Raw genomic sequence first — 106116 nt, 5'->3', positions numbered from 1 at the left:
TTCTAATTTTGTCAGTACAGACTCTATTATTGTCTTAAATAAGATACATATAAAATCCAATATTTCGATTATCGGGTCTAGATATAAACATATAGTATCAGTAACTTTCAAATATTTTTTTAATAAATTTAAAACCGAGTCCGTACCGATGAAAACTGAAGAAAAATTACAATTTTATAAATATTGAATACTTATGACACTAAAAAAAATATTAAATTTATGCCACTTATAAATTTAAAACTTTGTATACTTATACCGTTCTTTTTAAAAGAATAAGTACTAATGTAACATAGAAGAAATATGTTAATAAGGATATAAAACTAATGAGGTCAAAAAAAAAAAAAAAGCAACAGACAACTAAACTTGTTCAAAAATAATAAAATAAACCTATGATAGAGATTGAAATTCACAAGGAAGGAGAGTGATTCGAGGGTGGTGATCAACACTCTTAATGGAAAGAAGTCTCGTTGGGAGCTTGATAACTACGTCTCATTTTGTAAAAACACCTCCCCCTTTTTTATTAGTTGTATGTTTCAATATGTTAGTAGACAATGTAATTTCATGGTCCATAATGTGGCTAAGTGGATTTTTTCCCATCAGAGGTTCGGCTCCGTGCCACTTTCCTCTATGCCCGATATTATACTTTGTAATGACCGCGAGGTCTAACTGCTTTTAATCTAATATATGTACGCTTTTCTTAAAAAAAAAAAAAAGACTTCAACTCAATATCTTTCATTAGCACCTTAACATTAGCATATGATAAGGACTAAGGAGATTCATCACAATCAAGCTATTAAAGGCAATAAAACAATTACTAGCTACCAAGCTTTAACTCCATGATAATATTTTAATAATTAGATAAATATCATGTTTAGTGTGATTTATTAAAAAAACCAATAAACAAAGTAAAAATCCGACCTTTGCACTAAATGTGTAATACCCGGAATTATGAGAATGGATTAGCAAAACCCTAACTAGATAATTATGTATAATTGAGGAATTATATTATTATATAGTTCAATATATGTGAAATTATATGAATTTTAATATGTTAAGACCCCATTGGTGAGCCAAGGGCATTTTGGTAATTATGACTCGAGAAGGGTAAATTGATGAAATTAATTTAATTACGTGCTTCTAGAACTATATTATTATATAGTATGTTTGTGTTGTCTTTTCAGGTGTGTTCTGACAGGTTGGCGCGGTATAGTCACAACCGGGTATTTCGGGCCGAACTGGGTTCGGGCCCGAAATGCAATTTGAATTGAAATATTTGGCATTTTTATTTAATAGTGATAATCTGAAATTAATTGGGTTTGAAATGTACATGAAATGACAATTATGCCCTTGTGAGTGATTATGCATGATTGTATGGCCCTAGGGGCAAAATGGTCTTTTGACCTTTATTGATTTACTTTAATAAAATTGATTTGTGAGGGAATGAAATTAGAAAATGCTGGCCTTTGCTTCCTCTTGGCTGACTCCCTCTCTCTCTCTCTAACCCTCTCTTATTTTCAACTTGAAATTGGTGAGAGATTAGCTTGAATTAAAGATTGTTTGTTGGGAAAATTGTGTTGAAGGCTTGGAGTTAGCTTGTGCAAGGAATTGAGGTAGTTTCTTGCTGAGTTTATTTGAAATCTATTGTTGAATTCTTGCTGAATTTATTAGGGTAAAAGCATGATTTGGGTAGTTTTGATCTTGACTTGCATGTTTTGAGAAATAGGTGTTTAATCTTGTGAATTTGAGAATTAATCTCTTGAATTGTGGTGGTTCCTATGGTTGAATTATGAATGAAATCCTAGGATGTTTTTAATGCTTGAATTTAGTCTTTACTTGTTAATTTTGTTGCTGGAAAATTGTTTGGAAGGATTGGATTTAAGCTCAAGTTCTTGAGCTTGTTGAGTTTGTATTTTAGGGTTTGAAGATTCAAGGTGTGAGTTTGAATTTTGTTGATTAATGTTGGAATTGAAGTTGTTAGCTCTCCATTGTGATGATTTTTATCTGTAAGAAGTTAATTTTGGGTATGGTATGATTGGGGTTCGAATTTATGGAAAAATTGGCATGTTTAGGCCTTAAAAATGAAGTTTTTGGGTGTTCTGAACCCAGTCGTCGTGACGGGGTTTTTGGCCGTCGCGACTGGATTTGGCAGTGAGAAATTCTGTTTTTCTCAATTTTGTTTTGGCCATAACTTTTGACTCGGGACTCCGTTTGGGATGTTCTTTATATCGTTGGAAAGCTCGTTCCGAGCTCTATTTGATTATCTATGTTTTGAATGCCATGTTTATATTTTGTGAAAGTGAAATTTGAGATTAACCCTATTTGTGAAATCCCGGATTGTGTGACTAGGATTACCGGCACCTGATCAGGAGCACCCAGGGGTTTGGAATCTCTGTTATTGCGGGACAACAGGTAAGACAGTAGTTTGCACGTAGAGTATGCGCGGTGGCGCTTATGTTGAATATGATATATGTGAGTAATTGCAACCGGGATTAGGGTTATTACCCTAACATGAGCGGTTTAATAGCCTAGGGTTATTACCCTAGTGATATATGTTGTGTAACACTATGCCATGTCGGACATATCTATATATTGGGATTATGAATTATGCGCTTAAGGCATAATTAAACTAGACTCGGTAAGCTAATACTTTGAGTTTAATTTTAATGCGGTCTAAGGTTATTACCCTAGAATATTGTGAGTCCAATAAAAGCATGAGTTAGGGTTAACACTCTTAGTAAATGTTATCTGAGTATATAGAAATGTATTATATGAGTGATTACATAGTGTGCAAGTTAGGGTTATTACCCTAAGATTATACATGTTGTAGTAAATATTGAACACGCGCATGTATGTTAAGAGTTATGTGTATAAGACATAACTGGGTTAGACCTGGTATATATCACCAGGATAAACCACTGAAAGAACGTAATACATGGATTACGTATATTCACGAATAGGGTTATGCGAGCAAGGCATAACCAGGTTAGGCTCGGTAACCAGAACCGAGGTAAACCCTACTGAGGCCTTATTGTATATAGACGTGTGAGTGCAACACGTAGGTCTACGCCACGTAGACATAAATAGGCATGCGAGCGTAACATGCAAGCCTATAGCAAATAGACAAATATTGCAGTGGCACCAATAATTATGTGTTACATATTGAGATTAAGGGTTATGCGTCAAGGCATAATCAAGTTGGACTCGGTAACCAGAACCGAGATGAGCTATTCTAAGGCCTTATTGTTATTAGACGTGTGAGAGCAACACGTAGGTCTACGCCACGTAGATATAAATAGATGTGTAAGCGCAACACATAGGCCTACGCCACGTAGACATAAATAGGCATGTGAGTGTGACATGCAGGTCTGTGACATACAGACGTATATGAATGGCATTACTGTTTAGATAGCATGATGAGCATATTATATTTGTTGTGATTTATACTGTCTTGCTGGGCTTGGCTCACGGGTGCTCTACTGTGCAGGAAAGGGTAAGTCAGTGGCTGATCAACCATGAGTTTCAGGAGCAGGGCGAAGAATGTACATGTTCATGCCACTTCAGACCAAGCGGGTTATGGGTCTAAGTTTGTAATAACTTGTAATAAGTTTGTAAATATTTTTGGGATCCCAACTATTTTGAAAAGTTTAAATATATTACAAGTTTATTTTCAGTCAGTTTAATATAAAAGTTTAAATTCTACGCTATTTTAATTAGTAATCCCGATTAGGGGATTAGGGTTTCATAAGTAATTTTGGGTAGCGTGCCTAATTATTTAGGGCGTTACAAAATGAATCCCATATTGAAATATATAAAACTCAACTACTAAGTGCGGGAACTCTTATAATGTACCTAATTTGCCTGAAATCTTTTGCAAGCGATCTCATTCTTTTCATTTTTTTTTTCGAATCATAAACGAAATTGAGCTTGAGAATTCGAGAACATTATCCACATTCAACCTCAGCTTCCATGAATAAAGTCATTTCTAATAAATTGCACTCTAAAATAAAAATGCAACAAATAATCTTGGGTATGTTTGAATGAAAACAATATATAAATGGAACAGTGATTACCGTGATTATTATTATTATTATTATGTTAAGATACGCGTATTATTATTATGACTCGATTATGATCGAGATAAAGGAACAGTGATTACCGTTAAGCGAATTAAAGTCATGACGTCAATTGAAATCGTTGTTAGGTTTCCTACTACTTTTCGATATTGTCTTATTAGACAATGACAACGGTATATGGATGCTAAGTTAGGGCATCGACGTTGCCTTATTAGGGAATGAGATATATGGATGTCAGGTTAGGGCATTGGCATTGCCTTATTAGGCAATGGGATATATGGATGTCGGTTAGGGCACCGATGTTACCTTATTAGGAAAATGAGATATATGAGTGTCGGGTTAAGGCATCAGGATTGTCTTATTAAGCAACAATTAAAATGGTTACTTTACGAGGTAACAGATATAACTTGTCTTATTATTATTTTGTTTTAGATATCTGATTGTTATATACTTTCATTGTTTGCTTTTCTTGTTAAGTCTTTGTGACTGATGAGTGCTTTGTGGTGTAGGTAAGGACAAGAGAAAACTAGGGTAGCCATGAGACGATAATCTTCTCCCACAAATGTACATATCGACTTATCCAGCTTGTATGGTCGAGTTGTCAGGAGTTGTTTTTTAATTGTACCTAATGTGTATTTTGATTTACTGTTGTATATAGCATTTTTTGTAAAATTTTTGTAACAGGGGATCCCCGAAATAAATTTTTAGCGATGTCATTACTATGATCTTATTTTAGTGAAATTTTTATTATTATCACAGATTTTATTAAATAATTATTCTACTATTACTAAACTATGTTCCAAAAATCACACACGTAGTGTCCCTAAGAATTAGGGCGTTACACTTTCTTTATTGTACCAACAAAATACCTACAAATTACATAAATAGAAATAAATTAATAATAAACTTTTAAAAAATAATGGAATTTTTTCACATGACATACTATTTCTCTTTTCTTGTGGGCTATATCTTTGAATTTCCACCTTCGAATGAAAAACTATTAACCATACACAAAACATCAACTCTTTATGGTGCTATAAATCACTAACAATACTTGAAAAACGAAGCATGTAAACATCATCAAACAACAATAAATGGTAAGTTGCTACTATAAATTAGAGCCGACAAAATAGGTCATACATGATAACACGATAACATGATACTTGAAACCTGTATAAGAAAACGAGTTTAGATTTTCTTAAACAATTTTGGATTATTTTTAGGTTAACATGCCTCAAGTTGGTTAAAATGCCATAAAATTATTGAATTGGACATAAACTTCTTAGAAAAAGTTGTAAACATATCAAACTTATCATAAATATATTAATTAGTTAATTCAAATAAAACACTATTCTTTATTTAAACGGGTTACAAGTATCGTGTTAGACAACTTCTCGTAAATAAATTAAATTTTAATTTTTAACATGATTAATAAATGAGTAACATGAACACGATTCGTGATCACGAATTATCAACCTAGTAAAAATATGAACATTGCTATTGGACATCAGTGGTGCTTAACACTTATATGTGACACTTTATGGTTAGTTAGCGATATTTTCTAAAAATTATTATCTTAAATTATATGGAACCTACTACCCGTATTTCAGATGGAGGACACATATAATTCTAATATGGTTTCAGCTCAATTGCTCGAGGCCCAATCGTAAGCTCAACCAAGTTAATGGATTGGATCCATTGGCGAAGTTAAGCCTTTTGGATGTTGGACAGATGACCCGTCCAGATAAGATACACCTTCGTCATAGCGTATCTTTAGATGGCATCGGATAGATCTTCCGAATGAGTAATTAATGACCGTCCGGATATCCAGCTTCGTATCATAGTAATTTATTGGCAAATCCCACAATATCAAGACTTTATTTCCAGGATCACGTATACGATTCGCATCTTCCGAATAAGGAAATAAAATAATTGTCAATCAAATATTTATGTGTCTTTATTATCCACAAAAGTAGGACACGGTTTGAGAACTATTAATTTGATGTGGCCTCCACGTCAACAAAAGATCAAAGCTTCACGGGTTGGGCCTCACCAAATCGGCCTAATGTCATTATATTATTTGTATTTACCCCATTAGTGGATGAGAACCCTAACACTATTTAAAAATTTCAATCATGCAAAGGATTGGAATCTCATTCCTTAAGTGCTCAGAAAAAATTTAGGGTTCAAACACTTGTGTAAATTATAAGGCTTTTCAAGTCTAAACACAATAATAGTGACTCTTGTACTAAGACTCTTTAACGCTCCAACCACGTAAAAACTAGCTGGTTTTATTCATCGTCTACAATCTTTTTTTAAGCTTTATAATATTTTACTGGTTTCTAAAAATCTCATAAACATGACCTGATACTTTTTTGAAAGCAAATATAGAACCTTTATTAATTTACCAAATCAGCTAAAAGACAAGACTGTACCTCAACAGAAACATCACTCATGTTGAACATTCGATTTGGAAAATAACAAGATGCTCTAGCAAGATTATAAACAACCATGTTAGCATATCGTTTAATAAAAAATAAGAAAACATTGTTTAAACCTAAATGAAGAAAGCATAGGTAATAAATTTCAAATAACTTGTTACCAAGCAATTTGACTCCAACTCCACTTTTCGCAATGGTTAAGTTTTAATCCAGCTTAACGCTTCTTTTATACCAATTGATTTAGCCAATTCCTGAGCGCCTATACTAACAAAACTACCCGACTTAGCCATCACTAATACTCATTGAGAGTCTCAAGCGACTATACCATAACTAAACGTTGTTCGATCACGAAAAATAACGATATGACACCGAACACAGTACTAAACACCAGTACCTTTCATCATTTCTCTAAAAATAAAATAAATAATATTACAAAAATACATAATTTATCTATTTTTATTTATTTTCACCAACTTTAATTATCAACATCTTTTTCACTAACCTAAAATACATTTGAAAAAAAAATCAATTTTTTTTATTAGACAAATATACTAAATAATTATATATATAATTTGAAAAAATACATATTATTATTGTTATGTATTTTGTAAGGCTGTACATAAATTTTTGTAAACCTCCCAACCCGAACAACCCGCTCAAGCCAAACCGAGATAACTCGACGAAAAATGTAAACCGAAAACCCGACAAAAATATAACTCGTCCAATCTTTATATTGGGTGGGTTGAAAATAATATAAACCCGCCCAATCAACCCGAACTAACCCAACCAACCCAACTAAGAGAATTTTTTTTATATATATTATATAATTTATATACATATTTATAAAAATTAAAAAGTTAAAACTACTATATTTTTTTTATGATGCATGATTTGATTAGTGCTCGGTTTGGAAATGTTAATTCGACTAAATCGAAGAATTTATTGGGCGGGTTTGAATTTTTTTTTTCTTAATTGGACAGGTTGCACTTAAATTTTGTATCCCGATACCGACCGATGTACACCCTTAGTATTTTGTTCAAGTATATATGTAAAGGTTAGTCTAGTTTTTTCTGAAGTTATTAGAATTTCTCTCTCTCATACTCTTCTTCTTTCTCTCTCTCTTTGGGTCTCTGCGTGGGTCTCTCCGTGTGTTGTTTGATCCCATCAAAACCCTAATATTTCAATAATCAAACCACAAATTCATTCTCTTCTTCATCCACAATCCAATTCCACCATCCGATCATTCTCAATTTAACAAAACCCTACTTCACTCCCCCCCGAATTTTTGTCAATTTTGTTTAATCTTCACTCGCTATCTCTCTCTCTCTGCGTTTCGACCAATTCTCATTGGTTTGAGGGTTGATCGGTTCTCAATCGCTGCATTATTCTTTCGTGCAATGCTATCGGTTTCAACATGAAATTGAAACGTAGGAGGGCACTCGAAGTGGTTAGTTTTTTTTTGATTTTATTTTGTTATTTAATTAAATTAATTGATTTGATGATATCTGTGAAAATATGTGTGTATGCATGTTTGAGTGGTTATGGTTTCGTTAACCCTTTTTTGATCAGAATTTATCTTTTTTTTTTAAAGCTTCGAGGTTTATGAGTTTTGTAATAATAATAATCTAAGAAGGGTTTTTGTTTATGTTATTTATTTTGATTGTTTGATATGTGTATGCAATTAAAGTCTTTAGATTCTTTTTATTTCAATTTTGAAAATGAAGAGAAAATCTTTAGAGGAAAGTGCAATTAATTGAGTATAGATGTTGTACTGATAGAATAGATATGTGTATATATATTATGTTTTAATTTTCTAAGTACAGGCGATTTGCTGAATTAAACAAGAGTTATTTTATGCTGTTTCTCTGTTTTGCGTGGAATTTGAGTTATATATTATATAGGAGGTTGATTTTTTGTGTAAGATTATGGTTTGTAGAGAATAATAAACATGGCTTATTTTGTTCATAAGGGAAAATTAATGAGCAAGAAATATGGAGATTAATGAACAAGGAATTTAAGTATGAAGTTTTTTTAGATTGTACGGACAGATGACAATTCATGAATTGTATTTTTTAAGATTTCCATTTCCATACTTTTGGAAGTTTAGAAGAATAGAGATTTTCTTTGGACTTTGCTAACGTAGGCAAAACAAGGGCCCATAGTAGTTAGAATCAAGCCAATTGCGGTAAACATGATATAACTTGAGGCAAATTTTCTTTTAGCCAATTAATCCATGTGTGACTGTACAACTTGAGTACAATTTGGTCCAATGTGGCACTTGCAAGGACGGGCAATATGAATGTTGATTACATAGTTTTGTAGGCTTTTAACTTATATATTCAATTTTTTGGTGGTGTGGTAGTTCATTTTAGAGTCTTAATGGCTTTTTTTTTCCCTTTTTCTTTTCAGAAGGTACAATTAATCTTAATGCTGTTTTTTGTTTTGTGTTTTTTTTTACCACAAGATTAATTTGTCACAGAAAAAAAATAGACAATGTGAAATAATTGTTTTATTCGTATTATTTCATGCTACTTTACTTAAATTCTCAGCAAGACATAATAGAGCTTTTCACCATTATGATTCTCTCTAGTAGTAGTAGTTATCTTATGTTTTTTAGTTGTTGCGAGCTAAATTTCTAGTGAAGGTGAATTGTAGAGGATATTATGATTTTTTTTTTGGTTGAATAATGGAGGATATTATTAGGATATTTACGGTATGTATAATTCGTTAAGTTCTCTTTGTTAAAACTGTATTTAGAGTATTTCCCACCAGAACGAAGTACTCACCTAAAATGTTTTTTTTCTTCACTGACTTGTGTAAAATTAATTGTGTATTATATATATATTTATGTAACATAGGAAGAGCTTTCTATTCTGATTTATCTTTTCTTGTGTTGTTTCTATATAATGTGGTTTTTTTTCTTGATGTTGTTTCAGCCTCCAAAAATCAGATCTTTCATTAATAGTGTCACTGCTGTGCCACTTGAGAATATAGAAGAAACCCTTAAGGGTTTTGTTTGGGAGTTCGATAAGGTGCATTTTTTAACCTTTAACTATCACATTTTCATGGTTACTTTTATGCTGTTTGGCTCATTCGTTATCTACTTGATGCAGGGAGATTTCCATCATTGGGTTGATCTTTTCAATCACTTTGATTCCTTTTTTGAGAAGCATATTAAGTCAAGGAAAGATTTACAGATTCAGGATGATTTTATTGATTCAGATCCTCCATTCCCTAAAGAAGCTGTCCTTCAAATTCTTCGTGTAATAAGAATAGTTTTGGAGAACTGCACAAATAAGCACTTCTATAGTACTTATGAGGTATATTTTCATTGTTTTCACTTGTATTTTGGAAAGTCTCTGTTTCTCTCCTGTGCTTATGTTTATGTTTTCTCTGTTATTGCAGCAGCATCTTTCATCTCTTCTTGCTTGCACTGATGCTGATGTTGTTGAGGCTTGCTTGCAAACTTTGGCTGCGTTTCTGAAGAAAACCATTGGAAAGTACTCGATCAGAGATGCCACCCTCAATTCAAAGTTGTTTGCCCTTGCACAAGGTTGGGGAGGGAAAGATGAGGGTCTTGGATTAATTGCTTGTGCTGTACAAAAGGATTGTGATTCGGTTACTCAGGAGTTAGGTTGCACTCTTCATTTTGAGTTTTATGCACTGAATGATGCTTCAAGTGAAAATTCTTCATCACAACATCCTGGTCTACAGATAATCCATATGCCTAATGTCAATGATCGGCCGGAGACTGATCTTGAACTTCTCAACAAGTTGGTAGCAGAATACAAGGTGCCTGCTAGTTTGAGATTTTCTTTATTGACAAGGTTGCGTTATGCGAGGGCCTTTGGCTCTTTGGCTTCTCGCCAGCAGTATGCATGCATTCGTTTGTATGCTTTCATAGTTCTTGTTCAAGCAGCAGGTGATGCTGAGGACCTGGTTTCCTTCTTTAATACGGAGCCTGAGTTTGTTAATGAATTGGTTTCTTTATTGAGCTACGAAGATGCAGTACCTGAAAAAATTCGAATTTTATGTCTTCTCTCTTTGGTTGCCCTTTGTCAAGATCGAACCAGACAGCCTACTGTGTTATCTGCTGTGACATCTGGGGGTCACCGTGGTATACTATCAAGCCTAATGCAGAAGGCAATTGATTCTGTCACTAGTGATACTTCGAAGTGGTCTATTGTTTTTGCTGAAGCTCTATTGTCTCTTGTTACTGTTCTGGTTTCATCATCATCTGGTTGTTCAGCCATGCGTGAAGCAGGATTTATTCCTACTCTTTTGCCTTTGCTTAAAGATACAAACCCGCAACACTTGCATTTGGTCAGTACTGCTGTGCATATTTTGGAAGCTTTTATGGATTACAGTAACCCTGCTGCTGCATTGTTCCGAGATTTGGGAGGTTTAGATGATACTATTTCTCGCTTGAATGTGGAAGTTTCTTACGTGGAGAATGGCCCAAAGCAGCAAGTTGAAGATTCTGGTAGTAGTGGGAGGAGTGTGCAGTTAATCCCTGGTGCTTCCACTGAGCTAGATGATATGCAACCTCTTTATTCTGAAGCATTAGTTTCTTATCACAGACGATTACTAATGAAAGCTTTACTGCGTGCTATATCTCTTGGAACTTATGCCCCTGGAAATACTACACGTGTTTATGGTTCTGAGGAGAGCTTGTTGCCTCAATGCTTATGCATAATATTTAAGAGGGCTAAAGATTTTGGTGGTGGGGTTTTTTCGCTTGCAGCTACTGTTATGAGTGATTTAATTCACAAAGATCCTACTTGTTTTCCTGTACTGGATGCAGCAGGTCTTCCTTCAGCTTTTTTAGATGCTATAATGGATGGTGTTCTCTGTTCTACAGAAGCCATAACCTGCATACCCCAGTGTTTAGATGCCCTTTGCCTAAATAATAATGGTCTCCAGGCTGTGAAAGATCGGAATGCTTTAAGGTGCTTTGTGAAAATATTTACTTCTAGGACCTTTCTGCGGGCCCTCACCAGTGATACCCCAGGTTCTTTGTCCAGTGGATTGGATGAACTAATGCGCCACGCTGCTTCATTGCGTGGGCCTGGGGTGGAGATGTTGATTGAGATCTTAACTGCCATTTCAAAAATTGGAAATGGGCTTGATGTTTCCAGCGTGTCAAGTGATCCATCCAGCTCGGCTCCTGTTCCTATGGAAACTGATGGAGATGAAAGAACTGTTGCTGCTTCAGATGATAAGGAATCACCCAAGATGGATAGTTCAGAGCAGACTACTGAAGCATCTTCTGATTCTTCACAAGTGAACGTGGAATCATTCCTTCCTGATTGTGTAAATAATGCTGCACGCCTCCTTGAAACAATACTTCAGAATGCTGACACATGTCGTATATTCATTGAGAAGAAAGGGATAGAAGCTGTATTGCAGTTATTTACTTTGCCTTTGATGCCTCTGTCAGTGTCAGTTGGGCAGAGCATTTCTGTTGCATTTAAGAACTTTTCACCACAGCATTCGGCTTCTCTAGCTCGAGCCGTATGTTCTTTTTTGAGAGAGTATCTGAAGTCGACAAATGAACTCTTAGTTTCTGTTGGGGGGGCTCGACTTTCCTCAGTTGAATCCACAAAGCAAACACAAATCTTAAGATGTCTTTCTAGTCTTGAAAGTATCTTGTCTCTGTCTAACTTTTTGTTGAAGGGGACTACTACTGTGGTCTCTGAATTGGGCACTGCTGATGCTGATGTATTGAAAGAGCTAGGGAGCACATATAGGGAGGTTGTTTGGCAAGTTTCTATGTGTAATGATATCAAGGCTGATGAAAAGAGCACTGTTGATCAAGAGCCTGAAAATGCAGAGGCAGCTCCGTCTAATGCTGCTGCTGGTGGTGGTAGGGAGAGTGATGATGATGCTAATATTCCTGTGGTGAGATATATGAACTTAGTTTCTATGAGGAATGGCTCTCAGTCTTTGTGGGGTGGTGAACGTGAATTTCTTTCAGTTTTTCGGTCTGGTGAAAATCTGCATCGTCGTACTCGGCATGGGTTGACTCGTATTCGGGGTGGAAGGGCTGCCCGTCATCTAGAGGCATTAAACATCGATTCTGAAGCTTCTTTTAATGTTTCAGAAACCCCTTCACAGGATTTGAAAAAGAAAAGTCCTGATGTTTTATTGCTTGAAATTCTTAACAAGCTGGCTTCCACTGTGCGTTCTTTCTTCACTGCTCTTGTCAAGGGTTTCACATCTCCAAATCGTCGTAGAACTGACTCAGGTTCTATGAGTTCAGCATCAAAGACTCTTGGAACTGCACTTGCAAAAGTTTTCCTTGAGGCTCTTAATTTTTCTGGTCATTCTACTCCAGCTGGGCCTGATACTTCACTCTCCGTGAAGTGCCGATATCTTGGAAAGGTTGTGGATGACATGGCTGCCCTCACATTTGACAGTAGACGACGCACTTGTTATACTACAATGGTCAATAATTTTTATGTCCATGGGACCTTTAAGGAGCTGCTTACAACATTTGAAGCTACTAGCCAGCTTTTATGGAATTTACCCTTGTCTATGCCAACATCAGCAACGACCAGCAAAGAAAAGACTGGTGAAGGAAGTCAATTATCCCACAGTACATGGCTGCTTGACACTTTACAAAACTATTGCAGATTGCTTGAGTATTTTGTAAATTCTTCTTTACTGTTATCTCCAACTGCTGCATCTCAAGCGCTGCTTCTTGTTCAGCCAGTCGCTGTTGGACTGTCAATTGGACTTTTTCCTGTACCAAGGGACCCTGAAGTTTTTGTTCGAATGCTGCAATCTCAGGTTCTGGATGCTATACTTCCTGTATGGAACAACCCCATGTTCCCTAGTTGTACTCCTGGGTTTATTGCTTCTATTGTTTCACTTGTTACACATGTATATTCTGGTGTTGGAGATGTGAAGCGGAATCGCAATGGGGCTGGTGGAAATGCAAATGTACGCCTCATGCCCCCACCACTTGATGAAACTACAATTGCCACTATTGTTGAAATGGGCTTTTCAAGGGCAAGGGCAGAGGAAGCACTCAGGCGGGTGGAAACAAATAGTGTTGAAATGGCCATGGAATGGCTTTTCAGTCACCCTGAGGATCCTGTACTAGAGGATGATGATCTGGCTCGAGCACTCGCTCTTTCACTGGGGAGTTCATCTGAAACATCCAAAGTTGATAGTGTTGACAAGTCTGTTGATGTGATAGCGGAAGAGGGTAGTGTGAAAGCACCTCCAGTTGACGACATTCTTACTGCATCAGTTAGGCTGTTTCAAAGTAGTGACACAATGGCATTCCCATTGACAGATTTGCTTGTGACTCTCTGCAATCGTAACAAAGGTGAAGACCGCCCAAAAGTCGCAGCTTATTTGGTTCAGCAACTAAAGCTTTGCCCGCTGGATTTTTCCAAAGATACAAATGCATTGAGTATGTTATCACATATAATCGCGTTGCTTCTTTTTGAGGATGCAAATATGAGAGAAATTGCTGCACAAAATGGCATTGTATCTGCTGCAATAGAAATCCTGTTGAGCTTCAAGGATAAAATTAAGTCTGGTAATGATCTTGTTATCCCAAAGTGTGTCAGTGCTTTACTACTTATATTGGATAACATGCTGCAATCCCGACCCAAAATCTCGTCTGACAGTACTGAAGGAGCTCCTACAAGCACTGAATTATCTGGAGACCAAGTTTCCCTGTCATCTGCTACTGGTACAGATAAAAAATCGGTTTCAGATGCCAATGAAAAAGAATCAAGCCCGTCATTTGAGAATATTTTGGGGAAATCTACAGGTTATTTGTCTGATGAAGAGAGTCATAAGGTGTTGCTAGTTGCCTGTGACTTGATAAATCAGCATGTTCCAGCTGTGATTATGCAGGCTGTTTTGCAGTTGTGTGCCCGCTTGACAAAAACTCATACTCTAGCTTTGCAATTCCTTGAAAATGGAGGTCTTGCTGCTCTTTTTAGTCTTCCAAGAAGCTGTTTTTTCCCTGGATATGACACTGTTGCTTCTGCTATTGTTCGACATCTCCTCGAGGATCCACAAACATTGCAAACAGCTATGGAATGGGAGATACGGCAAAGCTTGACTGGTAACAGGCATTCTGGACGTGTCTCTGCAAGAACTTTTTTGACGTCAATGGCACCAGTTATTTCTAGAGATCCCGAAGTTTTTTTGAAAGCTGCAGCTGCAGTTTGTCAGATGGAGACATCAGGTGGTAGGGCTATTGTTGTGTTAACAAAGGAAAAAGATAAGGAAAAAGAGAAACCAAAAGCAACAGCTGCTGAAGCTGGGTTGTCCTCTAATGATGGTGTTCGGATCTCAGAAAATAAGACAAATGATGGATCAGTCAAGTGCTCCAAAGGACATAAAAAGATTCCAGCTAATCTTACTCAAGTAATTGATCAGCTGCTTGAGATTGTCTTGAAATTCCCTTTATCCGCAAGTCAGGATGAAGGCTCCAGTAACTCATCTTTTATGGAGATTGATGGACCTTCTTCGAAGGTTAAGGGTAAATCAAAGGTTGACGAGACAAAGAAAACTGATTCTGAATCTGAAAGATCTGCTGGTCTGGCTAAGGTGACCTTTGTTCTCAAGTTATTGAGTGATATTCTTCTAATGTATGTACATGCAGTCGGGGTTATTCTTAAACGAGATTTGGAGATGTCTCAGCTCCGGTCATCTAGTCAAGCTGATAGTCCTGGATATGGTGGGATACTCCATCATGTTTTACATCGCCTGCTTCCTATCACCATTGATAAATCTGCAGGACCTGATGAGTGGAGAGAAAAGTTGTCTGAAAAAGCTTCTTGGTTTTTGGTAGTTCTTTCCGGCCGTTCCGGTGAAGGTCGTAGACGGGTGATTAGTGAACTTGTGAAAGCTTTATCCTCTTTCTCAATGTCGGAGGGTAGCTCTGCAACTACTGTTTTATTACCAGATAAAAAGGTCTATGGGTTTATTGATCTGGTTTATTCTATTTTGTCAAAAAATTCATCCTCGAGTAACTTACCTGGTTCTGGTTGTTCTCCGGACATAGCAAAGAGTATGATTGATGGGGGCATGGTTCCATGTTTAACTAGTATTCTTCAGGTGATTGATTTGGACCATCCTGATGCTCCCAAAGCTGTCAATCTCATACTCAAGGCTTTAGAAAGCTTAACGAGAGCTGCAAATGCTAGTGAGCAGATTTTGAAATCTGATGGGTTGAGTAAGAAGAAGTCCACTGGGTTGCATGAGAGGTTTGATGATCAGTTAGCTGCACCATCAGCTGAGAATGTGGAACGTAATCATGATGCAAGCAGTGAACAAGCCAGAGATGTAAATGAAAATGAGCAGCACAATCAAGAAACTTCTCAAGGTGAAGGTGACCATCGTGCAAATGCAGATCAGTCTGGGGAACAAGAAATGAGGATAGAAGTTGATGAACCTATTGCCACCGATGCTCAAGTGGATCTAGGGATGGATTTTATGCGTGAAGAGATGGAAGAAGGTAATGTTTTACAGAATACAGATGAAATAGAGATGGCTTTTCATGTTGAGAATACGGGTGATGATGAAATGGGTGATGAAGATGATGACATGGGTGATGATGGTGAGGATGATGAGGATGACGATGAAGCGGAAGACGAAGATGAAGATATAGTGGAAGATGGTGGTGGTATGCTGTCGCTGGCTGATACTGATGGAGAAGATCATGAAGATGCTGGTTTGGGAGATGATTACACAGAAGAAATGATTGATGAAGAAGATGACGATGATTTTCATGAGAACCGTGTCATAGAGGTAAGGTGGAGAGAAGCCCTTGATGGGCTTGATCATTTACAGGTACTTGGGCAACCTGGAGGTCCAGGTGGTCTTATTGATGTAACAGCCGAACCTTTTGAAGGAGTGAATGTAGATGATCTATTTGGTCTCAGAAGGCCAATTGGTTTCGAACGTCGTCGTCAAACGGGTAGATCTTCCTTTGAGAGATCTGGTACAGAGAATGGTTTCCAACATCCTCTCTTGTCACGACCATCTCAATCTGGGGATCTAGTTTCAATGTGGTCAGCAGGTGCAAACCCATCTCGTGATTTAGAAGCTCTGTCATCAGGGAGCTTTGATGTAGCTCATTTCTACATGTTCGATACTCCTGTTCTTCCGTTTGATCATGTTCCAAGCAGTCTACTTGGTGAACGTTTGGGGGGTGGTGTAGCACCACCTCCTTTGACTGATTATTCTGTAGGAATGGACTCATTGCAGTTGCCTGGACGAAGAGGGCCAGGAGATAGTCGGTGGACTGATGACGGGCAGCCACCGGCAAGTGCTAATGCAGCTGCTATTGCACAGGCTGTGGAGGAGCAGTTCATATCCCACATGCGCAGTATTTCCCCAGCTGATAATTCTGATGAAAGGCAAATGGCCCAGGTTTCGGCAGGTTTGGAGAGACAATCAGATGCCCCTTCATCAAATGATAGTCAAATAGCAGTAGAGCGTGAAAACAGCAGCAGCCTACAAAGTGAAGGTCAGCTTCAAGATGGTGGTGATCAAACCACACACGAACTAGTAAATTCAGTGGCTGAAATTGCTCCCAATGAACATGTAAATTTAGAATCTGTTGATGAACTTGCAGGGGAATGTCAGCAACCACCTGAGCCTATGATGATTCAACAACCTTCCCTGAATGGTACCCCGAATAGTCATGAAAGTATGGAGCTTGGTGAGTTGAATACTGCTGTTAGTGAACAAGCTGCAACAGTTCCAGGGTTCGTGGAATTGACTACAAATGTTAGTGCTGAGCAACTACCAGGAGGGGGCTCTGAAGTGTCTCGTGATGTTTCGGTGCAGACTGTGGGTTGTGAGACATCTTCTAGATCAGATGGTCAGGCTAATGCTTCGGTGGATTCTGGTTTGGATTTACCTGATCCCTCTGATAACAACACTTCTGTAATGCCACAAAATGACGATGTTGACATGAATAATACTGATGCTGAAAGAAATGAAAATGGTGAAGCTGGGGCTTCTCCCGAGCAAGGTACAGCCGAGCCGTCAACAGTGCAGAACTCAGAAGCTAACCAGGCCGACCAAGCTAATGCTAGTAATGATGCTGCTGGTGCAAATGCAATTGATCCCACCTTCCTTGAGGCACTACCTGAAGATTTGCGAGCAGAAGTTCTGGCTTCCCAGCAAGCTCAATCCGTTCAGCCTCCAGCATATGCACCTCCTTCTGCTGATGATATAGACCCTGAGTTCTTGGCTGCTCTTCCTCCAGATATCCAAGCTGAAGTTTTGGCCCAACAACGAGCACAGAGGATTGCACAACAGGCCGAAGGACAACCTGTTGACATGGACAATGCTTCTATCATTGCCACTTTTCCTGCTGATCTACGTGAAGAGGTTTGCATCTGCATTTTTCTTGTCTTCTTTTTTAGTTCTCTTCTTCTTGCCACTTCTGCTGATCTACGGATGTATCTGCAAACTTACTTCTCCTTCTATTCTATATCTTTTAATTTTTTTACTACTTTTTTCTTTTTTAAAAAAATAAAAATAAATACTGGACCGTTTTCTCTCTTAATATAATTTTATATTAATCATATATTCATTGATTTTTGTCTGAGGGCTGTGCTCTCTGTTCTTATGACTAATTCATATAATGTCTGCTCCAGGTTCTTCTGACTTCTTCAGATGCAGTCTTGTCTGCATTGCCTTCTCCATTACTTGCTGAAGCACAAATGTTAAGGGATAGAGCAATGAGTCATTACCAAGCTCGTAGTAGCCTTTTTGGAAGCAGCCATAGAATGAATAATAGAAGAAATGGATTGGGTTTTGACCGACAGAGTGTAATGGATAGGGGGGTTGGAGTGTCTATTGGCCGAAGAGCAGTGTCTAGTGTGGTCGATAGCTTGAAGGGGAAGGAGATTGAAGGCGAGCCGCTTCTAGATGCCAATGCATTGAAGGCCTTGATCAGGCTTTTAAGATTAGCACAGGTATTTATGGTTAATTAGATAAATATAATAACTTTATTAGAGGCACAAGGACTGTTTGCTGATATGATTATTGTGTAATGTTTTCTATGGCCAGCCTCTTGGTAAAGGCCTTTTGCAGAGACTCCTGTTGAACCTTTGTGCTCATAGTGTTACAAGAGCAATTCTTCTCCACTTTTTGCTCGACATGATCAAGCCAGAGTCTGAGGGCTCAGTCGGTGAATTAGCAACAGTGAATTCCCAGAGGCTTTATGGTTGTCATTCAAATGTTGTTTATGGTCGATCTCAGTTATTGGATGGTAATACCTAAATTTGATCGACTCAAAGTCCCTTTAATTCTCTTTTGGGGCTCAATTGTTGATTGATTAATTACAAATGGCTTTTTTTTTTCCTATAACAGGTCTTCCTCCTCTGGTGTTGCAACGAATTCTTGAGATTTTGAATTATTTGGCCTCGAACCATTCACCTGTTGCGAATATGTTATTTTACTTTGACCGTCAAAATGTCTCAGAAGCATTAAGTACATCAAATGTGGAGAACAAGAAGGACAAAGGGAAGGAGAAAGTTGAAGAAGGGGAGTTATCGGTGAAGTCTACTCAAACCATCCAGGATGGTGATATTCCTTTGATATTGTTCTTGAAGCTCTTGAACCAACCTCTTTTCTTGCAGAGCAGTACTCATCTTGAACAGGTAGAATGGAGTTCTGTTTTTTGTTTTTACGAATATTTTTCCTGAACCATGTACATTTATCAGCATTGAAATATTTACAGTTATGCTATGCTGCGTAATCACACATTATATGGAGGTGTAAGAAATCTATTTGTTATGTTGTTGTGCAGGTTATGAAGCTGCTGCAAGAGATTGTTCATATAGCAGCAACGAAATTGGAGTTTCAATCTAAATTAGAGAGGGAAACTAAAAAAGCTGCAAGTTTGGCAACAACTAATGAGCCTTCTGAAGATGCTGAGAAAGCTCCTACTGTATCAGAGCCAGAGTCCAAACCAGAAGATAAACCTGTTGGTACTGAATCATCTTCATCATCTGGAAGTAAGAGAATGGAGACTTATAACATCTTCTTGCAGTTACCGCAATCTGATCTACGCAATCTTTGCAGCCTTCTTGGTCATGAGGGGTATGTTATTATCTTTTTCTCTGTTATTTGTTGTTTAATTGACATCAATTGTTTTGTTCTCGCTCTTTCTTTGGTCTTGATCTAGTGTATAGACGGAAACCTTTGTGTGACCTGTGTTTTTACTTTGCTTAGGCTCTCGGATGATGTTTACAAGATTGCTGGTAATGTGCTGAAAGAGTTAGCATCAGTTGCTGTGCCGCATAGGAAGTTCTTTACAACAGAGCTTTCAAACCTAGCCAATGGTTTGAGCAGTTCAGCAGTTAGTGAGCTTGTTACACTTCGTAATACACAGATGCTTGGGTTGAGTGCTTGTTCCATGGCTGGAGCTGCAATTTTACGTGTATTACAGGCACTTAGCTCGCTCACTATACCTGGTGAAAATGAGATTTCAGGACAGGAAGGTGAAGATGGAGAGCAGCAGGAGGAGCATGCGATGATGTGGAAGTTAAATGTTGCACTTGAACCGTTGTGGCAAGAATTGAGTGAATGTATAAGTGCAACCGAGATGCAACTGGGTCAGAACTCCCTTTGTCCACCGATGTCAAATATAAATGCTGGGGAGCATGTACAGGGGCCCTCTTCCTCTTCTCCTCTCCCACCTGGAACTCAGAGACTTCTTCCTTTTATTGAGGCATTCTTCGTCTTGTGTGAAAAACTTCAAGCAAATCAAGCTACTACCTTGCAAGATCAGGATGTGACTGCAAGAGAAGTCAAAGAGTCAGCTGGAACCTCAGATTCATCGACTGTCATTTGTAGTGGGGATCTTCAGAGGAAGCAAGATGGTACTGTCACATTTACGAAGTTTGCAGAGAAGCATCGACGTCTTCTTAATGCCTTTATTAGACAGAACCCAAGTTTAGTTGAGAAATCACTTTCAATGATGTTAAAGGCACCAAGGCTTATCGATTTTGATAATAAAAGAGCATATTTCCGCTCTAGGATTAGGCAACAGCACGAGCATCACCTCTCTGGTCCACTAAGGATAAGTGTTCGGAGGGCTTATGTTTTGGAAGACTCCTATAATCAGTTGCGCATGCGACCCAATCAGGACCTGAAAGGCCGACTTAATGTGCAATTTCAAGGCGAAGAGGGTATCGATGCTGGTGGTCTGACCAGAGAATGGTATCAGTTGCTGTCTCGGGTTATATTTGACAAAGGTGCTTTGCTTTTCACCACAGTAGGAAACAATGCAACTTTCCAGCCAAACCCTAATTCTGTCTTCCAGACTGAACATCTTTCTTACTTCAAGTTTGTGGGCCGTGTGGTAATTCTCTTTACTTTCGGGTGTTAAAATTCTTATTCTACTTTACTTCTTTTTTAGTCTAATCATATATATTGGGCTTGTGGTCTGATTTATGCAGGTTGCAAAGGCACTGTTTGACGGGCAACTGCTGGATGTCTATTTCACTCGATCTTTCTACAAACACATACTTGGTGTGAAGGTGACTTACCATGATATTGAAGCCGTTGATCCCGATTACTACAAGAATTTGAAGTGGATGTTAGAGGTTAGTAGCTTTTTAAATGACATACAGTCAAATATGCTGTGATGTTTGATATTATGATGTTATGAGTATATGAATTAACACACTTGCCCACTTTGTCTGTTCTATAGAATGATGTCAATGACATTCTCGACCTGACGTTTAGCATGGACGCTGATGAAGAAAAACACATTCTCTATGAGAAAAACCAGGTACATTCCTTGTAATGTTTGATTTGTAGCTTAAGAACTTCCATTAAGTAGCCTTGTTTGAAGTTCTAACATTTCCAAATTCCGAGAATTTGACTAATTCCGAACTTTGTTTTTCTCTTTAAAATAGGTCACTGATTATGAACTCAAACCTGGAGGAAGAAATATAAGGGTCACAGAAGAAACTAAACACGAGTACGTGGATCTCGTTGCTGATCACATATTGACCAATGCTATTCGTCCTCAAATTAATGCCTTTTTAGAAGGTTTCAATGAATTGGTCCCAAGAGATCTTATCTCTATTTTCAACGATAAAGAATTGGAGCTACTTATCAGTGGTCTTCCCGAAATCGACTGTGAGTGTTTCTTATAGCTAAATTATTTTTCCCAACTTACTGAATCTGTTCTTCGGGTTTCTAAATTGTCTTGTTCTCCTCGCAGTGGAAGATTTGAAAGCCAACACCGAGTACACCGGTTACACAGCAGCATCAAGTGTTGTTCAATGGTTTTGGGAGGTAGTGAAAGGTTTCAACAAGGAAGACATGGCTAGACTTCTACAATTTGTAACTGGAACATCAAAGGTAATAATTATTTATTTATTTTTTCCATTAAGCAATATCTAATCATAATCTTTTTACGATTAGGTTGATTCTGAAAAACCTCTTTATCTTCTTTCGACTCGTTTTCAGGTTCCTTTAGAAGGTTTCAGGGCTTTGCAAGGTATTTCGGGTCCTCAGAGGTTTCAAATCCACAAAGCATACGGTGCTCCTGACCGACTGCCCTCTGCTCATACATGGTTAGTCTAATCATAATTCAGATTCCGATTTCATGTCTTGATTAATGTTTTTACTAATGCATACATCTTTTTCATTCTTAGCTTCAATCAATTAGACCTCCCAGAGTATACCACAAAGGATCAACTTCACGAACGATTGCTACTTGCCATTCACGAAGGAAGCGAAGGGTTCGGTTTCGGTTAAAGTGTTATTTCTGCAGAGACATTATTGTTAGCCCAGCAAACTTGCAATCTACTATTCTAAGTTCCCATGTACATGTAAGTGAGACAAACCACCATTTCATTTTCCTTTTCGATCTTCATTTTTCATCGCCATTGTGGATTCGAAGTTCGAACCATTGTTTACCCTTTTCGTACTTGTGTGTTGCAGACAGATAGAACAAATGGTCTCGGAGCGGAGCAGGGTATTTTTTTCAGACGTTCTCCGTCATCAAAAATTTGATTTCGAAAATGGATTCTTGGGATGCTGGGTGAACAATGCTTCTTTTTTTGTAGAGACATCGTCGTCGTTTAATTTTTCGGTTTAGGGATCGCTCGATCGATCGTGAAAAATGGCTTTTGGGAGGATTACTTAATTATTCTTTTTTCCTTTTTTTTTTCTCCTAGCTATATCTCAAATGATTTATGAGGGCCATACACAAATTTACAATTGGTATCTCTATGCTTTTTTTTTTTACTGTTCATATTATTAGATTTTCTATTAGTTTTTATCTATTATTCTCTTCTATCTTTTGGCCAAACAGCCTCATTTTACTCAGTTTATCTTTTTATTATGTTATTATTTTCATGTGAATCTCCAAAAGCTTAGTCTTGTATATGCAATTCAAGGTAATTCTACATATAATTCTATCTTCTACCTCAATTATTTAATCAATTTTACTATAACAAGATTCTCTCTCTCTCTCTCTCTCTCTATCTCTCTCTATTAATATAATATTGGGATTTTTCACTAATGGAAGACAAGTTGGTCTATTCTTGTCACATCTCTTAAGATCAAAAGTTTCTCAAAATTGATATCAAAATTGAGCACCAATGAAATCTTTTTGCTACTTCAAAAGGGTTCTAAATATTTTAAGGAAAGAAAGAAAATGCACTTACATTTCAAGAGAAGGATCAACTTTGTCTCTTCGTTATGTTTTTTTGTCATTCTTATGCTGATTAATTATTAAATTTAGAGATAAAGCTTTTCAATGTTAAACCAAAATTTTTATTGAAGAAAGTAATTTTATTAGGATTTTTTGGTCATCTAATTTTGCAGCCTATAATATGGTTAAGTGTGCGTTTGTTTTCCTATCTATAAAGTGTGTTTTTTTTTTTGAAATGGGAGGGTTGAGTAAAGAGTGTAGTGAAAGATTTTGGTTAGATTAATGAATATATCAAGGGTTGATGTAATGAATGGTAGTAATGTAAACTATTTTTTATATTATTTAATTAATTTGTTTATTACTTTAGATTTGCAAATTTAGTTTGATTGTGATTAACTTTTGATCATTATACACATAAAATTAGTGTGGCAGACAGAATCTAGCAAGTTTAAAATTTTATGATAAACTTGTTAGTTATTATTGACTTTCTTATATTTATTTATATTCTCCTCCATCATCGTTGCTTTTTTATGTTTTAAACTCTTATTTTTTTTCTACTTTTTTCTTTAAAATATTTGTATGTGAATTTTCAGGTAATTATAATTGAACCCCTTCTAAACAAAATAAGTGTTATTTTCCCTGCAAACAAAGAAAATAAAATAAAAAAAAAATTCAAAAACACCACAAAATGGGACAATTCTAAAAAAAGACAACAAATAAAATATATTAAAATAGAAATGCCCAAAAAATTAAAATCACCGACTTTGTAAAAAGGTGAAGCTGCCAAAAACCAATGGCCAAAAAGAATATATGGATAGTGACACAAAAACAATTAAATAAATTAATAAATAATTTATTTATATTTTTTATTATATTTATACTTGTTAGACTAAGACACTCTTATAGTAATTTATTTTTCACTAATTCCCAACAATTTTTTAATACACATATATGCTTTTTCTAATAAACCACAATTTTAAATCACTTTCATAAACTTTACTCATAGATTTTGCTTCTATTAAATTAATAATACAATTTTTTTTGTCTAGTTAAATAAACATAAATTTCACTCCAATAAGTGTCTCACAATTATACCCACCCAAATTTGATTTATACCCTTTTGTTTTTATACACATAATTATTTTTTATTTAAATCAAAACAATATTTTATTTTGAAGATTCATATCAAACAAAAGTAATACATATGTATAAATATATTTATATATATATCATGCGTGTATCTACAAACTTGATTTATTTTATTTTGGGGTTGCAAGGGGATACGAATCGTGTTAATTTTTAATAAAAATTTTAAAAATAAGAACAAATTTATTAATTAATTAATAAAATTATATTCTATTAGAGACATAAAAATTAAAATATTAATTAATTAAAAAAATATAATGCCAGCTAGTCAAATGGTACTCCCATGCGAGTGTGAAGTAACAACAACGACAACAAACGCCGTTTGCCAGCTCATCACTCCGTTCCGTTTATCTCCTTCTATAACTCAAAACCAACATCAAAAAACGACGCCGTTTAATGACTCTTCTACCGCAAACCAACATTAAAACGACGCCGTTGACTTGACTCTTCTAATTCCACTTTAGCGAAAAACCAACATGAAAACGACGCCGTTTAGTGACTATCGCAAACCAACACTAAAACGACGCCGTTTAATGACTCTTCTTATTCACTCTAACGCAAACCAACAATAAAACGACGCCGTTTTATGACTCTTCTTGTTCACTTTACTGCAAACCAATATTAAAACGACGCCGTTTATTGACTCTTCTTGTTCACTTTAACGCAAACAAACACTAAAACGACGCCGTGTATTGACTCTTCTTGTTTATATTAACTCCGTTAATTAAAAACCGTTAACCTAAATTCTCACCAGATTTTCATATTAGGCCCATTTTCTGGCCCAAACTTTACTCTCTCTCTCTCTCTCATCTTTCTCTCTCTAAACAGTCATTTTCTTTTCCCGGAAAAAAAGTTCCTTCTTTGCACGAATTCATGTCGGTACGTAATCTCTTTTTTTTGATCAATTTTATAAAAACCGCGATTTGTATAGATATATATATGTTTCTTTTTTTTTTTTTGAAGTTTATTGGGTTTGATTCGATTCGGTTTGGTTTTTTGATCGAGTTATGGATAGTTAATACGGTGTTGATTTGTTTTAGAGTTTAATCTGTTGATTTGGGGTTCTTAATTATTGGTTTTATGAGGATTATTATGTGGATTTTGATGATTTGGGATTAAAAATTGAATCTTTTTTTTTTTTCATGTTAGTGGAATTTTGTGGTGGAATGCATTATTATTAAATTAGCTTTATTTTTAATTTGATTTTGAAGGGTATGAAGAAATTTATATTGGTCTTTGCAAATTTAGTAATTAGTTTTGGATTATTCTCCTGCTTAGTTTTTTTTTTTTTTTTGTTCAACTTGATTGAATGTTTAACAAATGTTTTTTTTATTTTATTTTTAAATTTTTTCCATTTTTGTGTCAATTTTTTCTTTGCTGAGGCATTTTCTTTCTTCTTTGCCTTTTGGTGGTTAGATAGAGTTGAGGTGGGTCTGAAATACGTGTTCATATTACTTTTACTGGTTATTCAGTTATCATTATATGCTTCTTTTAGAATCTTACTGAACCCATCTGACTTTTACCCTTTATAAAGTCAGTAAAGTCAAATGGGTTATTTACTTTTGTTTTTTTGTTTTTGACTCAGTTACTTATCCAAACTGTTTATGGTAACTGAAACTTTAAATTAGTGAACCTTTTGGATTTGTATTGGTAACTTGGAATGGCATAATATATGCTGACTGGAAATTGATTGGCATAAAAACTTAAATGGGATTATTCTTCTGTTAATTTATATGCATTTGAGCTTGTTATGGTTAGGAATAAGGATGATGGGTTATTCCAATAATTTGGGATTCTATTTTTTTGATTTGTGATACCCAAAGTTGTTTGGTTTCTTAAAAATAAACTTAATCATGATATTGAGCATGTTTCCCATCTCTTCCCGAGAAACATGTTTCCCACAGATTTTCAATGCCAAGCTATAAAGAGAATTTTGATTATTGTTGGAAAATTTGCTATGGAATTCTATCAAAAAAATTCTGAAAAGTTTAGCGGAGTCTTTTTAGCTTTAAAGATGAAACAATAGGAAGAATGTACATTACCATGTAGTTATTGGAGTAGGGTGTAGATAGCTAAGGATGAATCGTGTTGTGTCTTCTGGCATATCGACGGAAATGAAGGAAGATTAGTTGGAGAGAAACTATGTTTATATGCACAGGTGTAGATCTATGAAGGGCTGAGATGCCCATGTAGTATTGAACTCTGTATATCCTAGATTTCATGTTAGGATTTGAGGAGGACTAGTAAACTTATGAACAATGAATGACCAATTAAACACATTTATGGATTCTTAGGAAAGGCTGATATGCCATGTAATTAAATCTCATTGATATACCAGATCGGTTCTGTTATTCAATATCTAGAACCTAATGGGGTATATTATCCAAGGTAAATCCTTAATACTCAACTGTGGCCAGGAAGTTTGGAGATGCTACTTTGTTCTTGGATTCTAGTTGTGTGTATGCTTTTTCGGAGACTGTTAGAAATAGTAATGGTTAACATGTTCATAAGGAAGCTCTTTTTTATTTTTTCTTTTCGCTATACTATGTTTTAAGTGGCTGCATAAAATGCTTGAGTCCTTTGTTTTTCTGCTTACAATTGATTTTACTAGACCCTTGTTCTGCTTAAACCTTTTTCTTTGGGTACTTTTGATAAATGTATAATTAGTTTAATAATCTATTGTTTGGCTGTTCTTTACTGACTCAACTCAACATGTATAAATTTGGTGCAATTTTTGCAAGCAGGAAAAGGGTCGACCGCTACCAAAATTCGGTGAATGGGATGTTAACGATCCTGCTTCAGCCGAGGGATTTACTGTAATCTTTAACAAGGCTAGAGATGAAAAGAAGACAGGTGGCAAACCTGAATCACCGGGAAAGACCGATTCTAATATCAAGCCAGCAGCAGATCCTGCCAAGCCTCCTCAGTCTGTAAGTTGTTGTTGCTGTTCTTAATGGCTTATTATTATTTGCTTAGTGATTTTATCCTCTTTTATTAATGGCATGGTAGGTGGCAAGCAACAATCTTAGTTGCCCATTAGTAAATGTTGGTTTTTCTGTAAAAGTGGAAAGCTTTTCCATTTTTAGTGACTCTAGTATGATGGGCAATTATTATAGCCTTCAAATGCAAGATTTTGACTCTAATACTATTAAACAGTAACATGTCAAATTTCAGGCCACCTTCTGTTTATTGATTGGCTTATCTTCCTAAACATAGATCTCAAATTAGGTGCAAGTTCGAGATCGCTGTGATACTCTCTTGATATAGTAATTGCAGAGTTCAGGATCTTCTGAGTGTCCGAAATTAAAGGCGAGCAAAATAAGTGCCTGGACACTCTGTACTCACTATATCAAGAGGCCATCATGGTGATTTCGGGCTCAAACAGTTGGGCTAATATTTGGCCTTCTGTGATGAAATTTTGTTCCAACACATCATTATAACAGATTTCATTCAATTATATATCATATGATCTTTATACTCTCATCATCTTGTTTGGTACATAACTCATTTTTCTATTTGTTTCTTTTAACAAAACTGTGATTAACCGAAATCTCAAGTGTTCTCCCAAGTAAAACTAACTGTCTCATCAAAACATCTTCATGATCTAATTATTGTTACCCTTTTGTTTTTTTGGTCCCATTGAATTGATATTTCAGAAAAAATGGTTTTGCTGCATTCAAGATCCACCTGCAGAATCCTGAAAAGAAAAAAAGGTTTTCTTTCTTCTTCTTCTTTTACTTCTCTCCAAGAAGCTTCTTCCACAAAAGAGCAATATTGTTTATTTACAAGTTGTTCCACCAGATTTTTACATACAAACAAGATAGGAGCTCTAGATCTTGAGTTGGATTATGGGGTCTGGAATTAAATTATCTTTCTGTGTTGTAAAATTAGAGTTGTGAGTGAGTGAGTGGAGATAAGTAAAAGAAAAGAAAACAACAATAACACTTGCTGTATCTATATAAATATACTGTCTTATGTGGTGATTATATTGGATGCAAAGTCTTTTTTCTCTTTACCTCTCAATGTTTTATAATCTTTATCTTCATATATTTCCTTCTTACTTTCTTTTCCTATTCCTTTTTTTAATAATTAAAATATGTATATATAGGGTAAATACTATTTTGGACCCTATGTTTTGTAAAAGTTACTAATTGGACTTTCTGTTTTGTTGAATGATAGAATGAATTTTGTATTTTCTAAAATTGTACAAATAGGACTTCGAACTGATTTTTTGTTAAAATAAAATTTAATAATAATCTGATTTATAGATGTTATGACAAAACTTGTTAAATTTACTGTATCTATTCGTGTTAAAAATTGTCTTAAAGTTGGTTATATTAAAAAATAAAATTGTTGAAAATTGAGTTTACGGTCATATTTTTACCATTTTGGAAAGTATAAGATTTATTTTAATATTTAACAAAATAAATGGTTCAATTGGTAATTTTTGTAAAATACAAGATTTAAAATAGTATTTACTCGTAAATTTAGTGTTAAATTTTGTTTTGTTTTGTATACTATTTTATGTCAAAAATAGAATGATATAAGTGTGTTAAAAAAGTTAATGTTAAAGTTAATGACTTTTTATATATACTAGTAAAAAGATACGTGCGAGGCACGTATACTAAATTTTATATTAGTTTTTTTCTATTTTATTTGAAAGTGATATAATAAAAAATTAAAGCAAAAATATTATTAGTTATTAGGTGAGATTATTATTATGTGTATAGGAAGAAATCTCAAATTAATTAATCTTATAGTCTTAACTTTAATCAAATAGGATTCTAGATATATGAACAGTAAATAATCACGTAAAAATCAAAAATAATTATTTGAATAAAGAATTCAATATACACAGTTAATCAGTTATATATATGAATCCCATTAATCAAAAATAATTATTCAATATATGAACAATAATTTGTCACGCTATATGTTTCCCAATAAAGAAATTCACCTCCTCATAGTCAAAAATAAATAATACATGTAATACAGATCTTTGTAATAGGAAAAGGTTTAAGTGAACTAAATAATGACTAAGAAGATCTAAATTACAAAATGAAAATAACATGTCTGTATGAGTATGATTTTTTTGCTATATGAGCATGATTGATCTAAGAGAAAATAGATAAACCTATAAACATATAAATATACTTAATATTAATTTTGACAAAGAAACAATTCTAAATATCAGTTTGACAATTTCGACACACTAATTACTCATTAAATAACTATAATGTATACATCATGATAATTTTATTTTATTTGATATCAAATGATAGAGATTATTGAGGTTTTCAACCATAGACAACACACTATGATCAAAAAGTAATGCTCATTAATTGTATATTTCAAAGAAACCCAAATTTCTATGAATGTCCCTAATAAGATATAAACAATAAAGTTGTAAATTAAAAAAAAGTAGCAAAATTTCAGTTAATATAAAAAATAGAACAAATTGAAGATTTATACAATACTGGAATTTGAACTCTTAGAGGCCATTAGCGAAGGGGTGAAACTCGTTAAATCCCCTAGTAGAACACTACCTTAATGGTTTGAACACAAAAATTGTAGAAATCAAAAATGAATAAATTAGCATCATCAACAAAAGGAAAATTAGAGAAAAAAGACTTAATAATTACGTGACAAATAATTAGTAATTAAATTAAAAAGTTAAGATTATAAGATTAATTCAAATTATTGTTCATATATTAAGATTATAATAATTTGAATTAATCTTATAATCTTAACTTTAATCAAATAGGGTTTATAAAAGAGGCATAAATAATCAAATATGATTAGAAATACGGTAATTAAAAAAATCTAGAACTCTATTTTTTTTTGGATTTAATTGGTTTTATTTTATTTTTATTTTATTATATATAAATAAAAAGTGACCCATGAATTTCTCAAAAACTAAGAATTCTGTTATATAGGCACATTTTATATAGAATAGATATATAATATGTTTAGCTATTTCTTAGAAAATTGTAATTATATGAAACATGTAATAATTATAAGGGAAAATTTTATTCAAAATTCAAATTTAACAAAGGGCAAGGGGGAATATTTTAGTGTTAAAAAAAGCTATTTTGTTTTATATGTTAATAAAAATATTTTGATTGAAAAAAGAAAGAATATATTTAGGTTTAATGAGTGCTCATATTTGTGATTAAGTTTACAAATTTATCATTTACATAAGAATTTTTTTTAAGGAATATCGTTAATTAATCATTGGGCGTTACTAATAAAAAGTGTTGGATATCACTAGTGCTCAATAGCAATAGTCTTTAAACAATATAAAGCGTATATACATTATGAAAAACATGTTCTATAAATCAAAAGTTTAATTTTGAATTTAAATGGAGTCGTTCAAAAGTTTAATTTTATGTATTTTTATAGATTTAAACTTTAATAAAAATTTGGATGGTTATTTTTATGTTGTTTATAAAGCAATGTTATTTTCACATTGTTGTTACGAAAAAGTAACGTGAAAATAATATTTTTTTTAAAGGAAAAAAAGTAAAAATTCTATAAAAATTAAAATGTAAAAAAAGTTCAATTTTAAATAGTTTGTGTGAAGTATTCTATGTTTTATGAGTATTGTTATTGAGCACCAGTGGTACGTTCAACACCTCTAAACATGTCGCCTTATGATTGATTATGATATTCTTTAAAAGTTATTACATCAAACTACATGATAACCTGATACTTTATTAAACGAATAACGATATTAACACATAAGAAGATGCTAAATACCACTAATACTTTATAGCAATTTCCCAATTTATATAAGCAAACGAGAAAGAGGTTAGAAATTAGAATAGAAAGAAGTAATTAGCCCACTTCACGTACCCAATCATCCAACTTAAAACGAGTTTTGGAAGCAAGGAGTATTGAATCAAAGCCCATTATAAATTGGGCCCATGAACTCTTTATATGGGCCAACAAACCAATTGCCAAAAGCGGCCCAACACTCTAAAAACGACATCTCAAACTTTTTTGTTAACAACAAACGACATCTCAAACTCAAAACAGCTCAATCAATCAATCCTAACAAAACTACTTCGATCGAAACTCCAGTTTCTATGAGCTGTCGTTTAACTTATCAAATTCGTTTACCAAAAACCAATAGCTTATCACCACAGCAAAAGATCGATTCAATTACATATATACATACATAAACTTATTGTATATATAATTATACAAAAATCACATCTTTAGCATTCGAGATCAAAATATCCAAAGGTAAATCATTTCTGTAAAGTTCTAATTTTTATTCCTCCCCTTAATTCAATTCTGGTATATTTGCATGTTGATATAAAAAACCCAATTCAAATTCAACGAAATTTTAGGTTTTTGAAATCCCCTTTTCCCCTTTTTCAATTTTTCATAAAATTATTTTATGGGTTTTGATTTTTTTTAAGGGGAAATGAAAAAAGATTTGATTTTTATTTAAGAATTGTGTTTGAATGTGCAGATGATGAAATGGGGTTTATGGATTTTGGTGGCTTTTTTGTTGAGTGTGGAAACAACTTTGGGGATTAGATTTGTTGTTGATAGAGAAGAGTGTTTTTCTCATGATGTTCAGTATGAAGGAGATACAGTTCATGTTTCTTTTGTTGTCATCAAGATCGATTCTTCTTGGCATTATAGTCAAGAAGGTGTTGACCTCGTGGTATGTAAAATTTGTCTTTTTAATCCATCCACTATATATATATAATGTATGTAAATTATGGTTTCTTATATGTATATGTTGGATTTGTTAGTTTGTGTTCTTAACCATAGATTGTAAGAGGTGAACTCCTTATCACTAACACAGTAACACATAACATAGTTATGACATACTTAACCATAGATTGTTTTATGTTACCTTGGATAGAACTGAACCTTAGTTGGCGTTTGGTTTGATGTAATGAAGTCGATTGGAATGGAAAGAAAACAATTTTTATTCCATTCCGTAGTTTGGTTTTATTTTAAAGTATTGGAATATCATTTCAATAAGACTTTTCTATTATTTTAGTAGAATGACTATTTTATTTGAAATAGAAGAAAAAAAAATTGATAATTTTATTCATCAATTTGTTTTTATGTATTTTAAGTTTGATTCCATTCTTATTCTGATTTCCCATTCTGATTTTTATGTTTTCATTCCTTCTAACCAAACGTTACCTAAGACTTTGTGAGAACAAACTCTCAGAAGCCGCATGCTTGAAAGTTTTGAGTCTTGTTGAGCATTGCTAGATAGCATCTTTTATATATATATAATTATTTGATTGATGTAATTGAGTAGCGGGTTTTATATGTTTGAGATCCGATATTAAATTGTACCATTAATGACGATATGACATGTAAGGTGATGTTGTATTGGGCAACATCACAAGTGCCTCTTAGCAATATTTTTACTTGGTACCTATGCAGATTTTTATGGTGTTTTTGATTTATGCAGATGGGGTTTTCAAGTTAGAGAATATTAATTCGTATTTTAATCAAGATTGTGATATGTAAGGGAGATTAGAGGAATTGTTTCTGAAATCTTGTCTTTTGGGTAGCCCTTAATCTTTTCTTAAGAATGTATAGAACTGTTTTCGAAGAATTATATTTCGTTCGAATTCTCTGATTGAAAGTAACTTTGATCTTTTGCTTCACATCTTTAACTGATTTTTCTTGAAATTTTCTTAGGTGAAAGGACCAACAGGAGATCAAATCCACGATTTTCGTGACAAAACGAGTGAAAAGTTCGAATTTGTTGCCCAACGAAAAGGAGTTCACCGATTTTGCTTTACTAACAAATCTCCTTATCATGAAACCATAGATTTTGATGTACATGTTAACCATTTTTCATACTTTGACCAACACGCGAAAGATGGTAAGAATTTTGTTTTTATCAAAAATATGGATTCGATTTTCTTTTTCATTTTTCGGCTAACAATGCAGAGATTTACATGAGTTTTGTGTCAATTTGCAGAGCACTTAAACCCTTTGTTAGAACATATTCAAAAGTTGGAGGAAGCTCTATGGAACGTTCAGTTTGAACAACATTGGCTCGAAGCTCAAACCGAAAGACAAGCAACATGTATGTATTTATCTATCTAATTCGGTTTCTAAATCTTTTTGCTCAATTTAACTTAAGGATTCTTAGCTTGATAGGTAGCTCTCATGATTTTGCAAAATGGTTCCCGAATTATAAAATGTCTCGAAAATATATTGTTCCAACTAATTATTGAAAAGAATTCTCTTCTCCCTTATCTAATCTAATACGAAAGAAAAGAAAGAAAAATAACCAACATAAATGAACTGATTTTCTTCTTCCATGATTTTTGTTTTCTTCCTTTTCGTTCGATGGCAACGCTAAGCAATCTATTTCGTCGATTTTGATCTTATCACTACATTCATCTTTTTCTCGAGAAGCCTTCGAACAACTTTAGTAATCGAGAAATAGTAATTTTCGATGTTTGACTTGGTTCTTTCTTTTGCAACTCTTAATGCAGTGAATGAGTCAATGGGCAAGAGAGCAGTTCAGAAGGCTTTCTTTGAATCGGCCGCACTAGTAGGAGCGAGTTTTCTCCAAGTTTTTATTCTTCGACGCCTTTTTGAAAAGAAGCTCGGAATGTCTAGGGTCTAACCTTGGTTGGCAGCACAGCAACCTCAGTAGTAGGATACAAAATTTCCAACTATGCACATTTAGTATTTTTCATGTTTTTTTTACATATATAAAAAATGGCCTTGTCCTAGAGCCAAGGTTGTTGTAAGTTATACACTTACAAAAATGAGGATTAATTAACTTTTGTTTTTTTTTAAGGTTTTGAGGAGAATTTCTTAAGATTTTGAGCTTTAATTTATTTATAATTATTAATTTTTATTCTTACATTATTAGAAGTGAAATGCCAAAGAGCATCTGATACGGATTCTATTTGAAATATGCAGAATTTTTTACTTAATTGCAATAAAGGAAATAATTATTTTGGATCCTTTTGTAGAAGTTATTGATTGGATTTTTTGTTTCGTTAAATGATAAATTAGATTTTGTATTTTTTAAAATGGTAAAAAATAGTACTTTGGATTGATTTTTTGTTTTAAAAAAAGTTAATAATAACCTGATCTAGAGCTTTTATAATAAAATTGGATATATTTTTTTATTCGTGTTAGAAATTATCTTTAGGTTGGTTATATTAAAAAAAAAGTTTATCGAAAAATTAAATTCAGAGTACTATTTTGTACTATTTAAAAATTAAAAAGTTTTATTTACTATTTTACAGAAAATTTAATTGATAATTTTTAAAAAATATAGGATCAAAATAACATTAACTCTTATAATCATAACATGTACATTAATGTGAAACTATTATCTAGTCTCATGTTTGGGAAACTATTAGAGGATTAGACAATTTTGTCCAGAGTATTAAAAAATAATCTCCTAGTAGCAGGATTATTTTAACTCACCAAAATTATGGATTAATATGATTTAAATTCTTAAAAAAGAAATATTAATATAAGTTATTTGTTATAATATTATAATAAAAATTCTCGAATTCAATAATCTCAATAATTAGAGAGAATTTTAACTGCTTAAAAAATTCAAGAGATATAATTTAGTAATGTTCGGGAACAAAAATCTTAATTAGGCTCAAGTATTTAAGCCCTTTCTCAACTTTTCTTCTCATTTAGAGCTTTATTCATTTACAGTTATATTTGTTTTTTCTTCTTATAATCCTCTAAACTTTCTTAGTGAGCCCAAATTAAAATAAGCCCTTCATTTGAAACAAAAACAAGAAAACAAGAAAACAAGAAAGGGTATGATGCTGCATTAATATTGAAGAAGATTTACAACAATATAATGAATTATTATTCAATACATAAATGTAAAGCTAGTACAAACAAATAGGGCAAATGCAACTGATTTAACTGTCAAAGAACTAGGCATCTTTCCCTTGTCCTTCCTAAGAAAAAGGCCATTGTACAAACTACAAAGGCAAGTTTATTAGGATCAAAACCCCACACAACAAAATTTGCATAGGCATAGTCTCGAAAACCCTGGCAATATCCTTTCCGACGACTACTTCTTTTGCTACCCCGATAAAGCAAAAGAGGTTGATTGTGGCGAGCACTGCAAGTATGGTGAACATCGGTGAGGTTGTCCCGAATTCCATGATTTCCTTCTCGAATCTCTCAGAGACATCTTCGTCTGTTACTTTGGCCGTGATGACAAATGCTGAGTTTGTAACTCCAAGCAAGTTTAGAATTGTGTCAATGAAGGCAAATAGGTAGGATGTTGTTCTCTTGTAAAGCCAAATTCTTTGCTCATTCCACCAACCTAAGACTGTCCCACCAGACCATAGAAATTCTACAAGACTATATGTGTACTTGGCAAAAATCACATAGACAAATGGTATAATCCATGGACTAGAGACCTGAAATCATTACAAAACATGAGTTTATTAAAGTAACATATGTGAAATTATGTCAACAATCATAAAAAGATTTTCTTACAAAAATTACTTTATTTTGCTAGGTTTTACAACATGATACTCAATACAGGGTTGATCTTGGGTTAAGACAGGTTAGACTTGCACCTAGGGCCCACTCACCTCAAACCTCCCAAAAAATAATTTCATTTGAAAGATACATAAATTTTTTTGGTAATTTTAAAAGTACCCACACATTATCAGAATAAGGGTCTAATAATTTTTTTTCCTAAAATCCAAACACTATTAGGGCCAGCCCTGACGCAATATTGTTTAGTAAATAACATTTTCTTATACTCACCTTCCAAAAAGATATTATTCGATAGACTCGAAACCCTGTCAGTAATTCTTAACACCGAATTCGTACGCTACTTTTTAAAAGCAAAGTACCGAAACAAAAATATTTTATCGAGTGACACTAAAAAACAATCTATTTTCACCGATTACTCGAACAATAAGGTTTGAGATGAAATAATTATTACCTTTGGAAACAAAGGAGTGGCATTGAGAAGGTAAAGTGAAGGTATAAATGAGTAATAGAGAGTAGCCAAACAATTAGGAGCCCAAAGACAATAGGCAGAATATCCAAGTTGAAGACCTAAGCTGATTTTGTTGTAAGCATACCAAGCTGGGCTGTATTTGGACAACATGATCAAAAGATCACCTTCTGACCATCTCTTGTGCTGCACAAGCACTTGGTCCAATGAGGTTGGAGCCACACCTAAGAAAGCTGGTCTTGTTGGATTGCAATACACTGATTTCCATCCTTGGCTTTGGATTGATAGCCCTGTTATTACATCTTCAACTGGGCATCCATATTTCAATCCCATCTATTATTCATCATAACAAAAACACAAATTTACCAAACATTGTTAAACTTCATTTTTTTGGTTAAACTTGACAAAATGGGATCCCACATAGATAATAAACATTTAAATAATAAAAAATAAACATTATAATAATAAATATGAGTGGAGATTGACAAACCAACCTCTTTTCCCCAAAGAGAGTTTTTCTCACAAGAACAACTCGCTAGCTCCTTCGCTTTCTCTTCTAACTCTCGAACACTTTCTCTTTCTCGGTTTTCTTTCTTCTCTTCCTTCTCAAACTTGGTACCAAATTTCCTTCCACTAAGAACATCTCTTCTATGAAAACAACCACTTCCAATATAAAGGGGCCCTCCATAGCCATCAAGACCATGGAATTCAACCTTAAAAGATCACAAGTATATAAAGAGTTAATATATAAGTCTAAAATAAAAACTTATTATTTTGGGTTCTTTAATGAAATTGAGTTGTGTAGAGACTCACACTACTTATTGTTCTAAGATCATTACCATACAAATCATTCTTGGTAACATTCTCAAATTTTTGTGGGAATTGTACATATGCAATCTCATGGCCTTGTTCTTCATCTAGTAAGAAACAAAGGGCATCTTTTATGGATTGAGAGTTGTTTGTGTACATATCACAATCCACATTAAGAATGATTTCTCCATTACTAATCTCAGAAGATACTCTAATCTGCAATTATAGATTAAGATCACAAACACAATCATCATCTAGTGTTACAAAACTAAATTTTTAAATTTGATTTCAGTATAGACAAGTCAATTCTGTTATCCAGAATTCTAATTGAATTATTTATAATTTCAAAAATAATTTGCAGCATAAATACTTAAGTTTAACTTCCGATTACAGATAAATTACTTAAATTTAATTTTTTACGGTAAAAATACTTAAGTTATATTTTTGAAACTTTTATGGACATGTCAAGTCAATGATCACGTGGCAGTCCCTAATTGGTCCAGGTCATTATATTTTTATTTTTTATTTAAAAATAATATTCAAATATACTAATAAGAAAATGACAAGTAGATAATAACTTGATACTTAATAATCAGGTACCTATAGAAGTTTAAAAAATATAACTTAAGTAATATTACTGCCAAAAATATTTGTTTGTAACCTAAAATTAATTTAAATATTTATGCCGCTCCTTAAAAAAATACTAATTTTTCTATACAAAGATTTCTAAACCTAGAAAATTATCATTTTATATATAATAATTAGATAAATATTATATTTTGTACCAATGCATTCATAGCTCCAGCTTTGAAGTTATGGTGAAATTGTGGCCTTTTCTCTCTTGCCAAATATACTAAAGTTGGCAGTGTACAACCACCAACATCTTTCCCATTTTGTTCTCTCCCATCAATTATTATCTGGACATAAATAAAATACAATTAAAGAAAATTATTATTTCTAAGTTTTTTTTTTTTATTATTATTCATTAAAAAAATATATAAATTATAAAACAATGCAAGAGAACATGCTAAGAAGTTATCAAAATAGAAAACATGCCAAGACACTCTAACCACTCACTTCTAATTTTTTATGGCATGATCATGCACAAATTTCGAATAATTTATAGGGATAAGTTGAGGAATATATCTTTTGTGTATCCATTAATTAAAAATATTTTTATATTATATTTCATTAAAATGTATGCACTTTTATGAGTGTGTTACCCAATATACTCTTACTCTCTACTTAAGTCTAGCACATAATTTATATTAATCTAAGAGGTATAATAGGGATATCATCTATAAAAGTGGGTATATCTTAAAGAATATAAAAATAAAGGTAAAAATTATAACAGATAAAGTAAAGTGAGTATACAATGTAATTTTCTCGACTGGGCTTATGGCTAGGGCCCACCTAGCTCAAGAGCCCAAATTTGTTTTTTCCTTTTAAAAATACATAACTTTTTTTCTTATGACTCATTAAATTTTAAGGCCGGCTTACCTCTCCTCTATTTTTTTTTTAAATATGTGTTAAATTATACTTTTGAATTTTTTTTTTAAATTATTAAGATTATTCTATTGAAAAAATTTGTTTTAGAAATGTTATGTTTGTGTGTGTAACTATCATAAAATTAGAAAGAAGTTGAAAGAGAAAGAAAAAAGATATCTTTTTCATTATTGAAATCTAGAAATTACTATTTATATATATATAAATGTGTGTACTTGAAGAATGGTGTGGTGGTTACTCCTAGACCAAGATGAGTCCCAATGTGAGAAAGTGAAGGCATTGTGTTTTGACTTGTCTTCTTCTGATAATTGGCCCCATTTTGTCACTTTCTCAATCCTAGTTGCCATCTCTTCATAAATTTCCTAAAATCAAAATTGGACAACATGTGATTATAATATATAACAACTTGTATTATTTATAAACAATTCTTAAATAAGTAAAGAGTTGTAGTAGGTGGTGAAAAATAGGTCTTGTCCAATGTACTTGGGAGACCATTTTACAAAAAGTATTATAATACATGTTACATCATAAAATAATTAGTCAAGAATGAACAAATACCTAATCCAATTTTAATCAAATTATTTGTAATTTATTAGTGTTTACACTTTTTTCTTTTGTTTTTTTTTTGACTCACTTTGTTTTCAATCACAACAACTTGTTTGGACTCTATAGTGTAAAAAGAAATATTATATTCAAACAAGATTTTTTTTAAAAAAATTCTAAATAATTTGGAGTATGACAACAAAGTTCTTAATATTTTAATTTACTATTTAAAAAATTGAAACTTACTTTCGACACTGTAAATTATTTAGATTTTTTTTTTAAAAAAATATTATTGAAATGTTGTTGTAACTATAACAAAAACCGTTATAAAAAAATTATATATAAAAAATATTACGACATGTTTTTATATGCAAAGTTATTATAGGGTTTTGTAATTATACATTAAGATATTCGATTTTTGTCAACATAGTTTTCAAATCAAGTTATACTATAAAAAATAGGCCTAAAAAATATTTTGACCAAAATCAGATCTAAATAATTTAAATTTTGTAACGAAACACCGAGTTCAAAAATTAATTCTTTAAAACACAGAGTTCAAACAACTAATAATACAAAACACAGAACATCCAAACAAAACAAAAATCGAAATTCGTATCAACCATAGTACTCACCTTGATAATAACAAATGCACGAGCTTGATCATGAGAATCTTTTATAAAAGAAGACGAAGAAGACGAAATATTGGATTTGAAATAGGCAGCTGGTGATCTTGGCTCTATTTGATATTTCTTACAATATGGAATCCAATGTTTGGCAAAATTTGAAGCCTCTATTAGGGCATAGAAAGTAAGATCAGAAGCTCCATCATCAGATAAATAAACACTCAATTTCTCACTTGGATAATCATAACTCATCACTGATAAAACTGTATTTATCACCATTAATGGTGGCTCTATTGTTGGATCTGCTGTGCATACAAATATATCCACACATGGTAATTCACTATCATCAAATCTGTCACATAAAATATAATAACATAATATTATTATTATTGAGCCACATTTTCTAACAAGCCAAACAAACAATCACTGTAAAATAAATAATAAATCTTATTCAACGATTAATAATTGCTTAATTAATTTAAGAAAAATTTATAAAATAGACCAAAAATCTGAAGAAAAAAAATTACAAAATTACTTTATTAATAAGATTTTTTTTTTACTCTTTAAACTTTTATTTTTCTAATTATTGAGAGGTTGATTTTTGATTTTTTTTAGTTGTTTTCTTATTTTTTGGTGAGCAAAATAAATTATTATTGGACCACATTTTCTAACAAGCCAAACAAACAAGGATTACAACAAAAAAATAAATAAATCTTACTCAACGAATAATAACCGCTAATTTAATTTAACCTATCTTTGAAGTACAAGCTGTCGAGATAGGATAGGATGCCCTTATCTCGACAGTTTTCAATTGTCGAGAAAAATAGTTTGAGATAGTAACAATAACAATCTCTCTTCTATATGTTTTTTTTTGTTACATAAATTGAGCTAAAGAACATATTATTATATGGTAAAAATTTAAGATAGATGAAACTTGAAATAATATAAATTCCACTAAAAATTAAAAAATACAAAATTAAATTCTAATTTCGTAATCATTTAATGTAGTTACTAGCTCAACATGTTCTATTCGATACAAGTAAAAGAAGACCCCGATTCATTATTTTTAATTTTTGTTCTTCGAAAATTCGAATCAACTTCTTCTTCTTGCACCGAAGATCTTACCATTTTCAAAAGAACTAGAGTTACAACCTTTTTTTTTTATTATTATTATTATTTTAAACATATTATATATTATATTTGAAGAGAGATTAATTATATTATTTATATTTACCTTTGAGAAAGCTTATCCTTAAAAGTATTTCTATAGAGTTGATTCCAACGATGAGATTGAGTTAAAATCCAGTAGAAACCAAACCAGAGTTCAGCTGCAAGTAAACCAATCCAAGCCCATCTTCCAATTTGGCCTTGTTTTGGTATAAAACTCAATCTGTAAAACCAAATTACACAAATACCAACAAATATAGATGAACCAAATACTCTGTATATCATTCTTCCTCTACCTTTTTTGCTCTCAAATAATGACATTTTTTCATCATTATTATTTTCCATTTTTCCCATTCTCATTCTCTTCTCACCTCTCTCTCTCTCTCTCTCTTATAATAACATATATGTATGTATATATAAAAAATATTTGTGTGATTTATTGTTTGTTGTTTTTTATATCAAAGTCAACAACAGTGGATGGAAAGAAAGACAAAGAGAGAAAACGACACATTACATCTCAAAATTACATTTTATAATTAGTTAATGATTTTTTTTATAATTAGTTATTGAATGGCATCTATACACTCCTTTAGCATTTTTTTTTGGTCAAAAAAACATATATGTTTAAATTAAAATAAGAGCATTATTATTCGGTAAGAGTGATGCTCAACATCTTACTGATATTTTTTAAAAATTATTTTCTTAAATTATGTGATTCTCTTAAAATAATAGACAAGCTATACTTCGAAAACCGTTAACCCCCAAATACCTTTACTATTTTAAAAACATTCTTAATCACATAGACAAATAGTATAATATTTTGAATATTTAAGGAATAATGGGTATTAAACTTAAAAGGAAAATTTATTTATGTTTGATTTTAAAAGGGTAAAAGTAAGGAATAGGGATCCTTTGAAGGTTATGAAGAATGCTATAATTTAATTGTTACTAGCCAAAGGGTAATCCCTTTGGCTAGTTATAGTATTTTATAGGGAGATCTAGTTGTCTAGTCTTGGTGGTTGGTTGATTCTCTTCAGTTTGAATAGCTTTCTAATTAAAGATTTATGCTGTTTTTCGATGTTTTTTTCAGGTGGAACTTCAGTAGTTTATTGAGTTAGCGGTGTTGTTTGAAGATGTTATAGCTTTATTGTCTAAATTTCCGGGGGCAGTTTTGTCCCATGGGGCTCGCTCTAAGATTTTAGCGGCTCATGGTTGGCAAAACATGCTCTGTGGTTAGACGATGAGTTATCCTGGTTAGAGGAGGTTCTAGCGCCAGTGGCGGACGTGGACGTCGTAAATTCATGAGTGATTTTAATCACTTTGTCAAAAAAAAAAAAATAGTATAATCCATGGACTAGAGACATGAATCATTACAACAGATGAGTTTATTGAAGTAAAATATGCAAAAATTGAAAATTGTTTCACATAAAGATTCTTGAAAACAAACAATGTTCTCTCTCTCTCAACCTTACTCTAAACAAACAAACAAACCAGAAATAAAAAGACATTGTAAAAGCACATTAAAAGATTATTATTCTTCAATAATCATGAGGTCCTGAAATATTTATACTAGGAAGTTGTATTGCCATTAGGAATTCGAGTAGGGCACCAAGGATGTAATAGAGAAACAACATTAGTTCTTCTTCCAAGTACTCTACGTGGAAGATGAAGAAGAGTTTCGATTTGATTGTGATTTTTACCAACCATTCGGCATTGAAAAAATTCAACATCTTCTTCAACATTATTATCATTGTTGGAGCGTGAAAAGAAAAACACATCTCCATCATCTGGATGAAAAGCGAGCAAAGTAATCTTGTGCGACAAACTCGTACAGCTTATCATCATTTTATTGTGATAATGCACCAAATTCCAACTACACACTTCTTCACAGAAGAACTGCGACAAGCGCAACCTCTCTCGAACTAACCCAATGTGTATCTTAGGTTGCAATGAATGTAAGTGGCCTATTACTTTTGAAAATTCAATTAGTTGGTATCATTGCTTATGGCCATAGTTTTTGGATAATTCAACATCTTTTCGAAAGAGCTAATCGCGCAGTTAAAAGTTGAGTAACTCCATTGTCCGGTCTCAGAAGAAAAAATAGCTAAATGGAATGAGTATGGCGGTACAATAGTTGTAGACTCAGTTACTCCAGTATTGATATTGACCACCTTATAGTTAATCATAAGATTATAATAATCATTTGATACCATTAGTCCAAATCTGGCATCAGTGTGGAAGAAATTGCGAGGTTGAGGAACCCCAAAAAATTGTTTTGTAAACGGATTGCAAATGAAAAAGCATTTTTTTAAGTGTCTAGATAGAAAGTGATAGCTTAACCATAGAGCTGGTAGAATGTTGTTGTTCTAGTTTTCTTGAAATTGCAACTCCCATACATTACTTTGTAGGATTGTTCTCCATTCTTCTACATTTGACACCGATCACCGAAGACCTGAGATTAATTTCACTGCCAAAGGAAGGCCCTTGCACTTTCTAACAATTTGCTTGCCAATGTCTACCAACTCCATTTGTACATTTGAGCCAATATTGTTAAAAGCATGTCTAGAAAATAGTTGCCAACAATCATCATCAGACATAGTTTGAAGATCCAGCACACATAAGTAATAGTGTAGGCTATTAGGATAAAGTGTATAACCTTGTTCTTTTTGAGTTCTCAACACATGAGTAAGAATAACTGAGAGAAAAATTAGTTTCCTTTTTATGTCTATAGATTTCGAAATTTCAGTGCAGAATGTGATGTTCTGATTTCTCAAATTAAGCTTCTATTTATAGTAGTTAAATCTCTTTAATTAAATTATTATTTAATTGTTTAAATAAATATTGGAGAGGATATCACATGGGCTTGTTTAAATTTAAGAAAAAAACAGTATACAGTATATAAAATAGGCAGTAAAAGAATAAATTTAGGCGTATAACAGTAAAATTGTAAAAAAATGAGAAAATAGTACCGGGTGTAAATTTCTCAAAAATTTATGGGATAAGTTGAGGAATACCTTTTTTTTTGTATCCATTAATGAAAAATATCCTCATATTATATTTTATTAAAATATACCCACTTTTATAAGTGAGCTGCCCAGTATACTCCCACTCTCTACTTAAGTCTAGCTTATAATTTACATTAACCAAAATGGTCTAATAGAAACATCATCTATAAAAGTAGGTGTATCTTAAAGAATATAAAAATGAAGGTAAAATTTAAACAAGTAAAATAAAATAGATATATAATTTAATTTTCTCAAAATCTATCATTCTCCAAGCCCAATACAACTCAAGGCCGACCCTAGTTACCATGTTACATAATGAGGAAATTACATTGTATACCCACTTTACTTTATTTGTTTTGATTTTTACCTTCATTTTTATTTTCTTTAAGATATACCTACTTTTATAGATGATGTCCTTATTATACCCCTTAAATTAATGTAAATTATATGCTAGACTTAAGTGGAAAAGTGGAGGTATATTTGACAAGTCACTCACAAAATTAGGTATATTTCAATGAAATATAATATAAGAGTATTTTGATTAATGGACACAAATAAAAGGTATTTTTTCAACTTATCCCTTACATAATCATATATTCATTATGCATGCATGCCTTCTTCAAAATAGCTCTTGAACTCTTCCTCCTCTTTGTAGTGATTGAGTATGACTTTGTACACTTCCATAAACACTTTCGGAAATCTTGGTGCAATGTATCCATCTAAATGTTGACCATCAAACTGAACATATATATAAATTTAATTATTATAGTATTATAAAAGCACTATAATGAATACAAAAGTTAAAAACAAATAAAGACATGGGCAATGATAGACTTAGATAAAGATAAGTGGGGACAACTAATCTGATTAACTTGTTCTTTTTTTATTTTTTTTGTTAAAAAGAAAAAATTATGTGTTTATAATTTAGTTCACATTATGTAAAAATTTATTTTGACATTTTTTACAATAAAATATATGAAATATGATATTCATTTATAGAATTATTTAATATGAAATCTAATATCAATTTTACTTAACTATGTTGTTCACTCGGTTGCTTCTGTTCATCGTTTTAGGTATGAAAAATGTTTGGTCTCGATCAGTGCTGTAAGTTCGTACGTGTCGTGTTGGTTTGGTCAGTATTTATTTGTGCTTTTTAAAAAATTGGTCGTGTCCTGCCGTGCTACAGTTTAATATGGGTCCTGTCGTGTCAATATTTTTTAAGGGTAGGCCTGGCACGACCCGTAAGCCCAGTATTTTCGTACCGTGTCGGTCCGTATTTCTTGAACAAATAATTGGATTGAGAGAGAGAGAGAGAGAGAGAGAGAGAGAGAGAGAGAGAGAGAGAGAGAGAGAGAGAGAGAGAGAGAGAGAGAGAGAGAGAGAGAGAGAGAGAGAGAGAGAGAGAGAGAGAGAGAGAGAGAGAGAGATTCTAAGATCATAGTGAGTGTGTGTGGAGGGATGTAAAAGGGAGTATCACTCTTGAAGTGATTTCCCTCAATGTGAGGCATTTTTTTATAATTACTTATACTGTGTTGAGTTGTAATCTTGGACTCATTCTATTGTGTACTACTGGCTATTCCTATTCAATAAAGATTTTTTTTTTTTGATGAATTATTGTGTACTCATTCTATTGTGTACTACTGGCTATTTCTATTCAATAAAGATCTACTATTCATTCATTATTGAGTTAAGTTTTCTTTCTCTTATTTTCAATTAAGTTCAAGTTTTGGTTTTTTTGATTGGTTTTAGTTTTGAATTGTGTTTCTTGTTTTGAGGGTGAGGATTCACCACATGTTCATTTATATTTCATTAGACGATCAACAAATCGAGTAGCACACTTTGTTGCTAGGAACTCTCAGTTTCATGCTGGTTGTAGCATTGTTTATTTTCCTAGTTCGGTTGAGTTGTAAAACCTTTTATACTCAGAATGCTAAGCTATTTTAATGAATTCGATATTTAATTTAAAAAACAAACAATATTCTTTATTAAATTATTTAAGTAAAAAATTACCTATCCAATTTAAAATTCAATCACACATAAAATTTAATTATTGGTATTGGAAAGTTTAAAAATTTAGGGAGTGTTTGGTAATACTTTTATTTTTTAATTTTTAGTCACAAAAATGAAAGTAAAATTTGTGTTTTTAAAAAATAAAAATGTGTTCTATAACTACTTTGTTTTTTTACCGAGATCGCAATCCTAACAATTTATATACTTTATTTCTTTAAAATACTTTTAGTACAAAAAACAGCTATTTTTAATGATAATTTTTTAATTACAACATAAATTTTTGTGACTAAATGTGACTTTTAGTCACAACAAAAAATTACTTGTGACTAAAACATAGTATATGGATATAAGTTGTCACTAATTTAGTTTTAGTCACAACAAATATTATGATGAAAAGTACATTTAGTCACAACAAAATTGTAATTTTTGTATTTAGCCACAGATTTTTTAGTCACAATAGGAATGATAATTTATAATTAGTCTTAACTTTTTTACTTTTAGTTTGTAGTGTTTAGTTAAAATTTATCATTTTACAAATTACTAAAATAATTAATAAAACATGTTTAGAGCAATAAGTATTATTATTCTATAAACATAAAGTAAAAAAAAATAGTAAATTTTAAATAAAAAATTAAAAATAAAATAATAGTTTACAACATCTAATAATGTAAAATGTAAAATATTTTTTGTTTAGTTTTTAAATATATATATTTTTTTAAAAAATATTATTTTACATTAGTTATTGTGAGTACTCTAACAACAATATTGCTTAATAATTAAATTAAGGGACATACATACCTCAATAATATTTCCTTCAATATTGATGTGAGTCAAAGTTCCTAGAGATTGCAACAAGTCTATAAAATTCCATTCGCGAAAGTGATCGTAACCGTAATTCGCCAAATTATTTTCGAGTTGCTCTTGTGAAATATTTTTGCTCTCGTCTATCGTTAGCAAAAGCCTTTTCGAACGAAGATCGTAGCTTTGAAGTGTTCCTCCCATTGTCTTCAACGTTTTCGAAAATTCATAACTATAAGTTATAATTGGTATAAGCAAGATCTTTCTATCCAAATCATCAAATATGGCAATTCCCTCCAATGCTTTTGAAAATTCAGAGTTCCTACCCAATTTTACCAATCTATTGCTTATGTCATATAAAAAAGAGTTTCTCACATTGGAATTCCATAGCATTGGATGGAGCAACACTTCGGCTGCAGTTGGCCTACATTTGTAAGGCAAATTATATATAGATAATATTAATTTAGACAAAATAATAGAATAATACTTAAGTTATAATTATGAAACTTCTGTAAGTACTTGATTCTTAATTGTTAAGTAAGTTATTGTCGCGTAATTCCTGATTGGTACAGCTCGTTAAATATTTATTGTTTAAAAAAATATTAGTTTAAATATATCAATAAGAAAATGACATGCGAATAATTTAGAAATATAATTTAAGTATTATTACTGTCAAAAATTAAACTTATGTATTTATTTGTTAAACTTAAACTCTTTTTATTTTTGATGTAGAATTTAATGAATACAAACAAAAATTATTTAAACATAAATTTATTAAAATTTTATCAAAAATACTATTTTGTGTAAATTTTTCGAATAATATGCTTCCAACGTTTAATGTTTGAAAAGATAAATGATGATAGCGTTACCTCGATTTAGGATCTTTACTTATTAATTTAGAAATGAGATCTTCAGCTTCTCCGAAATATGAGAGGAACTCCAAGTTCTTCTTGTCATCAGCAATGTTTGAATTACGATTGCGACCATCACGAGTGTCGAAGGGGTGGCTACGCCCCTCAGTGATACAAAAAGAGAGTACGCAACCTAAACTAAACATATCGACGGCTGTGCTTATCTTGTTTGTTTGATCATGAATGTTGATTCTTTCAGGTGGTTGCCAACCTTTGGTGCCATATGATGTGTTAGTGATTGAAGATCTATTATAAGGAAGTGGCTTACTTATGCCCATATCACAAATCTTTGCACATATAGAAATACCACTTTCATCTTCTTCTTCTTCTTTAAATATCAAAATGTTACTAGGCTTCAAATCACGATGCATTATTTTCAAGCTATGTAAATATTCAACACCTTTCACAATATCCCTGCATATATATAACAAATCTATTAATACATGATAAATTTAAGGCTATTTTGGATTTTTACTCCCTGAATTTTGACATATACTAAATTTTGTTCTTGAACTTTTTACGTCGTTAAAAATTCTCCTCGAACTATTGAGATTGTTAGATTTAATTTTACTAAAAAAAGTCTGACGTGGATGAAAATTTAAAGGGTATAATTTGGTATAAGTTAAAATTTAAGGGACATAATTCTGTAAAAAAACAAAGTTCGAGGGCACAAGTTAGTATATGGACAATCGGTGCCACATGAGCATAATTGAATGAAATTAGATCAAAAGTCTTTCAATTCAACAATCTGAATAGTTCATGGAGAATTTTTAACGATTTAAAAAGTTCAAAGAATATCATTTGATACATATCAAAATTCAGGGAGTAAAATGCCTAAATATAAATAAAAGTATATATACACATTTGTATAAATTAATACACATAGCTTGTAATTAATGATTGGTATATATTAAAGTACTTTGAATTTTTTGAAAATATATTAAAGAGCTCAAATAATTAATTGCAATGTACAAGAAATTCGTAAAGGTGCCTAACCAATTACCCTTACCTCTTGACTGTTCCTCTGAAGCGCGTTTTATTGTTTTGAACGAATTTATTAATTAATAGATCTTATGATTTTTATTCAAAAAAAAAAAATAAAAATTTACCCTTAGCTCTTAGGATAATCAGTTATCTTGTACTAATTTTCTCATATATTTTTTTAAAATTTTCTCATAAAATACTTTGTTCGAAAAAAAAAACATATTTTTCACGCCATGCCCTAAAAATTTATTTACACCGGAAAATAAATTTATACCCTTCTTAATAATTAGTTCTAAAAATTAAGTGCGAATAATTATTAATTACCTCATCAATTTTACTAAGAAATGAGTAGGACGACATAAAAATTTGATAGATGGTACCGTTCGATGATCTCCAAATAAGGAATTGCGTAGTAGTAATTCCGAAGGAGAAACATTATTAGGATCATGTCTAGAGGTACACAATCTCATGAACACATCCAAATCACAAACACCACGCTCGAGAGCGATGTAGAAGAAATTAGAATCTTTTTCCACACCATAATACCTCACAATATTTGGATGTTGGTTTTTCGATTTTTCGAGAGCCTTAATCTCTTTACCAACTATTTTGTAGTATTCTAATTGAAGCCTTTTCACAGCAACACTTGAACCGTCGAATAAACCCTCAAATACAATGCTTCCATAGCTCCCTTGACCAATTATTTTATCTGGAAAATATGTTAATTTCTCACTAATTACTCTTGGCTTATTCAAATTAGTATTAGTATCTGAATAATCACTTTCCATATCCTGAGTTTTAAGAAGAAGAAGAAAAAAATTATAATTATTAGATTAAAGAAAGACAAATATAATTAAGTCATAATTAAACTACTTAATATTAGATATATATTTATATATAAATAAGATTATAATTACCTCTGAATTATGTAATTGATCATCATCCATGATAAAATTCATCGTATATATATATATATATCAAATAATTATTATGCAGCCAATTTAGGAACTAGAAATATTTATATATGTTTATACATAGAAGAAAGATGTTTGATCGACAATGCTTAAAAACGTGTTAAGATCATTCATATGACTTTTTTTTTTTTGACCATATATATATATAAATAATCCTTAATAATTGCTAAAATTTATTGATGATTCAAAGAATAGTATTATTATTAAAAAATATATTTTGTAATTTTTTTTTTAAATGTAAAAGCATTGCAAATTGCAATTATTAATCATATGTATTTGTTTATGGAGAAAGCTAGTGATCTCTTAACACGTTTTGAACCAGTCTAGTGTATTGACCATATAAGCATCTTCTTTGACTATGTATTACTTTAGTAGAGAAAGCCAAATATATTAGGTAGCTTAGTATATATCACTTTATATTTATATATATTTATATAATTAATATGTACATTTATATATGTGCAGTTTAGAATTTATATAATTGTACGTATTAACATATATTTATATATTTGAACAAGTTGTATTGATGTATTAGTTTAGTAAAAACAAAGTCAAGCAAAACACGACTTGAAAAGAAATTAATCCAACATTTTCAAACTTAATAGGCTCTCCCCAATATATATATATAAATATATATAAATGAATTTTTTAACAGGTGCACAGCTCTGTTAGAGAATTTTTGAGTTGTTAGAGTGAATTATGTACGCACTAATAATAATTTGGTTAATCCTTTGATGAAAAATTTAGCTAGAGAGAAAATTCTTAAAACATCAAAAGGGAAAGTGACTATTGCATGTCCTTAGATTGATGAATCACTCATAATAATAATAGCAACCTGACCTATAGACTGGAAATCCAAAAAATAGATTCAATAAATAATAACAAGTTAATTATGAAGTGATAAAGTGAGATCATGCGAAAGCATGAAATCCTAAAGCAATTTATGAGTTAATAGAAGTTTTTAACGAGTTCCATACTCCAAGTGGAGTGGAGTACCGAGCTACAAGAGTACTCTTGATAGGCTTACTTATGTGAATGTGAGAGTGGGGCCGTTTTCTATGAAATTTTAGGCAAAATTTCTAAAACGTTCACTATACTAGGATAAACGGGCATGGTCATTAATGCACGGGCTTTTGATTATATCCTTGAAAATATTGTTGGGTGGTACAATATTAAAGATAGAGTTCAAGACTACGGGTCACTCTAAGAGAATCTAAATTGTATTCACTACCTAGAGGTTCAAATCGAAAGATATCTTTATTTATGTTCAATCTTATTGTTGAATGATATTGTTAGATGCAAATATTGGAACTTTTCACAAAGTTAGTGAATTTTTTAACAAAATGAGAGTGTCCTAGTGTGTGTGAAATATCATTAGTCCCACATGGGATATGAGCTCTTTTTTACTAGGGTATATAAGGTGCAACTTTGGCATATGGGATAGGGCTCCAAGGAGTACTCAATTTTATGTGAATGGGTGAGGACTGTGACAAACCTAGAAATTTTTCTTTGTGAGGGCTTTTTATTATTAAAAAATATTTATACATATATTATAATCATTTTAACTAGATTTATTTAATTTTGTGGAGGCTTTTCTACTATTTTAGTCTATAATTATCAAATTAAAAAAAATAATTTAATTTTTTAAAAGGTAATATTTTTGTTAGTGGGGCTATAGCCCCCACATTAAAACAATTGGGTCCGTCCCTGGGTGAGGAGACACACTTAACCCAACTATACACACGCATCGTCCATTTGATTCGAGTTGGTTAGTGTGGTGTGACACTTTATTTTTTAATAAAATAATTATTTTTTTATTTTATTTATTTTTAATTTATTTGAGAAACGTGTGTAATTGAAATTGATAACTTAGTCATATCGGTTTATGGGACACGTTCAACAACTATTCCCCATGATTCAAAAAACGTCCTTCTTCTCATTTTATTTTTTCATTCTATTAGTCTACATAATGTGATTGAATTAACGGGAGAAATACATATTTTCATACTGAGAAAAAAAACTCAGTTTTCACTATATAAAATTTCCATCTACGATATCTATTTTGAGGGTGTATTTGACGGTTCGCTACAATACAGTGGTGTTTTGATACAGCGCACGACAATTAGATTATTTTATCATGAGGACGACCGGTAATTTCTAACTACTTGCACAATTTTGGGCAGTGCCACAAACATTTTAAAGAGAGTGACTTAGTCTGTGACTCAATCTAAAATTTTTATTTAATTATATTATTCCTGTTTTATTTTTCAGTAGCTATTTAACAGTTTTATTATTAAAAAATATTTCTATTTTTTCTTTAAAATGTAAATAGTAAATATTATTTTAGACCCTGTGTTTTGCAAAGGTAAAATCATATGTATTTTGTTTATGGAAAAAGCTAGTGTTCTCTTAACACGTTTTGAACCGGTCTAGTGTCTTGACCATATAAGCATGTTCTTTGACTATATGTTATTTTAGTAGAGAAAGCCAAAAACATTAGGTAGCTTAGTTTATATCACTTTATATTTATATATACATAATTAAATATATTTGTATATGTATGTAGTTTAGAATTTATATTTGAACAAGTTGTATTGATGTATTAGTTTAGTAAAAACAAAGTCAAGCAAAAAACGACTTAAAAAGAAAATCCAAATTTTCAAAGTTAATTGATAGGCTCTCCAAAATATATATATATATTTATATATATATAGATAAAAATATATTTATATTAAATATTATACTTAAACATTTTCAAACTTCTAACAACTTTTGTATATAATAATGGCCACCCTACGTTAAAATATTATTTAATAATATTTCAAAAGAAAAAGTATAATATATTAACTAATAATTAATTTATTTGTTTTCAAAAAATTGTGATTTGTTTAAAAAGCATGTTGCAATTTTATATAATATTGTGGTTGAATGGGCATTTATGTGTATAATATAATATTATTTGATATCGATATTGTATAATTCTTATATATACGATGATGAATCGTTTTCAAAGACCGTAGTTTTAATATTTATTCTTATAATTAATAAGTATAATTTTGTTTCGTCTTAAAACTACTTAGGATATGCATCAACCAAGAGTGATTAGCGAGAAATTGACCTATTTTCCAGAAAGAAAGATCGGTCAAGAAAGTCACGGCGGTATTGCGTTTGAGGGTTCATACGAGGGAAGAAGTGTTGCCATAAAACGACTTCAACAAGCTAATGTTAAATTGGTTCGTAAAGAGATTGAGAGTCTTATAAAATCGGATGAACACGAAAATATTGTGAGATATTATGGTGTGGAACAAGACTTGGATTTCTTCTACATAGCTCTACAACGTGGTACTTGCAATTTGGATGATTTTGTAAAATTGTGTGGTGATGAAAACAACAAAGATGATCCTAAAAGAAATCTATTTGGAGATGATGATATTAAACCACTCACCAAACATGGTCGACCAACTCAGTTCTTATTAACATTGTTGAGGTAATAATAATTAAAGATATTAATTTCTTCTTTCAAACCCATATCATTTATAATTAATTAATCATCATGTAATATTATTAGTTTAATTGTTATGAGATTGTATATACATAAAATACTTCTTAATATCACTATTACTTTTAATTAACTAGTAATATCAACTTTAAAAATATTAAATAATTAGATTTTTATCTAATAAATAATAATGAAAAAAGAAAAATGTGACTTTCAATTAATAATTAATTGATAAAAACTATCTTTTAAATTATATCAAAAATATTTTTTATATAAAAAAACATAATAACTTTAATATTTTGCATAATTTTTTTAAATTTTGAGATTTTTACACTAAATACTGAAATTTTTAACTTTTTTTATTTTTTAATGTGGAGCGGAATATTTTTAAAAAGACTGTGCTTTCTTTTTAAAAATACTGTAGAAGTTTTATACTGTGTACTGTGTTAAGTTTTCACTGTTGCTCCACAATTGGTTTTTAGTTGTTCTACTGTTGTTTTTAATTGTTTTATTTTGTTATTTTACGGTTGTTTTAGATTGTTTTATAAAAAGATAATATTTTTGTAAAAAATTTCGCGTGACAGTACAATTGTAAATTTTTATCCAAAATTCAGTATTTTAATAAAAACCTAACAAATGATATTTTACATAATTTAAGTACATGTAGAATAATATTGTGAAATTTAAATAAAAAACTATTTTTGTTAAAAAAAATTATACTTTTACAAAAAAGATTTTTTATATTATATATTTTTACGATGTTCTATACAAACAACACGAAAACAACAGTACTATAACATAAAAATACATCAAAAGACCGTATTTTTTATAAATAAAATCTTAAAAACCGTAAAAAAAAAAAATTTAAAATTTCGTACAACCATATTTTTTATATATTTTTTTTTTGAAATAATTTGAATAATATTATATAATGGACTTATATATATTACTATATGCAGTGATATTGTTGAAGGAGTTAAATATTTACACAAGTTGAACATAATACATCGAAATTTGAAGCCTCAAGACATTTTGATATTTAAAGGGCCTGGACGTGTTCGTGCAAAGATTTCTGATATGGCCATAACTAAATTACTTCCTCATAATATTTATTCTATCACCAATAGTTCAACAGGCAAGTACTCTTTCATCAATTTTTACTTTACAATAATTTTTTTAAACAAGTGATCATAATAATTAAAGCTCTCCTTTATTTTAGTGTAATTTTTTTTTTTTTGCATAAATACTTAAATTTAATTTTTTATTACATAAATATCTAAGTTATATTTCTAGAATTTCGTAAGTACATGGTCGTTAAATGTCAAGTCATTATCCACGTGTTATTTTTTTATTGGTATATTTAAACTATTTTTTTGAGAAAAAATAAATATTTTATGACCTAGACCAATCAGGAATTGTCACGTGTGAATTTATAACTTAACAATTAGGTACCTAGAGAAGTTCCAGAATTATAACTTAGATATTACAATCGTCAAAAATTAAATTTAAGTATTTATTTACAACTGAGAGTTAAATTTATGTATTTATGTTGTTACTCTTTATTTTAACAATTACCTAATATAAATATATATTTACTTCACGAATTATATGTAAATTAGTTTGCTCTCTTTTACAATAATGTATTTAGCTAATTAAAAATTCTGAGTTTGTCACTGTACATAGGGTGTGACGCTAAAGATTGGCAACCAGCTGAACGTCTTGTACCGGGTCAGCACATAAGCACAGCGGTGGATATGTTTAGCATAGGTTGCATATTTTCGTTTTGTATCACCGATGGGCGTAGCCACCCCTTCGACACTCATGATGGTCGCGAACTTCATTTGAACATTATTGAGAACAAGATGGATTTGAAATTCCTCTCTCATTTTCCAGAAGCTGAAGATCTCATTTCTAAATTAATAAGTAATGATCCAAAATCAAGGTAACACTATCATTTCTTTTCCCAAAGTTCATAATTAAAATTAATATGAAGTGGGATGGATTTGTTCATGTTAAAAATTGTCTTAAAGTTTGTTATATTAAAAAATAAAATTATTGAAAATTGAACTTAGGGTCCTATTTTTTACTATTTTAGAAAATATAGGGTCGATTTTGTCATTTAACAAAACAGATCCTAATTAGTAACTTTTACAAAACACAGGATTCAAAATGATATTTAACCAAATTAATATGAAGTGGTGGATTTGTTAAGAGTAATATGCGGCATAAATAGTTTAACTCCCATTTATAAATAAATACTTAAGTTTAATTTTTGGCGGTAATAATACCTAAATTATATTTTTGAAACTCTATAGGTACGTGATCATTAGATATTAAGTTATTATTCAAGTGTCATCTTTTTATTGGTATATTTAAATTAATGTTTTCAAAAAAAAAAAATAAAAATTTAATGACTTGGACCAACCAGGATTTGCTACATGGTAATTTACTTAACACTTAACACCCAGGTAACTATAAAAGTTACAGTATTATAACTCAAGTATTATTACTGTCAAAAATTAAAGTCAAGTATTTATTTACAACTAAAAATTAAACTTAAATATTTACATAACAAATTATTCTTACTTATTTGGGATGCATCGATATATTTTTAGTTATTTTTTTTTAATTATTATATTCAACTGCAGGCCAACTGCAGCTGATGTGTCGATTCATCCAATGCTTTGGAAATCAGACACAAGGATATCGTTTATATATCAAACAAACATAAAAGCTAGGGAAGATTTGAACTCTACATTTTCACAAGCATTGAACAACATTAACATTGGAATAATAAATTCTAACTGGGAAAATATTTTGGATGATCTAATAAAAAAGGATATGCAAACACGAATACAACAACGTTGCAACTATAATGTTTCGAGTATTTTAGACTTGTTGCGACTTCAACGTAACTTGTTCAACCACAATAAAGAAAAAAAGATACTCTACCAGGTACGTACGTACATCATGATCATATAATAAAAATTTCGAGTACTAAAATTAAGCAAAGGTGCATGCAATCAACATTATTTTTATCGGTTAAGTGTAACAATGCATCGATTTCTTTTATTTTTTTTAGTATCTATATAGTTCTAATCTTAATTTTTAATTTTATTTTTAAAATAAACATAATTTTTGCCAATTTGTAAGACAATCTTCATTACAGGTATTAAACACGTCACACTTTTTTTAAAAAAAAACTTTAGAATAATTTTTAGTAAATAGAGTTCAAATAGTCTATTATAATTAATTATTTGAATGTCAAAAATACGAAAGAAGTACATCAAGTTCATCCTAGAATTTTCTTTAAGTTTATTTAATTTTTTTTAAAATTGTATATGTTAAATTTATGTATTTTTTGATCAGGATTGGAAATGGGCAGAATGTGAAGATTTAGAATCATACTTTGCAAACACATTTCCGAGACTCTTTATAGAAATGTACAAAATCATTTTCCAATACCATAAACAAGATGAAGACTTTAAGAAATACTTTGATGAAAGCCACAATTTGTAAGATCATGAAGATTGAAACCCTAAACGTGTTGCGAAAAGTATGGGTGTCTCCGAAGGTAACAGAAGGCGTACTTGGTGTAATAAGAAGTCTTAAGTTGGATTAAAATAAAAACAATGTCGTAGTAGTGTTTTGTTTGTTTGTTTGAAGACCACGATGCACGTTCCATCCAGGTTCGATGGAACCATGTCTCGACATCGACGGTTGAAAATGAAGACCACGGTGGTCCTCGGCCCATGAAATCAAAGCCTGCCCTGAGATTGGGTGAGCCTTAAGAAAAAAAAAATATCGGGTTCTTTATTTAAAAAATATGTGGTATTTTCGAAAACTACTTAAAATATGTATAATTTTAAGTAAAAAATATTTTTTTTGGCTCTTAAGCTGGGTGGGCTCTAGGCGCGGGCCTAATCCACCTTAGCCCAGGCCCAACCCTGGATCAAATATTTATATAAGTTGGTTTCCTTAGGTGGCGTTTGGTAACATTTTTTTAATCAGTTTTCTGTTTTTAAAAGTAGAAAAGTGAAAATATTTTTCAAAAACATGTTCTATAAAACTGTTTTTACTTTTCAATTTTATAATTAGAAATCAAAATTTTAAAAACAAAAAAAAATCACTTTCAATATTTTTTTAAACAGTTTATTTTTCTTAATCAATCTTTTGGATTACGACCAGACCCGAACCCAAATCCCCTCCCCACGGCCCTGGCGCTGAACCCAGCTTTTGACTTGAACCCAAATCTAACCTCGGACCTAGACCCGACTTAAATAAAATCAAAAAATAAAAATAAAAATAAACTTTACAGAACACACTTTTGTTTTCTATTTTTAAAATTGAAAAACAAAAGTGGTTATAGAACGCATCTTTGTTTTTCAAAAATAAATTTTTTAAAAACAAAAATTTTACTTTTATTTTTTGATTAAAAAATTAAAAAACAAAAGTGTTACCGAACGGCACCTTAATTTTTCTAATTTTGCTTTGTTATATTCATGTGTAGAAATCTGAGTTTGGTCATTAAATTATAACAGATATTCATTTGCAGTGGAGGAACTTATTAATTATGCCAATAATATCTGTTGTAAATAAAATCAAATTACAACTTGAAGAAAAAAAATAATAATAATTGAAGATAAGAACTCTATTGCACATAGTAATTAAATAAACTCATATAATTTGGTTTATATTAAGACCTTGAGCTTTTCATTTTTTATGTCATTGTTTACAATATTTGAGTAACAAAAGCACAAAGTTGAATACAACTTAAAAAACTCACTTTCTCACCAACCAAACACTCTTAATTGAACTTAAGAGTCCATTAAAGCATTCTCAGTTTTCATCTTCATTGTTGCATATCATTGATCTGCAAATATATTGATTTCAAAGAAAGAAAAGAAATTGAGTACTTAAATTTCTTAACTTAAATGAAGTAAAATTAGAAATGAAAAAGAGAAAAATTTAAGTACCTTTGGGAAAAAATGATTTTGTAATGTCATACTTCTTTTCGATCAATTCGAATAAGCGATACATGTTGAATCTTGGACCAATCTTCCCCTGTTCTTCTTTGGCATCTAGGAGTTAGTAAAGGGCATTTGTAGATTTCCAAAGAAGTAAGAGTTTGAGGAAGGCCTTCATTTGGTAAGCATTGTAGTTGAGAGCATTCTTGAAGAGTCAATCCTTGAAATGAGGTGAGGTGTTGAAAGCCTTCGTTGTTTAGAGCTTTAAGATTCTCAAAACATGAGATGTTGAGGTACCTCAAAGTAGATGGAAGTAGCCCTTCTTCCGGGAATGAATCTATGTCCACTTCATCATAATAATTTCCCCCGAAAGGCGATCCATAGAGTGTGAAGTTAACAAGTGATGAGGCATCTTGAAGATTCCAATCAAATCGTTTGGCAAAGAGAGCACTGCAGTCGCGAAAATCTAATGATTTTAAGCTTGATGGCAATCCCATGTTCGAGAAGGATTTTAGTCTCGAGCAAGAAGAGAGTTGCAGGGTGTCAAGGGAGGGATATGCAACATCAATATGTGGATATGATGGGAATACTTGAACCATGTCATGACATTTTCTTATTGTGATTTCTTCCAATGATGGAAGATAACAAGGAGGTAGTCCAACACTTAACTTTCTACAACTGTTTAAACTGAACTTTTTAAGACATGGGAAAACACTACATTCATCAACAAATGACCATCCCCACTTGCTCATTCTAGACACCTCTAAGGTTACTAAGCATTGAAAGGGATTAGTCAATGAAGTAATAGAAGAAGGCTTATCATCTATGCTTAGAAACCTATCAAATCTATATATTTGAAGCTCTCTTAATGAAACTAGTTGACTAAATGATGGTAACAAGCAACAATTAGTAAGTATTTTAAGAGATATTTTGGCTAAGTTACAATAAGATGGATGTGCTACCCATTTAGGCAAGTTTGTACCTCTATAACCTTCAATTGTGAGTTTCTTCAAGTTTACATGAGGTTGGAGCGCGTCAAGTACTTCTCTATCTTTTATGGAATCATCAGTTTCGCCGTCCCATATCAAAATAAGCTCGCTAAGATGCTTCTTGTTTCCTAAGTTGGCTTCTTTAGCATCCATTGCATCCCTCACATTCTCCAATCCAACAATACACAAGCTTCCATGCAGATGTTGTAATGCTCCTAACTCTTTGATCCTAGAGCCATCATTTTTCGATAAAACAAAGTCACTAAGCCCTTGAAGATTGGTCAAATTGTTCATTTGTGGCGGCATCTCTTTCAAAGGTGTGTCGCGAATCATGAGATGACGCAGGTTGATTAACTTCGAAGTGTTGGTTGGTAATTGTGTAAGCTCTTTGCAACTTGACAACAACAATGTCTGCAAATTGTACAACGAACAAACCGAACAAGGTAGTTTTGTGATCTTTGTTTCTGATAGATCCAAATACCTTAGATGCTTTAGATTGCCAATTGAATCAGGCAACTCTAGTATAGAAGATTGAGACAATGAGAGTGCTCTCAAACACCCTTTTCCATTTAGAAGCCACTCATAAGCCCCTTTTTGTGTCAACCTTGGCTTGGAATAGAGATTTTTATGTGACAATGGTAATGAGAGAAAGGTGCGCAAACATTTGGCTTTGAATGAACCCTCAAGTTTCACCAAATCATCGAAACCTTTCATGTAAGATAAATGGCGAGTTTTGCTTGTAAGGCTATTGAAATCTTCAAATGTGTGATCTATAAAACAAAACTCACCAGATACTCTTATAGCTAAATCATGAGTGATGTCATGCATGAAGAGAGTTGATTCATCCCGAGTCGAATGTTGAAAGAAAGACCTTGATATCAACGCGTTCAAGTACTCTTCTCCAACATCTTCCATTCTTTTTCCCTCTTGTGGTTGCAAAATACCTTCAGCCATCCATAATAAGAATATTGTCTTCCTTTCACTCTTGTAAAATGCATAATCTTTAGGAAATAATGAGAAGTAAGCAAAGCATCGCTTTAGGTGTCTTGGTAGAAAGTGATAGCTTAACCATAGAGCTGGTAGAATGTTGTTATTTTGGTTTTCTTGAAATTGCAACTCCCATACATTACTTTGTAGGATTGTTCTCCATTCTTCTACATTTGACACCGATCGCAGAAGACCTGAGATTGATTTCACCGCCAAAGGAAGGCCCTTGCACTTTCTAACAATTTGCTTGCCAATATCTACCAACTCCATTTGTACATTTGAGCCAAGATTGTTAAAAGCATGTCTTGAAAATAGTTGCCAACAATCATCATCAGACATAGTTTGAAGATCATACATTGGAGTATTGCCCATTTTCAACGCTACAACTTTACTACGCGTAGTCACAATAATCTTACTTCCATACGCACCAGATTCAAACGAGCTTTTCAACATGTCCCACAACTCGTAATTCTCATTCCATACATCATCGTGAACAAAAAGAAATTTCTTCCCCGTCAAAGCCTTACTCAACTCATGTTGAAGTTGATGTACATCCCTAATCTCGCATTTCCTTAAGGTGACAGACTCCAAAATCGTCTTTAGTATTTTGAAAATATCAAACTCTTCTGAGACAGTAACCCATGCTTTCAAGTCGAAATGTTTTTGAACACACCTCTCCTTGTAAACAAGTTGAGCAAGAGTAGTTTTGCCGACGCCACCCATTCCCACTATAGGAATAACAGATATCCTATAGCGAGTGTCACCAACATCATCACACAACAACAACTTAACAATAGCTTCTTTCTCTTCATTCCTTCCAAAAACACTATTTTCTTCTACCAAAGGGGAATACAATCTATATGATGGTCTTTTTTGATCAACTTCTTTCAAACCAAGAAACTCAGTTTGTTGTATTAGATTATTCAAAGAACCAAGAATTTCCTCCAACTCAAACCTTACATTATTCTCAAATTGTCTAAACACATTTGGGAAAATGCTCAACAACTTACTCGCTTTGCTCGATCCAGTTTCGCCTTTCTCCAACTGAACTCTCAAAGCTTCAGACTTGATCTTGTCCATAACATGATCAGCATCATAAAGAAGCTGTTTAAGCTCATCAAGCCACTTCTTCACATTCGAATCGGTGAGTTGTTTCTCCTCTGCATCATTTAGCAACACAGCAGCAGACAACAAGCTAGTCTTCAACTTCTTGATTAGTTTACTAACTAATTTCTTTCCTCTAAAGAAGTTAACAACTTCCTTAGAAGCCATCCTATTAAACAAAACATCAAGAAAACTAGAGAGAAGAGCTCCACCAATAGCTGCAGCCTCCATGGATTTCTCTTCTTGAAAAAATTGAAAGCTTACTATGACAAAAAACAGAGGAAACAGAGAACAAATAAAAGCTCATCAATTTTGAAAAGTCTTTTTGATTGTTTCCAAGAAACTATAGCTATTATTTTCTTATTAAATGTGTGGAAAAAAAAAAAAAAGCAAGGTACATATTATCTTCAATGGACAATAACTTTTTCTCTGAATGGTCTTTGTTTAACTAAAGACACCTTCCACCCACCATCATTTTCTTACCCTACCACACTTTAGTGCTTCTCATTTCTTGAAATATCTAAGCCAACATGTGATTCAGATGAAGACATGTTTACAAAAAGCTGTTAAGAAAGTAAAAGAGGACAAAATATTTTGTTTGATTGTGGACAAGAAAAAAAAAATATCTACATGAAACACTTCAAGAAAGAAAAAAGTTAAAATTTTTAGAGGAGTGGTACTGTCAACCTCCTATTACAATTTCTTAGTTAACCTTTGTGCTCGAAAATACATGCCGGAATATTTTTTTCATTTTTTTGTAGCAGTGTTCGTTATATGCTTACAACATCATTCCTGGAAATTTTTGAAAATTTTTTAATAGTGTTTACAGTACCGAAAATACGTTTGAAGATTTTTGAACACGCGTCGTAAACTGGAATATCATGAACTTTGCTTTCGGTATTGTAAAATATTCGGATTTTTAAAAAATTTACAAAGATATACTGTAATGTAACTATAACAAATACCGTTATGGAAAAAATTTAAAAAAAAAATATTCCAGCATATAATTTCAAGTGTGAAAATTACTAAGAAGTTGTAATTAGCACATTCTCTAATTTTTACTGACTTTGCTATTGAGTAGGTATGATTTATGACTATGTCACAAAAATATACAACACCATTGACAAGCCTAAGATGTAATTCTAAGTATCATACATCTTTTTAAGACCAACTCTCTAGAAAGATTGAAAATTTGGAGACTGAGAGCCTATTGTAACTTTTGTTACTTCTTGAGGAATTTTACTGTTGTTTATTGTGAGAAATAATAGATGATAGAATATTTTGCTCTAAGATTATTTATGAATGATCAAACAGATTCAACTTAGGTAATATTTTTTAAGTAAATATTGGACTAGTTGGACTTGAATGTTAGGTCTTTGACTAAAGCTATAATATGTGTATATTCTTAGGTCTTTGGTCAGAGTCATAGTTGTTTAAAATAAAAATACCCTCACAAAAAATATACATCTAATTATAAGTATAATCTCAGTCTTAACACATAAACCAAAAAAATGACTCAACCCCGTTTAATTAAAACCAAAACCCAATAATTTCGTGTGGATTTCGAGTCGTGTTATTGTCTTTTACTTGATTTGCCGCCTTTATTTTGGACCGAAAAATGATCACGAATAAACTATATCCTACTATAAAATTGAAGCCAAAACAAAACATTTGAGCATAACCGAAATTGGGGTATGCAACCCTTATTCTCCTTCTAATTTCATGTGGATTTCGAGTCGTGTTATTGTGTTTGACTTGATTTTCTACCTTAAATCAGGACCGAAAAAATGGTCACAAATAAAGAAAGCATATGATCATTCTCATTGAATATCAAGTGTAAGTTTTTATTTTACATATAGGCCTCAATCAATTGAAGCTGTTTTATCAAATCTTAATGTTCTAATACAGAGGAATTAGGCATAAAATTGAAGCTAAAACAAAAGATTTGACCATAACAAAAGTTGGTATGGAACCCTTATCTCTTCTAATGAAAAGAGCATTGTAAATTGGCAAATTAACAACAATGATTATCCCACAAAGCAAAACCTGCATAATCATCTGTTCTATAGCCTTGGAATCGAAATCGAACACAAGCTTTTTGACCCAACCAACTAAACAGAACAAGTTAAGCAATGCCAATGTTGATAATATGTTGAACATTAAGTTTGAGCTTCCAAACTCCATTACCTCTTCATCATACCTATTTAAGATATCTTCAGTCACAACTTTGTCTGTTAAAACAAATGTGGTTTCGGATAGACCAAGTTTTCTCTTGATAATGTCTACTAAGGCAATGAAGAAAGCACTAGTTCTTCGAAACAACCACATCTTCTGTATGTTCCACCAAGCTTTTAGAGTACTTCCGTGGATTATTGCTTCCGATAAACTGTAAACGCTCTTCGCTATGAAACAATAAGCGAAAGGGAGGAACCATGGACTTGAAACCTGAAAAATTAGAAGCAAACGGAGTTGTTTTTCTTTTGAGTCAAATCTCTGCACTAAACTTGAAACTTAGTAGTGTATTCTCTAACATTTCTAGTCTTGAAAACTTGAAATAAGAAACCATTTCAAATCGAAAATCAAAGAACTCGATTGTCACCAAAAAAATAAACTATATTTTAGTGACAACATAATATTTTTCGATGTCACTTTTAGTGGTAATGAAAAGTTACTAACCGCTCAAAAGAAGTATTTAGATATCAGTTGTCACTAATTTAATTTTTTCTTATGACTAAATGTATTCTTAATCACAACAAACTATGATTTTTATAACTAAAACTTTTTAGCTATAGATTTTTTAATAATATCATAGGTTTACTCATATTATTTTATTCACAATTTTTTTTTACTTTTAGTAATATGATAGGCCTAAGAATAGAGTTTGAAACCTTTTTTCTTATCTTGGTTTCAAACATTTCAAGTCTAGAAAAGTTGAAATAAGAAACCTGTGACAGTCAGTAGTCCCGTGATCCGTAAGGGGAAATACCGGGTAAGCTGTGCAATCCCACATCGCCTGGGGAAGGTCTAGTGGGATGATTCTGAGACTGTGTAGGTATGGGACTACACAGTTAAAGAGAGCTTAAATGGATTGATTGGTACTACCTATATCAACAAGGTGCATCTTGTTTTTCGGTAGCCCATCTCGAAAGAACTCCATAGTTAAGCGTGCTTGGCCTGGAGTAATTTCAAGGATGGGCGACCTCCTGGGAAGTTTTCCCAGGATGTGTGTGAGTGAGGACAAAGCACACTGAAAACACTCGTGTTGGTCTGTAGGGTCAGTCATTAGTCCATGAAGTAGCCAGAGTGATGAACTCGTGTATAAGAGCCATTAGTCCGTGGGTGTAAGGGCCCAATGGAGGCTTGAAGCGGGGACGTTACAAATGGTATCAGAGCCTTGACCCAGCCGGAAGTGTGGTCGACGAGGACGTCGGACCCCGTAAGGGGGGGTGATTGTGACAGTCAGTAGTCCCGTGATCCGTAAGGGGAAATACCGGTAAGCCGTGCAATCCCACATCGCCTGGGGAAGGTCTAGTGGGATGATTCTGAGACTGTGTAGGTATGGGACTACACAGTTAAAGAGAGCTTAAATGGATTGATTGGTACTACCTATATCAACAAGGTGCATCTTGTTTTTCGGTAGCCCATCTCGAAAGAACTCCATAGTTAAGCGTGCTTGGCCTGGAGTAATTTCAAGGATGGGCGACCTCCTGGGAAGTTTTCCCAGGATGTGTGTGAGTGAGGACAAAGCACACTGAAAACACTCGTGTTGGTCTGTAGGGTCAGTCATTAGTCCATGAAGTAGCCAGAGTGATGAACTCGTGTATAAGAGCCATTAGTCCGTGGGTGTAAGGGCCCAATGGAGGCTTGAAGCGGGGACGTTACAAAACCATTTAAAATCAAAAATCTAAAAACTCAATTGTCACTACCAAAAAAAAAAAGGATTTTTTTATTTTTACATTTCAAAAGCAGTTTTTTAACATTTGCATAAATCCAAATAGCAACCAACGAAGCAACTTAAATCGCAATCAAAATCCACATAGCAACTTACATAAAAATCACCGGAGCAACAACTAGAGCAACCCAAACCGTAAATTTGAGGAAAAAAAAAAGTTAAAAAATGGTACATAGGAAAAAAAAAACCTACCCTTTAGTGATAGCACAAAATTTTTGTGACTCGATATGACTTTTAGTTATAATAAAAATTTACTTATCACTAAAAAATAATATTTAGATCAAAGTTGTCACTAATTTAGTTTTTGGTGTGATTAAAATAAATAACAAAATATGATTTTAGTATCTAAATCTAGTTTGAAACCTTAGTTTATTTATCTTAGTTAGAATTGTTATCCCTAATTTTCTACAATAAAGAAATAAGTGAACAAAGATACATACCTCAGGGAACAAAGGAACACCATTAAGTAGGCAAAGTGAAGGAACAACGGTATAACAAATCGTTGGCAATGAGAGAGGAGCCCATAAAAGATATATACAGTATCCCATTTGGGCGCCGAGCTTAATCTTCCCATGACCATATATGAATGGGCAATACTTTGATAAAAATATTTGAGACAAGCCTTCAGACCACCTCTTATACTGAACAAGAGCAAACTCTAATGTCGTCGGGGCAACACCGACAAAAGCGTACCTCTTCGGATTGTAGTAAATAGATTTCCAACCTCTGCATTGGATTGCTAAGCCAGTAACAATGTCTTCAACAGGACAACCATATATCAATCCTATCTGTGTATTCATTCGTAGACATTGTAACCAAAAAAAAAAAAATCATTATTAGGACTAAAAAGAATGGCTAATACAATTTTCTCAAAAGTTATCAAAGGGAAACTTACAAAATTATTGAAATTTGGGTTAACTTTTACAAAAATACTGTCACACGGAAAAGTTTTCAAAAATACTGTGTTTTTATAAAACACTAATAGAACACAAAACAGAACAACTCAAAACAACAGTAGAACAACAAAAAAACACTAGTACAACACCAGTGAAAACTTAACACAGTATACTGCAGTATGAAACCTATAAAAAAAACACAGTAAAAAAGTAAAAAATACCGCTTGGCAGTATTTTTGTAAATAAATGACAAATGTTAGTATACTATGTAAATTTCCCTTATCAAATGCATCTTATGTTAGTTAATTAAAAATTGGAACTTGTAATTTTTAAAATTGAACATAATAATACCATGAGTTAGAAGTGTTATCAAGCTCGGTTGTGAGCATACTAGACTTGTGTCTAAGGCACACCTAATCCAGGGCCCCAAAACAAATTTCTTTATAAAAATATGTATATATTTTAATGATTTTGAAAATACCACATTTCTTTTTAAATAAAGACTAAATTTTAATCTGTTACCTACTAAAGTTCAGGGCCGGCCTTGAGTGTTATGACCAAATGACTAGGGTATTATTATATAACATTTTGAAAAATACATAACCCGAGTTATCATCTAACAAAACAGAAAATCTGATCTGTAACTCTTGCAAAACACGGCTACAAATGAGATAGAACACTAACCTCTTTCCCCCATTCAGTACCCTTCTCATAGCTACAACTAGCAACAATTTTTGCTGATTGTTCCATATCTTCAATAGTCTTATGAGCATTTTTTTCGCGTTGAACATCCCAATCGAATTTTCCACCCTTGAAATACTTTCTTCCACAAATACTTTCTCTTCTATGAAAACATCCAGTTCCACAGTACAAAGCTGCACCAAATCCACCTACTCCAGCAAGTTCAACCTTAAAACACAACACGAACAATCAGTACTCATTCGAACAAAAGAAGACACCGAGTTATCGCTATGATCATGATTTTTCTCCTTACTCACATCATTAATAGCAGGAGGACTATGTGCATACATATCATTCTTAGTAAGATTGTCATAGTTTTGTGGAAATTGGACAAATGCAAGTTCATCTCCTCTGGTTTCATCCATGAAAAAGCATAGTATTTCTCGAATTGTGTCAGCATTGTTCGAATACATATCGCAGTCTAAGCTGAGAATCAAGGGTGCATTTGTTATCTCTGAAGATACCCTTAACTGCATATTGGAAAAATATGATGAATTCAATGCATAAATTGTTGAAAAAAAGTATCCAAAAAAGGGAAAGAGGTTTTGTTATGTGAAGAGGTTACAAGAGCATTCAATGCTCCAGCTTTGAAGTTGTGATGCCATTGTGGTCTCTTTTCTCTTGACATGTATACCAATGTTGGTAATTGATACCCATCATTGTCCACACTACTTGGGTCTCTTCCATCTATCAAAATCTGAAGAAAAAAAAAAAAGAGAACCAAATGAATACATATATTCTGAAGTTAGCGAAATGTGGAAAATCTCGTTAAATAATTAGTAATTTTACTTCCCGAAATATGACTACTAGCATATTTTGCCCTCCGAGTTTTCAATATTGCTAAATCGTGCCCCTTTTATTTCACATAAATTCGGGAGAGGGGGGACGATGTGGTAGTTGTAAATATTTAGAGAGCAAAATATGATAGTGGTAATGTTTCGAGGGTAAAATTGTTAATTATCTCAGAGAAGTCTAACAAAAGTCTTAATAATTCAAAGTTGAAGGGGGAATATTTAATATCAACACTAATAATTCAGAAAATTCAAAGAGAAAAATACCTATTTATTATTCTATAAGAAAATTATTGGTAGCAATTATTTTTAATAATCACTATTTATAATTACATTTAGTATTTTCGATACATAGATAAGTTGCAACTCCAATTTATTTGCATAATTTTATATCGAAATCACAATTGAAACAGTTTGTTGCACACGTTCTTATTTCGTATTATAAATTTGTTTACCTGAACAATGGAGTGATGATCATGTTTTTTTATGTTGAAATTCCATTCACCAAATCCTTTATGAAATTTTCTTGTTTCTGCAGGAATCTTTCCTAATTCAATACATGACTCAATCCTCTTTTTCATTTCTTCATACAGTTTCTGTAAATAACATAAATATTATTTGCATACTAATAAATCAAATAATACAAGTATAAACTAATTCTTAAGCAAAAATAAGATCAAGAATAATTACCTTAATAGCCAAAAATTCCTTAGAAAATTCAGTATCATCATTGGAAGAAGAAAATTGAGAAAAATAGACATGTGGTGCTCTTGGTTCAATGTTGAATTTTTTGGTAAAGGGTATCCAAAACTTGGCGAAATTAGAGGTTTCCATGAGAGCATAGAAAGTGAACTCGGAAGCACCATCATCAGAGAGATAAACCGAAAGCTTTTGCGATGGATAATCATATGACATCGCGGATAAAATTGTGTTCATCACTAATGTTGGTGGCTCCATTTTTGGGTCGGCTGTGAACACGAAAATGTCCACTCTTGGTAATTTTTTCTCATATCTGTAAATGATTTTGCATTAACATGTCAAGTTTTTAGAGACATAAATTCATGTTTGTATAGTACATTTTACGTCATGTAATTAATATAGAGGACGAATATAGTGTCACTAACTATATTTGATGATATCGGTGTTGTTCTATACTAGAGTAATGAGTATGTACTGTACAATTTTTTTAAAAACTTATTTACACTAAGTTAAACAGCGGTATAATTACTCAAAATTTTAAGGCTAATTAGGATTTTTACCCTAAACTTTGACATGTATCAAATCATACCTTTTGAACTTTTAATGTTAAAAATGTTCATTGAACTATTGAGATTGTTGGATTTAAGGACTTTTGTCCAATATTAGTAAAAAAAATCTAACATGGATGAAAGTTCAGGGGGCATGATTTAATACATGTCAAAGTTCGAGGGACACGATTTGATAGTTATCAAAGTCTGGGAAGCATGGTTTAGTACATAAACAATCACTGCAGAAATAGTAAAATTGAATGAAATTAGATAAGAGTTTTTAAATCCAACAATCTCAATAGTTCATGGAATATTTTTAACGACCTTAAAAGTTCAGAGGGCATGATTTAGTGCATATCAAAGTTCAGAGAGCGAAAATCCTAATTAGCCAAATTTTAAATTTATAAGGGATATAAATAAAGTACTTATATTAGAAAAATTATAATTTTTATCCAATTTGAATAGTACAAACTCCCATTCGTATCTTATGACACATATAAGCCTCATACTTTTTTAAAAAATAAATAATTAAGAAAGAAAAAAACACAAAATGGAAAATTAATTAGAAGAAATGGTGTAAAATAAAGAATAATAAAAACTTTGAAAAACACAAACATATGGAATGACATCACAAACCTAACCATATAATTAATTATATTTTTTAAAGCAAATAATTTAAATCTATATTTTTTAAAAATAATTAGATATAGAATACTTCTATAAGCACCCGTAGGGATTATTGATTCACCCTTTATTTGTTTTGGTATTTAAAAAAAATAGTTTAATTTTTTTCACAGTCGTCTATGTAGCAAAATTTTGAGAGATTTGAAAAAAAATTAACTTCGGTGTGTTAAATTTTTCAAAATTTTACAAAATATCTTAAATAGCCATTAAAAATAAACTTTCTAAATGACAATATGTATTGATAAACCCTTTTTATGAATGCATTCTAAAAATTTTCAAAAATATATATGTGGTTGATTCTACAATGTATTTCTTAAAAATGATGTATTGATACACTTTTTACTTGTTTCGGCATCTTGAAGAATTTTTTAGTCTAATTTTTTTTTATATTCATGTACGTTATATCTATTTAAGATATCCTATAAAAATTTGAGAAATTTGAAATAATTTACAATATAAAAAATAATATTCAAATAGTCTATTTTACACGCGTATAAAATAAAATAGTCACGAGTGCAACATAATATTTGAATGTAATTTTTAACGTGTTAAATTTTTTCAAATTTCTTAAAATTTTACTAGATATCTTGAATAACAATAATTTATATGATCATAACAAAAATTTTAACTACAAAGAAAAGATAAAAATAAAATGTGCATATAAAATTTTTTGTATATATCTTACTGAAAGAAAAATTGGTCCAATAGTAATATAAAATATTATAACACGTGTAATCATTATTAAGAGTCCTATTTTTTTAACTCTTATTTTATTATTAATATTATTATAATAAGAAAAAAAAATCACTATAAAAGATTCAATCTCACTCACTATCAATCCTAGTCAATCAATATAGAACAAACAAAAATCAAACACAAGCACTAACTTATTGGGAGAGTAGGAAAAGTATTTAATTTATTTTGACAAAAGAATAATAAAAAAACAAAATATCTTATTTATTGAATTTTATTTTAAAAGGATAATATTTTTTATGAACCGACTGCCAAGAAAGACCTAATTATTTTATAACCTCAAAAAAAGGTGATAAGCTTGAAATAGTTATGTCACATAAATCTATAATAAAACAAAATTATATATTTCCTCAAAGATCTCCATTAATTAAAAGAATTATTATGGGACATTATTTAGTACCATTATAAAATAGTATTTTATAATTAATTTTTTATAATTCTTATAAAAATGAAATATATAATTGATATTAAATTACACTAATAATATTTGTTATATTAAAATATTATTACAAATTACAAGAGTGTTATACTTTTTAGTATTTCTTATATTAAAATGTTATTATAAAACTTTTATATAATAATTATTATTTATATAGATAATTATTAGAGGAAAATTGTTAAAAAGTATTACTGGTGTTTAATACTTTCTTCAGTGTTATACTACTATTAGTGTAATTAAGTATCGGGTCTCATATAACATAAAAAAATAACTTTTTAAAAATATTACTAACCAATTATAAAACGCCACTTATAAAAAATAAAATCTTAAACACTAATAATACCTCATAAAATCAAAAAAAAAAATAAATAATACCTCATAATAGTCTTATTGGAGTAGTCAATTACTAATTATATAAAACTTTTAAGATTTATTCAACTATTAATTATAATTAGACCTAGTTATTATCAATCCTTCTCATAATAATAATTAGTACACAAACTTTGACTTATATATAGAAATTAAAGCATTGCTATAAAAGGTGCCTACCATTTTATAATTATAATTAATTAGTAATAATATTTAATAATAGTAATTAAATTATGTGAGATTTATATTTAATTATACTAATATTAATATCACACTTTAAGATTATTTTTAATAAATAATGTACATTTATTTAAGATTAAATTTAGTCTAAAATATATCATAAAACTATATTTAGTTTAATTTTTGTATTTATGCTTCAATACACTTAATATAAATTAACTATAAAAATCAATATTACTACTAATACTCATTGAATAATACTTTATTTATATTATTTAATAATTTATAAATATATTATTTTAGTATTTAGTGTAAGCTAAAATTTTTGCATATACTATCTTTTGTATTAAATATGACACATATTTTATCATTAACAGAAATAACTTTTAGTAAAATATTCTAAAAAATAATAATACATCACATTTATAGCATTGAAAATACTCTAATCTTTTTTAACATTATTTCTAATATATTTATCCAAAAACTTGAATGGGTTTTGATGACAAAAAAAAAAATAATTAAAAATATATTACTTCAAAAAAATTGTAGCTAGTGAGAGAGGTTATAGATTGATTGTATAAATTATATATACATGAAAAAATTTGAAATTATAAATTAAGAGAGAGGAAAAGATTAGATATAAGAAATTGATAATAAAACTATAGTGTAGATATATATATATAATATTTAAATATTTATATAAATATATATATATATATATATTTATATATGTTTATTACCTTAGGGAGAGTCTTTGTTTGAAAGGATGAAACCGAATGAAATTCCAACGAACAGACTGAGTAATAATCCAGTACAACCCAAAGAAAAGCTCACTCAAAAACATACCAATCCAATAACCCAATAATCTATAATTATAATTATAATTAATATTATTAATATTAATTATCCTATAATACCATATGAAACATATTCCAACCATTATTGAACTTGAAAAAACTCTCAAACAAAATAATCTAAACTTATTAATTTCTTCTCTTCTCTCATACAACTCTTCAACTTCTCTCTCCTCCTTACCCATCTCTCTCTCTCTCTCTCTAGATATATTTCTTTCTTGTTTGAATATAGTGTGAGTACTTATGATAGTGTATATATATATATAAATAAATAATATTATATTAAATGTGCGGTTGAAATAATCTAGATAGTGAGTGTAAGTGATAATAATATTCGTAAATTTTAAGATTTTGGACCTCAAATTTTTACATGTACTAAATCATGTCCTCGTTAAAAATCTTTATGAACTATTAAAATTGTTAGATTTAAAAAATTTTGTCCAATCTTAATAAAAAAATTCGAGGGCATAATTTGGTAGATATCAAAGTCTAGAGAGCATAATTTAGTACATAAAAAATTACTGAATTAGTAATATTTAATAAAATTAGATAAAAATTCTTAAATCCAACAATCTCAGGAAGAAATTTTAACAGTCAGAAAAGTTGAGACAGCATAATTTGATACTTGTCAAAATTTAGAGAACAAAAATCCTAATATTTATTATGGTCCCTCTATTTAAAATATATATATTTATATTTAGAATTTTTGTTTCTGAATTATGACGTAATATTGTACCCTTTGAATTTTTCATATGGTTAGAAATAGTTTTTAAATTATTTACAGTATTATAAAGTGATTCTTTTATTTAAGTTTTGTCACGTGACAAATTAAATGATGACATGATTGTTTAAATGATTGTTAATAGTATCCTGTACATATATAAAAATTAAAAATTAATTTTGTATTTTTAAAAGATCATTAAAATAAAAAAAAAATAATTAAGTATAAAAAAATTATGTAAAACTAAATTATCTTTTTTCAAAATAATTATACATGTACTGCTGACAAGGCGCTAATTACATAATAATTATTTAAACAACCACATCATCATATTGTTTACCAGGTGTGAGAAAATTTGACATTAGGACCAATTCGCAGCACAATGAATAGTTTATGGACTACTTTTAACAGCCTAAAAATTTTAGTGAGCACAATATTACAAAGGTCATAATTTGGAGACAAAAATTTTAAATAGCCTTAAAAATTGATAAAAGTACCCACTACTATTATTATTATTATTGGAACGTACTATTCAAATTAGCGTTAAACTCTAATAGGATTATCCTAATTTTCTCTAATTTGAGTGATTATTATGTAATCCAATGAAATTATTGAATTCAAAAATTTTTGTCCAATTTTCTTTAATTTTACTAAAATATTGATATAATTCATGTACTAAAATTGTGTGCTTCGCATATCGTCTTCTCTAACTTTTATCGATATTAGGTATTCCTTAATAAAATTTATGATAGTTTTTTATTTCTATTTTTAAATAGAGGCTGACCATATCAAAATGTTTTCAACCCCAACTTGCTTGTTCAAACCTTATTTATTTATTTATTTTGAACAATTAGACCTTATTTATTTTATATAGAGATACTTTTTTTTATAGAGAGATACTTTAATTTTTTAAAAAATATAAATAGTGGACTGTGGAAGAAGTTATATAAATTTTTATATAGAGAGAGACACTTTAATTTTTAAAAAATACAAATAGTGGAAAAAGTTATATATTTATATAATTGTCTTATGGGTAAAAACAAATATATACACATCATTTGTACCAATTCAACCAATTCATAATTTATTCAGAATAAAAAAATAAAGAAAACTCATACAAATCGTTATTAGTATACAATTAAGAATAATTGTATATTTGTATACATGTTAATGTTATACAAAAAATATATGTCAAAATAAGGGCATAAATATAAAATTTTACATAAAATAAACTAAATTATAAATGCATGTATTGTGACAGTCAGTAGTCCCGTGATCCGTAAGGAGAAATACCGGGTAAGTTGTACAATCCCACATCGCCTGAGAAAGGTCAAGTGGGATGATTCTAAGACTGTGTAGGTATGGGACTACACAGTTGAAGAGGGCTTAAATAGATTGATTGGTACTACCTATATCAACAAGGTGCATCTTGTTTTTCAGTAGCCCATCACGAAAGAACTCCACAGTTAAGCGTGCTTGACCTGGAGCAATTTTAAGATGGGTGACCTCCTGGGAAGTTTTCCTAGGAAGTGTGCGAGTGAGGACAAAGCACGCTGGAAACACTCGTGTTGGTCTGTAGGGTCATTCATCAATCCATGAAGCAACCAGAGTGGCATACTCGTGTATAAGAGCCATTAGTCCGTGGGTGTAAGGGCCCAATGGAGGCTTGAAGCTAGGATGTTTACAAATGGTATCAGAGCCTTGACCCAGCCGAAAGTGTGGTCGACGAGGACGTCGGACCCCGTAAGGTGGGGTGATTGTGAAAGTCAGTAGTCCCGTGATCCGTAAGGAGAAATACCGGGTAAGCTGTACAATCCCACATCGCCTGGGGAAGGTCAAGTGGGATGATTCTAAGACTGTGTAGGTATGGGACTACACAGTTGAAGAGGGCTTAAATAGATTGATTGGTACTACCTATATCAACAAGATGCATTTTGTTTTTCGGTAGCCCATCACAAAAGAACTCCACAGTTAAGCGTGCTTGACCTGGAGCAATTTTAGGATGGGTGACCTCCTGGAAAGTTTTCTTAGGAAGTGTGTGAGTGAGGACAAAGCACGCTGGAAACACTCGTGTTGGTCTGTAGGGTCAGTCATCAATCCATGAAGCAACCAGAGTGGCGTACTCGTGTGTAAGAGCCATTAGTCCGTGGGTGTAAGGGCCCAATGGAAGCTTGAAGCTAGGACGTTACATGTATACACTAAAGAAGCCACTTAAACACAATTTTATATATAACATATCTAAATATAAATATATATGGTTATTTATATTTTCCCCACTTCATATCCTTTAATTAATTTCAGTTTTCTCCTATTTTCGGTAGATATACATATCAAAGTATCAAGTAGAGCTAATTAAAATAACATATGGTAATCCTTTTATTTATTTTATTTTTTAAGTCACAAAAATAAAAATAAAATTTTTGTTTCTTTTTTAAAAAAATTATCCGTAACTAATTTTATTTTTCAATTTTAAAGTAAAAAATAAAAGTATGTTTTGTAACTACTTTTATTTTTAAATTTTGAAAACAAAAATAAAGATCTAAGGTGCATGGTTCGAGGTCAAGTCTGACGCCTAGTATATAAAGTTCAGGTTCGAAGTCTGTGACCGTGTTTAGATTGAAGGTTTAAATCTGGGTCCGAATCTAAGTTTAGAGTCCCAAGCTAGGTCAAGGTCCAAAGTCGAATTCAAAGCCAAGTTTGGAGTCTAAATTCGAAGCAACCAAGTCAAAATATAAATAATGAAACAATATTAATGAAAGAAAATTTGAAAGGATTATAACTAAGAAAAAAAATTTGTTTAAATAAATGTTAAAAGTGAGTTTTTTCAAAATTTTCATTTTCATTTTTAATTTAGTGAAAACAATTTTGTATAACAATTTTCTTTAAAATACTTTCATTTTTCTAATTTTTTTTTTTAAAAAAAAAAAACACCTCACCCTAATTAAAAGCAAAGATGAGACTGAAATATTGGTTACAATGAAAGATAGGAGAGTTATTCTATATGAGACTTATTTGCATGGTATTTGATGTTGATGATGAGTATGGTTATGTATAATTTTGTACTCATCATCACAAATAAATCAAACAAAGAAATAAAATATGTCATTTATATTAAGTGATGTATGAACACAATTAGTGTGCTAATGACTATTCTTATTATAAAGTTTTGTAGTCTCAATTAGAATAAATGTCATGGAAACCAAACATGCATAAATCTAAAGCCAAAACAATACAACAATTGTCACATTAAATGAAGCGAGTTTCATAAATAGGCAAATTGATCAAAATTATTATCCCACAAAGAACAATTTGCATAATCAAGTTTTTTAATTCCACCAAGCAAAATGAACAAGTTGAGCAAAGGCAGTGTTGTAAATTCTTTTCCATATCTCTTTTGAGGCATCTTTTCGGGACAACCTTATTATCGGTGAGAACAAATGTTGTTTTCGATAACCCTAGTTGTCCCTTGATCGTGTCGATGAAGGCAATAAAATGTGAAGAAGTTAATCGAATGAACCACATTCTTGACAATTCTTAAGATGGTTGAGACAAGGAAGGGGTCATTTACCAGAAAACATCTAACACTGCAGCAACCTCTACAACCTGTGAAAAACTCAGTCAATTCAAAGAATTTAAATCGAGACATTGTAAGAGTTTGAAGTAAAAACAAATTCACCTTGCAAGTTCTCCTTTTCTTTTTTGATGGAATTAAAAGCCAAAAGGAAGAGAACTAACAAAAATTCCCAAAACAATAACCAGAACAATAACACAATCCGAAAAAAGAAGTAACAAACAACAACATAACCAACTGACAAACAAAACAGAATCTACTAGTAAGATCACCATTCTTTTTAAACAACAGAGCCCATTTTGCTAGCTTATTAGCTACTGTGTTACAGCTTCTCGGAATCCATGTAGCCTCCAACAAACCAATCTTGTCGGCACTGTCCTGGAACCATCTCAAAGGCTCCTGCAAACAAGTTCTCCTTGAAAACCTCCAGCAAGTCTATGTCAAATTCATTTGAGGTTGTAACTTGTAATCATTAAGACTCGCCACAGTCTATGTCAAACAACACAACTTAACCGTGTTTAAACACCCAGACAAAACTCTTTATAACAGAAATTTGGGTTGAAAATTAAATTAATGTACAGAGCCCTTACGATTAAAACCACAAACTAATGTACAAAGTAAGGTCAGGAGCATAGAAAATCAAGTGAAATAAAAGATTTGAATTAGTAAACTTATACCTATAAATTTCACGAGAAAACTTATATCTAAACAAAAACTTTGAACCCCACATAGCTTTATTCCATCAAGTTGATCAGCATCAACAATCCAAAGCCACAACCATGTATCGAAATTCGAAAAATGGACGAAATGAGGTCTCCAAAGCACATATAGACTTCAAATCCAAAGATAAAATGAATATGATAGGAACTTGTTACGCCTTAATATTAGTCTCGCTTGCCAGTATAACTCATTAGAATTATAGAGGCTAAATTGTCAAGTACTTCGTGGCTGTGTTCAGTGTTCCTATATTTGTGTCTTCTAATTTGGTTGGCTAGTTGAGATATTTGTTAGTCTAGCCTATAAATACTAAGAGGTAGTGAATCTTTGTGTGAAATATTTATAGTAAAATATCACTCAAGGAGTTTACCAAGTTTCTCGAAGAACTTGGGATTTTGTATTTGTTCTTGCTCTTATCAATAAACTTCATTTTCATAGGTCTTTCAAGAACTGAATTGTGCACAAGTGTAAATCATAACTCATATCAGAAAATGGCTATTAAGACTTCTCTATTGATACTCAAACACAAAATATACAACTCGAGGATCCCTTAAGCCTCCCAATGAATTCTAAAGAATCCCCGCAATTACAAAATAATTCCACACCCCACAAATGAATTCCCTCTGCCTATAATATATTCTACATACCCAAGCCACACTTTAACATAACCCCTCTAATTAACTCTCTAAGTCTATAACCGATAATGAACAAGAGCCAAACCAATATAATTAGAATCCCAAGTGTACATAGAAAATCCTTTGTATATATCAATTTAAAGGTCACAAACAGATTCACACTCTTCTACAAAACATATATATATATATATACACACACACACATTATTATCCAAGAATATCAATAAATTTAAATCAGCCAAACCTTCAAACCTTTGCAAGTATATGTCCAATTGCAGATACAAACACCTGCAAGGCTGCAAAGAACACCTAGATAACGATGAAGAAATGAATGAATTGCAAGAGCCAAGGATCAACAATCCTCTCAAGGTTGAAATAATTGCAGTAAAGTATCAATTTTTATCAAACATAAAGTAAGAGTTTTTAAGTAGAGATTATATATGTATGAAAGATTGAAAAAAAACTGCTCTAACAGAGCATAATCTCGTTCTTCACATATCATTAGAAATAGCATAACAAATCCACTAAACCCTAGATTTAATCATATGATTACATTCAGAGAAATTACTGGTTTGCTAATCTAATCTTTAGTAGAGACACCATACTTCTCTTGCATCCTAGCAATCTCTTCCTCCTTCTTCTTCTGATCGAACTTTTTGCTCATCTTAGCTTGCTGGTAATAAAGCACGATGAGGTAACGATTAGCGACATTGAAGCCGGAGAGGTGGTCGACGGCAGTCTTGGCATCGTAGATATCTTCGTAGACAACGAAAGCAGTGCCGCGAGTGTCCTTGTTGGTACCGATTCGGATTTGGCGTATGGCTCCGTACTTGCCGAAAATGTCGTACATCTCTTCGCTGGAGATGTTGAATGGAAGATTTCTCACGTAGAGAACTCGATTGACCTCCGGTGGAAGCCTGGTGTTACCTTTGCGGAGACTGATTGTTGTCATTTTGGGGATTTAGGGTTTTGGTGTTTGGAGAACGAGAAAATAAGATAGAAAAAGTAAAGTTGCAGAGAAAGCTCTCGTTTGGGGATTTCCTCTGTTAAAATAAATAAATAATATAATTTCTTTATTTTTCTAATTGAATTAGAATTAATTTTTTTGTCCAAAAAATAAATAAATAATGAAAGTTTATTGCAATCAATTAAAATAAGATAATGGATAATTATATAAATTACTATTTGTTTTTTTGTAAAAAGTTTAGAGTTTTATATTTAAAGATTTTTTTTTATAATTTTATGATTTTTTTATAGAAATAACACGAAAATTACATAAAAGTGAAAAATAATATCCAAATAATATCAAAACAACATCAAAAATTAACAATAAATTAATAAGAGTACAACATAAAAAATCTTATTTTGTAAATAAAATCGTAAATATATTTAAAATTCCGTTCAATTGTATTTTTGTAATTTTTTTGTTATTTTTGTATTTGTTTGAAATAATCTCTTAAAATAATAGTATACAATCTAATCAGAATATCTTCTTCTTGAAGATACAACCAGAATTAGAATTAGAATTAGAAAATTTACCAAATTAACTATTTGAAATACTAAAATTTACAAAATAACTTCACTTAATTTACTATATGCAACCATGATAGTTGCACAATGTAAATTCATAGTCATTTTGCGACCATAATAGTCGTTTATGGTCACACAGTGTAACTCATGGTCGGTTTTGCGACCATGAGAGGTTATTTTGCTAATAAAATTTTTTGTAAAGTTATTTTGTTAATAAAATTTTTCGTAAAATTATCTTGCTAATAAAAAATTTCATAAAAACTATTTTTACAAAACACTCATAGAGGATTAGGGCAGGGCATCCATGGTCGCAAGAAAGAAAGAAGCATAAATAGAGAGAGAGAGAGAGAGAGAGAGAGAGAGAGAGAGAGAGAGAGAGAGAGAGAGAGAGAGAGAAATGCAAAAGGGTTTTTAGAGGAAGAAGAAAAAATAAGATTTTTTATTTTTCTAATTTTTAAAATTTTTAATTTATTTATATTAATATTAATATTATGTGAACTAATAAAATTTTACCATGTGTACACTTATGTACACAATAGTAATTTATTTTAGCACTTAACAGATCAAAATTGACAAAGCAAAATAATTGTAGATGTTAAAGAGTTCAACTTTAATTAGTTGAATTTAAGAGATTCTTCGTGCCAAGAGATGCAAATACTAATAAATAGCCTATTTCAAATCTATCTATATGAACTATATGTGGCATGGTATCATGAAGCACTAGTTTCTAATTAACTTGTTGTATGACCTCGAGAAGTTATTTTCCTGATTTTTTTTTAAGAAAAACGTGATTGATATATAATTAGATAATAATTAAACCTCTCGCTCATTACATAAAATGTTCTTAGAAATGGTAAATAACGGAATCAAACTAAACCTGTTTTGGGAAAAAGCCCACTTTGCTACATTATGGGCGATAAAATTACAAATTTTACTAATATTAAAGAAAATACAACTACTAAATAAAGGATAATAATTATTACAAAATGAGACATAGTTTTCAATTGCTCGGTGGGACTCCTTCCCGATAAGAGCATTAATAACTATCCTCAAGTCGCTCTGCACAATAACGAAGTCGGAGCCAATGTCTCTCGCAGCTGAAAGAGCCAGACAACAAGCCGCTACTTCGCCACATAACACATCCGAGAAATCTAACCGAGACGTTTGAATCCAAATCACTTGACCTAGATGGTTTCTGGCCACAATTGCAGCAGACATGCTTTCAAACCCCACTTTAACATCGCAGTTCAGCTTTATCCAATCCTGGAGGGAGGAGACCAGTCCTCCTTTAGGTAAGAAGCAGGGGTAGGGAAAATAGAGGCATGTAGATCTGCAAAAGAAATACAAATGGAATCAATACACTTCTTCACATCAACAGTAGCATTATTATGTACCTTTTCATTGCACAGTCGCCAAAATTGTGTCTATAACAATCGAAGCATAAAAGAAAACCTCATCAGAAGGAATGCCCTTATGTTTAAGGTCCCAAATGAATTTGACCCAGTCCCACATGCGAATACCGAAATCACAAACAGGATAAATGCCTCAAGGAGAAGAACTCAAAACATGAAAGTAATAAACTTCTTTTTTTTGTTACTAATTAACTTCTTTTTTCGTTCTTATTTTTTTTTCTTATTTTTTTTAGTTAGCCAAAAAGAAAAGCAATAAAATTGATATTTCATTTGTAAAGCAAAAAAATCCATAACAAAGAGGCCCAATTGACAGCTAATACGAGAGCCCTCTAATTGTAATGGGCCCCATATGGGCTTTTCACGTGTGGCCCAATTAATGAACTATCCATGCCTACACCTAAAACTTATGATTACTTCTTATTTTATTTATATTGAAGAAGTTCATTTATTTTATTTTCTTTTTAATAATACACCTTTATTTTCTTTTGTGTTAGTCTTAGGCTTTCACTTATATTTTTGTTGTTTTAATAATGGTTTATTTGTATGAATCATCATATTATAAGTGTCTTAAAGGTCCTTCTCCATGTTTTTACATAAGCAAGTTGGTCCTTAAAATTATTATTTGATGCTAATACTAGGACTAATTTTGTTAAAATACTACTAAATAAAATCATAAATAAATAAATATAACTTTATGATTGTAATTTGCATGTATTAGAAAATTAGTCTACAACCTTATTATTTTTAATATGTCTTAAAATTTTAAAATAAAAATTATTGTTGAAAACATGTTATAAATAAGGAAAAGAATGCTAATTGCTACATCAACATTAATTTTGACACAATAGGTTTGTAATTGAATAATAAGTCTTACACACTCTTCTCTAAATTAAAATATGTAAGATTTGATATTAAATTGTATTAATAGTAATATCGCATGTAAAATAATATTGCACACCACTGATACCACTTAATATTTCTTATAAGAGCTGGGTTTAAGCTAAGATGGGCTAGGTCTGTGCGAGGGCCCACCCAACTCAGAGGTAAAAAAAAAAAAAATTCTATTTATAATTATACATATATTTTAATAGTTTTTCATAATTTTTAAATAAATGGCTTAATAATTTTTTTTTCTAAGGTCAACCCAATCTCATAGCCGACTTTGATTAGAGCATTGTTTTTAGGTATTAACAGGGTCAACCCTAGGCATAAGCGGGCTAGGCCCGTGCTTAGGGCCCACTCATTTTAGGAGCCCAAATAAAGAAAATACTTTTTACAAAATATACATATTTTTTTAAATTACCATTTATCTTTATAGTAAGAGTTCAATTTTTTTTCTATGGCCCATTTTAACTCATGGCCGGCCCTATGTATCAATATTGTCCAACACTGCTGTATAAAATTTCATATTTAATTATACTAATAATAATCGATTCTTAAATATTGTATTGCCATTTAACATCTTTCTTCATAGTTTAAGTGATTTCCATTTGTGCTTTTGCTTTGTCTAAAACTTTAGACTTGTTTGTTGCTTTGTCATTAATTTGAGCTATTTGTTTGTGCAATTAATTATTCTCATGTACTAGACCCAAAATTGAAGTGAATTGAATTGATTTATTTACCAAGTTAAGAAATCCATTAGGACAACACTCACACCAATTTTATTAATGTATGTCTCATGAACATACCAACAAATGGTATTTAATTTAATTAATTCCTTTTAAATATTTTATTAATATGTTAATTAATAATTAATATGCTTCTTTAAGGGGATTGGTTATGTGGAAATGGGCCTATTTTTAATGAATAGATGCTTTTTAATATCTGTATACCAATTATGAAATTCCCTACAATTTGAACCCTTTGGAATTTGGATATGCACCAAAAGATTCCTATAAATAGTATTATTTTATTTTCAACTTTCACATAATCACATAATTTTATTTATTTATTTCTTACTATCAATGAGTGAAAAACAAGAGAACACAAAAGTTCTTAGCTATGTATGGCCATTGAATAGTATTGCTCTTCTCTCTCTCTTCCATTTTTTAGTGGAAATTATTACCTCCTTTATTGTCTCTTTTTAATTCATGAAAAGTCAAAGAAAAACATAATACAATAATAAAGACACTTGTAAGACCATCTCCATAGGTAAAAAATATACTTAATTTAGTATTAAAAAATAATAAATGATTTACTAGGCACACATTTTACAATTGTGTCTCAATGCATAATACCAAATTAAAATGTAAATTAATATAAATCAATATATTAAATATATTGTTTTCTTTTTATTTTCTATGACTACATTTTTTTTGTTTACATAGATGTATTGACAAAAAGAATTATAGCATTTATGTCCAAAAGAAAAAAAAACATTAAAACACAATTTTATCACTATTTCTTATGACTATTTTATTATAAGTAACAAAAAAAAAATTATGTTTTATTATGAGAAAACAATAATACTTTATTATTGTTATGAATAGTGTACTCTTTTCATACATAATGTAATTGATTATGACTTATAAAATGCAATCATCCTAAAGTATTTAGTGTTTCAAATTTTAACCAAAACTTTAAAATGAATTATTTCAAAGTAAAAAGTAGAAAAGATAACTTTTATTAAATGATTTGTGAACAATATTATTTCCTTACATTGAACAAGGATATTAAAAAATATCTTTTAAAAAATAAGGAGATAGCCTTTTCAAAAAAAAAAAAAAATAAGGAGATATTATTTTTTCAAAAAAAAAAATAAAAAAGTAAATACAACTTTGATCACTTAAGTTTAATTGAAATTGTAATCTAGAAATTCTATTTAAAAGAAATTATGAAAAGAACCCTTTTCAATTTTTCTTAAAGTAATCTAAATTAGACCTTTAATTAAATAAAAAAATTACAAACTATTATTATACCTTTTAGAAAAATATTATACATAAAAATATAAATTTAATAACACATTAGATTTATTTAGTATTACCCAATACTTCATCACGAGCTCGAACTTTAATTTATTTTAATTTTTTAATATGTTTATGCTTGTTCGAAGAAGGATAAATGAAAAGCAAATAGGAAGAAAAAAAAAAAAGAAAATAGAAAGTGGAAACAATAAGAAAAATGAAACATTCTATAGGAAATAAAACAAATTTGGAAATAAATTTTTAAGTGAAACTCACCAACTGGCTCGATTCTGGGCATAGGTGTGTTAGGTCTATGCCTAGAGCCCACTTAGCCCATAGGCCTAAAAAAATTATTTCTTTTTAAAAATAAATATTTTATTATTATTTTAAAAAATATTATATTTTTTTAAAATAAAAACCTAAAAATATTTTTTTATGGCCCATTCCTCCAAAGTAAGGAAAAAGGTAGAGTGAAAAATTTTATAAATAGAAAAGAAATGTAAAGTAAAATTACTAAATTTCTTTTTTAAACACAAATTTTATATTAATAGTGCAAGGATGATATAATAATTTCACAAATTTTGTTTTTTACATGCATATCAAACAATTATAAACAAAATATAATATCTTTTCTATATTTTCTTTCCACCATACCAAATATAGTGTAAATTTGTCATGATTCTCATTTACTCGGATCACCTTAAAGAAATTTCCAAACAATAAAAGAAAATAAAATTAAAAATACAAACTTGATTTTTTTGTTTTTAATGTGAAATAAGTGTCAATTCAATGTATGGTATTGTTACAATAAATATCATGTGAGTGGATTTTGTGCTTGAAGCCATTTCTAGAGCATCAATTATTGAATATCAAAAGCCCCACACTAGAACAATGGTATTAATTACTAATACTCCATTATTACTCAAATTGAAAAGAAAAAGAAAAGAGAAAAATCCAAAGTGGTGTGACATGTCACATATCTCAATATGAATATAATATGAGAAATATACCATCATAAAATTAATATTGCTAAAGAGTAATTTAATATTAAATTTTATTTATTTTACTTTAATAAAGATTACATATTTTTTTTTAGCCCCAAGGTACAATTAAAATAGAAAAAAATTATGGTACACCTTTAAAATATTATTTTAATAGATCATCTATCTGTTTCAACATTCAAGAAAATTTTTTAATCTAATTTTTTGATGATAATATATATTATAATTCAAATAATTATTTACCATGCGTATAAGAAAAAACAGTTACATATGCAATAAAATATTTAAACTTTATATTTAACATTGTAAACTATTCAAAATTTTCTAAAAATTTATATGTAACTCTAAATAACTATTACATACACAATTATAAAGTATACTATACACTTTATCATTTATAAATCACTACCTTATAATATTCTAGTACTATAGACTTACCAGTACTATATTGGGTACCATAATACATATCATTGTTATTGGGCACCAGTGGTGCCTAGTACCTTCTAGACGTGTCATATTGCAATTGGTTAGCGATACTCTCTAAAAGCTATTATATTAAATTATATGAAACCCAATATTTAATTACACCAATAACAATATTGACACATAAAATATTAGGCACCACTAGTACCTTCTAATATTTCTCCATAATACATAATACAATCCTTATAAAGAGTATTGCTATTGGACACTAATAGTGCCTAGCACCTTTAGACATGTTATCTTGTGATTGATTAGTAATATTCCCTAAGTTGGCATTTGGTTGGAGGTAATAAAGTAGATAGATAGAAAAAGAAATAATTTTCATTCAATTCTTTTATTTGATTGCATTTTAAAGTATTAGAATATCATCCCAATAAAATGATCTTTCTATCATTTTAGTAAAATGACTATTCTATTTTAAAATAGAAATAAAGATTATTCTAATGTAAGATTTTAAAAAAATTTAACAATTTTTTTTATGCATTTTAAATTTTATTTCATTCTATTTTATTTTCTATTCTCATTCCTATTTCTATATTTTCATTTTTGTGAACCAAACGCCGCTTAAAATTAATTATATTAAACTATACGAGACTTAATACTTACTTAGATTAACATTAATATTAACATATAAAAATATACAAGACACCACTTATACATTTCTCTTCTTGTAAAATATACAAACTATAATAGATATAGCCACCTAGACATAATAAAAAGGTGCAAGAGGATAGTGAGATGCACAAACTAGAAGCCAAACAAAGCCTATAATAATATATAAATAGTAATATACAAAGGCAAAACCTATATCTCTCTTTTCTCTTTTACTTTTGTTTTGTTTATTTTGTTTAGGGGGGTCATGGTCATTGCTCACTAGTCAATACTAACGCATTGGACGGTACCATTTGCTGACGTGGCATCACAATCTGGCTTCAATTCTCTGGACCCAATTCCTCATACTTCATAAAAGTGACACCTTTGAAATTGTATTTGTACCTTTCAGTAATAAAGGTACAACCTTTGAATGCATATTCAATAGAGCTTACGGTGAAAGTAACAACACTTGATCATAATCTCTTTCTCTCTCTTTCAAACAACATCGTTTGCTGATGATATAAAATTTGTCTCAAACAACTTTCGAATTTTCAAACTTTCTCTCTCCTCTTTCAAACACTGTAAAAAAAAACCTCTCTTTTGGCTGTGTATGATCTTTGAAGTAGCTCCTTAATAGGAAAGTTTGGATTTTTATGATAGCTTTGAATCTTTTGTTTGAGTTTTGAGAAAAAAGACCCCTTTTTTATTTCTGGGTCTGCAAGATTTTCGGGTCTTGTGGGAGTTTTGTGGAGATTAGAGGGTGTTTTTCTTGGTGGGTTTTTTTTTTTGGGTCTTCTTTGGGTGGAAGACGTGTTTGTGAGGGTTTTGACTTTTAAAGCACATGATGATGATCCATGAAAGATCATTTTAGTTTTTTTTTTTGCATGTGACTTCTTTTAATGGTCTCTGCCTTTTTCAGCTCTGGTGATTCTAGGGTTTGTGGTAAGTTTCTTTCTTTCTTTATGTGGTTTGATTATTAGGGTTTCTGGGTTTGATTAATTGTACTATTCAAGTTGAAATATATTGGTCTTTTATTGTATATTAGCTTTTTTTTTATGAGACTAAAGATGTTTCTTTTATCACTAACTGAAAAGTTGGCTTCTTTTTTCAGTGTTGGAAGAGTGATTGAGATATAATTGGGTTCATTTGCTTCAAGAATCCAAAAAAACATAGGTATGATATATATATTTATAGATGTACATATATATACTCAGAGTTGGGTTATGTTTTGTTTGGCTGGTAAACATTAATTTTCATGTTTTGTTTGTTTAATTTTAGGTTGTTGGGATTGTATGTTCTTTCTCTTGATAATGGTTGATTTTGACAGAAGTTAGCATATTGAAAAGGAATTAATATTGGATTTTTAGTGTTTTTTTTTCTCTTATAATTTACTTTCCCATTTCTTTGGTTGGTGGGTGTTTATATCTTATTGTTATTTTAATGCATCATTTTATAGTTGTTTTACAAAAAGTTAATGACTTGAATTTGATATTAATTTATGAAAACTCTAGATTGTCACATTATGAATTATAAGAGATTCACTCTTAATCTGCAATATATACATTCTCATATATAGATTTGCTGACATGATTAGTTTAATTAAGCATCATTTGGTATCAAATTATGTTAAAACTTTTGAATTAGTAAGGTATAAGGTTTTGTAACAATTTTCTTACATGTATGCTCAAGAAGTTTAGAATTATAACATAATGTATAGTACACGGTTTTCGTATGATTTATTCGATGAAAAGCTGTTATTGATTTTGTTTGTTTGAGTTCGAGGCATTGGGAGTTTTAATGTGTGTGTCGTTGTTTTGTTCGTGTTGTTTTTTGTTTTCTCGCTTTTGTGTTTATTTTCAATTTTCCTTTGTACTTTTCAACAGTTGGAAAGAGATATTAAGTGTATAACAAAGTAACCAGTATGGTAGCGAAAGACCGATCGAATGCTACTGACTCTCCCAACAAGGCTGAGGTGGGCGAGATAGACACTAGGGCGCCTTTCCAATCTGTGAAAGATGCAGTCACATTATTCGGTGAAGGTGCGTTCTCTGGCGAGAAACCTGCCATTAAGAAGACAAAGCCTTACTCTGCTGAGGTACTTTCGATTCTTTTAAGCTGTGACAGTTTTGTTTTGTTTGTTTCTTGAAATAAGCTAATTCCCGAGAAAGATGATTCTATTGCCGTCGAGAAAATATGTTTAGATCATAGTTGGGGTGTCTATTGTTCCTTAATTTTCAAGTTATTTTGTTGTCTTTTTTCCTTAAATTAGAAGAAATCTTTGATTTTACTCTTACTTTGATTATTTATAGATTATAAGTGCTGAAAAAATATTTGCTTTCCTAAATACTTCTTATATATTTACTTCTGGAATGTGAGTTTCTATATTGTGTGTTTGATTGAAATTTTTATCGATTTCGATGCAGAGGGTTTTGGCCAAGGAGACAAGGCTTCACCTGACCCAGAAAGAATTGAACAAGTTGAAGGAACAACTAAAGAGTGCCGAAACTACTAAATCACAGGCACTTGCTGAGCTCGAAAAGGCTAAGGTAACAGTTGATGATCTGACTCAGAAGCTGAAATTGCTGATTGAATCTAAGGAATCTGCAATTAAGGCAACTGAAGCTGCCAAGAATCAGGCGAAACAACTTGGAGAAGCAAACAGTGAGAGTGTTTCGGGAAAAGATGGTGTCTGGAAAGAAGACTTAGAAGCAACAAGAACTCAGTACATGACAGTAATTACTGAACTCGATGCTGCAAAACAAGAGTTAAGGAAACTTCGTCAGGATTGTGATGTGTCGTTGGATGCTAAAGTTGCTGCCTTTAAACAAGAATCGGAGGCCAAAGATGCTGCCAAAGCAAATGTTGAACGAGTTGGTGAGCTCGCAAAGGAAATTTCGGTTGTGCAAGAGTCAATTGGGCAAGTTAAACTTGCTTCCTTGCAAGCTCAGCAGGAGCATGCTAAGATATTTTCGGAAAAGGATGAACGAAGGCAGTTGCATAAAGCGACACTAGAGGAGTCGGCTAAGAAATTAAGTGCCTTGAAAAAAGAGTTCGATCCTGAACTTTCTAGAAGTCTTGAAGCACAGCTTGCTGAAACGTTGAATGAAATTGGATCGGTTGAAAAGCAAATGGAGAATGCCAAAGCTTCTGATTTGGATTCTGTGAGAACTGTCACTTTAGAGTTGGACGGTGCAAAAGGGTCTCTACAGAAAGTTGCAGAAGAGGAAAGCTCGCTTCGAAGCTTAGTTGAGTCTTTGAAGGCGGAACTGGAGAATGTTAAGAAAGAGCACGCTGAACTGAAGGAGAAAGAGGCCGAAACAGAATCCATAGCTGGTAATTTACATGTTAAACTTCGGAAATATAAGACCGAGCTTGAAGCTTGCCTTGCTGAAGAGTCCAAGGCAAGAGGCTCTTGTGATGATTTGATATCGACGTTGGATCAGTTAACAATGGAAACTCAAAATGCACAACGGGAAGCAGAAGAAATGAAGAATAAAGCCGAGGAATTGAGGAAGGAAGCCGAAGCCACCAAAGTTATTGTAAAAGAAGCCGAAGAAAATCTTAGAATTGCTTTGGAAGAAGCTGAAGAAGCAAAAGCTGCTGAAGAAAGAGCACTTGATCAGATTAAAGCTTTATCCGATCAAACTAATGCTGCACGAGCCTCGACCTCTGAGTCTGGTGCCAATATCACAATCTCAAGGGAAGAGTTCGAGTCTTTGAGCCGGAAAGTTGAGGAGTCGGATAAATTAGCTGACATGAAAGTGGCTGCTGCATTGGCTCAGGTGGAAGCAGTGAGAGCTAGTGAAAACGAGGCACTGAAAAAGTTAGAAACAACCCAGAAAGAGATTGAGAATATGAAGGCTGCAACTGAGGATGCCTTGAAGAAGGCACAGATGGCCGAAGCAGCCAAGAAAGCAGTCGAGGGAGAATTAAGAAGGTGGAGAGAACGCGAGCAAAAGAAGGCAGCCGAAGCTGCTTCTCGCATATTAGCTGAAACAGAGATGTTGTCAACAGAATCATCATCATCCCCACACCACTACAGAGTCCAAAAACCGAACATTCCAACCAAAGTCATCGAGACAAAAAAAATGGAGAAAGCGAAAACATCTGTTTCGAAGAAAGCCCTCTTGCCTAATCTCAGCGGCATTTTCAACCGAAAAAAGAATCAGATTGAAGGTGGGTCGCCTTCTTTTCTCCCAGGCGAACAACAACAACAAACCCTGTGAGATGTTTTGTTCTTGCAAAGCAAAACAAGAACCTTTTTTTTATGAGATTGTGAATTATTAATGGTGATTGAGACAGGAAAAAAGATGTTTGTTTGTGTCTGCATCTTTTGTAGAAGATGGGTAATATCAAAATGTGAGTTTTGGGATATGGAAATGATCAAAAAGGGGAGTAGTGTGATTTTTTTGTTGTATATGATTATGATGAGACAAAGACATTTTGTAGATTATTATTGATTGAAGTTTTCTTGTGATAGTGTTCTTTCTTTCCCCTTATTGATCATAATCATTGTGTGTTATTTGTGAATACACATGAGAGATTGGCAATGACAACAACCTCTTTAAAATCATTAGATGAGATTCAATCTTAAGATGAAAGCATATTTAGAATAAAAATTAAGAAAAATATTTGTATTAATCTCATCTATTTCTTTTGATAGCATATTTAAGATAATGAAGGGAATTTTTGTATGACTTGTTTGGTATATCGTATAATGATTGTATTGTATTAAATTTGGACTCGATCTTAGACTCCAGACTTGGACTTTACCTAGATTTGGACTCGAACTTGGATCTGAATTCGGCCACAGCCCCAGATCTCAGAGATGGGATCCAAGTTTAGGGTTGGGGTTGAGGTTTAGGGTAGGGCTCCAAACATAGTATTGTATTAAATAATACTAATACATTTTAATATAATATATAACACAAGTATTGTTTGGTATGTTGTATAAGGGTCGTATTGTATTAAATAACAATAAATATTATGTTTGGATAAAACTTTGGACGCGACCTCAAACTAGGGGTGTTCATCAAACTGCTCAAACCGCCCGCACCGCACCGCAAAAATAATACAATTTGAAATTCTTTGCGGTGCAGTCGCGATTTGAATTTTTCCTAAACCGCGCGTTGCGGTCTCGATTTGAATTTTTTCTAAACGCGCGGTGTGGTGTGGTTTGCGATTTTGAATTGTTAATATGCGGTTCAAACCGCACTGCACCGCACATTATAAAAATACCAATTTTTATATTTATTTAGGTCCAATATGTGAATGTCCAACCCAAAGTCTACTAATTATTGTATAATTGAAACTTAATTTTTTTTGGGGTAAGTTGAAAAATGCCTCTTTTATTCATTAATTAATCAAATTTACCTCTAATTTTATATTTATTTGAAACATACCTCTTTTTATATGTATTGTACCCAAAACACCCTTACATAAGAGAATCACATGGAGAGTATCTTGAAGTGACAGGGGCAAAATTGGTACAATGTTTAAAAAAAGAGGTAAAAATGATAGATTTTAAAAAAGAAGGTAAAAATAAAAGAAGACAATATAAAAAGGGTATAGAGTGTAATTTCCTCATTTTTTTTTTCATATTTATTTTCAAGTGTTATGATATTTTTGATAAGTGTTGCTTAAATTTTGTTGTATTTGTGATAGTTTAATTATTAGTGATAGTCCAAACTGTAAAAACTGCACCGCACTGCACTATTTTTTGCGATTTTTTAGTTTCACGGTGCGGGTGCAGTTTGAGAAATTAGAAAAACCGTATGTGCGGGTTGGTTTGAAAAATGGTCAAAAACCGCATTACTCGCACCGCAAACACCCATACATCATACCCCAAACTTAGACCTGCATCTAGAACCAGATTTGGAGTCGAACTCGACCACCGATATTTGACCCCGAAAATGGGATCCAAGTATAGGGCTGGGGTTGAGGTCTAGAGTCCCAAACAAAGTATTGTATTAAATAATACTAATACAATTTAACACAATATACAACATAGTGTACCAAACCAACCTTTAATTTCCTTACAAACTACACTTTATTACTTCATATGAAATTAAGACCTCAATTTAATATTTTAGGTATAGTTTAAATAAAATTACTTATATTAAACAAGACATTGAATAACACTAGTTAGGCAAGCAAGATGCTATTAAGAGAAATACTTAGATTAAGATAGACATTGAAGAATACTAGGTTGGCAAGCAAGATAATATTAAAGGAAAGTTGCATTAATAATAAGATAAGATCTCACATTCATATGAGTTGTCATAAAATTGTTTATTCTAATATAATTTTTTACTATGCGGGGGAAAAAAAAAATTGCAGTCAACTAAATTTTATTGTAATTAATTACTATGTAAAATTAATTATAAAGGATAAATTACAAAGCTAACTTATTATTATTTATACCATAACATAAACTTCTATTCGGGACTTACTATTAAATTTTCTATACCAATACAATATATATTTTTTTAAAAGCTAATAGAAATATATTATAGTTATGCTAGAGGAAATATACTCTTAAAAAAGTTGTTATGGTACATTCTTTATTTATTTTCACATTTATGAATTTTTTTTTTAATAATTTGTGCATTATTCTTATTTAAGACCATTTATAATCTTATAAAAATTTCGAATAAAATAAATTCATAAAAATGTAATGAACATCTATTTCAGGAGGTACTCATAGAATTATTCTATAATATACACTATTATAGGATAATTTCTTTAGTTTGATAAAATAAAATAAAGACTAATTATGATTTTTACTTTCGAATTTCGACATGTACAAAATTGTGCCTCTAAACTTTTTAGATTGTTAAAAATTCTCCCGAACTATTAAGATTGTTGAATTAAAATAATTCCGTCCAATTTTACTAATAAACACCTGATGATGTAGATGAAAGCTCAAGTGACATAATTTGGTTTGCTACATGTCAAGTTCGGGAGGCACGATTTGATACACATCAAAGTTTTGAGGACAATAGAATTGGACATAAGTCCTTGAATATAATAATCTCAATAGTTCAGGACAATATTTGATACATGAACAACTTTAAAAAAATGAACCAAATTTGATAGAAGTACATGTCAAATTTAGCAAGTGAAAACCCTAATTAACCTAAAATATTTTTTTATTTATTTTTTAAAAATATACTATAGAATATTCTTTTTAATAGCGAATAAAAAAAGTAATTTACGGCATAAATACTTAATTTTGACTTCTAGTTGCAGATAAATACTTAAGTTTAATTTTTAACATTAATAATACCTAAATTATATTTCTGAAACTTCCGTAGGTACCTGACCATTAAGTGTCAAGTCAATGGTCACGTGGTAGTCCTTGATTGGTCCATGTCATTAAATTTTTACTTTTTATTTAGAAATGAATTTAAATATACCAATAAGAAAATAACACGTGGATAATGACTTACACTTAACGACTAGGTACTTACAAAAATTCAAAAAATATAACTTGGTGGTATTGTGTTAGGCTATTTTTAGCCTAAGTTTTGGGTCACATTTTATAGTTGTTTTTCTTCTTTATTATTATTTTTAGAATAGAGTTACGCTTGTTTTCTTTGATGTCAGGTTTCTACACTTGGGATGTATAAATTGGATAAATTTCGGAAAACAGTGATCTATAAAATAGAGAAAATTTTGAAAGAGAATAAAGCTGAAACTTCAAGCCTGAATTCGACTATGTTCTGATCATATTTTGGAAAAAATCAAAACATAAAAGTTTTAGATCTCTTTTTTATCTTTCCAACGCATCTTGAATCGGCTCATTTGGAGTTCGGATGAGAAAGTTATGCTCATTTTACTGAAAGAGATCAAAGCAGAAAATTCCATCTCGCCGCGGCGAGATTTCCATGGCCGCGGCTAGAAAGTCTGGGAAGAAACGTGGTTTTTTGATGCACTTTTGGCCGCGACGAGACCACTTTTGGCCGCGGCGAGCGTCCGTACGGTCAGGGTTATTTTTGTCCGACGAACCCTAAAAATTAGTTATAAATAGAAAACTGCGATTGGAAGTCAAGGGAAGCGATTTGGAACCCTAAAATACAGCAGAGAGCGGCAGGAAGAGCATAGAGATTCAAGTGAAGATCCAGAATTCATCCACCAACAGTTCTTTCTTTATTCCTCGTTAATTTCTTTATGTTGAATATTGTTATAGGAATGGTTATGGATTTATTTCTGAACTAAATTTCCCATTTAGGGAGGATGATGAATGTTGTTTAATGTTTTTGCCTAGTTAATGCATAATTGCCATTCCTTCATTCTTGTTTGTGAAATTATCTTTATTTGTGCTTAATTCCATGTTTAAGATTGATCACCTTGTGCATGCTTTATGATCTCAATTCGAAATCTGAAAAGTGAGAATTGAGAATGCTAAAATTGGATAATCGATGTTCTATGTGAAACGAGAGTATTCACATGACTTATGTGACAAGTAGATTATTGCTTAATGATGATTTTATGTTAGTTTAATTAAGAGATTAATTAGAGAACATGAGATTTAGAATCTAGAAGATCTGAAAAGAGCTAGGTTATTTTATAATCTGTCATTCACTTCAAGAAAAGGATAGCAATTAGGCGTTAACAATTTAGGTAAACATACAACAGGATTCTCCTCCCTATTATCTCATCTTGCTAAACTTTCAATTGTGTTATTTAAGTTTTCTAAATTACTTTCATTCTTTTTAAATCATAAATACTTTTGATTTGTCAAATAGAATTATAAGTATAGTTTAGTAGTAATTAATCCAATTCCCTGTGGTTCGACCTCACTTGCGTGAGTATACTACTTGATTGCGTGCACTTGCGTAGTGTTTATAATTTTCAGCAACATATTGCCGTCAAATTACTAAAAAAACAATAGAGTGATTTGTGAGTGTGTAGAGAACACTATAGAGAAGAGAGAGTAGAGAGGTCACATGTGTCTCATTCTCCTTATCCTCGTTCCTTCGGTCATTTTGACAATCCTTTGAATCACATGTTTGCTATAGGAGCTTTATACTTCAGTATGCCTTAATTGGGTCATTAGTAACTACCTCAATAGTTCCCATTACACAGATGATACCACCTACAACAAACTAGCCTATAAAGAACAATATAGAGAAGATAGAGTAGAGAGGTCACGTGATTTGTGTCAGACATATGAGTCTTATACCTTAATCTGTCTTAATTGGATTATCAATAACTACCTCAAAGGTTTCCATTACAAAAAATAACACCACCTACAACAAGCTAGCTTTTAGAAAGACCAAGTCTTTAATCCATTTCGAGAGAAACTATAATGAGAATCGAACCCTTGACCCAAAAAAAAAATACTGATAAATACAATTTCTACTACTGCAACACACAACACTAAGAGTGAGCTCTTGTGAGTGTGTAGAGAACACTATAGAGAGAGTAGAGAGGTCACGTGTATCATGTCAGATATAAGGGTCTTATACCTCAATCTACTTTAATTGGATTATTAGTAACTATCTCAAGGGTTCTCTTAGAATTCAGGATAAGGTGAATGAGGTTCAATCTCAAAATCAATTGGCAATAGGAGGAGTAGCCCATTCATCTTATATATGGCAATTTATTTCCACACATTAGTAATGTAAAACTAACTCTAATAGATTCCCATTACACAAATGATACCACCTACAACAAGCTAACTTTTAGAAAGACCAATCTCTAGTCCTTTTCGAGAGAGAAGCTATGATGAGAATCATACCGTTGATCCAAACAAAAAAAATACTAATAAAGGCAATTTTAACTACTATAGCACACGAGAAATGCTAAAAGACACCAGTAGTGTCAAGCACCCTCCTATGTGTCAATATTGCTATTGGTCTAATTTAGTATCGGGTCTCATATAGTTTAATATAATAGTTTGCAGAGACTATCGCTAGCCAATCGTAAGACGACACATCTTAAGGTACTAGACACCACTGATGCCCAATATCTATTCTCACAGCACACAATAGTAAGTGTGAGCTGTTGTGAGTGTGTAGAGAACACTATAGAGAGAGTAGAGAGGTCACGTGTTTATCATTCTCCATTCCATTCGCCGACCAAAGTCTCTCACTTTCTCACTTTTCTCCACTTCCCACACCACTGGAACTCCTCCTCCTCCCTCTTCTCACTCTCCATTCCTCAAATCTTCAAAAACCCCATGATGGGTAGCACCACCACAACCACAACCAGAGACAGTTCCGACCCTTCTTCAGCTCTCACCTACACAAACCCTCAATCCCAATCACTCTCATCATCATCATCCCCAATCACAGTCTCCTCAGACAGCTTCCTAAACGACCCAACAACCTCTTCTTCTCATATAGGAAGCGCTTCCGGAAGTTTCCAGAATGATGGGTTGTTAACCGCTGATACTAGCGGAAGTAATAGTGATGCTGAGTTTGGATTCTCTAGACCTGATTTTCGATCGACCCAACTCGTTGGAACTGTTGATTTGTATCAAAGACATGTTTTTTTATGTTATAAGAATCCTCAGGTTTGGCCTCCTAGAATTGAGGCCGCTGAGTTTGATCGGTTGCCTAGGTTGCTTTCTGCTGCTGTTTTGGCTAGGAAATCTGATATGAAGAAAGAGGTTTGTTGATTTTGGTTTTTGGGTTTTTTGAAATTTGTGGATTTGATTGATTTTACAAGTTTTTGTGATTGATTTGGGAATTTGAATGATTGTTAAAAGATTTGAACTTTCCTTAAATGAAGTTTATTTTGGTGTTCTATGGTTTTGGTAAATTTTGGGAACTTAAAAGTTAGGATCTTTGAGCTCTCTCTCTCTCTTTGGTTGTAAAGTTAGGATTTTTGCTAGAGAAGTTTAGGGGTGAAATAAACCCTTGATTTGGTTTTCATTGTGATTTGGGAGTTTGAATGATTATTAAAAGATTTGAACTTTCCTTAAATGGAGCTATTTTTGGTGTTCTATGGTTTTGGTAAATTTTGGGAACTTAAGTTTACTTGAAACCAAAAAGTTAGGATCTTTGAGCTCTCTCTCTATCTCTTTGGTTGTAAAGTTAGGATTTTTTGTTGAGAAGTTTAGGGATGGAATAAACCCATTTGTTTGTAAACATTAATTGTTCAATATTAGAGAGTGAAGTAATTAGGGAATATGGAATAAACTTGTTCTTATGTTCTTGGTTACAAGTTTTTGTGATTGATTTTGATTTAGATTTGGTTTAAAAGGTTTGAAGTTTCCTTAAATAGAGTTATTTTAAGCTCTCTCTCTTTTGGTTGTAAAGTTAGGATTTTTGTGTAGAGAAGTATAGGAATGGAATAAATCCCATTTGTTTATACACATTAATTGTTCTAATATTCTTTTAAGTAATAAGGAAAAGATAGGAACTAATAAATTTTCTTCCTTTTCTTTTCATTGTTATTAGATAAGGTGAATTATCTTGTTTTGTTTTATCCTTTTGTTTCCTTCCTTTTATATACCAAAAATCAAAACATTAAGGATTTGACTTTAGAGTTAGGATCTTCAGTTTATGGAGAAATACTTAATTGTGTGTCTATTAAAGATTGTATCTGTTACCTTAAGGTGCCTAACCCCATACCGATGTGACATTTTGTTAGTGATTAGTAGTTAGTGATTTTCCATATTATTTACTAATTTAAATGTATGGGAGCCGATAGTGGTATCGCACCTCTGGTGATGTTTGGTACCTTAAGGTGCCCCTTAGCATTAATCGTCTATTAGGCTTCTTTAAAATCGAAGCACATTGTCTAACTTGGGCGCTAAACAGAAGATCCATGTCAATGTCAATTCTTATGAACTTTGTCAGCAGATAGTGATAATTCCCGTGATAATTTGTTCTGAATGTCGAAATATTCGGTTGATTCATAAATCTGTTCTATGTTCTTGATTGCTGCTTATAAATTTGGATTTATCTCTTTCTTTTTGGCTCAATTTCTATTGAGTTAACCCTTTTTACGATGTCTTTTGATTTTTTGGTGTTTCTTCTAGACTCGGTTAACAATATGCGAGGGACATGATGGAACCGAAACATCAAATGGGGATGTGTTGATCTTTCCGGACATGATCAGATACAGGTTACTTACGAGCTTTTTCCTTTTCTGTTAACTCCGGTTAGATTTCCACTCTTCACAAGAAACCTTAATTCATTTTCCGATAGTTAATACTGACCATAAACTCGGTTAATGAAATGCAGGAGGCTGACACATTTCGATGTTGACACATTTGTTGAAGAAGTTTTAGTGAAGGAGGGTGAATGGCTACCTGGAACTCCAGAAACACTAAAAGGTTCATATATTTTCGTATGTTCTCATGGTTCCCGAGATCGTCGATGTGGAGTTTGTGGACCAGCTCTGGTCAGTAAATTCAGAGACGAAATAGAATTACTTGCATTACAAGGAAAAGTCTCTGTTAGCCCATGTTCACACATTGGAGGGCATAAATATGCTGGAAATGTGATTATATTCGGACCAAATGTTAAGGGAGAAGTAACTGGACACTGGTGAGAAAGAACATTACTATTATTATGTCGAATTCGTCGTTTTTTTCTTTTCTTACAAGTTTCAATAGTAATTAGTAGCTGATGATCAATGCTATTACATTGATTATGTTTATACAGGTATGGCTATGTTAGTCCAGATGATGTATCTGCATTACTTGAATTGCATATTGGGAAAGGAGAAATTGTAGATAGGCTTTGGAGGTACTATTTTTTTCTTTCTTTCTTCCCAATCTCTTACTTCATAATTTTCTAAATGGTGTATTTGGCTGTCAAACTCAAGTGGTTGAATCCAAAATCCTTTTTTTCCTTTTAATTATAATCTCAAAACTCAAATATATCGGTTTGGTACCTGAGACCGAAAGGGGTAGCTCAAATAGTTAGGCATGTGGTTTGGTTACACAAGGTCTAAGGTTCACATAGCAATTGTTATAGTTTTCAAAGAAAATTAGCATATTTTACTTTCTTCCCAGTCTCTTACTTCATAATTTTCTAAATGGTGTATGTATATATTTGCTTTCAAACTCAAAGTGGGTTGAATCCAAAATCCTTTTTTTCCTTTTAATTATACTCTTAAATATATCGGTTCGGTACCCAAGACCGAAAGGGGTAGCTCAAATGGTTAGGCATGTGGTTTGGTTCCACAAGGTGTAAAGTTCGAGTCTTTCCTCGGGATCTACATAGCAATTGTTATAGTTTTTAAAGAAAATTAGCATTTCTTTTCTTATTTTTTCAAGACATAATTGTTAAAATATTGATTGAATGAGAGTGCTAACATCAGGGGTCAGATGGGTTTATCAGAGGAAGAACAAAAGGAATCTCAGTACCAGAGACTCCAGTTAAACGGTGAAACTAATGTCGGTAAGGACATAAGTGAGTTGGTACAAACACAGAGAGCTCATTCAAACAATGGTGCTATCATATCCTCGGGCGATATTATGAGCTGCTGTCAGGAATACGGAAGCACTTCGTGTTGTCAAACCCCTGCATTACCCGAGAAGAAGTATAGTTTCGAGGATGCAAACGAGAAATCAAAGAAAGTTGTTGTGGTAACTGATAAGAAAAAGAGCAACCGAAATTTACTCTCTCGGATGAATAGTGGCAAAGGGTCTTCAACACGAAGAGTTTGTTCTATGCCGACATGGTTGGAGAGTTGGGAGCGTGAAGATACATACGCGGCTTTAGCAGTTGCTTGTGCTGCTCTATCGGTTGCTGTTGCTTATAGCTGCTACAAACAATCGAGATAAGTCTACGAACCTCACACTTTATCAGAGCGATCGTTGTTTCGAAAAGTCGAGATAGTTTACAAACCTTACTTCACTCACTGGTGTGCTAAAATATTTTGTAATACACCAATAGAATGAAAGAAGTATAGTGATTATGGAAGAAAGATAAGTTTTTTTTTCCCAGAAAATTTACCACAGGTGTTGTAAAATGTGGGGCTTGGCTTGGGGGATGTATTTGGTTTGTTTTCTCTTTCTTCTGTTCTTTTTTTTTGTTTTCCTATGTATTGATAGAAGTTTGTAGTTGTGAATATATGAATGTTTTTCCTTAAACTTTTACATGAATTCCACTTATTCTTTTCTTGAAAAGTTTTGGGTTTTAGAATTTGTTTGGTTGAGAAGAAAAGTGGTGAGAGAAAATTAGAGTAGAAAGTGAAGGAAAGTGGAATGAATTAGAAGAAAAATATAGAGTGGAGTTTACTAATTCTTTTTTTTTTTTTGAGTAATTTATGGCATTAAAAATTGTAATTTTAATTTTCGGTTGTTGATAAATACTTAAGTTTAATTTTTAACAGTAACAATAATTAAGTTGTATTTTTGAAACTTTTATAAGTACTTGAGCCGTTAAATTATATGTAAAATTAAAAGAAAAAAATTATTTATTTTTCAAACTATTTATAGATGTGATTGAGATGAGATTAATTTTTTTTTAATAATTTTTATTTTAATGATTTTTTAAAAATATATAATTTTTTATTTTTTTAATTTAAATAGTAAACTTGACAATTAATTAAACGTTATGTCATTATTTTGTTTGCCACGTGTAATAAAATTAGATGGATCATTTATGAAGGACTAAAAAATTTAAAAACAAAGGTCATAGCTCGAAAATAAAATTCTTTAATAGCTTTGAAAATATTATATTACTGATTTTAGAGATGATATAGTAATTTCATAATATAATAATTTCTTACTTTCTAAAGTACTAGCAAAAAATTATAATTTCACACTAAAATTACTCTAATTTATAATTTAGAAATTCTTTTTTTTATATCCATATAATGAAAAATATAAACTAAACTATGATTTCTTATCAAATCACAAATACTTGGGGTATGGTTCATTCTGGTTCATAATAGTACATTAAGCAATGAAGAACATATTGCTATGCATAGATAGTTTCACTTTTGTGTTTAAACATAAGTAAAATCCTAAAATGAGTCCTCATTTGGATTCTAAAATTGCCCAAAAAAGGCTATATAGATTGTATTGGCTGGATTAGTCAGAAACAATTAGCATGTAAAAGAGCAAAAGATTGCCCCCATAGCTTTCTCCAACCGAGTTGGCGAGGGGGTTCAAACTAAACCCGAAATCAGTATTGTGTTCTATAACGCCTGCATCGAGCTGATGCAAGCAAATACATAAGTATTACAGTAATAATCGAAGAACTCGGTCCATCTATAAATGATGGTTGTGTGTGTTTTACCAATCTAATAGCGGGGCTTCAACAGCATCAATAATCGCGGTAATCTGTTATTGTTCGAGTTTCTTTTTTATTTGTTCATGAACCGTTAACTCTAAGGTTGCTCATTGACTTGGAGAGGCCGTTTTTGTTTCCATACTTTTGGAATTCGGATTCAATTGTTCTTGCAATCTCAGCATCATCGGGGTTTGGCTCGGGGAACCTTACGTGGAAAGACCCTTCTTTGGTTAGTTGAGCAGTTTCCAAAGACTCGGCTTGTTGTCTGACATAAGTGTAGAGATCTTGATGGAACGGATGATCTAAGGTAAAACAATTATCGGCGATTCCATTATCAGAATGCCGAGATGATCCTGATCCTTCCCTTCTACAAAAATGTGGGAGGGATCCATAATCCATTATCTGCAAGACAAAGTTCTGAGTCAAATTAACCGAAAAAAGAACATGTTTTTACGCCAAATCAAGCAGAATAACCAAATCTTAAAACATGCTTCATGTCCGAGATTACCATGATAGAGTTTTGGTAATTGGATAAATACTGTGTTCGGTGTGATTAAATTTATCAAAAGAAAAGAAAAACATGGCTCACTTTGAGTAACTCGTCTCTTCCACAACCTTGAAGCACCTGAATTTTCTTCCTGGTTCTTTCCTGTAAAAGCGGTTTAACAACCTGCATAGATTTTTTTCCACTTTTCGGTTAGCGAATTGGATTAAAACAGCTATAGAAGAAGCAAAGGGAATTCCTTTAACAGTAAAGTAGAAACCTTCCAACACGCTGAAAATATGTACGGGGCATTGACAATATAGTATGTATCGGTCTTCTCCGGGTAGTTCAAGTCATCTATTGTTGATATGACTGTCAATAGCTGCAACAGTTGGTGGGATATATGGGATCAGTCACGGTAAAAACATTCGATTTCTTAACAAAATAGAATGGAACGATAAACAAAGACGCTTTTACTTGACAAGATTTTAAACAACATTTGCTACACTTATCTTTCGAAACAAGGATTCCCGCCTAAGTCTATAAAATTTGGGGACCAGGAAACTATAGCAATTCCTAAGTAGGTACCCAAGATGGACTCGAGTCTCAGATCTTGTGGGAGCAATCACATGCCTGACCATTTGAGCTATATGATACACTATTGGTCTAGTTTAGTTCTTGAAAGAATTAGAACATAGGCATTTCATCGATATCATAGAGAAGATTACAAGGTTCCCAACTCTTCGAGAGAGTTTCGTATCTTGAAGAACACAAATTCTCACTGATGCCTCTTGTAAGATAGGACTAGCCTTTATATGGACTCAGTCACTTACTAAAGAGTAATAACAATATTCTAACTAACTACCAAAACAATTGACGGAACTAAGCTGAACTAACTAACAAGCGACTCGTGTTTTTGAGGGCTAACAAGCTACCCATCTCGGGTAATTCTTCTTTACTACATTTAAATGAGAGAAATTGAAAAGAAAAACGGTACAACTTTTAAGTCAACAGCCTCGATGCATAGGTCATCGATAAAATATTCATCCTTAGGAATTATGTTTCAAGACTCGGATTGGCATTAATTGGAGAATACAACAATTTTCAGTGAAACTATATAATGATGAATTGTTAAAAAATACCTTTATTTGGTTAAGTGCGGAAAGCTTCAGGCCGGTCATATCCAAAACCTTAAGACAAGTACCGACATATCGTCCATATTTTCGAGTTGCAGAAGGCTAAAACAAAAAACAGCAAAATGAGAATAGGATACAAGAAAGAAATTGAGGATAAAAAGACAAAATAAAACCGAAGTTCTCACCAAAACGACACGATCTCTATATTCATTCATTTGAATGTGTGACTGCACATAGTAATTTACCTGAAATGACAGAATCACAAAAGCAAATATCATAAACACAAATTCCATAATCACAGTATTTTTAAATAACCATATATCTAAACCTTAAAATTAAAGAGTAAATAAATTTCAATATCCTTACAGATGCTTTGTCAAAGGTACTGAGTCCAACCCCAACAGCAATGACAGGAAGACCCTGCAAAATATAAACACGAAAAATTAAGATTTCCACAAGTTTGAATGCAGGATTCTGCTAAACACCGAGAAATAGAATACTTTATTACTTGGCAGCAAAATACAGAAGACTAAAGATCGATAGTTCGAAAGAGAACAATGGATTACCTCTTTTGAGTAACCAGACAATCCCACAAGCTGAGAATCCCGAACAGCTCTATACAAATCATCAGGAATGATAGGTTTCTGTAAAACGTTAACAAAACTCCAATCAGTATTCTAAGCATGAAATGAGATCTTATAACGGTTTCTAAGCAACAAACACTATCCATATTGAAGTATGTTTTGTTCATTGGGCTTTTTTCACTCACCGACAATATATTATCGATCTCATTTTGCATCCTCCATTGCAAACAATCAATCAACTGAAACAATATATAGCTATTAGTAAAACAATTCTAGTCATATAGAAATGATTATTAAGTTCCCATAGATTAAGGAAACACATCTAACCATTTTATGAGCTTTTCCGAGATTCCAATCTCTCGCTTTAAGAAATCGCTCCAATGCTTCAGCAGGATATCCCTGATGAACATTCTGTGGATCACACACATTAACACTTTTATTTTCACTTTTTACTTCAAATTTTCAAACAAGATCCACTTTAATTCAAAAATGCATCATTAGAAAAAGCAAAAAACTCAAAAACCAATTTCACTTCTATCATTTCTTGTTATAATATCTTATAAATTCTTATATGGACCAATTAGCCAACATAGTGGGACTCAAAGTCAAAAAGCAATAAACTAAGACCAAATTCACTTTGATACGCAACTATTCAAAAACTTCAAATCAATCAATCTAATGAAAAAAAAAGCATATATATTATAATTATAAACCTTTCATTTTCATATACAAAGAAATATAAGATCTTGGATTGTAAATTTTAAGCAACCTAAAGTTTTAAGAGTTGTATTAAGCTTTATAAAGGCTTCACTTTCCCAAGGTTGCAAGTCAACTCAAAGTTCAAATCTTTTTTCTTATAATTTTCTCAGAATCCAAGCATGTAAGTAGATCAAGTAAATATAATACATTAAAAACAAAAGAGAGTCTCTAACCTTGAATGAGTTCTTCAATGGCTCATCTGCTGAAATACCCAATAAAAGAAAAAGAGAAAACAATAAAGTAAGTAAATTTACAGATCAAAGAAGAAGACAAAAATGGGTTTAAGTTGTAGAAAATAATAAAAATCAAACCTTTCTCCAATAACAACTGAAATTGCTTGATCGCTTCTTGATTTACAATACCCATTTCTCAAAATTGAATTTTTTTTACAGTAATTTAATCAAAAGAGTAAGAAATCAGCTGAAAATTGAGACCAAACCAAATGGGTATTTGGTTATGGGTCTGCTTTGAAATCTCAGAAACCTCTCTACTTATACAGAGCTCTAAATGAGAAAGCTTTTTAAACTAAAATAAACTTCACGCCCATACATGCAAACTAGAGAGAGAAAGAGAAAGAGAGAGTTTTTAGAGGGAGAAACATTTAAGAGAGAGAGAGGTGGGTGGTGCCCCTATGAACTTGGGTGTGTGTAAAAATCAAAACTTGAAATGCAAAGCACCTCTTCTATTAGTTTTTAAGTCCATTAGTTTATTATTTTTATTAAATATAAAAGATAATATATTAATTTTTATGTTTGCTATAGCTTATGATGTTGAGAAATATATAAAAAAAAATAAAAAATATTAGTGGTGTTTAGTATTTTTGTATGTGTTAATATTGATGGTGGTTTAATTAAATATTGAATCTCAGTAGCCAATCATAAAGTAACATGTTTATAGGTGGCAAACACTATTGATGTCTAATAACAATGCTAAAAAATACATAGTATACATCTTAAAGGATTGTTTAGGTACATTTTTTTTTCTTTTGGTTTCCTGAAAAAAGTTTGTCTATTTCTTTATTATTATTATCATCACGGAGGTTGTAGTTTTTTTAAGACTATTTGTAAATTTTTTTTAAAAAAAATTATAGTTTACAATATCGAAAAATAAAATTTAAATAATTAGTTACTATGCGTATAAGAAAAATTAGAATAATTTGAAAAATTAACAAATGATTTTAAATGAATACAATCCTAAAAAAAAATAAAAAAAAAATACTAATTTTTTTATTTTGAATGTCAAAACAAATAGAAAATATACTACAACCAATATTTAGAGATTATGTTGTAAAATTGCCTTAAAAGATTTAAACAATATAAAAATATAGTGATACAAATTGGGACTTGTTAGTGTGTTCATCTTTAACTAATTTCTCAAAATTTAATTTAATTTTAAATATTTATGAAAAAAAATAAAAAATTCTTATCCAACGGTTGTTATTGTTCAAATGTGTGGCCCTACTTATCTATTGGATGACATTAAACATGGCAACAAGCCTACTAGAGCCATCCTACCATTTTTTTTTAAAGCTACTTTAATAATAAAAATTAAAATTAAAATAAATATAACAATTTAAAAACAAAAATACAAAAATTGTTACTTGATCCATATCTTAGATTTTATTGAGAGAGTATATAGTAAGTATATTAACTAATTGAGAAAGAAATATCCCAACCAATTTTTTGGCCAAATGTGGTTGGGAAGCTCTATTTACTATTTTTGTATTTTAAATAGTAATATTGGGTAGTTTGCCATATTTATCCATATATGATATGATCAATTGAATTAAATTAAGAAATATCCTAACCCATTTTTCATTTTCTTAAAAATAAATAAAGGATTTTTATTTTCAAAAAAATTAATTCATATATCCACATATCAATTATATCCCCAAAATAAAGGATTTTTATTTTAAAAAACATTAGATTATATATTCACATATCAATTATATCCCAAAAATATAGGATTTTTTATATTAAAAAAATTAAATTATATATTTACATATCATTCCATTCAAAAATAAAGGATTGTAAGAATTTGCTTAATGAATTATCTAATGTCTCTTTGAATTTTGTTAAACGTACTGCTAATAAGATTGCGCATTTCTAGTACGTATTTTTGATGTAACCAACTCACCTTCTGAGTTGATGAACATTGTAATGGCTGATTCTATCTAATAAAATTGCCATATGTCCATTCAAAAAAAAAATAAAAGATTTTTTTCATATTTTTTTTTTTTTTTTTTTGAAACAATTTTCATAAATTTTTAATTTCACACTTTAAATTCATTTTTTTACAAAAATTCT

The 106116-nt window shown here is 31.4% G+C and overlaps 12 protein-coding genes across 18 annotated transcripts; 6 read left to right on the top strand and 6 right to left on the bottom strand.

The window, feature by feature from the left end:
• The first annotated feature begins 7588 nt into the window (after nt 1-7588).
• LOC115695826 (E3 ubiquitin-protein ligase UPL1) lies at nt 7589-22934 on the top strand. 3 transcript variants are annotated; one of them, XM_030622915.2, is made up of 17 exons: nt 7589-7961; nt 9451-9546; nt 9628-9834; nt 9920-17015; nt 17124-17887; nt 18157-18477; nt 18572-18773; nt 18875-19164; nt 19314-19606; nt 19739-20870; nt 20968-21114; nt 21222-21302; nt 21430-21655; nt 21741-21880; nt 21989-22095; nt 22177-22353; nt 22466-22934. In XM_030622915.2, the coding sequence occupies exons 1-16, from the start codon at nt 7929-7931 to the stop codon at nt 22277-22279; spliced, it is 11238 nt and encodes a 3745-aa protein (XP_030478775.2). In that variant the 5' UTR covers nt 7589-7928; the 3' UTR covers nt 22280-22353; nt 22466-22934. The 3 variants fall into 3 exon arrangements, with proteins under 3 accessions (XP_030478775.2, XP_030478774.2, XP_030478773.2); XM_030622914.2 differs by having other exon boundaries at nt 9923-17887; XM_030622913.2 differs by having other exon boundaries at nt 9920-17887.
• A 2123-nt stretch (nt 22935-25057) lies between these two features.
• Nucleotides 25058-28341, top strand: LOC115694857 (protein NOI4). 2 transcript variants are annotated; one of them, XM_030621958.2, is made up of 3 exons: nt 25058-25205; nt 27071-27256; nt 27983-28341. In XM_030621958.2, exons 1-3 carry the CDS (start codon nt 25200-25202, stop codon nt 28025-28027), a joined length of 237 nt encoding a protein of 78 aa, XP_030477818.1. In that variant the 5' UTR covers nt 25058-25199; the 3' UTR covers nt 28028-28341. The 2 variants fall into 2 exon arrangements, with proteins under 2 accessions (XP_030477818.1, XP_030477817.1); XM_030621957.2 differs by having other exon boundaries at nt 25075-25205; nt 27068-27256.
• A 3028-nt stretch (nt 28342-31369) lies between these two features.
• Nucleotides 31370-34298, top strand: LOC115695685 (transmembrane emp24 domain-containing protein p24beta2). The gene is made up of 5 exons (XM_030622749.2): nt 31370-31574; nt 31807-32004; nt 33009-33195; nt 33295-33402; nt 33818-34298. Exons 2-5 carry the CDS (start codon nt 31807-31809, stop codon nt 33949-33951), a joined length of 627 nt encoding a protein of 208 aa, XP_030478609.1. The 5' UTR covers nt 31370-31574; the 3' UTR covers nt 33952-34298.
• Nucleotides 34299-35107: 809 nt separating this feature from the next.
• Nucleotides 35108-41355, bottom strand: LOC115695578 (cellulose synthase-like protein E1). The gene is made up of 8 exons (XM_030622636.2): nt 41005-41355; nt 39780-40122; nt 38820-38966; nt 37884-38015; nt 37102-37314; nt 36783-37001; nt 36274-36621; nt 35108-35737 (listed from the first exon to the last, which is right to left on the bottom strand). Exons 1-8 carry the CDS (start codon nt 41295-41297, stop codon nt 35291-35293), a joined length of 2142 nt encoding a protein of 713 aa, XP_030478496.2. The 5' UTR covers nt 41298-41355; the 3' UTR covers nt 35108-35290.
• Nucleotides 41356-43786: 2431 nt separating this feature from the next.
• LOC115724629 (serine/threonine-protein kinase/endoribonuclease IRE1a) lies at nt 43787-49739 on the bottom strand. The gene is made up of 5 exons (XM_061116820.1): nt 49566-49739; nt 48973-49439; nt 47623-48078; nt 46754-47177; nt 43787-44680 (listed from the first exon to the last, which is right to left on the bottom strand). The coding sequence occupies exons 1-5, from the start codon at nt 49605-49607 to the stop codon at nt 44543-44545; spliced, it is 1527 nt and encodes a 508-aa protein (XP_060972803.1). The 5' UTR covers nt 49608-49739; the 3' UTR covers nt 43787-44542.
• Nucleotides 49740-52559: 2820 nt separating this feature from the next.
• On the top strand, nt 52560-56664 carry LOC115694705 (serine/threonine-protein kinase/endoribonuclease IRE1a). The gene is made up of 5 exons (XM_030621789.2): nt 52560-53109; nt 54081-54256; nt 54805-55063; nt 55770-56076; nt 56491-56664. The coding sequence occupies exons 1-5, from the start codon at nt 52706-52708 to the stop codon at nt 56638-56640; spliced, it is 1296 nt and encodes a 431-aa protein (XP_030477649.2). The 5' UTR covers nt 52560-52705; the 3' UTR covers nt 56641-56664.
• Nucleotides 56665-57790: 1126 nt separating this feature from the next.
• On the bottom strand, nt 57791-62128 carry LOC115725483 (putative disease resistance RPP13-like protein 1). Of its 2 annotated transcripts, XR_009688175.1 has the most exons (3): nt 59071-62128; nt 58098-58538; nt 57791-57994 (listed from the first exon to the last, which is right to left on the bottom strand). XR_009688175.1 is itself a non-coding variant. In XM_030655021.2 (2 exons), exon 1 carries the CDS (start codon nt 61397-61399, stop codon nt 58124-58126), a length of 3276 nt encoding a protein of 1091 aa, XP_030510881.2. In that variant the 5' UTR covers nt 61400-61927; the 3' UTR covers nt 57791-57994; nt 58098-58123. The 2 variants fall into 2 exon arrangements, 1 of the variants encoding a protein (XP_030510881.2); XM_030655021.2 differs by having other exon boundaries at nt 58098-61927.
• Nucleotides 62129-62966: 838 nt separating this feature from the next.
• Nucleotides 62967-72308, bottom strand: LOC115694846 (cellulose synthase-like protein E6). The gene is made up of 8 exons (XM_030621947.2): nt 71961-72308; nt 68239-68560; nt 68004-68144; nt 67323-67454; nt 67015-67227; nt 66701-66925; nt 65561-65908; nt 62967-63613 (listed from the first exon to the last, which is right to left on the bottom strand). The coding sequence occupies exons 1-8, from the start codon at nt 72257-72259 to the stop codon at nt 63068-63070; spliced, it is 2226 nt and encodes a 741-aa protein (XP_030477807.2). The 5' UTR covers nt 72260-72308; the 3' UTR covers nt 62967-63067.
• Nucleotides 72309-78138: 5830 nt separating this feature from the next.
• LOC115694844 (splicing factor 3B subunit 6-like protein) lies at nt 78139-78811 on the bottom strand. Its single transcript, XM_030621945.2, has one exon. It carries the CDS (start codon nt 78668-78670, stop codon nt 78299-78301), a length of 372 nt encoding a protein of 123 aa, XP_030477805.1. The 5' UTR covers nt 78671-78811; the 3' UTR covers nt 78139-78298.
• A 7233-nt stretch (nt 78812-86044) lies between these two features.
• Nucleotides 86045-90120, top strand: LOC115724495 (WEB family protein At5g55860). Of its 3 annotated transcripts, none has more exons than XM_030653787.2 (4): nt 86045-86583; nt 86736-86814; nt 87525-87736; nt 88065-90120. In XM_030653787.2, exons 3-4 carry the CDS (start codon nt 87563-87565, stop codon nt 89865-89867), a joined length of 1977 nt encoding a protein of 658 aa, XP_030509647.1. In that variant the 5' UTR covers nt 86045-86583; nt 86736-86814; nt 87525-87562; the 3' UTR covers nt 89868-90120. The 3 variants fall into 3 exon arrangements, with proteins under 3 accessions (XP_030509647.1, XP_030509648.1, XP_060972801.1); XM_030653788.2 differs by having other exon boundaries at nt 86087-86583; nt 86753-86814; XM_061116818.1 differs by lacking the exon at nt 86736-86814 and having other exon boundaries at nt 86104-86583.
• Nucleotides 90121-95652: 5532 nt separating this feature from the next.
• On the top strand, nt 95653-99736 carry LOC115725534 (uncharacterized). Its single transcript, XM_030655094.2, has 5 exons — nt 95653-96259; nt 97637-97722; nt 97842-98147; nt 98265-98348; nt 98926-99736. Exons 1-5 carry the CDS (start codon nt 95828-95830, stop codon nt 99389-99391), a joined length of 1374 nt encoding a protein of 457 aa, XP_030510954.2. The 5' UTR covers nt 95653-95827; the 3' UTR covers nt 99392-99736.
• Nucleotides 99737-100465: 729 nt separating this feature from the next.
• On the bottom strand, nt 100466-104489 carry LOC115725454 (SEC14 cytosolic factor). Its single transcript, XM_030654982.2, has 11 exons — nt 104122-104489; nt 103984-104012; nt 103379-103462; nt 103237-103290; nt 103034-103111; nt 102834-102887; nt 102653-102712; nt 102474-102569; nt 101612-101713; nt 101437-101517; nt 100466-101249 (listed from the first exon to the last, which is right to left on the bottom strand). The coding sequence occupies exons 1-11, from the start codon at nt 104174-104176 to the stop codon at nt 100929-100931; spliced, it is 1014 nt and encodes a 337-aa protein (XP_030510842.1). The 5' UTR covers nt 104177-104489; the 3' UTR covers nt 100466-100928.
• Between the last annotated feature and the right edge of the window lie 1627 nt (nt 104490-106116).

Source organism: Cannabis sativa, chromosome 6 (assembly GCF_029168945.1).
Source record: "Cannabis sativa cultivar Pink pepper isolate KNU-18-1 chromosome 6, ASM2916894v1, whole genome shotgun sequence".
In the NCBI taxonomy this organism is placed as follows: Eukaryota; Viridiplantae; Streptophyta; class Magnoliopsida; order Rosales; family Cannabaceae; genus Cannabis; species Cannabis sativa.
Note: the sequence above shows the minus strand (reverse complement) of the source record. Positions and strands in the feature narration are given on the sequence as shown.

Excerpts from the sequence above, each read along its gene's own strand:
- LOC115695826 (XM_030622913.2), top strand. The coding sequence starts at position 7,929 with ATGAAATTGAAACGTAGGAGGGCACTCGAAGTG. Across the intron at positions 7,962-9,450 it reads GTAGGAGGGCACTCGAAGTG|CCTCCAAAAATCAGATCTTT; the intron begins GTTAGTTTTTTT and ends ATGTTGTTTCAG. Across the intron at positions 20,871-20,967 it reads TCAAGTTTGTGGGCCGTGTG|GTTGCAAAGGCACTGTTTGA; the intron begins GTAATTCTCTTT and ends TGATTTATGCAG.
- LOC115694857 (XM_030621957.2), top strand. Across the intron at positions 27,257-27,982 it reads CTGCCAAGCCTCCTCAGTCT|AAAAAATGGTTTTGCTGCAT; the intron begins GTAAGTTGTTGT and ends TTGATATTTCAG.
- LOC115695685 (XM_030622749.2), top strand. The coding sequence starts at position 31,807 with ATGATGAAATGGGGTTTATGGATTTTGGTGGCTTTTTTGTTGAGTGTG. Across the intron at positions 32,005-33,008 it reads AAGAAGGTGTTGACCTCGTG|GTGAAAGGACCAACAGGAGA; the intron begins GTATGTAAAATT and ends AAATTTTCTTAG. Across the intron at positions 33,196-33,294 it reads TGACCAACACGCGAAAGATG|AGCACTTAAACCCTTTGTTA; the intron begins GTAAGAATTTTG and ends GTCAATTTGCAG.
- LOC115695578 (XM_030622636.2), bottom strand. The coding sequence starts at position 41,297 with ATGAGAATGGGAAAAATGGAAAATAATAATGATGAAAAAATGTCATTA. Across the intron at positions 38,967-39,779 it reads GTGCATTTGTTATTATCAAG|GAAATTTATGAAGAGATGGC; the intron begins GTGAGTACTATG and ends TTTTGATTTTAG. Across the intron at positions 37,315-37,883 it reads CTGGAGCTATGAATGCATTG|ATTAGAGTATCTTCTGAGAT; the intron begins GTACAAAATATA and ends CTATAATTGCAG.
- LOC115724629 (XM_061116820.1), bottom strand. The coding sequence starts at position 49,607 with ATGAATTTTATCATGGATGATGATCAATTACATAATTCAGAG. Across the intron at positions 49,440-49,565 it reads ATCAATTACATAATTCAGAG|GATATGGAAAGTGATTATTC; the intron begins GTAATTATAATC and ends CTTAAAACTCAG. Across the intron at positions 48,079-48,972 it reads TTCTTAGTAAAATTGATGAG|GGATATTGTGAAAGGTGTTG; the intron begins GTAATTAATAAT and ends ATATATATGCAG.
- LOC115694705 (XM_030621789.2), top strand. The coding sequence starts at position 52,706 with ATGCATCAACCAAGAGTGATTAGCGAGAAATTGACCTATTTTCCAGAA. Across the intron at positions 53,110-54,080 it reads TTCTTATTAACATTGTTGAG|TGATATTGTTGAAGGAGTTA; the intron begins GTAATAATAATT and ends TACTATATGCAG. Across the intron at positions 56,077-56,490 it reads AAAAAAAGATACTCTACCAG|GATTGGAAATGGGCAGAATG; the intron begins GTACGTACGTAC and ends TTTTTTGATCAG.
- LOC115725483 (XM_030655021.2), bottom strand. The coding sequence starts at position 61,399 with ATGGAGGCTGCAGCTATTGGTGGAGCTCTTCTCTCTAGTTTTCTTGAT.
- LOC115694846 (XM_030621947.2), bottom strand. The coding sequence starts at position 72,259 with ATGGGTAAGGAGGAGAGAGAAGTTGAAGAGTTGTATGAGAGAAGAGAA. Across the intron at positions 67,455-68,003 it reads ATCATCACTCCATTGTTCAG|ATTTTGATAGATGGAAGAGA; the intron begins GTAAACAAATTT and ends TTTTTTCTTCAG. Across the intron at positions 63,614-65,560 it reads GTGTTCCTTTGTTCCCTGAG|GTTTCAAGTCCATGGTTCCT; the intron begins GTATGTATCTTT and ends CTAATTTTTCAG.
- LOC115694844 (XM_030621945.2), bottom strand. The coding sequence starts at position 78,670 with ATGACAACAATCAGTCTCCGCAAAGGTAACACCAGGCTTCCACCGGAG.
- LOC115724495 (XM_030653787.2), top strand. The coding sequence starts at position 87,563 with ATGGTAGCGAAAGACCGATCGAATGCTACTGACTCTCCCAACAAGGCT. Across the intron at positions 87,737-88,064 it reads CAAAGCCTTACTCTGCTGAG|AGGGTTTTGGCCAAGGAGAC; the intron begins GTACTTTCGATT and ends ATTTCGATGCAG.
- LOC115725534 (XM_030655094.2), top strand. The coding sequence starts at position 95,828 with ATGATGGGTAGCACCACCACAACCACAACCAGAGACAGTTCCGACCCT. Across the intron at positions 96,260-97,636 it reads AATCTGATATGAAGAAAGAG|ACTCGGTTAACAATATGCGA; the intron begins GTTTGTTGATTT and ends TGTTTCTTCTAG. Across the intron at positions 98,148-98,264 it reads GGAGAAGTAACTGGACACTG|GTATGGCTATGTTAGTCCAG; the intron begins GTGAGAAAGAAC and ends ATGTTTATACAG.
- LOC115725454 (XM_030654982.2), bottom strand. The coding sequence starts at position 104,176 with ATGGGTATTGTAAATCAAGAAGCGATCAAGCAATTTCAGTTGTTATTG. Across the intron at positions 102,570-102,652 it reads ATAGAGATCGTGTCGTTTTG|CCTTCTGCAACTCGAAAATA; the intron begins GTGAGAACTTCG and ends TTTTTGTTTTAG. Across the intron at positions 101,518-101,611 it reads TATTTTCAGCGTGTTGGAAG|GTTGTTAAACCGCTTTTACA; the intron begins GTTTCTACTTTA and ends AAATCTATGCAG.